This window comes from Pieris brassicae, chromosome 9 (genome assembly GCF_905147105.1).
Source record: "Pieris brassicae chromosome 9, ilPieBrab1.1, whole genome shotgun sequence".
Taxonomy (NCBI): Eukaryota; Metazoa; Arthropoda; class Insecta; order Lepidoptera; family Pieridae; genus Pieris; species Pieris brassicae.
Genome location: NC_059673.1, coordinates 10,120,013 through 10,230,751, shown reverse-complemented (window position 1 = coordinate 10,230,751; position 110,739 = coordinate 10,120,013). Strand labels below are relative to the sequence as shown.

Genomic DNA, 110,739 nt, shown 5'->3' with positions numbered 1-110,739 from the left:
AGCTATTACGGGTCAGGTAGGCAGGAACATGGAATTGACATTTTTCTTGAAGCTGCATTTATTTTATCTGAGATGATCTTAGTAGCATTATATCGTATTGTTTTCCTCGATTCTAAAGTGTATATTTAAAAATGTACACACACGTCTTCATACGTATAATTATAGGCCTTAAAGCTAAATAACTTTTATGAAAATGTATTGTACACATATAAAATCTCCATCTAGGAATAACCTGCACTATAAACTATAAAATAGAAGTCAGTAAAACACTCCAATATCATTTGTAATTCCGATTAATTGGCGTACCAATGCATTTTGCCGATTAACAGATTTCACGAAAGCCTCTACAATCAGACGCAAATTGAATTGGCTCAGGCGAACGATAAACAATTAATGAATTAATCTCTGTTCTCAAAGGATTCTTTTTGTTTTATTAAACCTTTTCGACTCCATTATACGGGTTAAGTAGACATTTTAGAACTGCCTCCATTTTAGTTATTATTCCTTAATAGGCTCAATGGTTACATTTAAAGCCCGAGTTATAGTTTTTTTTATAGACCAGGGAGCAAACAGGCAGGCGGCCTGATGATGACCTGATGTTAAGTGATACCACCCATGGACAAAGCAATGCCACCTTTTAATAATTCTTACACTCATTTCGCTCAGTTGTTGAGCGTCAAGAGGATCGGGTGGAATTTCGTATTCTGCCTCGATGTCCGATGAAACTAAGCTGCAGGTATTAGTTAATATAAAGGAGGAGGTTCACCTGATACCAAGTGTTACTACCGCCCATGGACAGTGACATGGGCCCATAACATGGACCCCATTTCAGTTCCTAGTAAGTTTATAAAATATGGTGTGATAAAACCGCTTTTTCACCTACTTATTACTGAAAATCGTAAGCTTCGTTCGGATAAACTAGACATAGACACAAAATAACAATAAAAAAAATTAATAGCGCTACAACCTTTTTAGGTCTGGGCCTCAGATTTCTGTATCTGTTTTATGATCATTTGTTAATCGAATAGGCAAGTATGTGATCACCCTTCTGTGCATGACGCATGCCGTCGACTTTTTGGGTCTAAGACAAGCCGGTTTTCCTCACGATGTTTTCCTTCACCGTTCGAGCTAATGTTATGCGCACATAGAAATAAAATCCATTGGTGCACAGCCCGGGATCGAACCTTCGACCTCAGGGATGAGAGTCGAATGCTGAAGCCACTAGGCCAACAGTGCTCACTCACACAGTCACAAATTAACAATAATCAAACAAAAAAAAGAATGAGAGATAACATTTTTTTTTTTCATTTAAAGAACATGGAACGTTTTCAGTTTGTAATGCGTGTGTGCTGTGGTTGTAATTGGACCTGGCTCAGAATTATTCTGATAAGCGCTGGCCATTCTGCCAGAAACCACAGCAGCTAGTTTGCGCCTCAGTCGCAAAAAATAATGTAATAATACATAGTAGAAAAACAATAATATTAGTCAAACTTAACAGTGTAAGTAATGAAGTCTAGGGTAAAGGTATATAGCAAATTAAATAAAATAAAAATTGAAAATAAGAATGATTGTTAAGAAATAGATAAACAAATATTTTTGGGCGGATTAAAAACTAGATTTCATTTATTTTTATTTGATTATTAGACGTTCTTTATAACTGAGACGAAAATTTGATTTTAATTGAATATTTTCCAACGGAGGAGGATTCTTCAAACATTTCGTCGCTTATAATAACAATATTAAAGAAGAAGGTACTGTAACGAATGAATTCACATAGTACGTTTTTTGTACCCCAAACCAAATACAAAACCGTTACTGTTTCCCGATTTTACGATTAACATAAAACATGAATACACAATATTTTATGTATATGAATCGCAAAATGTATTGTTAACCTCAAAACTCGAACGGCTGGATCAATTCGAGTTTGTTTTTTATTTATATGAATAGGAATGATATTGTATGATTTCGCTGTAAGGGTGCGGTGCGGTGACTTAAAACTAATTCACAAAAGTATCAACTGTAGGTCGCAACTTCCAACTCCGGCTGTGCTAATACACTTTTCTTTTATCTATCACAGAAAGTGCGACGAAGTGTCAGACACAGAAAGCTAATAAAGAATACGACGAAGATAAAGACCAAAGGTTTTAGTGATTTTTTTAAGATACTGAAACATACACGCGTTGAATTTTTCAGTTTAATTCTGGAACAAGTTAACTAAATTTTTCGACTTAACGTTTTCCGTCTGGCTTTATAGGATTTTTCGTTAAGACCTTAAACGTAGCCGACACAATTTTGTTAAAACTCCTAATGTGTCCACTGTAGACCATTTATTTAATTAATAAGTATAGGATTAAAGCTTCATTTACTTAGTGCCGCCACTGCCTGCCCATCACAGACGTACATAGCCATCCGTGGCAAATGTAGACGAATTTATTACTATATTGTATTAAAAACAGTTTATTCCTGTAATTAATGTAATGTAATCATAAAAATGTGGTAATAACCAGCAAGTGGATAGGATAGGAGGTGATCTATTTGTGAACCGTATGCTACCTTTGATTTAAAAAAGTACCTAGAAAATATTAAAGTATAGGAAAACTTTTTTTGTAATTGTGCAAAAACAGTTTTAATTGTCTAATAAATAATATTCTTGAATAAAACCTTGGCCTTTGCTTAATAAATAAAAATGTTAAAGTACCTTGTATTCGAGTACTTCATAATGAGGATTACATTAAGTCCATGTCTATGTTTAACAGTACACGACCTCCAACGGAGGTCCTTGAACATTTTCCAATCCTTGCCCCCTATCCCTTTTATTTCTTCCCAGATTTATTTTCGACGTCCTTTCTTTTCTTCCCATTCCAAGTAAAGGTCTTCGTAAATAAATAAATCAGATCTAACATATAGACATTATTATTACGTTATAAATGCTTCAATAGTTAACCACACTTCTTAAAACTAATCATTTTATTTAAACTCTTTAATAACCCATATACGATAAGACAAAAGACGTAAAAATTACATAAGTAGTTACGAACTTGGTAGCACTCGTGCATATACGTATATATTTAACAAAGTAAACTAATTAGTTGGAAACGCTTTAACTTGTGGATAGTAAGACCATTCTACAAACTATTGTTTGTTACTGTTAATGTTAGCAATACTGAGTTGCTTTCTACGGAATCGGAGTGGGTTTACATACCAAATACATTGCGGTTTCATTTCTATTGAACTGGAGACAAACGGGTAGGAGCCTAATTAGATGGATACTTACACTTCTTTATAGGGGGGTCAAGAACTCTACGGTACGCCCAAAAAGGCAGTCATCGCGGCCCATGGAAACCTATTTTTAGTGGGCCGGCCTTCTTACTTTGTACAATTGGGTGTCGATACCACAGTTCGCTAGCTTGTAAGTACGTCGCCGGAATTTTAAGAAACGGCACGCTCATTTCTTCAAGGACCTAAGTTGATTCGATAAATCTCATTATCTATTTGATGGAGCTGTGGAAAAAGTGTTACGCTTAGTTGTGAAAAGACGAATATTGAGATGATATAATTATGATATGATATATTGATATGATGTAATTCCCATTTCCAAAAATGCTGTCAGGTTTCTACATATTAAATTACATTCTTCTAAAGCGTGTAAAGTGACCGCCTCTAGTGCGTTCAAAAAACACGGTCGAACCACCTAGGTGAGGGTTATGTAGGTTAATTGTTATTATACTATTAGGTCAAACACGTACTATATCGTATACCAAATAGGGTAGATTTTGAGCTAATATTCAAAACAAGATCGCAGGTTAATCCTTTTAATAAGGATTAAAAGTTTTATATCGTGACCAGTGTTTACAAATGACTAGTGAGTACAAATACTACAATTAAAAGCAAAAAAAAATATCAATCAAATAATGCAATATCATAATGCCACTGCAAATTGTTGGGTGCGTCAAGTTTTATGATGTAAATAATTGCGGCCAAGAGAGACTCCTGTAGAATATACTATATTTAGTGTTATGACCTAAAGAATTGTGGTCAAGAGAGAATATAATACATATATTTCAAATCAAAGTTCTTTTCAAAATACATTAAATTACTTAGCCCCTAAATGTACGTCGATCCGTTATCAGAAAAACCCAACTATCACCGTCATATATAGGTCAAGTTTCAATAGCGTGTGACAAGATTAATGACAAAATAATGGTTATTATATAAAGATCTGTATATATAGTAGTGTATATAGTGGTATATATGCGATATAGATAAGTGTGATAATGTAAATCCTGAGGTCGTAAACCAAAATAAGACTAATACGGGATCTAGAGTTCCCTATCTTCCTGTCTGGGGTATAAGCGTGGAATATCTTGGCTCGAGAAAGATAAAGGATCGATGCCTTTGAGATGTGGTGCTAGCGGCGAATGCTCAGAATACCGTGGATAGCAAAGCGTACCAATACATCGATCCTGACCCAACTCCGCATACGGACTCGCCTGTCTAGCATATGCCTACAGCGAATCGTACCTTATTTCAGCCATACAATGCGCAGAGGCGATGAGAACTTGAAAGAACTGATCGTGGTTGGTAACACTGAAAGCAAGGGATCACGGGGCCGCTCAGCAATCAGATACACCAATCAAGTGAATCGTCTTTAAAATGTATACTACATTTTAAAGAGTCATCAGAGAGGCGCTGGACAGAAACCGGCGGAAACAGATGCTTCGTTGCTGACCATGACGCCTAGATCATGTCTATTAAGGAAAGAGACCCTTTTCTGTCGTTGTAATTCACAATTTGTGCTTGTCGCTCGGTGTGAATGGGCATGTCTTATAGTAAGATTCATAGTCGGAACTTAACAGATTTCCCTTTCTAAACAATATATAAGATATTTCGCGATAGTTCTATACTCTAATACGCTTTTGATATAAGAATAAAAGCTCGCAAATTTTCGTCTACACTTAAACCTAAAAATCAAACAGGTGTCTCAGGAAAGAAATGTAATGAAATGCAATATGGTAAGATTCATTGATATTGCCATTGATTTATTATTGTTTTAACATTGAATAAAAAAGAGAAATTATAATAATTTAAATACTTAAGCATGTCTTGTGCACTAAATAGAATCTAGATTTAAAAAAATACTTGTGTACTGTATATAAGGTGCTATGGGAATAAATTCCCATTTGCGTCAAAGCACGATGTACCTATATTTAAGTTCTCTATGAGTTTAAAGGAAATAACAATTATGAGGTATAAATAAAATCACTAAAAGCCTCTTTTTATTTTATTAAATGAACAGAAACCAAGCAAAGCCATTACCTGGAATGACCGCCCTGGGACAATAATTTCTCCCGGGATCGACCTTGTTTAAATTGTTCCTGTTTATTCATCATTATCTTTTATAATTATCAGACCACTAAAGTGCAAAATGGCATAAAAGTCTTGAGATTTATTAGGCAAGGCAAAATATAATACATTATCAGGATAATTAGGGGAAATCTGACCATATTTCCGGTAAAACAGTTCCGGTTATTAGGTACACTATGATGATATTATTTTGTTGAATATTATCAATGTGTATTATATAAATAGATTATAAATAATGGAACATTATAGGACATTGGTCTCAGGTAAAATGTATATAGCCCATGTCCCAAATGAAATTATAATTCTAAGTTTTCAGTGACACATTCTATTAAAAATGAACTCTGCTTATAATACAAATAATCATTATTTTTACTACCCAACTACGAAAGATACGAACAATCGGATAATAAAACATTGGTGTATTTGTGTTTTAAAAATTGCTTTAATATTGAATTTCGAATCGGAAAATGCCACTCATACTTCTGGAAAGTCCATCAAGTTGTGGAAACCTGTCAAGTCGTCTGCATGTTTAGGCTTCAGGCATTTTTCGATGGAAAAATTGAACATGAATGTACTTGACGCCTCTCTGTATGTCAATAATTTTACATTTCATTTGTATAAAACCTTAAAAAAATACCTACGGTTTTTGTTGATACTTTATACGGTAATGTTACACCCCTGGGTTCTTTTCATGCTTCGATTAGGTTCATGGTTCACCTAGATAAGTCGAATTTAATTCTCCGCCAAAAAAATTCGAACTCAAACTCAAAATAACTTTATTCATTTTGGTAACCAAGTACACTTACGAAAGTCAACAGATAAGATGTCTAATTAAAGACGCAACGCCAACAAATAAGTGGCTTGATTTTTTGGCGTTGCGTAGAGATGTAGGTTCTCTCTGCATCTGCCTAAAGGCATGGTAAACCATGGGAAGTGTTCAGAAGAGTTATTCGGATTAATAACACCTGTGTTTCATCATTGGATGTCAAGGTAGAATATAAAATACTATCGGTGTAATCTACAACGGAGCTTTTTAAGGCATTTTTCTCCGTGCACCACCACTATGTGGAACCAGCTGTCCACTGATCCAATTTGACTTACCTTACTTACCTTGCCTTCTCTTTCAAGATAAGAGCTTCCTGATCTTTTCCCCAGGTTACAAAAAATGAAACAGCAGTCAATAGTTAAGTGCATATTAATAAAGTTAACTAGATCTATTTATTAATTATAATCTCAAATAAAACAGCTAAGTGGGTAAGTATTCATGATGTTACCTTTTAAGGTTTTAGATATACGCCGGCATTCAATGATACCAAAGACCTCCATTCGCTGTCATCCTGAAATATTACAGCATCTACAGTTTATGACACACGCCCGCCGTTGATGGGTGCTATTGACCAGTATGCTAGAACGTTCTTAATCATATCAAAACAGATCATCTACCAGCTCCACAGTTACATATAAATAAGCCTCGTATAAAGGAGTAATTAATATATCCACAGATATTTTAGAGATCAGAGATCGTAGGTTCGATACCCGGCTCTGCTCCAATGGGCTTTCTTTCTACGTGCGCATTTAAAATTGGTTCGAACGGTGGAGGAAAACATCATGAGGAAGCGATTTGCCTTAGACCCAAAAAGTCGATTCACACGATCCTGATCTCCTGCCTATTACATTGACAAATGATTATGCAACAGACACAGAAATCTGAGGCCGAAACTAAAAAAAGGTTGTAGCGTCACTCATTTATTTATTTTATTATTATTATAGTGAAAGAACTGAACCTTTTATTACAATAAATTCAGTGTACATTGTGCGGGTCAACCGTACACTCACTTGGAATTGGGTATTATGTACCTTCATCAAATTTATCCACAAACACTTTTGACACGAATTATTATTTTCCCTCCTCAGATTTTTACTAAACTCGATCACATATATTAAAACTGGCTAATGCTAAGGGTTGATATTAAGAAAATGTTCTGTACATTTTAATACAACAATAATAATTAATTGATCCTAATTTATTCTTTGAAACTTCCTTAAAATAGAAACACACATTTAAAATTGTATACAGAATTATATTATTTTCGAAAGACAATTGAATTCATTTATATTAATAAAATTTCAGGTATTTTGTGTATACAAATTCAGATATTATTCGTTATACTTGTGGCCTTCAAATTTCGCCCTTATCATCATCATCAATGGTTATACAGCCCCTTGTGGGTCGAAGCCTCCTCAAGTACATTTAGACATCGCAATCTATCTAGTGCTTCCCGCTTCCAATTGCAAAGCCCTATTGTTTCGAGGTCCTTCACAATTCCATTCCACCAGCGCAGCCTCGGTCTACCGGGTGTTCTCTTGCCTTGCCTCTTGGGTTGTGAGTTAGTAAGGATCTTGGGGTTCTGTTGTTGGCCATTCGGTGCACATGTCCCAGACATTTCAGCCTGTTTCACTTTTTGAATTGGATGATGATGGCGTCGTCTAAGGATGTTATAGAGATCTTCATTGTAGCGAATACGCCAAACACCGTCGTCGCTAACAGGACCAAAGAATCTTAATTTTTTTGTTTTTGGGCAGAATTCGATTTTCCAATTAAATACAAGAGGCTCACATCGTTAAAGGCCAGCAACGCACTTGTCTCTTGATATTAGTATATGTAAAAAATGCAGCCTTGAATTCGGCGGCTTTAAATTATATTAAATAACTTTGAAAATTATTCCTTTTAGTAATATACATTCAAGTTCGTTATCACTTACAGATATATCTCAAAGATAACGAGACCAATTTCCCCAAAGAAAACATCAAGTTTATATTCCGTCCGTGTTTCGAGCGACTTAATCCTAAAAAACAATATTTATGTAGCCAAGGCGTCCCGGCGATACGTTTAACTTAATCTTGTTATAAACTTGAACGTCTTAGAACTAAGACTTATGAGACACCTTTAATAATATTTGTTTTTCTTATCAATGACTTTTAAACGTAATCACATTACTTTTTCTATTTAAAGGATATCACTGCCAATATGCATATATTATATCATATATAACGTAAAAGTACAAGGAGAACGTTAATTATTACGAAACCCATTTTTTCATACAAACAAATCGAGGTAAAATTAGTCAATAAATGTAACACTCTTGCAAATTCACTCATACTAGACATCGGCAAAACGGCATCGACAACGCTAGTTTGATAAGTCAAAAGAATACCTACGATTGGGACGTTAATATTAGAGCTATGTTCACTTATGTCGAAATCATAACAATTAAGAGTGATTGGATACGATTGTTTACTTTTTAGATGTGCAGAAGTGTCGTATGAATATTTCAATAAATCTCAACTATACTTGATGAATAAATGATAAATGTACCTTTGTAATAAATTCAATAGGTTCACTATTGTTAAACTTAATGAAAAAACCATACGTAGCATCACATGATTTGTGACGACGCGGCGCGCGACAAGCTAACTATAGTTGTGGACGACATCAATGAATTGTGTGCACTGATATAATAGTATAACCTATTATAACTAATGAATCGATCTTCTTTATACGTATGACGATTATTTTGTGTATGGAAATTATTATTTTATGACGTACGAGCCCTTGTTGAATGAAAGGTAATCGTCTTTTTATTTTTATTCTATTTCTTGTTAGCAAATATTAATTTACATTTATTTGTTAATTGGTGTTCTCCTATAGTTAATTGGTGTTTCTATTCCTAGTTTCTTAAGCTTCTACCACTATTATCACATCACTTATTCAAACGGTTCAACAGATTTAATTTAACTTTAGAAAATCGTTTAATATCGTTGAGCTCTTGTGCGTTATCATTTTAATGTGATTACTTATAAAAACACATTCTATAGAGCAGCCAGTAGTTTAATTGTGAAAAATGACAGACTTAGTAGCCTCCAATTGGAATTTAATAGACGCTTTTCAAGGTATCTAAAGGCATTTAATCAAAAAAAGAATACTACATTTGTTCATTATATACAACATGATTAATAAATGATTACTTGACATGACTACTATTACTACGAAGCTACAAAGTTCTGCGTCCTCTACTACTTAAAGATCTGCTTCATTACAATTACTAGTAGAATATTTTTTTTTTATTTATAGTTTTGTTAACCTCTGGGCTTTAAACATATAATTCCTTTTGTATTTTTTATACTACAATTATCATCTGCTATCAGTCAGTTACTTTTTGTATTAAACCAAACTACAATTAATACTAATATTAGATTGATTCAATCGGGTTACATTTTTTATAAAACTCATTTACACACAATAATAATTTGAAATTAAAACATGTTTTTTGTTGTTTTACGGCCCATTTAGGTGCTGAGATTATGAGATTATGTTTATGAATTCATTAAAGATTTTAATACGCAGCTTTTTGGATTAGGTGGGGTCGTAGATTGCTCTTTCCTTAAATCGTTTAATATATAAATAATATTCTTATAATTCTTACTAAACAGAATGTAAACTTAATAAAATCGAAGAGCTTCCATCCGGTAAAAAAGTGTTTTCTTTCAATGTGTAAAAGCTACGTTAACAAAAGACTAGACTAACAAAACTATGTGAAGATAAGGTTTTATATCTGTAGATGCCTTATATATAACTTTTTTAACTTTCACTTTAACCACGGTATTTAATTTTGGGGTATTGGGATAGATAAATAGATGCTTTAGGCTAAATAAATTAAATGGTGTTTATTTTTATTCAGCAGTGTTGGCCTTGTGGTTTCAACGTGGGACTCCCTAGTTGCAGGTCCGATCTCCGCCTGTGCAACAATGGACTTTCCATTTAGGTGGGCATTCAACACTCGCTCATACGAAAGTCGACGGTGTCAGGCACATAAGGTTGATCACCTACTTGCCTATTAGAAATAATCACGGAACAAAAATCTGAGGTTCAAATCTAGCGGCCCAGTTATAACGCCTTTGGTATTTTATTTTTTGCCAAACATTTTTTCACATAAAGAAGATAGCGTCTCTTGTATAATAAATGTATAAAAATAGTGCTAAACTAAAGTGTTTCTAACATTATATACTGCTGACCTGACTCTACAATATAAAAATAAGTCGATTTAATGTCCCGTGATTGCTTTGTATGGGGAAAGGAACTATTTATAGATCCAATCGATTTCACACACCACTTTTTATTACAACTTTATTAGGTTTATTCAACAAAATCTAGTTCAGTGTTCAATTTCATTACAACGTTAAAACACTTAAAATGGATTATTTTTCCTTACAAAAGTTGCAAACTTTTGTTTACAGTTCTAGGGGCTAAGATTAAAAAATGTTTATAACATCAATATTACAACAGAATTTAAATGGAGAAATAAAATTTGACATCGATCTGTAGTTTTTGAGTTTGGCAAGGTTGCGCGTTGCCATCCTTATCGCCCCCAACACTCATAAAATAGAATAGTAATAAAAAATCTGATATACTTGTATTGTACAAACGTTGGTCAGGTGTTGATCAGCCTGCTGAAGAAACTCCCTCACTATAGTCAAGGAAGTAAGGAAAATCTTTTAACGATATATTATATTTATTCCAGTTAGCTTGAAAATATACCTATTATTTAGTAACTAGCAAACATGTAGAAATGATACAATAAGTTCGGTTACAAGTAGACTCATACAATATTATAAAAAAATCGTATAAAGCTATATATAATCTTTGGTTACATATAAATAATGTATATATTGAGTGCTTTGATAAATCATAAGCCTCAAAGCAAAAACAAAGCATTAAAGCGTTTAAGTCAATAAAATGAATAAAATTCAACGAAGTTTTAATAGAGAAATAAATCCATTAAATTTCTTACAATTTACTGTTTTGCTAAAGAAAATAGCTATCCCGACTTAATTGTGAGATATCTCAATTCTGTAGCGCTGGAATCGCAATCTTGGATTGACGTAGTACATAAGTTCAACATAGAAGTAGAGATCGGAATCTATTAGGAAATACCGAATTCCTTTGCTGGCTTCAGATTTTTGTAACTTTATACTGGAAAGATTCCTTAATAAAACCTTTTAAAATATACAGAGAATCAAACACAAACTTGACATTTGCTGCGTTAATTGTCAACTTCATAGACAAATTAACATTTGTAACATAGACATTATTTATTTTTACAAATTTACTTAAAACAAATATTCTCAAGTTATTGTTGCATTATTTTTGTAATAAAAAAGGTTGTTAATATTTAAATTAAAATAATTTAATGGACTACATTTATGTTTGGGTTTCATTCTCATTCCCGCCATCTTCGTATCCCTTGACCAAGTTCTCTAAGATGAACCTTATAGTCAACTTGTAGATGTTTTCAATGTTCGGCGTGTATCTGTCTCCAAGTGTCGTCTTCGCTGCTTCGAGAAAAGGCTGCTCGATTTTCTGAAAATGTAAATAATTGCCGTTTAATTTATCACAGACATCAGTTTCCGGTGAAATTGTTGGAATTAGGTAAGCTTTTAGTCTGAATTGTGAAACCCTGTTGAAATTTCTTGTCTATACGGCTTTTACTTTAGTAATAAGATAGACAAAAATATTTAATAAGTATATTCCCATTAAGGCAACAGTCTAGGTGTCATAACACAATAAATATGGATATGTATTTGTAGTTAAACAAAAAGCAATGCTTTATTAACACATGAAATTCCATTTTATAACTTTTTTAAATAAACAAAAGTTACTATATCTCAAAAACCAATAATATGACAGTTGTACGCGTCTCTTTTAAAGATTAGGTTATTATTTATTTATGGACAAAATCGATTGAATATATTAATAAAAAATCTTACTTATAAAGCTGCAGTGCAGTAAAAAGTTATCAATGCCACCTATTTTCCTGCATCTTTTCAAGTCAAACGGAAAGCGACCATCGTAACAGTTAATTAAAATAGTTCTACGCGGTCCTTTATACCAAATACTTACAAAAATAATTATATTAACAGTGTATGATGAATTTTGTAATACATTGTGTTTAATTAGGATGTAAGTAAAAATCTTGACAACTGTACCACATAGAACGGTTCAGATGCCGTTGTTATACAATTTTATATTAAAATAAGCCCTGCGTATATACCTTATTTCGATTTATTAGTAATACTAAGAAAGGCACATAATTGTCAGGCGAAGGAACAGGAGAAATTTCGTATGGAACCAATAAGAGGTTAGACTGATTGTAACAAATACTTTGCCTTGAAATAGTTTAAAATACACTAAGAAATTATACAATTGAGGGCGTATCTAATAAATATAATCAAATTCAAAATACATCTAGCAGTACCCAAGCGAAATAAAAAACAAGTGATCAAGTGTGACGATCGGTTGAATCAAAATTTATGAAATATAAAATATAGAGTTATGATTTAATGTTTTTTAATAACAGCTTAGATATTAACGGATAAGATGAGTGTAAAGTTAGAAAAAAAATATTCCAACTTGAAGATAAATATAATAAAAACCAAGTCTAGCTACTTAGTTCTTCTGCCGTATAAAGTTGTGTGATCCATATAATGCCAAGTCGGTTAATTTATTCAGTCCCTACTTAAGGCAACTTCTGTTTTAAGTTATTACGTTATTATCCTTACAACCACGTTTGTGACCATATCAATATCAAAAATGTTGTATGTTTTAAATAAATGGATTGACTTGGCCATCGCATGAAAACACATGTATTTTGCAACTAATATTACATATTATATTAAAATAGATTGATTATTTTTCACACACACACTATTTTTATTTTAAATTTGAAGATCTCTTCTATTAAATCTTCTAAAAGTCCCTTGGAGTTTTGATGATGGTAAATGAGAGTGAGTGACAAAATTAATAAACTGGTTCGAAATTAATTAAATTTGAAATATTTACCGTGTATAGTCAAAGTCAAAAACTTACCAAAAAGTTCTCAGCCTTGAACCCTGGAACCTGACGATGTGTACCACCCACGTGGCGCACGTAGGCGAAGAACGAGTCCATATCTGCCAGACCTTTGATCCCTTCATCCAGAGTATGCATCACCTGGGTAGCATGTTCAGCTAGCTCCGCTGAACTCACGATGGCTTCCTTAGTTCGAAGCTCACGGAATTTCTCAAATAGATGAAGCAGCTCTTCGTTTTCTTCAAATAACCTGAATGGAAATATATGAAAATATGATTAAACTAAGATCGTCGAATGAAAAGTTGGAGATTTTTTTTTTAAATTATTAATTACCGTAGGTCGGGAGTCAAACTTAATTTTGATTGTAGAGGCGAGAAGAAGAATGAATATTAACTGGCAACTTGATGTAACAGTCTCTCTCCGACTGTGGCAACAAAAAAAATTTCTATAAAAACTGTTATTGATATTTTGATATGTTATTTTTTTACTAGACTTTAAGAGGCTAGTAGACCCTTCCATTGTTTTTTAATATTATGGCAATAGTTTTAGCTTTATATCACAGTTTCAAGTAAAAAACGAAAATCTTTAGATGTGCAATGATGCGGTGAGCGCTGGTAATAAAAAGAAAATTTAAAATGTGCCGTTATATATTTCATACTAGCTGCCTCCGCGAGCTTCATTTCTCCTTAATGTGATTTTACTTACCCTACCTTTTTAGTACATGCCAACATGGAACGTTTTGCTATGCTACCCCAGAGACTGTTCGGTTTTCGATTTTTTCTCTATATAAACCTTAGAATTCAAGTGATAAGATTTTAATTAAGAAACAAAAAATTGGAGTTAATCATAAAGGGGTGAAAATTAAGGGTTGTATGTATTTTCGTATGCTGTATCTTAAAAAAATAAAGACAAAATATTTTGTCTAAAATATAAAATATACGGGGACCACTTAACTTTTAGGGAGATGAAAAATACATGTAGTCCGATTCGTAGACCCAGATTTGAACATAATATTTCACTATAATCGATCGATTCATTTCGGAGAAGTTAATTACAAACACCGTGACACGAGAATTTTATATATGTATTAGGTTAGATACATATCGAAAATCATAGCTTATTGAAAAGAATTATCACAAGTTACACAAAGCATAGAACCAAATATGCCGTAAACAAAACCATTTTTAAAAAACCACCCTAGTTGGGCATTAGCTAAGCTATTTATATCTGTTATTTTACCAGACATTTTCAGATGCAAGTACCACACGCGTCACCAATTATAGTAACACTTTTGAATGAAGTTTATCACGATGTTGTAATAAACCACAAAGCACGGTTCGGCAGTCGATACACAATTTTATACTAATATAATAAGTCCTGAATACATACCTCGATTCGATATATCCTTAACAAGAAGAAAGGCACACAATTGTCAGTCGTGAGGATATGAGGAAATTATATTACATTGGGATCGTGGGAGGTAAGACTGATAACCTATTGATACCTTGTCTGACATTAGTCACAAAACGCACACAACACTCACTACAAATTTATACAATTGAGGGTCTAACTAACAATTAAAATTGATTAAAAGGTATTAGAAAATGCGTCCAAGACAATCCCACAACAAAGCAGTAGGTCAATAAAAAAATGACGTTCGGCCGAGTTTAAATATTTTAGATCACCCTCATCAAAATTTATGAAACTAAAATTATGTATATCGAACACGGGGTTAAAACCCACAACCAGATTTACTCTCTTAAGCTAACACATCTTTATTTTAATAATTCTATGTCGGATTTATAGCATTACTGTCAGCATACATTATTTAACTACGTAACAGAATATGTATGTATAAAGTTAAATCAGGCCAAAACCGTTAAGACGGCTAACCAAGTAAAGAGCTAAAAAACAGTGGCACTAGAACCAATAGGAAAGTAGGTGATCGGCCTTCTGTGCCTGACACACGTCGTCGACTTTTATCGACAATTCCATTGGTACACAGCCGAGGATTGAACCTACGATCTCGAGGATGAGAGTCACACGCTGAAGCCAACACTGCTCAAAATAAACTAGATGTTTATTTTGGGTAAACAACAATATGTTCTTGAAGTCTTGTTGTATCAGGAAAGAAATGTAAACGATTTTAAAACAAATGGTGACCGGTATAATATTCTAGAAATTAGAGAATTATTACTAAATAAAATCAAAGCCCTCGTTAAACGTAAATTAATCAATAAAGTTTTTTATAAATTTGACGAATACTTAAATTATCCTAATCCTCGGTATTGATTTGCTCCAGTTCAAACAATTTGTATGACTCAAAACTTAGCGATTAAAAAGAGTGGCGGAAAGTTTCTTGCCAGTTCTTCTTGCCCGCTCTACGCCCTTGACTTGACGAACTAGTAGTTAATGTAAATTTACAATTAATTTACTTCTTTTCTGACGTTTATAAGTGCACTTTTTTAACTATATGAATGAAGTTATTTTGAGTATGAATTATGTTAACCATTATTTTTATTAAAAGCAATTAGTACTAGAATATTTCAAATATTCATTTAATACAGTATCATATTACTAAAGAGGATGTAAGGAAACATTTTAAAAAGCGGAAACACTTTGACTTTAATTAGTTTAAATATTAAATTATCGTTTGCTTAATGTTTAATATAATTTATATATATTTTTTATCTATTAATGTTTTCTGTTTCGTATATTTTGTTTATCAATGTTATCTTTGGCTTTATGTTTCGTCTGTAAGATTACGTATAATTTAATTAAAAAAAACTTTTTCATAAATTTGGACGACGTAGTCATCAAACATAAAAATGTAAAAGGACTCACAAATGTTGACCACAATTCTAAAAGCTCGGTTTCTATTCAAAATAGAATAACAATCATAATTCCAATACAAAACCTCGCTCATTCTAGTACCAATTGTGCAATCAACAATTCAGTATAAATATAATTGAACAATAACCGAAAACTAATAACAGTCGGATAGCATTTCTAAAACAGCATAATTTTAATAACGCTTGTACGTAGACAATTCTGTTACGCGATTATCATATCTATGATTTACTTGCCAAAGTTGAAATTATCTATGATTTTTATAAGGAAAAGGGCTAATATGACAAGACGAAGGTGATGGTCATTTGTCTATCTATTTGTAGCTGGAAAGACGTTAGAACAAGTGCAGCAGTGAAATCGTGATCTGGAAGTTAGGTTTCGAGATGAAGAAAGTTTTGTGCTGGTGTCGTCAATCGAGTTACAATGTCGATAAACTTTATCCAGAAAATTAAACAACGGAAAGTTGCGTACCTGGGCCACGTGTTGCGTCATGACCGCTACCACCTTCAATAAATTATAATATCGTAAATTCTGGCTCGCTACGAGTACTGACGATGTTTTGAGTCGTGGATTTTGATATTTTCTACATTTTGATTAACCAATATCTAAATTTGTCATGTTTATGTTTTATTTTTGTATTGAGCAGTGATATTGATCCGCAGCACTGTGCAAACCTACAACTAGTTTGAACACAAAGCGGCATTGTTTGTAACATGACAGTTAAAGCGGGACTTGTGAACTGCTAATCTATCTTGGCCAGGGGAAATAATCTCTTAATAGTATGTGTCGTTGTAGCATTATGAGCCCGAATAATATGTAAACATATAAATGCCTTTTTACTATTTCCACAGGGAACATTTTAATAAACTATGTCTTCCTCTAAATTTTTTCAGGCACCAAGGTTAAACAACTTAGTTTTTTTGGTGTTTATGTACTCTTAGTTCGTTGCTGTCCTGCCCACCATATGCCGACAACGATCTTATATTTCCGCCATACAATGTTCAAAGGCGATGAGAAGCTGATTGTGGTTGGTAACACAGAAGGCTCAAGTGAAAGACTCATTGTCCTCAAAATTCTACATAAGAGAGACGCTGGATGGAAACCGATTGTCCGCTCCAGAGGTTTCCTTGCTGACCACGACGCTCATGGGCGACCGACAGAAGAGTGATAGTTTATTTATAATATTTAAAAAATATTAAGGTATTTTTTTTTCATAATATATGTAGTGTCGCTTCTGTGCCATACGTGTTACGTCATAAAAGTTTTCCCCATTTGTAATTTATATTCAATAAAAAGTACTACATTATACGATAAACTAACTAAAAGCAGTCATGTTAATCTATGCATAGCACAACGATGAATTGTAAAAGTCTGCTTCTCCATGTCTATAATAACAAGTCTCAATCGAGCTATTTTGCCTGACAAGACCTACACTGGGATGCACTGAACGTGCGATTTGCTGCAGTTACATTCGCGAACAAAATTGTTTTTTTTTTAGTTTTTACTATTTCTTTATTTTGTTTACTTCACTGCTATATGTGTACCATTAAAAAGTATAAAGAGAGTCTTTGTATAAGAGTTATGTGTTATTCTAAAATATTAGACGCACGACCATACTCATCACAAACAAGTAAATTTGGTACAGGAGAGAAGAATTGCGAAAGCAAGAGGGGCTTGGAGAGAGGAGGCACAAAGAAATAGTTTATACTTTGGGCTAGAATACTTTCTTTGATCACTCTTAATAGGCAAGTAGATAAAGTAGAACATATGTCGTAAATTTTTGGACGAATTATTAAAAATACCTACATGGGTAAAGCCTGATTGCACTGAAGCACATGACCACGGTTGCAATTTAACCTAGTGATTAGATTGACCAATTAGATTATTAACATAATTATTCATACGTATTTTGAAGTTTTTTTTAATTATTTAATAGGTATGTATGTATGTATGTGGGGACTCTGTTTCCGCACTTAGACGCTCAATAGGTCCATTGTGCGTAAAGTCCTGGCTAACTAAGCCAGCCTAACTCCTTCCAAAAGCACAGAAACCTCCTGGGCACTTCTGGGCACATTTAATAGCTAATCTACAATAATGTTACATATACAATTTGTTATCCTTAGCCATTTGTGATTTTAATAAAATTCTTCCACATACCCTTAAACCACAACCACACCTTAACCACACCTAAAACAACTAGTCCTGCTTTAGTTTATTTTGTTTTGGTTATTTTTTTAACATTCGCTCGAACTGTGAAGGATAACATTGTAAGGAAACCGGCTTGCCTTAGACCCCATAAGTCGACGGCGTGTGTCAAGCACTGGAGGCTAATCACCTACTTGCCTATTAGATTAACAAATGATCATGAAACAGACACAGAAATCTGAGGCCCAAACCTATAAAGGTTTATTTTATTATTTAGTCATGATTTTGTACATTTTCTGTCTGCGATGGAAAGCTCATGACCATTGGTTTTCTATAGTCCTAATATAGGCACCAGCCTCTGACCAAACCCACCTAATGTTCTGAAGAGGCAAAGAATTTTTTTTATTATTATTCCAATAAAAAAATATAAAAGAATCGTTAACGTACTTCAATATAATTCTGCAAGATCAGTTCATAATTCATACATTATCTGCATCATTTTACATACTTCGGAAGCCCTTTAAAACCTTTAAGATCAAAGGATTTTCTTTGCGACTGTACATTCACAAGCGTAATTGTGTTCCCCCTGTAACCAGTGGGAGGGGGACGCGAACACTTAAAAACCTACCTCAGCTCTTTGTTCGTTCTTTGTTTACGTTTAAATTTGTTTAAATTAAATGAATTTATAATGTATGAACACAAAGAGAGAACATCATTAGACGTCGACTAATATAAATGATAGCAAATGCAAAGCGTGAACAACACATGAGCTGGTTTTCATATTTTAGTTAAATTTTTTAGTCCATAACAGTGGCGCTACAGCCTCTAGGTCTTTATCTGACTGTTTACTTAATAGGCATGTAGGTGTGGATAGGTTGGTGATTTCACGATGTTTTCCTTAACCGTACTAGCGTGTGTTTAATGCGCCATAAAAATAAAAGTCCATTGGGACCACGGCGGTTTCAAAGCAAAAAAAAACGCCAATTACATTACATATGAAATTGGCGTTTTGTATGGGAGGAACAAAAAGTAGATTAAAAAAAATAAAATACAAATATTTCATTCATCATCACTGTCTCCCATATTATACGTAGTCCATTGATCGCTTCACTAAAAAAAATATTTTGCAAGATCGTTCGAAGTTATCCAAAAATGTTGGAAATCGTACTCGTTAATAACGATATTTTATTTATGTTTTCCATGGGAAACTAAAAACACGGGATATTGAAATAAATCATGGTTTTCGAAATACAAATGCACTAGTAAATAGCTGTAAATGACCTCAAATATCTCCTCTAAAGTGGCCAGTACGATAAAACCTCAATTTCATATGTAATAGTATTTTTACTTAAGTGTAACGACTACGTTAAAAAATAATGATATAATAATAGTAATCTTAATTAAAATATATGTTTTGGTTTTACGTATTATTCAATTGGTTAATCGATAAAAAAACAGTCTTAATCAGTCTAAGTACATGCAATTCCTAGTTATATAATAGGAAATACGTAAGTGCTTGTGAATTACCGTGCGTAAGTAATTGGCTGATAGATTATCAAATGTTTGGAGGTAGTAAATGATTGTTGTTGACAAATGGATGGGTTCTTCAGAGTAATACTGACCGCTTAATTATAATAGACAACCTTAATCTAGTATTTTAAATACTTCTTTTTATTAAATGCCGCCTGATAAATGATACGTTTCTCTTTTTGATTGAATTGAAAATATATATTCTAGTGAGTGAGAAATTTAAACAATGATATACTTTTTGAATCGTATACTTAAAGTTGGTTTTCAGTAGTGGTTCGATCCCAGACGAAAAATACTAATGTTGTCTTAATAATAGCTGTAAATGTAAATATAGTTTGTACTAAGAATAATTCAGAATAAATTCAATTGTCTGAGGAAGAATCTTTTTTTAATTAACCCTGACGTAGATTACAATGCAATCTAAGTATGTTATCTAAGCAGGTTATTATTTATTACTGTAATAACAAGTCAACGTTTGTAGTATAACCTTAAAATATTTTGATACTGCATCTGTAAATTCTCTTATGTCCATTATATTTGGGATATTACGTTTTCAAAGAGACCTAAACGTACAGATGGCCAGTAGCGGTTTTATATTATACTAGGGGACACGACAGACGTTGTGCTGTTCACACATATAAAATGCCAAATTTAAAACCAAACAAAAACATTTAATTGTAAATAATCTGAAACGTTCTCATTTCTCATAACGTCATTGTTAATAATAATATCGGAATGATAAGCTAATATAGAAACTCGAAACATCAACTGATCTACTCCAAATCTCTAATTGTCAAATTTTCAATCATACTTAACAATAGATAACATTACGTTTAGCTATCAATTGCGGTTTGTTACACAATTCATAAGAAATGAGCAGCTAAATTGATGTTTTGACTAATAAATTTTATGTTTTTCTGTTTGTTGCGTTTCGTCATACCACGTTTTATATCACGTACCACGGAAACAGGATAAAAAGTCCGTCACCTGATTCTTATTCCTCCCCACAAATTTTCAGCCAATGCTAAGCCGTTCTTGAGTTATAAATAGAATAACGAATGCGACATTCCTTAATATTTATATATAGATTGAGAATATGTAACTACTTTTTTGTACTAGGAAAATGGTGACTTCATTTTTAGGGGATAAAGGATCCATTTCCAGGGGTGAGGAGAGTCTTATGAGGTCATTGACAGGTACATTCACTTATATGCAAATGAATGTTATAAAACAATTGGCATGAGCCATACAAATTTGTTCAATGAATGACGAAGTAACGCAATATTCTTTTTAGGAACAATCCGTACCAGTACAATCTAAATTTTAACCTAAATTATTTGTATAAGTTACGTGATATTTTTTTGCTTAAATATAAGTAGGTGATCATTCCACACACGCAGTTAATTCTAGGGTGTAGGGCATTTTTTAATAGAAAAGAAGGCAAACGGGCATGGCGCTCATCTGATATTAATTCATGCAGCCGCCCATGGACACTAACAATGCCAGAACAATCACAAATCCGTTGCCAGGCTTTATACCGGTTCCCTCACGATGTTTTCCTTCATGATACGTACGAGTGTTAAATGTGCACATAGAAAGAAACGAAGAGAAGTACATCGGTTCGAACCTAGGCATTAGACTTGCCCAAACCACTAAGTCAAATAATCGTACGAAAAAACCTAAATTTTATGTTTATATTAGTATAAACTTTTTAAATTTGTTTTGAATTTCTTTCCAATAATTTTTATTATAACTATTAGGTTATATATATTAGGTTAAGAAATTTGTAAATACTTGATTGTAAAATATATTTGTGTATATTTGATTGTAATTTGGTTATCTTTATAATGTTATCCATATAATTAATAAAATATTTATAGACATGTGTCTACATATCAATGACAATTACCTATTTAAATTTAAACCAGCCACAAAAATCAGTTTTCAAATGAAAAAGATTTAACGAAAATGATCACCTTGGCCAAACATATAAGTTTAGTATAGACAAAGTGAAGTCTTAATGTGTATGTTGTTACAACATAAATTGAAATATTTTTAACCGACTCCAAAAAAGGAGGTAATCAGTTTGATTTTAATGTATGTGAAATATTTGAATTTATGTGTGTTGATCTGCGGCTTCTAAGCACACGCACAAAATTTCGTAACTCATTTCTTCAGATCATTTTAATATTTAATAATATATACAAGTTCCGAATATCTTATTCTACTGCACCAATTTCGACTAGATATTGGTGTTTCATATCGATTTAATTCTCCTAAGTAAGTACTTATAAAGTCCTATTTTCCTAAAGTTTATTATATTAAGCAAAAAATACATTTTATGAAATTACGATAGTAATTCATTTTACCCTAAAAACACTAGAAAAGATGTATTAAGGTGCCAAATGTACTAGTGTACATCAATCATACTTACAGCTGTGATCCCGTATGATCGATTGTGGCATTGTATCACTATTTAATTGAAACTTACATATTATTTCACTTTTTACTACACCTAACATGCAATGCATACAAATTTCGTAACTTTTATAAAAATTGTAAACTGATAGATGTGTTTATAAATAAATCGTTCCGTTCAAATGTTCCTGATGTCATACATACTTAATGTACAAGCATGTCCAAGAATCTCCTGTCGGAGAAGGGCAAGCCACCTTTTAGTTGTTACTTATGCTTTAATTTTTTTTATTACAATTCATATTTTTTGTAAGAACCATTCCTAAGCAGAGCTACAAAATTATATAACCTTTATTAACTTGGACATTAGTCTCACTCATAGGTAAATGCAAAATTTGTGGTTGTACTAGTGTTCACACGTAAGAAGTGAAACTTCTTTGTGACCTTATTTTCTGAAAAATGATCTTCTATATGCAACTTTACAGAAATTGGTTAATTAAAGTAAAATTAGATAAAGTTTAACAAAAGGCTTTTATTATCATAGAGTTCATTTTACCTTATAACTACTAAGATTATTACAGAATTTCATTAATTGTAATAGAATTATTACTGTCATTGTTATCGTTATTATACATTTTGTTATTAATGACTTCGAATTAACCGTGGTGGGACAAGAAAAAGATGGCTCGTAACGGAAAAATGTGTCGCGTAACCGAAAATGTGTCGGTAATTTTTTTCCAATGCCGATAAAGAAGTTTCACCTTAAAAAAAAAGACAAATACGAAGACGAAACAAATTATTTAGTTAATTTATTTCGTCTAAGACACAACACCATCCACCACCAGTTAATTGGGCAATTTTTACAGGAAATTATATCTAAATTTATCTTTAACTGTGACCTCAATTGAGGCAATCAACTTTTCGTTTCCCGCTAATAACTTATGTATTACCAATTACTTCCCATGCGAATCCGAATTGCTTTTCCACCCGTAGATTCTCATTAAAACTAACTTTAGATGTATGTAAATAATGGACGAGTTCTGAACTATCGCTAGTGTAAACAGTGATTTGGAAGTTTCCGTCAAATATAACATTCTGTAGAACAAGTTTCAAAGCGTTACCAACGTATATTTTACGAACGAATTGGTGCGAACTTCTTATTTGCACCTAACATTATATGTAGTAGATATATGGGACTCTTTTCGTCAAAAATGATTGGATACTATATAGATACTTGGTTGCGTCTAATTTTTATAGAACATGTGTGAACAATATGTGCGCCCTGTATAAGTAGGGCGCAAACCAGCACACAACCCGAAGGGTGCTTTGAACGGGTCTTAACACCCCCCTCGCGAAGGAGGGTGTAACAAGATCATCGAAATACGTTATATTTGTGAATGACTATTAAAGGCACGTAGGTGCATTAAACTTGTCGCTTTTAAGTATCTACAGAATTCATTTCAATAAAATAATAATAATTAAATGAAAAATTAAAACAAATTATAAAAATCTAGTCCCTGTGGCTGTGTACCTTTAACGCTAGTAGCATTTCCTCGCTGTATTACGATACTTATTCGTTGAACGAGGAAAAGCACCAGCTTTTGGAGTACCCAAATATTTTATATATGTTATACCTGGTAGATAGTAATCTAATACCACGGCCCAAGAGACACTACTCCAAAGGGAATTAAATAGTTATAACCTTCATATACGTGCTTAGTCTATAATAGTCTATTGTGGTGTTTATGTTTAATAATTTAACCTTCAAACTTTCATTTGAAGATCTTGTGTTCGAACTCCGGCCAATGCATTTCTATGTACATAATAAAGAGTTGTTGTACTTGCCTAATAAAAAAAAATAACAGATACATTGTTGTCCTTCCCCATTCACACGTTGTATATTACTTACTTGATGAATAAAATAATTCCAGTCTTCTCAATCTGTCTAAAAATCCCTTTCCATGATGCGAGCATACAATACTGTTGTTTTGTGGTGAGTGGTGATCTCGGGTCTGATGGTGGTGGTGGACGGTGGAAAGGATCTGAATGGAACTCTGACGAGGCTAATTGAGAAAGTTTACAACCCATTTTAAAACGCCGCTGATTTTAAACAAATTAATTCGTGTCGTTTTCGTTATCGAACAAGGTTAAACACTTGATACAATTATTTTCACTTTATTGACAAATGATAAACTTAACTTTAAGGAATGAAAACATCGTCACTCTTAAAGTATTATGCGCGGTATTTTCTTCACAAAATATCTGTTTTAAAATATAACTTTGAACCAGTAGCACTATAGAGTTTAATAACGAAAACTGTTTCCAATAAACTTGTGAAGAATTATTTTAACACAATTTACCGTTTGTATAGTTTGGTTTAATTGCGACAAGAACCGTTATTAATTTGATTTACGTGACCAGTGACGCGACCTATGTAGTTTTGATAACTGATTTTTAGTTTTAGAGGTAAGATACTCACTAGTGATGGTACAATACTAACGATACTATCTCAATAACATATAAATTAATAAAGTAATTACTAATATTTAATATTGTTTCTTTAGTCTCGTACCTACTATAGTCTACCGAAATACCTATTATAGTCTATCTTTTTCGCTTTCGTTGAACAGACTTTACGTAAAACAGACTTTTACTTTATGAAGTCTAGTCTAAATATAACTGAATCTTTATACAAAATGAATATTTTATATATGAAATGAACTAAGTAACAAAAATATTACAGGTCATAATATCGATGTAATCGCGTCACTATAATAGTTCTTGGGCCACAATTTTTATGACGCATCGCAATTGTATGATAATGTCGCTGTCCTTTTTTGAAATTATGGCTGTCATACGTCATAGTGGGCATTCTCTCTCCTAATTAGTCATGAGCCTTATGCCTTGGAGATACGGGTGAACTTACAAACCTAATTCAAAGATTAATTCATATGATATCGGCACTTCAATTGTTTTTTAAAGCCTACGTGAAAGTCTGAAGAAACAGAATTTAAGATAATTTAGATCTTAATTTTACTTTTTTTAAATGTGGATAGAAGAAACAGAAGCGAATGAAGAAAGAAAGTCATGGACAGGGTCAGTTGGAAAAAGCTGGAGGAGACTTTTACCACTACAGGGGTTCTGATCGACGGTACTGAAGGTAGCTAAAATATATGATAACATGGTATATAAAATACTGTATAAAATGTAAGGAATCTAAACTGTATATTATCTTTTTTTGTCATAATTGAAAATTATTATTATTTTACCGTTTGGATATGCACTTTTGAATTATCGAAGTTACACGTTATCTCATAAAAATCAAATACATGTTATACAGTATACATAAAGCTTCCAAAGAACTGTATAATTGTTAATATTATTGAAAATTTACGGATTTATAAAATATAATTAATTACAATTATAAAAGAAAGACTAGTTTGTAGTTAATTATTTAAAATCATATAAATCATTGGTATTTTACAATTTTTTATATAACTTTAATAAAAGCAGTGTTATCCTGGTGACTAAGAGACTAATTAATGTTATTCTCGACCCTGAGGTCGTGTATACGAACCCGGGTGAGATAATTAATTTTTCTTTCTATGTGCGCTACTAACATTTGTCCGCAAGGTGTAAAAAACAAATCGAAAACGACATGTCGTGGTCAATCAATAGAACAAAATAAACAATATTGACCTCACATAAAAGGTTGTTTATTTATTTATTAAAGTTTATACTAAATCTTCACCTTCATTCTTCATTGTACTAAATCTTCTGCATATTTTACAAAATCTTTCATCTAAATCGTAAACATAAGTGTTTCACAAAAGTAATTAAAAATTCAACCAAAACATATACAAGATAAAATAAGCACACAATAAAATTAGCAGAAATTTTTGCTACAGTAGAAAAAAATGAAATAAAAAACAATAAAAGAAATCATCGGCAAAACAGCGAATTATGTTCGAGATAGGCACCCAACAATGTTTTCTCTAAAACCGATCAGCCCACTACCGAATATATACCAGCTCCGGATAAGCACTGTTCAATCCGTTAAAAAGCGAATAGTGGTTTGACTCCTAGGTTGGTTTTTGTAGGAGGAATTTGGAAAATATTTCTGATTTTAGATCTAGTGAATGAGTATTGGACGACAATTTTAATATATTGTAAGAGGTCACTGCTCTGTATATAATTATTTAGCAGTTTATATAAGAAGGAAGGTAAAAGCAGAATTATTCTTTAAATGTAAAGAATAATCTCTCATTCTCCTCCAATAAATCCTTTGGCAATATCAAAACGGCAAAACTTTGAAACTTGTCCAAATGGTTATTGAAGTTTCGAATCCCTCGCAATCCTGCATATCTTTTACCTGTCTGTTTAATATATTAATAAAGAGTTGGTACAAAGATACATTAACATATAGTAAAAAAGATGTAGCATTTTAAAATAATTTATTTCAAATTAAATAACATTTGATACATCCATTTTAATAATACAAACATTCATCTCTTAAAAACTATTAACTACTAGACAAGTGACCCGTACTAGTGAAATGCTTGGCTAATGCATCGAAATTTAAAACAATATTGATTTCAGAGTATAAGTCTATGAAATATATTTTTGGTACCGATACAAATTTGTATTATACAAATAAAAAATACACCAGAAATTTTATAAACATATCAAAACTTTTAAGAAACACATTGGCATGACAAGGAAAATTAGCCGTCTTGATCGAAATGACTAGGTCCTATTTTAACCTGGAAATCGAATGTCACCAACAAATCATTATTAAACGAGGGTCTTGAAAAAATACTGAATTGTTATAGCTATAATTATAGTGATTATATGATGAATTTGGTTACACCTGCCTGCCCGGAATTATTAATTCTTTTAACATTCAGTTTCCACATTTCACGGGACAGATTCACAAACATGATGGGAAATGTATGTCAGCGCGTAAGGCGCGTAAGGTGAAGAGTGGGGCAGGCCACTTGGCAAACGGATGAAGAGTTGATGCTTGATGTAATATATCATCATTAGAATAAGAGCTATCATTGTTAATACTCTATTGTCTGAATAAAAGTATTTATTATTATTAAAAGCGTTTCACCCCTACGTGCCACTTGGTTTTTTGACGATCACTTTGGGCATTCCAAATGTACTTAAAAATATTGCTGGCCTAATATGCATACACTTAATACTTCCAATCTACAAGTTTTTGGAGATTGGAAATTAAAAACAATTCCATTTTTTCAATTGCTTTTAAAAATACTAAATAGGTTCGTTCTTCAAATTGACTATCTTAGTAGATTCTATAGGTCAGAAGTCCTAAATAAAAATACTTTGTAACAATCGTGACCGCCCAACGTATGTATGTATGGCCAAGTGACTAGGCCTGATGTCATTGTATTATTTTATACGGCAAAAGATCTCACTGGCTGCGATAATTATTTCTTTCGTCAAAGCCCTTCTACCTGATGCTTTAATGGAAGTAAAAATTCAATTTTCCTGTTTAAACTGTAATAAATACATTTTCTTTGTGATCCTGTAGCTCCCTCGGGAATGCAGATAAGTAATTCAATATTCGTTCAACGCCTCGCAATCTGACATTTTTATTCAATGCAAAGGAACTGAAATATCTCGTATTTTCATATTAAATTATAACATTATACATTCCTTACGAGATTTTAGGAAAATTTGTTAATAACGAAAAAAAATAATTTAAACATATATGGTAACAATTCAGAAAAACACAGTAGGAATAATAGTATATCTCTATTTACATAAGTACACATTAAGCGTAGAATTTTCTTACATTGACTTCACATACATTTAGAAAATAAAGCCACGAATATTCTGAAAAAGCACAACATTATGCACTGGTAATAAATATATGTAAATACACTGGTTGACACTCATATTTTTATGTATTGATAATCTTATCTTTCTATCATACTCAGAGGCGTCAATTATATTATCTCTAATGGTATATTAATAATATACGAAACAATGTCAGAATAACGGATAATTTAGAAAGTAAAGGCAGTGAAAATTATTTTTAGTTTTAGATTGGGATATGATAAATCTATATAAAACAGCTTAAGTAAAATTTCCGACGTTTTTAACGACGATAAAGTGTAGGAAAACACAATTTTGACTCTATTCAAAGCGACATTAAACTATAATTAATTAACATTTATTAACATCTATAGTTTACAGTGAAAGCTTGATAAAACTTATTATTTGGCAACGATTTAATTAATAATTGCACCACTTATAAATAATTAAAGAAAAAGCAGCAGGAAGAGTCACCGAAATGGTACATAACGGATTACACGCCGTTAAACGAGTTCGTTAATCGTAATTGAAACTTCAAGTCACACGCCACGCCCGTGACGTCACGGCACGTTACCTCTACAATCAATATTCACATCCTAAGCTAACAGCTCTCGTTGACACTAGCCTTTCTGGTTATTTCACCTTTTCTTTTCAGGATAAATAAAGAATAGGTTCCTTTGTATTTTTTGGCGTTATAAAATATTGTGAAAGGTATAGTCATATATAATATACGTTGATATTTCATGCTTTACTGGTCTTTGGCTAAATGATTGTTAGATATATATATGAATAAAGAAGTTTCATTTGTAGTACTCGCGTAAAAGAGATAGTCATTATTTTACGACAATTATTCTAAAATACACTTTACAACTAAGCAATATATTACAATTATAAAATTAAGATGAAGTTTACACGTGAAGAATTCTCGATATTAGAATTCGTGAGAAGACAATTGTATACATTTATATACATAGTAGGTTTCTAAATTGACTTTTGTACACACATCTCCAAAAATATGAGATCCGAAATATCCAAAAAATCAACATCCAATATGACCTGAGCTCAAATCAATTCACTCCTACTATAAGAATAACAAACGTTGTAAATTAACAAGAAACTTTATTCTTATTGCAAAAGTTCACAAATAATATTATATATAAATATTATTATGGCAGTAAAAAAGTTATATTCAGTTTTTAGACCAAAAAGTAATTTATCTTCTGCCCGTAAGAACAATCTGAGCTCAGGAAATGTCAAATCCCAGAGGGTTCACGTTGAGTTGGAGGCTTTCGCGGCTTTCTCGTAGCCATCTACAAGCGTCTGTAGGATAAACTTTATTGTTATTTTATATATGTTCTCTACGTTTGGCGTATAGCGATCACCCAGAGTCGACTCTACTGCGGCTAGAAATGGCGCTTCTATTTTCTGCAAAGAAATAATAAATATTATTTAGTAAATGATCAATTATAGTATGTGATAAAAAGTGAGTTTATTTTATAAATAAGCGGGTTAAAGAATTGTATGTAAGTTATATATTACTAAGTTTCAATCTACTATATACTACGTATATTTGCAATAATATTATAACTTCAAAATTGACAAAAGCAATTCAAAAGAAAACAACCATTCTGAAACAATTTGGTCAAGGGAATGATTACTTCACCAATCTCTCTTAAGGATACAAATAAATGATGCTTGTACGTGAGAGTTTTACTAAACTATCTCAATTTATACTTAACAAGAGCGGACATGACGCTATTTTTATATATTTGGCTTGTTCCGTTTATTTATTATATCTTTAAAAACTTGATAAAGAGGGAATAAGTTTCATCATTTCTACGGCTTTTTTGAAGTGGAATAAAAAAGCAGACGTCATTTGATTATGATTTGGCAAACAGTTAAGCCTTTTCGTTTTTCAACTGTACTGCTGTTATGTGCCTACATTGTCGCCAATGTCGTGTAACAGTTTAAATCATAAATTGAGGTTTTTAAACCAACTAACTCGTTTGACAAAGAAATTGCTATCAAGCGGTTAAGTGGACCAGTTGCACTAAAATTAAATAAATAATCAAACATTCCATAATCTTAAAAAATAGTCCTCACAAGCTCATACAATTGTCGTCTAGCTATGACTTGTGACAATCAGTTTATTATTGACTCAGGGAATGGAGAGGTATTTTCTCGATTTTATTAAGGGCTTCAGTTCGGATCAACAAGCAATACGTTACGGTATTCTTTTGTTAATACTGTTGGTCTACGTGAGAGTCACGTTTCATAATATCACAAGGTTAATATTTTCAGAAGGAATATGTGTTTTTTTCTCCAAGTAAACAATACTTTATTTGAATTTATCTACAGAACTATGAATAAATATGGTATAAGCGAGGAATTACATACGAATTTTCACTTTTAAAAATCTAAACTATGCTGTGTTTCAAACGATTTTATGTATGTTTTAATAAGAAAAAATGATAAAAATGTATTTAATTAGCAGTATACGAATATAAGATTAATAATTCGATTAGCGCGACTATTGTCTATAGAGTAGATAGTAGTCTCAATCTACTTGTTATGATTTTTTTATTGAACAGATGGTAGAGGGAACACGGCCCGGAGGCTCATCTGATGTTAAGTGATACCGCTGCCCTTGGACACTCTCAATGCCAGAGGGCTCGTGAGTGCGTTGCTGGCCTTTTAATAATTGGTACACTCTTTTCTTGAAGAACCTTAAGTCGAATTGGTTCGGAAATACTTCCGTGGGCAACTGGTCCCACATAGCGGTGGTGCGCGGCAAAAACTGCCTTAAAAACGCTAATGAAATATTCAACTTATTTTTTGGGTAATGTAAATTATTAAATAGCTTACCGTTGTCTACACGACATAGACACAATTTGCATATAACGTCTTTCAAATAAGATATAGAATATTTTTTTGCTGACCGCAACACATTTTTTTCTGTTTATTAAATCCTATCTTCAATACTATCTTGATGGCTGCTGGCTACAAAGCCATGTTGTAATATAGAATGATGAAATAACAGCACTACAGAAATGAGGTATCCGGAGGACATGTTTTTGCGTATTTTTCATTGATACATTTTAATCACGAAACAATTATTGTTTTACCGAGTCCATTACCCAATATTTCGCTATGTAATTTGGATAAAGCTACAGTGGCGATACCACTTACCCAAAAATATTCTACTTTGAAGCCAGGTATTCGTCTATGACTGGCGCCAACCTGGTGGATATATTGAAAGAAATTGTCCAAATCGTCCAATCCCTTTATGCCCTCATCCAACGTGTTCATAACATTATTAGCATGCTCCGCTAACTCCATTGAGTTAATTTGCTCGTCTTTTGTCTTGCACTGTCGAAATTTCTCGAACATGTTAAGAAGATCTTGGTTCTCCTCGAACAGTCTGGAAAATTTAAATACAGTTTAGATAGCGTTATGATATAATAGTACAGAAAATATTGTAATTGTTAATTTATTATACAAAACTTATGATAAAACAATTTTACTTTTGACAGTTGTACACATGTCAACTAACTCTAATTTTATATGTATCAATCGTAATTGGAACAAGTTAAATATTCGTATTACATTGTATTTTCGTCTCTATAACAAGTATTCCATGCTTTCTAATATTATATCTAATTACTTTGCTACAAGTCGTAATTCGTAGTCATTTATTTAAAAAAATACTATAACATATACAGTAAATATTTAATTGTTTCTATATGTCGTTTGAAAGGATGTCAATCAATCTGGTGAGTGTCAACTGTCAAAAGTAAAAGAAAAGAGTATACAAATGTTTTAATTGATATAATATTTCAAAATTTTACTAAGTTATACTACGTTTCAGATTAATGTTGTTATTTATTTTGCCATCCTCCATAGTTAGAGAAAGATGACTTAGTTAACGACTGAAGTGGCGATAATTTAAGTAAATTTAGTTTATGTTTGGAGACTTTAGGTATGTTTGAGATGCGATAAAGGTTTTCAAGTTGTTACGAAGTTTGCCTTTGACAGTTTGCAGTAAATTATTTTAGTTAGACGAGTTGTTATTATGTGCTTCAAAACGTAAAAGCATATTTTATTTAATCTAAATAATTTAATGATTATTTTAATTCTTATTTGGTTTAATGCAAACATTAGTCCAGACGATCCTGAGTTCGAGTTCCGGGTACATGTTTTTAAACAAGCCACAAAATTGTATTCTAGGAAACTTGACCACGGAAACAGCATCCCATGGTTCCCAATGCGTTAAAACACCGAGCCGTCAAGCTACAGACAAAAAGCAATTATTTTTGCACTTGAGGTTTATCAAATTTAATTAAATATGATCTTTAATGATAACTTTAATAATAACAATTAATTAATAAAATTAAGATTAAAAGTTAATAAAAAAACATACTTTTTCATTGTATAACGATACAAGGAAAAATACATTTATGATTTGATTATGGTGTGTTTATTAATTAGTTTTTTATATAAGGTTTAAATAATATACATTTAAAACAAATACTAAACTTTATAAGTTTTAGTTACAAATTATTGATACGAAAATGTTTTGTTATGAATTGCTTGTGTTAAAGGATTATTTTTTATTTTAGAATAGACTACTAAGCGAATATTTAACTCCAGTAAATAACTACAAAATAACCAAATTAGCTAACAATATTAGATTAAAATTTGATCGTCTTATTATTAACTTCGAGAGTTAATTAAATTTTAATTAATTACTTTCTCATATTTTAACGTTGTTAATTACATTAAAACTTATTAGAATAACTTATTATTTATTTAATCTTAAGAATCTTTACATGTGAATAATTTAGTATCTCTGAACATCAGCAAATTTATGAAAGATTCTACTGTGGCTATAGAAATTTACGAAAAGTATTCGATTTAGATAAGAACTATAAATTTGTTTAAAATAAACATTAATATTTCATTTTAATTACACACACGTCCTATTGGCAAACACTATTGCTTACTCAAAATTATACTGGTCACTTTATGTAAAATTTGCATTTAATTCTGGACGTTTAATCAAGACTATAGGAGATTGATTTATGCAGTGTCGAGTTTATTTGCATCGTGGTTTTCAAAACAGCGTTCAATAATTTAACAATAGCTAATTTTAATTAGTGCTTTGTACGTGTGGGTAATGTGAAGTTATTTATTCTCATTCATAAATTCAGATTGGAATTTAGACTTAATTGATCAACTTTGACTGAAGCTAGTGATAAGGCTTTGCTGAATATATGTTTAATTTATAAACTTATTTATTTATTAGTAGTGGTGCCAACAAGAATGTGTGACCTCGATAATAGGAACATAATGTTTACTTTAAAAAGTTTAAAGAGATAAATATTACTGAAGGATATCAAGACAAAATACCTTAAATTATAAATTATAGCGAAACAACCAAAGGAAGTAGTAACAGAATGCCCTTTCTGTAATCGGATGGGCAGTCCCAGAAAATATCAAGATTGTACGGACTTTACAGCTGATTACGCAGTGTAGCCATTCTGTCTTTAGTAGTAAATAAACTTAATTTTAATATTTTTATTTAAGAATGTATAATACAATTGTATAAAATACCTTTATGTACATAGAATGACACGATGTTAATTAATAGATTTAGTGTATCTGTTTGATCTAAATTGATCAACGAAATTAAGATAATATTTTTATTGTGATTTATGTATTTGTTCGTTTTACATTTTTTTTATGCACTCAGAGTCGTCCATTACATTTAAGGGTTACTTAAGTCAGCTTAATATCATCAAGCTCATCGTAGTTTTAAGTTAATTTACCATTACAAATAGTATTTTGGATGATTCTGAGTAGAAGGATAGTTTAACATATTATCACTTATTTATTTTTTAGGTTGAGAGATCCCTGTTCATAAGGGTTTTCATAAGAAGATTTGTGGAAAGTTTTTAGTAAAGAAGAAATTTTTGGTTATTAATAGCCAATTGGAATAAAAACTTACTGTATTTTTGTGATATCTGGAAAGATATTTCTTTCTTCTTCAGAAACTGTAGATTGGTCTTGGAAAACGCACTTAATTAAAAATAACTTGCCACTCTATCCGATAAATCGTTGAGTTTACATCAATTTTGTAACTATTACTCGTAAGTTTTAAAAAACTTAAACTCATATAAGTAACCAAGTACACTTATGAACGCCAGCAGAAAATATGTTAAATTGATTCTAAATTGACATTTTTCAGTCACGTATGAACTTTTCTTTTCTTATATGCTTAAAAAAAATAATGAGTAAGTATGTAGTAATAAATGAAAGCTGAATTAAAAGAATAATATTTTCAGTGTATAGTGTAGCAGCTTGTCTCGCAGACAATTTTTTTTCCAAATATTTTAAAAAGTAAATTCCCTGACTCAGAGTTGATGTATATTTTAATGGTGAAACAATTGAATTCGAATTTGAATTTAAAAATTGCAAACAGAAAAATACAAGTATTTTCTATACTAATATTGATCTTTATTGTATGTCTATATCGGTGACAATGATGTCAGATACGCGGAGTCAACTAATTAGTTTTGTGCTCAGCAAACAAACTGCTTGCTGTCACCTCGGATACGGAGACAATAGATCTTATTTATTTTATAATCGCTATTAACGGTTAGAGTCTATCACAACCGGTTCATTTCAAAACTTAAAAGTAATAACAGATAAATAAGATACTTTCCATGAATAGAAAAAAAGTTTTAGATAATAGAAAGACTCGGAGGAAGGTGAAATGCGAGGCTCAATGTGGATGCCCTCTAGGGATCATAGGATTTTTTTTAGCACAGGCGGCACCTTTGGACACTCAATGTTAAAGGACTGGTGAGTGCGTTTGCGGCCTTCTAAGATAATTTTTATTGGAGGAAAATTCGTCGTTAATTTTTAATTTTCGTTCGGTTCGGTAATTTTTCAGGGCAGCTTCTTAGTCTTCTGAGAAACTTCCCTAAAAAACGCTCTGTTGTGGAAGGTATCGAAGGGATACAGAAGAAATTTCCTATTCTGCCTCGACGTCCGATGATGGAACTCAGCTTCAGGTATCCAAACAAAACACTTGAGATTAAGTCTAGTAGGTACACACATTTTGAGTTTATATTATATTATCGCGATTTATCTAATACTTTTTAAATTCTTATATAACGTCGTATATGTGTTGAAATAATTTATTCATAAAAGACATACATTATCTCTTATAAACATACACACTCGTAACATGAAAAGTTGAAAAACTCGGGTGAGTTCATAAATAAATAAATTCAATTTAAATACCCAACCTTCGGAACGACCCAAATTCGATAAATTCACTTCTTTCAGTCTTCTAATTTTATATAACACAGTACATATAAAAACATCGTTAAAATTAAGCTCTCGAGCGAGGCAATAATTATAAGCTAAATACATTACGATCTACTTTCAGATTCTGGGTCAAATCTCCGTTTCGGATGTGTTTAGATAACGTGGCAGGTGAGCGATTAGAGATGACAGATTTATGGCTATAGTTTAAGAAATATTTCAAACTGAAATAGTTTTTTTTGTCATTAAACATAACAGTATCATAAATCAAAATTTTGTATTTTTAATATTATCATCTCGATTAAAAACAGAAACCCAGATAGAACATACTTTATGCGTTATTACTTCTGGTCATAGGTTCATAACACACTTTTCTTTTATCTGCAGTTAACACTGGCGCGTAGGTAATCGTCAGCCAAATGGTCGACGGGGTGTATTAGACACAGAAGTATATTTACAAATCACCTTGTTACCTATTAGGAAAAAAATAACAAATTAGATATTGAAAACTACGACCAATATGACATGTTATAAAAATAAAAATGTCAATGTTCGTGAATGTACGGTAAAAAAATTGTTAATGGATAAGTTTGAAATATAAAAATAATCAAATTACAGAATTGTAATTATTTTATACAACTTACATAATATCAGAAAGTTTTTATCTTGTCCTTAAGACGCGTGAAGAGACTGGACTTATCTTAATGAATCATACTCTGGACTCAAAACGGGATGTAGCTCAAATCTCTTTTCAGAGTATAATGACAGACATTTAACTTTGAAAACGAGGAATTAACTTTTCCGTCTTACGCCTATCTTTTATCTCCAGAAGTAAATGTTACGAATAAGTTTTTCTATTACGCATCTGCGTCACTGTCATACAGGCAACTTCCTTTTGTGCCCCTGAACCTCTTCCAGTTAAAAAGCGCCAAACTATTTTTTTTATCAACAATTAGACTACTTACAAAATTCTTATTTTTTTATAGAATAGGGGGCAAACGGGATGTTAAGTGATATCACCCATGGACACTCTCAATACCAGAGGCCTCGCGAGTACGTACCCGGCCTTTTAAAATTGGTACGCTCTTTTCTTGAAGGACTAAGTCGAATTGGTTCGGATAAACTTTAATGGGCAGCTTCTACATAGTAGTGGAGCACGGCAAAAACTGCCTTAAAAAACCCTCAGTTGTGGAACGACGGACGTCGAGGTGATACGTTTTCGTATTCTGCCTCGGCGTCTGATGATGAAACTGAGCTGCAGGTATTATTTATATTATTAATCCGAACAACTCCTCTGAATACTCTCAATTATAATAAACTCCATGGTATAGTAATAATATATAACATTTTGTCGCACGTGTCATTTATACGCTGATTATATATGGCGATAATTTAAGAAAAACTAAGCAAACAGTTATTTTTACTAATTTTGATTGAACGTGTATTTTGTATACAAATATTCCGATAGCAATTTTCCTCCAATCTCAACGAAGTGAATTATCTTTGTAAATTATCTAAAATATTCAGTGTGTAAGGGAAGGGACCATTAAGGGCTTCAGAAGACGAGTAATTCCTTTCAAGGTATTTGTGTAAGTTTTTATATTAATATTAGTGAAACATGACAAGAATATTTTCATAACTTGCAAAAAGGTTTTACTTTTTACAAGTAATATAATACATATAGAGAGATAATTTTGCAGACTAATGGACAAAGAACTTTTAAAGTCGGTCCATTAGTTTGAGTTTACGTATTAATATTTACAGCCAACACACCGAATTAGGAAAAATAAATAGCCTAAATAATTACGTAATATTATAAGTCCTGTAACAAATACGGTATGGGGCAGACAACATACAATGTACCATATTTTATAATCGAGAGTATCTAAGACATATTGAAGTTGTTTTTAAGTACCACACCAAAAATTTCACAAAAAACAAGGACTCAAAATATAATGTTTAACTTTCCTACATTACTGTATCCTGTAATATTAAAATCCGGCTAATATGAAGAGTAGTGTGAGCTAGTAGTTAACGTACATACGTAACGTAACGTAACCTACAAATATTGTCTATATTCCTTGGCTAAGTTTTGGATCGAGCGTTACTGATAAAAAATATTTTGGTGAGCCTATAGTGCATATAATAAGATATAAACAGACGAGATGATTTAAAGCTAAATTAGTAGCTTTTACAGTAAAGTGCAGTGTTGGCGTAGTGGCTTCAGCGACTCTTAACCCTGAGGTCTTAAGTTCGATCCCCAACTATGCACCAATGGACTTTCTTTCTATGTGCGCATTTAACATTCGCTTGAACGGTGAAGGAAATCATCGTGAAGAAACCGGCCTTAGACTCAAAAGTCGACAGCGTGTAAGAAACAGGAGGCTGGTCTGAAATCTGAGGTTTAGAACTTAAAAGGCACCACTGATTTATTTATTTATTTTTAATAGCTTTGTAACTTTTACTTAACTAATGTGAGCCTTAATAAAATTAGCGTAATAAATTATATTTCACCTCAATTCAGGGCACAAGTTTTGACCCAGTTTATGGCAATGTCGGAAACAAGATTTATGTAAAAGGGACATGCGTTATAAACGGCTATTAAGGTTAATAATCTAATGAAACGATAATGCTAATAAAATAATCTTAAATTTAATATGATCGTATGTGGTTGTGAATTTTTATTTTATATACCTTAAGTGATACCGCCGCCCATAAACACTTACATTGCCAGAGGGCTGGCAAATGCGTTACCTTTAAAGAATTGGTACGCTCTTTTAATGAAGGACCATACGTCGAATTGTCTCGGAAATATATCCGTGGGCAGCTGGTTTCACATAGTAGTAAACATAGTATAGAAGTTAAAAACGCTCAGAGGTGGAACAACGGAAATAATGTGATACGGGTAAAATTTCGTACTCTGCCTCGACAAATATCAAGTGAGTTATCCGGCCAAACTTATAAGTTAGGGAATTTCTTTCCATACTCCAAAGACTATCAATCATTCAACTGTCCAAGAGGAAATAGTATTTTAGTTGTGACGTGGAAAGGTAACAGCTGTTTTACTATTTGTTGGTAAGACATGAACATTTATTTATTCCTAAAATACATATACAATTTACACTCCAATACGATAGTGATAAACAATATAAATTAATTAAAAGAAAGAGAAAGGATATAAATTATAATATATGCTATGCAGCGGCTATATAAGGCAGCTCAGGTCAGTAAAGAAGTACCTAAAGCGAACAATCTGTTTCTTCTGGTTTCTGGGTTTCTGTTCTTGGATGTTTTACCCTCTGTGTAACCAACCATGATCAGTTTCTCTTCTCAATGTTCTCATGTATGGTCCAAATAAGATACAGTTCGCTTACGGCTATGGTCGACACAGGAGTCCGTATACGGAGTTGGGTCAGAATCGATGTATATCTACGTTTCCAATATACTATACGAGTAATAATATAAATAAAACAAGATATATAAGGTCTCTAATATAAAATAAATTAAAAGAGACTAGCAATTATAAGGATATAACAAACTGTAGATCGAATGTATGTCATACTAAAATAGAATTCAATAACGTTTATTTTTCATGCGATCTCAATACTCGAAACATTTCACGATATCAAAAACTCTTCCAAATCTATTTTAAGAACAACGAGTTATATAGTTATATATAGAATAGTGTAAGCTGGAACATTGCAATTATTTGTTTGTATACGGTCGAATTTCCTCGATTAACAGTAACCTAACCAGGCTTATACTATTTTGATTAAAACTTAAATTTTTCTCTTGAGTATTATTGTGCATAAATGGATTTTTGTGCATCGTGATAAACCAAAAATATGAAAACATATATCAGACAGAAGGCTGTTGTAAAAAATGTCTTATGAATAACGTTTGTTTGTGTATAAAATGCCAAAAAAACTAAGTTGGGATATAATTCTTCCGAACATTCTTAAATTTTATCTTTAAATAAAAGTACTTAATCTTTTTTCATTCACCTTGAGATGTTTGCATTTTTTGCATGTTGTCTGACGTATCGATTAGGTCTTAGGTTTTCTTGTAATCTTTTTTCCATTAACCACGAACAACCGCTTATATATTATCGTTTTTTTTAATAACATATATTTGAAATTTATTACTGAACAATTATTATTGGACTGTAATTTATATTTTCTCTATACATAATCGGGCTTGTTCAATGGAAGAGTTTCAATGGAGTGCCTGGGGAAGGGTCAGTAATTGTATTTTCAAAACGTCAGCCTTTTGTTTTATTATGTTAACAACGCTTTATATCGTTATATATAATGACGGACTTAAATTAAGGTGGTTATCAGGTTAATCTGTATATATGTTGGTTTTGAATCATATTTGAGTGTTTATATTTAGGCTTATGTGTGTTTTAGTATGAATCAGGTAATAGGGAGCAATGCAAGTTTCATCAAAGTCAGTTTAGCAATTATAATTTTTCCTAATTAGTTTTTTTTATTCACTAGAGATAAATTCGAGCTTTCGGCAGTATAATTGTGTTTTAATTTGAGAAATAAACATAGCCTATTCTACACAAATAATAATTAAATATTTCTATAATTAATTTTATTTACAGCTACGTACTATTAATAGTTGACCAAATAATTTCTCCTTACGATTTGCCATTGGAAAACTGCATTTCTCATTTAGTGGTGTATAAATATGGATACTTTTAAAGTAATTTCATTTTCTTCTCACCCCATCCATTAAATTTCCTTCTATTAAATAGAAATGGAACTTGAAGTATCACTTCAAAAAATATTGCCGCGACGCTTAAAAGCAATTTCTCAGAAATCTAACCTCAATTTGATTAGGTAAATACGATAAGGCTTTAGAGCTTTTTACAACAGAGAATAAGGCTATTTTTAGGACTATGAAAGCTTGCTAGAAAACGCTTTTTATCTCTCGTTACCGTGTCGTAATAATATTTGATCTAGCCTCCTTGAGACGTCAAGTTGAATTTTTTATGAGGAACTAAATCTGGCGTTTATTAAAAATTTAATATTCAAAATGGCTTTGGCGTTTACATACATCGTATATTGTATGAACTGACCACAGTGGATCAGTAGATAAAGTACAAGGTATTTAACCTGAGATTTTGAGTTTGGTTTTTAACTAAATAGTAACTTGTGTTGTCACATGTAAAAATATCTATAAATGAGGCAAAATGAGGCTGAGGACTCAAACGTAATTCATTAATAACTTAAATAAGTACGTTAGCAAAACGTGATTATAAATATTTAAACAAGTTATATAGTCGAATAGGTATGCTCAAAGTTGTTCAAAAGTAGTAAAATTTAAGTGTAACAGTGCTTGTTACAATCGTGCTACGCCGTAGACCGAGCTTATTCTCTCGGAGCATTACTGCACAGGATGTAGCACACCAGCTACAAAACGTAGGCTTTTATAAGTTCCTTACTCCCTAGATGAAATTGTATGATTTATTTATTTTTGTTGTATCCGAATATATTTTTTAACAAAGAACCTATTGACAAAAATATCAATCGTATTGTGTTAACTTTTTGCCGTAACGTATTGCCTTTCCTAATATTTGAATATAGCAGATTACAAAAGCTTCAAGATCGAGAATTTCCGGATACCAATTTTGAAATAACTTTGTGAGGAAATAAAATGTGAGGAAATAGACATATGTTTGACTTATAAATGTATTATTTAATTCCAATTAATTATTGCTATAACTACGAAACCCTTGATATAGTTTACATCAGAAGATATTTTACAATTCCTGAAGTAAAAGAGGGATTTCCCAAAGTTCAAAGGTAACATGGCGAAGCCCTTTTAACCACAGTTCTGCGGTGAACCGATTTTGATATTCTGTCTGAACACACTTGCAATTGGCTTTGTAACACAGAGGTTTAAAATCTTTCTCTTCAATATTTAAAAAACATTCCTCAACATAATTTTTTAATTTTTGAAACTATAAGCTTATGAAGAAATCTTTTAACATGCCTGACCTGCACAAAATAATATAATACACAATTAAGCTAGGTATCGGCTGACGCGATTAGTTTACCTCCACCGATTTGAAGCCCCTATAGAGCCTCAGAACGGGTTTTATAAACAGCGGAATAACTTAATTAACAGAATTTCTAGATCCTCTCATCAAAATAAAAATTCAAAAAAAAGGAGGCATAAACAATTTATACAATTATAAAAAATCTAATATCTAGTTGACAGTAACGTAAACGAAGAATTTTGTCTGTGTCTATCGATTTATTGCCTTCAGCCCACTCAGTACCATGAAAGTATATAGAGTAGCTGTATCTCTTCGGCACGTGGCGAACAAATTTCTGCAAAAATTTCAATCGAATAATTGAATTGATTTTTGATGTATCCTTTTGCAGGAGTTAAGCCTACCAGGTCTACCTACCAGGTGAAATTGGCTCGCAAGTTTCTCACAGTGTTTTGGCTTCCATTTGTAAAAAATAATATACGTTTAATTTAAGAACTTGTACAGCTTGAATTAAAAAAAAGGTAACATATATCTAACTACAGGGTTACTACTGTGAAGTAATGGATAATCCTAAAAACTGAGTCAGTCAATAAAATATATTATTCGTTTCAAAATGACACTAAAAATGTAAACGCCGATGTCTATTCACATTTCTGTTAAAATGTTGAGCGAAAATCCAATTGTAAAAAATACATTTTTGGGATGTCACATTCACTTTATAATCCCCATGCAACTTTTCACTTTTTATGTACCAACTCGCATGACAAATGTTGTTATCAATTCAATTTGATTTGTCAAGTTACAAAATGTAAAAAAGTTTTCTGATATATCTTTTTTTTGTTAAAATATGTATAGCAAAATCTAGCGATGCGACTTCTGTTTTTATTTTTCAACACTAGTCTGAGCTGTTATCGCTTGTTAGGGATAAGGCCATTCGTTTCCTAATATCTTATGTAATCTATTTTTATATGTATGTTTAACTGTAAATAATTAAAACCTTTATTATTTCAAGTGTTTTTTAATAGTCAATTAGGTGATCAGCCCGACACGCGCCGTCGACTTTTTGTTGGCCGGTTTTCTTACGATGTTTTCCTTCGTCATATGTCTTGACTTGACTTAATGTTGAGGCAGAAAGAGTCCACAGTGAGTCTTCACGCATTCAATCGTGAGCCTCATATTTCACCTCGCACCAAGTCTGTCTGGTTCCCTTTGCCTCATCTGCAACTGTACACGAGCACGGGCGAACATCTCTTACGAGCGAATGTTCAATGCGCTTATAGAAATATCTCTATCTATCCATTGGTATATAGGTGGGAATACAAAGTTGTTTCCCTCCGACATAACACTTATATATAACTTTACTTACTTACTTAATTAATAAAAAATCGCGGAGGACATTAACCTATAATTAACAAAGTATTGTTAAAGTTATACACTTGGTAAAGTATTTCTTGGTAAGGTATTTCTATAAATTATACCTTTAAGCCCACGTGAAATATATTAGTAACAGCTGAATTTATAAAAAGATGTATGTAAATCTTGCAGTGATCATAATGAAAACTAAACTATATGAATTACTTTACGTTACTGAACATGCCAAACTGGTATTTATAATATTACAAAAAAAACAATAACTCTCCTTAAAATATAATAACTAAAATATATCATTAAAAGGAATCCCTTTAGGCAAGGTTCCGAATATACCATATAATAAAATTAAAACTCAATATCCTTATCCGAACGTGTTTAAAGATTTTTATTTAAGTCCAATTCATAATAAATGCACCTAAACTATGGAGATTCGATTAGGTAGAACGCTAGAAAATACAGGATTAAATTGTTATTTCGTCAGCGTATGTAACAGTAAGCCTTTAATTAGTTTCCAGCGATCACTCCTGATTGGTACAGAATCCTTGTGTACCTTCGCTCGATTGAGGTTCTATAAAATGTTTTAAATTAGGTGCCATGCAATTTTAATAAGATAACATTGGTAAAATTGACAATTTAAACTATTTTCATAACTTCACAGAATTCACATATATTAAACTATATAGGTTTTTAACTTAAAATATACTATTTACATTAACCATTTTCGAACATTTGTTCCATGTTCCTTTTCTTTGAATTATTTAAAAAAAATATTCAACACAACCCAATTACTGTTATTAATATAGTTATGAGACTTGAGAATTGAAATCGGTTTTATTCGTTTTTTAGGACATACTTAATTTTAACATAAATCTCTTTTGTTTTAATCTTTTAATTATGTTTATCTAATGCTCTTGTGTGGTTTATCTTTTATCTGTTTTTTTTTCAATTTCTTTTCTCTTATTCATAAGTTCTAATCTTCTACAATAAGCTATGTTTCTAAATAGTTGAATTACAGCTTTGATCTGTTAAGACACGGATGTCAGTACTAAGAAGATCTTTTAAAACTATAAGGAAATCTTAAGAGTTTTACACTCTTTATCGAAACAGGAAATTTAATGAGTCCATTTAAGGAAGCCATAAACGCTCCATTAATGCTTTACTTAGCTTTCCTCATAAAATGCTCATAAATTGCATTTTTACATAAACCTTTAACACGCTTTAATGGCATATGACGTCACAAGTGAAGCCTTTCAGAAAAAAATTGATGTTGGCGCCGCTATCATTATTTTACGACAAAATGCGAAATGCCTTCAAGACAATAATTCTTTTTTTTATGTATGGCTTCTTGATACTGAAATTGTCTGTAACAAATGTATAAGTACTATTAGTATAACACTGTTGTCTAAGTATTTAAATATTTAGACAGCAGTGTTGGCCTAGTAGCTTCAGCATGCGACTCTCATACCTGAGGTCGAAGGTTTGATTCCCGGCTGAGTACCAATGGACTTTCTTTTTATGTGCACATTCAACATTCGCTCGAACGGTGAAGAAAAACGTCGTGCGGAATCCGGCTTGCCTTAGACTGTGTGTGTCACAGAAGGCAGATCACATACCAGGCAGACAAATTACGATGCCCTAAAATTGTTGTAATGCTACTAATTTATTTTTTATAAATATATTTAGAAACATATTTTTCAAAATAAATTTACATTCCCCATACTTTCTTTCCCTGTATACGGTATTTTCGTGACGTTAACAATGTTTCATGAAGTGAAGAGTTGTCGATATATAATAAATCGAACTGATAATATATTAATCATAAAATATACAGTGTATTCTATATCTAACTGATATTATACATATTTCTCACCCTATCATACGAGAAAGTGGTAATTGTACACATATAAACCCATTGGTGCACAACGCGTTTAAAAAATAGGCCAACACTCCTCCTGTGAACAGGCTATATTTATTATATTATGGACAGAACTGGGTGTAATGTTTTAGCTGATAAACATGAACAGTCGAGAGAATCTTCGTTCATTAGCCACTCGCCGTGGCGCCGTAACTAGGTCACCAGATACTGGGACGGCCTTATTACATTATAACTCTAACTATGCCTACTGTTATTTAATATTTAATATGATTGAATGAAGAAAAACTGTTTTTTATATTTTCAAAAGCGATGTTTAATTTAACACCTAATTGGTGTTCCTTTGAAATGTTAATACAATTATCTTATTTTTGCTAACCGTAAATTATCTAGTTATCTAGTGAGTGAGAACAGAAAATAATGTATTATCAATCTTAATTTTTTTTTTTATATAGAACTGGACAGGACGTTTGGCTACAATGCCACTTGATGTTAAATGAGATGCGACCTATTGGGGGGAAGGCCTGTTCACGAGGTTTCTATTCAACCAATTCTTGAATAAACCCATATCATACTGTTTAGGGAAGATGGAAGGACACCACCACAACCACACCAGATCTACAAGAAACGCCGATCCAAATCGTTCAGTGTGGCAGCTGGGGATGTCAACGAGGGGGTGAAACTCCAGCGTGATTCTCGACGAGCGTTGTTTGAAAGGGGATGATGGAATCAGGTTGTGGAGTCTGAATGTGGTTTTCAATCCAAAGAATCCAAGGCACGCAGATAACATTTGGCAGCACCGGTTCAGAGATGACTGGAACACTCGACACAGCTCGATAAAGAAGCTGTTCCGGTGGGAAGAACTGTCGGACTTTTGGCAAAATTACCCTTTCCTGCCTCCTTAGAGTGAATGAAACCTTCAAAGCTGAGATCGGCTGACAGCAACTCTAAACGGTCACCTATTTCCAAAGGAATACCCTGGAAGGTTGGGCTGAATACAAAACGCCTTTTTTGCAACAACACCACCATAATAACACCCATTATTCGGGTTAAATTGGACTAGACGATGTGAACCACAATCCGAAACCTCCTTTAACACACACATAAGAATTTATTTTATTTAACACCTTGCGTTTACGGACATAAATTCTTATATAATAATGGTATGAAAAGTTATTAATGAATGCTATGTATTTATTTATGATCTGTTTTTTTTATACAAATAATAAATCACATTATTACGATAAACAATTCTACGGAGGAATTCACAAAGCGGTTGAATAAATTTCATATAACATAAACAATTCTATTGAGTATGTTGGTCTATTTAGGTCCCGTATTTTATGTATGTTTTATTCAAAAAATCTTCTAACACTTTTTTTTATATTACTTTTAGTATTAGAAATAGATGAAAGACTATATTTTAAAGTTGTTGGTAACGCAACTGCCATACTGTACGGTTGAAACTGCCATACTGCACATGGACGTGTGAAGTGTCTGTCGCGTACGTCAATTTAATATTACTGGTGAATTAGCCTAACATAAATTATAGAAGTAATTAGTAATAATAATTAAACTTGGGTGAGACGGAAGATCAACGTCCTTTACACAGCTAATGAAATGGCATGTGTCTGTCTCTTTCTAAGCATTTTTTTGAAAGATGGTTGTAAGTTATCATTACACCTTGCCCCACATGACATCTAGATGGAATTAATCATAATAATTGTTTTTACTCGTAGATATTAAAGCGTCTCTACAACCCATACACGAGAAACGTTTGACGGAATTTGGGTTTGATTTGCAAATTTGTCTTACGGTTATTCTTTGTATAATGATTTAGAATAGTGGAATTTTGACGTCAAAGCGAGTCGCTAGTATATGATAAATGGAAAACTATCAAATAATATGTACAAAGTAGAAATTTTCCATTGAAATTCCTGGGACGGATAAAACATCCAATCAGCTCTGCTCATTCTCCGGGAAACTCACGTTTTGCCATATTCCATTAGTTGAATTTTTAGTTGTAAAAATGAAAAGCTTTTTCTGTTTAAAGATTTCTCTTTTAGATAAAAGAAAAAACTTGGAAAATAGGTTTATATCTTGTAAGTTTCGTTTTTAAAGGATCACTGAAGGTTGACTTTATAAATTTGTATTTCGAATAATGTTATAATTTAAATACAAAAGTATTTTACAATGAAATACTTCATAATTTTGTAATTTTAACCCGTAATTGCTCTTGTGCTATAATGTGATTTTTTGACGATGTAAAATAAATTTTCTATCCAACAGTTGAAATTTGATTTTAATATTTAGACTACATTAATTGTACGCACAACGGACCGACTACGCGTCTAAGTGCGGAAATTGAGTCCACCCTACCTTGTATTAAATTTTTTGGATTTAATCGATTGTAATGACTATTACAAAGTATGGAAGATAAAAAATCCTTGTACTAAGAAAGTAAGAACTAGTTTTGGGAAGCTAATATAAATGTCAATATACAATATATATGTACCATAAAAACGGTGTCCGTTGATAAACACATTATAAACAATAATTAGAAAGCTATAAACGCAAACAACGTTCGCCGTATATGTAAAAAGGTTCTAAAATGTCGGGTCCCGATTCGCCGTATATGTACATCTATATTTATCACCATGTAAAAAGGTTCTCAAATGTCGGGTTAGCAGGTAAAGAAAAATTAATATTAAACACACAAAGCTTTTTTGTAATATTTTTTTTCAGCAAAAACAACTAATTCAAAGCACTTATTTTCAAAACAATAATTTAGTAATAGAGGTAATAATAACATTTTCAATTATCTAAACGATACACTGCGGTTACTTTAAAAGAACATATTTCAAATATATACGCCGCTTAAAAGATAACATTATTACAATAGAAAACTTTAAGAAAACAGAAAACCTTTCCACAGTCCCAAGGTAGTTGATCCCAACTTCAAAGTTTTTAACTTTGTAAAAGTGATTAAAGTAACGCAAGCTTTTTCTACTCTGGTAAACGAGTTTGAACTTAGAGATGTAATAAAGTCAGATATTCTAGTGGCAAACATATAAAAACTTATAGAAAAAACTATTTCTGTATTTCGTAAAAATTTAGTTTTAATGCATAATGGCAATATTAAGAAAAAAAGTTAGACAGATAATAACGTGTGTAACATAACAATTTCCTTACATAATAGATCAGATCAGATTTAAATAAATGAATGATTTGGAAAAAAATAGCTTTATATAATTCAATTGTTATTATATAGCAGGTAATAAACTTGTACATGAAAAGGTAAAGTCGTGTTGGTCTAGTGGCTACGGCTCTTATTCCTGAGGTCGTAGGTTCGATCCCCGGCTGTGCACCAATGGACTTTCTTTCTATGTGCGCATGTAACATTCGCTCGAACGGTGAATGAAAACATCGTGAAAAACCGGCTTGGCTTAGACCCAAAAACGGGGTGTGTCAGGCACAGGAGGCTGATCACCTACTTGCCCATTCGGATTAACAAATGATCATGAAACATATTCAGAAATCTGACACCCAGACCTAAAATGGTTGTAGCGCAACTGATTTATTTTATTTTTAATAAAAAATGTTTATAATATAAATAAGATAAATATATTTCTTTAACAAAATTGATATTGTAACTCTTCCATGAATTTCAATATCAAATTTTAATTGAGAAATAAAAATGCTAGTTTGTTTTTCGTTTGGAGAAGTTATTTGATTTGCTCGTGTCCTTTATTGTAATGTATGAAATATAAATTTTTCAATTGTTTTTATATGCTGTAAAGCTACGTTTTTTTACATTATTTTGATAAGGCCGAATTACGATCCACGTAGATTATCAATGAGTAATTATGTGAAATTTTTAATTATAAATATTATAGCTCGCTTCCAGAGTTCTACTTGATTAATAAAGCTCTAATAATATAAGGCTATTTATTAAGCCAGTACCCGCGTATGTACATACATACAGTCTACAGTAAGGAAAGGAAGTAATTCTTAATAGTCACATGACTATTAAGAATTACTTCCTTTCAAGAAGCTTAAATCATATTTGTATGGAAGTAGACGCACGTAGTTTGTTCCACAATTCATGGTTCATGACCATGAAGGTTAAAAGTACCTCAAGTATTTTTACGCTACACTAATCAACAATTTTGAAATAATGTTACGTAATAAATGCTTTTCTATTTTAAAAATAGTTAAATAGTCAGTGAGTTTATTTTATTTTAGTCTTTAGTCGCACAATTTGATAGTGAACAGCTTTTTATGTTTTGTCTGGATTGTTTAGAATGTGTAGCTGAACTCTGAAGCAGTTTTTGAAGCTATTTTTGAAACTAAATTCATGTGGAGTTAAGAACATTGTGAACGACTCTTGGTAAACTCAAATTACTTTCTTAACTAGTTATTTTCTTTTCACCTGCACAATATTTTTCTTAGCAACTATGCAAGCAGTTACACTCTACAAGAAGTAATGATGGAGTGCAAATTCTGTTTATCTTAAAATATATAAAAATCGGCTCTTGTAAAGCTACACATATAAAATTTTATTATGTTTATTATAGATAAATAGTAGCACTACAACCTTTTTAAGTTTAGGCCTCATATTTCTGTATTTGTTTTATGATTATTTGTCTATCTACTAAACAATTAGGTGATCAGTCTGACATACGCCGTCGACTTTTTGGGGCTACGGCAAGCCGGTTTCCTCTCGATGATTTCCTTCGCCGTTCGAGTGAATGTAAAATGCGAACCTATGTGTTTCGCATTTAACACATAAATGCGTTAAATGTCTTTTTTGTCTGTACGAAAATAGACTATAAATAAAGTCTATTTTCGTACAGCTGAGGATCGAACCTACGATCTCAGAGATGAGAGTATCACGGTGAAGTTACTAGATCTACAATGCTCATGTTTATTTGTTATTTTTAAATTGTTTTACCAATATTAATGTTTAAACTAAAGTGAAACTTTGCACTTACGTTATGAATTTACCCACGTGTGACTGAGTGTGGAAAATGCTATAAATAAATAAAAAATTGTCTGAGACAAAGCCTGATCCTTAAGCTAGAGGCTCTTCTGGGAGCCAGCTCTTAGGTTTCTGGTGCAGCGTAACGGCGTATTATTTTCCGTACATTAACGAGTACGCAAGGTGAAAGTCATGATAGTACATGAAGCCAGAATGTTATGTCAGGACCGTAGTTTGTAAAAAAAATGTTTCAAAGTTTAATGACATTATTAAAGGAAAATGTATTTGTCCCTCTCGTGTTCCTCATAAGCAGTATACAAGGCAGATAAATTCTTAAACAAGAATTAAATTCATAATTTTTTGTTAGCAAAGAAATTTTGTATAATACCTTTTGAACTTTTTCTGTCTAGAGTTACCCAGTTTTGAGAGCTTTCAGTTGTATTGTTTGTAGAATAATTCTGCCAAATTTGTGCTACATTTCAAAGAAAAAGTTAGTCTTACAAATAACACATTGTAATGAAAATTTACATATAAATAATACGCATCTTTAAAAATACGAATAGCATATAAAAACTTTACGGCTGTCAATCTTGTCCACTTTTTAGTTAAGCAAGTTGAACGAAGAAATAAAAATGAAACAGTTGCAACATCGGTGGTTCGAGACTGTATATATGTACGAGTAAATAACATACTAGTTTCTTTATTTTGTTCAACACCCATACGTAGGTAAAACAGTGACCATATACCTACCATCCAATCCTGTACTAGATGACGCTAGCAGCCAACATGGTTTTTGAAATTTACAGAAATGACAGAAGTCAACATCACCACGATTGAATACATTCGATACTGTTTAATAATTATTTGATTGTAAAAAGCCTTAAAAGAAATTGATAACTTTAATAATAGACTTGAAATGTCGTTTCTTTGTTTTCAAATCAACGCAATTCTTTATTTGAACTTACAATTCCAAATAAGATAAAATAAAATTTTATATATTCCCAGCAAATTAAAGTATAATAAAGTCCCTTCCGTATTAGAAAAGATGCATAAGTGAAATACTAATAACGACATAAATTTTAGATATAAAATAAAACTTTAAAAACCAATGCTTTTTTATCCACACACAGAGAGACCCTGAGGAACAGACATCTGGAATTGGTATAAATATTACAAGTTGTTTGCTTACCTAAAGCCCACACCCTATTTAATTACCTTGGAATATTGCAGCCTATTTATCCTTAATCTAACTAGATACCGTCATGATTATAATAAGCCTTAAATCTCTATTGTATGAGCATTTGACGTCAGCTTAAACTAATGGCGCAGTTTATCTTGAAATGATGGGAAGCTCAGTACTATTATGAAATTTTGGCAAATTCTAATCGCTCAATTTTAATCACTGCTGCACTCGAGCTTGACGCGAGACTGTGGGGCTACACTCAAAGCCCTTTGCTATTCAGAGGGGTAGCGAGACCCTAGCCCTGAACTACCGTCCAGTCTACGGTCACCCCAGACCTCACCCTCAAGCGTCTCGCTGGTCAAATTAATTTAATATGTGCGCTCGTTAATGGCTAACATCGTGGGGAAACTGGCAGTCGTAGACCCCAAAACCCTGCATCAAAAGCGAAATCTATTGGCTTTGGTTAGTTTACCTTGTCTTCCGTACAATGATATACTCACAATAATAATAACAATAACAAAGAAAAATAACGTATTTTTTAAGTTGCTAAATTAAATAAATAAACACTGCGCAGCAGTGTACGAACGTTCTTTTATACGTTGCGTTACCTCTCGGGCTATTTGTATTTGTGACATTTTTGACAACTGTGCAGCACAATTTTTCCAGCTGCGATCTGTGCTCAAGCAACATATCGGATAGCCCATGCCGGGATACCCTCATGCTAGTCTCGAGCTCCAGATCACACCTGGCCCCTGCAACAGTCGCACAGTCATCAAGTAAATGAACCACCGTTTGGTCGGTTCTGTTATCACAGTCGCACGCGGGGCTTGTCTTCAGTTTGAGTCTGTATAAATAGTGTCCAAAAACCCCGTGGCCTGGATCGGTGCCATTTTTTTTCATTGACTATTAATAGTTACACCACACAAAAAAAGAATGCAGAGAGAATAATGACAAATAACACACAAATCTATAATCTATTGTCAGTTCATAAAGCACGCGAAACGTCTCTTAAAGGTATATTATCAAAAAAACAAATGCAATCTGATAAAGTTTAGATATAGGTCATACTTTACGCTATCTTAACCTAAAACCTATTATTTATGATTAACAATAGTTTAAAAAATACTTTATAGCAGTGACGTAAATCTGTGATACGTTATATATGGTGAAGCAATATTCTCACTAGTCGATACTTCATAACCCTTCGGATGTAATAGCTTTCCTGTCAGACGGGTTGCGTTTGAGGCATGTTTAGTTTATCGTTTTAATTATTTAGAAGTGACAATTACGAGATTGTTTTACAAATTACTCTAATTGCTTTTGCTGTTTACATAATTGTTCTGTGGAACAATATGGGGCAAGCGTGTCTTGGTATGGGGATGGTAATATAAAGTGTGTCCACCAAAATGGTCGTTAAATATTGATGTTAATATTACATAGACAAGCATTTGAAATTGGATTCTCTTTTTACTAATAAACTAAAGGTTTCTAAACGATGCTATTTTGCGTGAACAATTTGCTAGATTTTGAAAACTGAGCGTTTCTTGAATATTTTTTTATATATAATAAATAATGCATTGGTTTTGTATCAATTAAATTCGCTTATATAAAGTGAATATATCTTCAACATATGCCGAATTGTGGCATTTTCGCGTTCATTATCAAAGACAACATGGAATGGAGTGTTAAAGAAGTAGGATTGCAGTGATAGCCTTGCACAAAGTGTGTATGGAGCAGTCGGACATATTGGCATCAGTCGTATGTTCGTATATCGTACTATCAACAGATACTCGTATAACACTTTGTCTGTCGAATACCAGAAAACATCGCGGCGGCCGTGTGCTGTTATAACTACAAAGGTAAATGTTGTTAAAGCCAGAATTCGTCGAAACCCCATTAGGAAGCAAAAACTGTAATCGCAAGCGATGAACTTTCCCACTATAAGTCTTTTGCGTAATATAAAACAAGACCTGAAGCTCAGTGCTTGTTGTTGATATACAGGATATGCCCTATATATAACGACACGGCGACATTGGGTCTCTTATAAAATATTCTTACATGTTATTATTTTTAATGTTTTTATTGAATTTATTAAATAAAAACCTACCGTAACTTGGTAAATATATCATTATAATATTGTTTTTTTTACTAGTGTAGTTAATGATTAAGCTCATAATCTTGGAAATTAACAAAAAAATCGCAGCGGTAAAATACCGCAATATCATTTGTAGATATACCGGATACAATCAATATTCATGGTATATAGGTATTATTTATCATATCAATAGTGTTATAAAGATTAGGTTTTGAAGTTTGGAAAAATTACTAATGTTTGCACTTTTTCCGTTTCTGTTTTACGGTGAACTAATTTTTTTATTAAAAGAACTATTTAAATTTCTTCAATACGTATTCAGTATACATAAAGTATTGAATCGACATCTACTCCCAAAACACTGCTAATCACGGCCTATGATAGATTTGTTGTTGAGTAAGCCGAAAACAAAACGAAATGTTTTAGATTCGCCGCCAATTCACAAAAACAAATGAATGCAATATACTACATTAGGTTAACAAAGAATTCTAAAATTGAAATTAAAAAAAGTTTTCACTAACAATGTTTCTAACTGGCCAGTTCTAAACATTTTCAGTGTTACCCACGTATTACGAACGAGTTCTTCACACTTTTATTGAAATTTGTGAATATATCGTGGTCCGTTGATTCAATCACTCTTTGATAAAACAGACCATTTATTCATGGTTGCATTAAAATCAGCATATAAGTATAAGGAGACTGAAAGCAATGTGCTCATGTAAATATGTTTGATTATACTGACTGAATGCAAATCGGTTGAATGTATGCAAATTACTCGTTGGATGTTGTTACGTAAAATAGGTATTTTAGGAAATTTTGCTAGATGTTCACGTTTGTGAGAGGAATTTAATAAATTTATATATAATTATATACGATATAATTATATACGTAAATAAATTACTGTATAAGTCTGTACATTTAGCTATTCTTAGTTTAATAAGCGCGGCGATTTCCTAATTCGTCGGAGATCTGACCCAGGTAGAGACAGGATCTCTCTTCAGTATTTACATTAGATAGCATTAGTTTCATTAGCATGTAATTATATTTGCAAAAACGTGAGTGATATAGAGTAAAAATAATAGTTCGTTGACCCAGGAACCATTTAATTACAAATTTGATAGAAGATAGTTTTTTTTTCATTTGAATTAAGGCTAAGCTAATGCGAGTGCCAAAGTAAAATTAGAAGTGATTCCGGGTGTCGATTATCAACGAACGCTGGGCGAAATATATATGTAATATTGACTTACTTAATAAACATGCATATGCCAGTTTTCTCCATGGCTCGCGAAATTCCCTTCCATGATGCTACCATGGAGTACTTCTGCTTCGCAGTTAGAGGCAGGCGCGGATCCGTTTTCGGCGGCGGCCCCTCACTCAAGACCGCGTCACCAGACCTCCTCTCCGACGAAGCCAGCTTTCCCAACTGACAACCCATGGTTTTCAATATAGCATCACATACAAATCACTATTTCACTGCACTTAGTTTCATAATTTTATATAAAACTCATCTCTCACAACTACACAAACACGTATAGTTTCTTTAACTGCCGATCGTGCGCATCTTTATCTTATCTTATCTTGCTACCTGCAAAAGAAAATCTTGGTTAAAATAGATAATTTGTTGCTTAGACAAGGATTGGCAGTAAAATGTTATGTACACACTGTTAGAGACATTTTCATACACATACTGTTGTCCCTCTCCACCTCTCCAATGCAAGATTATGATGCACGGATGCAAACTTCAAAGAAGACAGTCGTGAGAATCGAATAAATTCATTAAATGAAAGCATAAATATAGTTATAGTATTAATTATGAAAAACAATAATTTCGATTTTAAATAAAATTAAGCTTCATTGAATGTAATGTGGAAACTTTTAACTACGAGAAGAAATGAAAGGCTTATTAGTTCATTAATTTAACATTATTAAATAAAATAAAATTATCATTATAATATATAGTACAAGAATGTATAATAAGCACTTTCCAGATTACCATGCCATTGTACAAACCACAGAACTTCAACATAAATTTATAGTTCTCGTATCCAAGTCAAACTAATAATACAACTTCGGGAGTCTCTCTATCAGTTTGTTTATCATTTGGTTACTATATATTTGGTTTCTCTATTTGTTGTGTATATTATATAAAGTCTTTAATAGAAGCTATTAAAAATAAAATTGGCGCGTTCTATAGTCTATGGTTCGATTATACTCTATACTTAGTTACGTTCTTTTGATTACCTATCATAATCTCTGTTATGTTAAAACAGTAAAACTTTTTGTCAAGTAAATGATTGTTCAATTACACTCTGTTGAAGCAGAAAGAGCAGTGTTGCCATTGTTAAACGTGCGATCCTCATCCCTGAGGTTCGAATCGCGGCTTTGCACCAATAAATTCTATGCTATGCTATTGCTATGAAGCCAAACATTGTGAGGAAACCAGCATGTCTCAAACTCCAAAATTGATAACATGTGTCAGATTTGTATAAAAAAAGAAACGGATGCTATCTGAGGCCAAAACTCATATCGATTTGTAGCACCATAGGATTATTATTATTATATAATAGAATAATTTGAAAGCATTAGTTATGAGTTGCTGAACTATTATGCAGATCTGGAAGACTAAACTAATGTTTAAAAGAGCACAATAAATATTTAACCCGGCCAAGTTAATTGAAAGAAGTTGGCAGCTTGCCAACTTACGTAAGTCGATATTAAAAGTTTAACTTAAATCACTTAAAGCCATCGGCTACACGTGAAGATATTTCTTGATTAAAGTGCCTTATAAAATTGGTTTAAAACGAAAATTGTTTCAGTAAATTGGAGGGTGAGAATGTAGCGGCATTGCTCGTATTTCGTTTCAGGCGCTTTACAATTATCCCTGTAAGGGCGACGTACACCTTTCCTTCCAATTGCACTTCGGCAACAAAAAGGCAAATTATAACTTTTGCAAGAAGTTTTAGATTTGTATTTATATCAACTCAATTATTTCACCAAGAATGAACGTGGCTCATAAGAAGAAATCCAGTAATATTCATCAATAATTATGAATTTATTGTACACATAAAACGAGTGATTCAACAAACAGCGAAGTGCTTCTTTTATTACTTATATTCCGAACCGTGTTCTAAATCTAATTGAGCTAACAAAATATTTTATTTGTATATCCCTTTATAAGATGTAGTAATTGGTGATTAAATTTTAAAAGCATTATTAAAGAATATCCTTTCTTTTCGTTGTTACATTTTGTTTAATATTTAATAGGATACCATTTTTTATTTGTATAAATTATAATTTTTTATACGTTATCGCTGTGCGAAAGATTACAATAATTAGTTATAAAAGGTAGGTAGTAAAAAGGTAGTGCAAGTACATTGAAGAGCATTCATGAGATGTTAGAATTAAACAATATTAAGTTCACAGAATAAAAGTTACAACTAGCTAAGTTTGAAGTTTTGTGAGAGTTGTTGATTTTCAAGGTGAAAACGAAGTTTTAGGTCCTGAGAACGACTACTACTTCATGAAGCCTTTCCCGAGTGCTACAGTACTCACTCATGGCAGTCACCGCAGTTGCGACAAGTAGTCAATATTTGTCTCCATGTGTCCTCTAAAAATATGACACATTGTATCTAACAAAAACAATTAAAAACGGTATTAGCCAAAAGCAAAAACATATACTACATTTCAACTAACTATACCAAAGCAACGTAATTATCTCAAAAAAAATCACCAAATACCACTTTACCACAAACTTTAAAATGTATGATTTACATGCGAGGTACAAAATACCCCCAGAAACTCGGCCTGGCAATGTTATGTGAACGTGTATGTGTGTTTTTAAGATCCAGAAACTAGCCTTGGCAACGTTTTGTGTCAGAAGGAAACCTCCAGAGCGTAGTCCTGGTAAGGTGTTTTATACGACACGTGTAACCAGCGTACCGGCGGACAAAGTTGCTATTGTAAAAATAGGTTATAATTCATGGTAACATCCCATAGGGCCAATATTGATAAATAAATTTATAATATATCTAGTAATATAGTTTATAAAAATATCCAAAAAATTAAAGAAAGGTTCTGTAGAAAATTTTAATGAATGCCAGAAATAATTAAAGCCGACACGAAACGAAATTACGCCAAAAATCCCGAGCCGCTGACAAAGGGACATAAATGAGAGCGTAATCTAGTAATGTCCTGTTTGGTTGACAAATGCAATTAACGCTGATGGAACATACGAGTAATACACATGAGTCCTACGTAAAGAGTATAGTAGAAAGGTTACGGTTTATAAATAATAGCATTTCTTTATTTCAGATATCATTAAAATCGTGTTAAGTTTTTAAACCGAATTTGTTCTAAATGCTGTAAAAATTGGCAATTGCCTTCTGTGCCTGACACACGCTATCGACATTTTGGGTCTAAGTCATGCCGGTTTCCTCACTCTAGAGTCAAATCTAATGCCGGACCTGTTTTCAAATATTCACTTAACCTACAGAAATAATATTATTTGTTTGATAACGATAGTTATGAGAACAAAATATTCAATGCTTGAAAATAGTCAATTTCGACTTTGTCTCTATCACATGTCCTACACTTTACACAAAATCTAGCTAGTGTTGGACACTAGTAAAATTCCTTTTGCATATTTTTTGTACTCTTTTTACTCCATAACGTTATGGAGTAAAAATCTATTTTAAACCAGCATAGTAAGTTAACACAGTGTATTTTAGTTTTTATGAATACAATTAAAATATTGTGCATAAAAATGCCTTTTGTTATACGGTAACAATTTAGTTTGTTGTCTGTGTCTCATGGGATTCGCGCGGAAAGTTTTTTAATCTGTGGAGCAAACTTCCACATATTGCCAGCTCTGCCTTTTGTTTAGGTTCAACTCCTTGTTTGTTTATTATTTTTTGATTTATATTTGAAATGATTATACAAAACAATGTATTTTCGTTAATTATTTCACAAAACAAAGTTATGATTTATGTCGAGTTTGATTTTAAAATGCCCGGTTCAAAAACCGAATTAAGTTGTCAAAGTTAACTGACATCCAATAAAATAAAAAAAAACCCATTGACGTCGATAGCTGTCATAAATTTTCGCGCCTGAATGCTCTCAAAATTTCCCTGAAAATGACAAACTAAATTATTCTAACTCAATTGATTACGTGAAATTGAACAGAATCGTATTTGTAATAAAGACTAGTTTCCAAAAATCGAAAAATATGATAATTGTGTAAAAATAAACCGTGAATAAGTTTGTCGTGACAAAATTAATGTTGTTTGCAGTAGAATATCTTATTCAAAAAGATTAGATGAAAACATATACATTAACTATAAATATATTTATACTTATACTGTAAAGAGGAAAGATAACAATTAAATATTTCCTCTTTACAGTTTGCTCTTGGCTCTAAAGCTATTGATTTGAAAAAAAAATTTATAATTAGAATCCTACGTTACCCTGATGAACACAGAATATATAAATTACGATAGATCCAAAATGAAATAAGACTAATACAGCTTTCTAAATCGCGTCTGCTGCGGAAACTATTGACGATAGAGCAAAGTGATGTACTACAGTATTATAGATTCCATCAATATATACAAAAAAAAGTAAGCGCTACCATATTTCTAACAAAAAAAAAAATACATTTAAAATCTTATTTACCGGTGTCTTAAAATAAATATTATCTGTGTTTTTTTACGTCATACTTTATATGTCAAAGCGAATCATGATAAATTAATTTGCACTTGAGTCTTCCTGCACATGTATCGAATAGACCTCGATATCTCATTACTTTATTGAATAAAATGATAGCGATTTTACTTGAATAAAAAATTAGGGATATACTTAGCAATATAAGTAAGTATAATTTTATTGTACACTATATCGTATAAAAATGCTCAAGATAGAGAGAGATGGAGACAGTTGGAGAAGGCCTGGCCTATCCTCTATAACCTCTTATACCCCTTAACCTTGAAAAATATTATTTCTGTTTAAAATGTGTGTGCAATGTTTGTTAATGTTTATAGGCATGAATGGGATTTAATTATAAATAATAATAATTATATTGTATCCTGAATTTTTCATTCATTAAAAATCGTACTCGTAATAAAACCTAATCGTAATCGTAATAAAACCTAATTTTATTTTTACCAATAAAAAATAATATCAAGAATTACTTCTATGTCTCTTTAAGAACATGTACTTTTGATGGAGATCCCGAATTTATAACTAATGCTTTAGAACGGCCCTTTACAGTAGAAAAAGATAATAATTATGAAACCTGTATAATTTTCAACAAATTTGCGAATAAAAAACTTCCCTTCGGCAATTTCAAAACGAAACATTGCCATTAACCTGGCCTTTGAATCGTCACAAATAATTAAAATTCAGTAATTTTTTTAGGTCTTTTCTCGTCACAAATATATTAAACATCTATATCTAATGTTAAATATATTTTACTCTTTTGTAAATTTTAGGATTATTAATAAAGGGAAATGTGTAGAATTTGAAATGTATATATGAAACTGGCATATAAACGTAATTACAGTAACTAACAGACGTACACAGAGTTCTTTATTGGTGTTAACATTAAGTAAGCCTAAAACTTTATTAACAATTTACTATTTGCGTCTTCCAATTCGTTCCTGAAAAATCACGTCAGTCCATTTTTAATATATAACTGCATCCTACGGTTGCAACTACTTAATCACAGTCTTCTGTCTCATTCAATTGTTTTCTTGTTTCACAATAATTACTATTCAGATTTGGATTTTCTTTTTAAAACAAACCACCTGTCAATGAGCACACAAAGAAAATATATTTTTTAATTGGTAACTAATATACCATTACATGTAAAATTATTTAAATCAACGGCTATCGTGTAAGCTTGGTCTTTGAATGGCAAAATAACTGGTAATTTAAGTCCCAATTAACGCTTAATTGTGCCCCAAATCCGTTGAAATTAGAGGCTTAAGTGGAATAGGGGGATTGAAACACCAATATTTTAGGTTTATAAGTATGATTTATTAGTTAGACCTTAATAGCCAAAGGGGCTAAGAACTAAATTACGACGAAAGTAATAATTTAGTAAGACTACACTAAGATTTTTCTTACTTATAAATCACATTACTTATTAACCTTTTAGGCTATCTATTAATTTACAATCTTATGTAAATCAAAATATATTAATAAAAATCCAAAAAGTCTGGTCCCTGTGGTAATATACCTTTTATACTGATAGCAACTCCCTGCTATATTGCAAATCTTTCGTAAAATAATATAAGATTAAACCAAAACTTGCCGTTTATGTTATCATCGAGGTAATTATCGTTAAAGCCGATGCCAGTAACCATATAGAATGATCTTAATATAACGTTATTGTTCTATGAATTGATAGTATATATTATTCTAATAACTTCAATATGTACTGTTGCAACTCCTCAAAAAATTTGTAACAGAAAATAATTGTATATTACAGTGGAGAGGTTTATTGCCAGTTTTTCTCAACAGGTCTACGCTCTTGATTTGAGAAAATGTTAAATGTAAATTATATTTTTATTTTTCACTAATAACGATGTGATCATTATACATAAACTATATTTAAATTTAATGTAGGACTAAGTACGATAAATGCTTCTACTAATTCGATCAAATTCACATAACATCTTTGGTCGTTGCAGCACAGTGGTTTCGAAGCTATTTCCCTTTAAGAAGCTAGTGCAACCACAATCTTATTGAAGGTTCCTTTGAGAAGATTACTTCCTGACCCAAATTTATCTAGTCAGTCGCCAGCAATGTACAGAATGAATGAAAAGCTGAAGAGTACAAATGCATGCCAAAACATTTCAAAATAAAATTTGTAATCAATAAGACAATTATTAGTAGACATTTCAGTTTTATAGTAATAGTAGAACTTCATGTGACCAAACTAATATTACATTACTATAATCAAAGTGTTTCTTCAGTGTCGCTTCTAAATATGTGTGTAATATACATCTTGTCATCACAGATAAGGTATAATAGGAATAATCCCGTTTCGAGGTTAACGGTTTTGTAGGACTTTACACAAAAGACGGCTTTATCTTTTATGTTACTAGATATTATAGAATATATTAATATAACATAATGTTTTAACTGACTCTAAACTCGAAGGATGTATTTTTTTGGTTATTTTCTAAGAAATATACATTAAATTTGTCTAATTTTACATTTACTTCCAGTTTACAAATCAAGGGCCTCGAACGGAAGAGAAGAACTGGCAATAAACTCTCTGCCACCCTTTTAAATTGCCAAGTTATTTTTTATATTACACATCGTTTGTAAGGAGCTGCAACCATGTTCCATATGACATCTTAAGTAATAAATAATAATAAAATAAATTAAAAACAAAGATTTGTCTCAGATTTTCAAAGATCCTCTATCAGCATTAGGTATGGTGAAATAGGAGCACGCACTTACATTCTCGTGAGAACAACACACAAATACATAGTCGAAATAACTAACATCACCGCATACACGAATTCAAGTACGACCACCACCGTACGAGTCACCACAAGTAGCACCCGTTCACCAGTATCACGCATGGCCAGCCATCGGCACCCTCGCCATATTTTAGGGCATATATATTTTATATATTAAAATACCAAGAATTTTCTTTTATTTACGTGGTGAAATCTTAAACATTTCCTTCTCGCCAAAAACTGTATATCTAATAGACACATTTATAGATCATTGAGTCTTCAATTTGACATTCTCAATATCATCGAATCCTTATATTACTTATGCATATCGCAAACAAAGCCGATAATGCCATTGTATTGTATTATGAACACGAAGAGGCCGAAATTCCGTAAATTTTGACTTAAAGGCTGAGAAACTTTTGTGTCACATGAATTTCAATTTACAACATTCGACAATTTCCTTAAAATGTTTTTTCGTTCTCCGAGAATGGGTGAAATTAATTTTAAATGATATATTTGTCATGTTTAATATTTATAAAAATCCAAGTTTATAAGTTAAACATAAAACTTATAAATCAATATGAAAAATATAATTAAATTTTGGTTTCGGGCGTAGAACCTATGCTTGCCTTGATAGACAAGCCTAATCGCAAATATTTCTCTATTACTAACTATTTATTTGTATTGCTCCGTAAAGAAAAGAGTATTTTACTTAGAACGGAGCAGTTGTATAGCTGTTTAGATTTTATAAAAATAATACATATTTAATATCAAAGGAAGTATATATATATAGTTCAAATATTGAAATCTAACGTAAATCTAATATAGACCACTAAAATAAACTGATAATATAAAATAAACAAAGCGGTATACGGCGAGTGTTTGTGTTACGTTATTTTTAACAGATTGCTCAAGAAATATCGATTGCTACAAAATAAAGTACCCACAATAGTTCAGTTCTAAAACTACGTATACCCATAATGTTTTCAGCAATATTAAAAAAAAACTTTCCTTCCGAAGTACGTGTTCCAAGCAAAATCTTTAGCAAATCCGTTTATAAAATATCTATCGGTGCGCCTTTTCGCGTTACCCCATTGGGAACTCTCGTCCAGTTTGGCCCCAAGGTCAAGCTAGTCTCATCTGGCCATCATATTTTAGGGTGCCTCTGTCTTCTGTTCCCATTTCTTGACTACCACGTTTGCCCAATTTATCAAGTGACCTGCCCATCTTCATTTTGATTGGTCGACACGAGCAAGTATAACTATAACTTTTGTATTTCTACTTATATCCGAGTTTCTAATTTTATGACCAAACCTTATCCAACCATACATACTCCTTTTCATTACCGTTTGACACTTCGCAAGTCTTTCTCTGTGACTGTCAGATATCAAGTTTCGCATACGTTATGCAGTGAAGTGAAAAAAGCTTTTACGAATATATTGATTCAAATTTGATACGTGAATAAAATATAAATATCATTTTCCGTTGTCGCTTAACTTGTAACGTATTATATTATTGTACGTAAATTTATAGTAAATTATCTATTTTATATATTAGTGAATAAACCGTTGGTGATCTATATGAACCACTACTAAGTGTATATTCTGTATCAGGCGTTGATAGTTACAAAAAGCATTCCTCTGAAATATTTCCACGTTGCCACGTTCACAACACCTGCGCTCTGCTCATGCGTCATCAGAATCTTGAGGTTGATACGCCCCACTGAATTGTGCGAACACAATACAGCTTTTAGCATAAATCTCACATTTGAGTGTATATATGGAAATAAGATTCTAAGAGCTTTCGATGTGTTGGACTAAGAAAAATCTGGATTTGAATTTTATTGAGATTGTATAGAATGACGTAATGGAATTATTTTGTTTACTCTCGCAAAAACATGTTGTGATAAGTTTAACGTATATATTTGGTTTTTTTATCGTAGCTCGATCGAATGGACTAATATGTATTTTCTTAGAAAGCTGACGTGAAATTTATTTTTGATACAATTTATGAAGGTCCGGCGTTTCAAGCCCGGTTATTTTATTTAAAAACCCAAAACTAATCAAGAATTTCTTTTGACTCGATTTATGTGTGTCAGGTATAGGTTAAGTTGTAGAGCAGTGTTGGGCTAGTGGCATCAGCATGCGACTCTCATCCCTGAGGTCGGAGGTTCGATCCCCGACTGTGCACCAATGGATTTCTTTTTATGTCGCATTTAACATTCGGTGAAAATATCGTGATGAAACCAGCTTGTCTTAAATCGACCTCCTACTTGCCTATTAGATTGACAAATGATCATGAAATATATACAGAAATCTAAGGGATATATATTAAATCGTATAAATGTATTTTTAATACAGTCTGTAGTAATATTATTCTTAACCTACATGTCAATCAGCCAATGAAAACACATTTAAAAATGTGATCCCTGTGGCAGTGTACTTATTAGATGATACTTAGATAGATTAGATGAGCGTGGAAAGCACCAACTCTGGGGTCAGTGGCAATAAATACAACATAATAATAGGGTATCCCGGGATGGACTTTCCGACATGTTGCTTAAGCACATATCGCAGCTGGTGCTGGATCGCACTGACATTAATAGCACGAGAGGAAACGCGCGTGGCGCCGGTCAGCGGGCTCCGACTCGCCCATAAATATCATGACGATATTTCCGGAGTAGTTGTCTCCCAGACCCGGCGTGAGACGCCAACCCTCTAAGTTAATAATGTCCCTTTTTAAGAAAGGGGAGACTTCCACACTCCCCTGCTACCTAGCTACTCGGTCACATATCTGACTGAGTGCGTGCCCGATATGTTAGTATGTAGGGGTCCTTCATAAAAAAAACAATAATAACATCATAAAAGCTAGTAAATTAAAAAAATCCTTCTTAATTAATCACTATTTAAATAATGATTAAGAGCAGGCTATTTGTGTGTTTGAATTAAATAATTGTGTAAATTAAATCAAGTATTAAACTCTACGATTGTATATGTGAACGGTTACATAAGTTCCAATAGGAGTCTCTCCTAACTTTTGAACAGAAAATACAACAAAACGTTCTTATTGCCGCTGGGAAGTTTTTTACTCTTGGCAATTACAAACGCTTTAATACTGTTCGAATTAAAACATTTTCATTGCAAAACGTACAACGAATACGTTACATAATCATATTAATTGACAATATTTTTTTTTCCACTGCGAGCGGAACGTACCCATTACGGACTCTGCTATAATCGTAATGATGACTTTCATGCATGTGCTTCCACCAAAGCGGAGACGGCATATATGGCATTAGAATCTAGCTAGGTAATTCAATAAATTCCATTAAAGCATTTTTATTCAAATTCAGGGCAGCTAGCCCACGCGCACTTTGTTTCGCCTTAATATTAATTTACTTAGACTATCTTTTTAATTTAGTAGCTACATACCAACATAGTGATAGTTCGCTTTTCCTTTCATAAAAACCTTCCTCATAGTTCAAGGAATAAATAAAATATACTCGAATTGTAATGTCGTCTTCGAGATTTGCGCTTACAACATATTTTGCTTCATTCTTCTTTATAGTTAGAATTCACGCAAACCAAACACAACATAAAATCCTCTTTGCTAGAGCGTATTTGTAGGAAAAATAATTATTCATTAAATGCAATGATAATTGTGTATGCAAAATATTACATATCCTTTTAATACTCCAGTGAATAGACTATCACGCTCTTAGATTTACTATCATTAATGAAAATATTGATATAATTTATAACAATCTTCCTACTTACAGTAATTTTGTGTATTACGCTCTTAATTAATTGTAAGTTTGTGTTTCGTTTTTATTGCTAGTTTAATATTCATGTTCTAGTATGATTTATGTGTGTATAAATTTTGTGAAGTCATCCACTTACATATTTTAATGCTTAAAATGTTGTTATTTTAGGACTTATAAATGAATAGTGTTATCGACTATGCTACAATTTTTTTCTGCTGCTACGTGTTTTTATGATTTATGAGTCTGTCATAATAATTATATCTAAGTTGCATTTTACCTAAGCTAGATAATCTCTGGAATGTCGAAGTATAAATTAATATATATCGTATCAAGTACTTAGGAATGATAATGGTATCTATAGATACGATGTATCATTATTGCGTTCAATACAGATAATCATCATATAATGAAAATACTTGCATAATGATAATACAATATTATTGTTGTAATTTCGTAAATTATGTTCAAAATCGAGTCTAAATGATAATTGGCGATCAAAAAAAGAGTGGCGGAGAGTTTATTGCCAGTTCTTCTCTTCCGTTCTTCGTCCTTGATTTGAGAACTGGCAGTAAATGTAAAATTAGGAGTATTTTATATACAATTCTGTTTTTGACGTTCATAAGTGTACATTGTGTTACATGGGTACATTCATATGGATGAATAAATGAATTTGTATTTTGAATATAAACCTCACCAATTATTTGAAAACATTTTTTTTTAATTTTAAAAACCGCTGCTTTCCGCTGTGATGAAAAAAAATATACGTACTTAAGTAAAAACGGTGCAAAATGTATAATAATACGGGGGTTGTGCTTCTGACAATTGACCTAATCACATATACATTGGCCAGTCATGACATCGAATCAATTATGACAACAATTAAATAAAAGCATGATTGTTGTTGGTACGCATTCAATGACGAAACAATTATACCAATAGCTGCAAAACTTGAGTTACACAGAAGTGGAAGATATAATGGCTGTTATTATATAACGTTCCTCACTAATACAAACACAAAGTCTGCCATTCGCCCGTAAGTTACGGAAGGTCTAGGTAACCTGGCACAAGTGATTTGTATTTACTTAAAAAGAGAAAATGTTTAAATAACTATATAAAATTTACTATGTTTCGTGAAAAATTATTTCAGGCACAGAAATCTGATCACCTACTTGCCTATTAGAAAAGAAAGTGATCACATAACAGATAACGATATCTGTGGCAAATGACATGTGTTTCACTTAATTTATACTTTAAAAATATTTGTTTAAGTAGGATCATTAATAAAATATAGTAATCTTGAAAATATTCATGCTGTGTTAAAAAACTTTCGGTTTACAAAGAAAATCCTCTGTGAATTGTAACAAATAAAATAGTAAATTTGTATTTTATGGGTTATGAAAATCTATTAAGGCAAGCGCACACGTCTACAAAATTCAAGGTCATAACTGGGTCAAGTACATCGCCTCTGTTTACTGCTAGCCTTGCCGAGATGACGATTTGCATACAACTCAAACATGAAGCATTTTAGAAAGAATATTATTTAAGAATTTTCATTTTGCTGGGTCATAGACAAGTTTTACTTATGTGTATATATATATGTCTAAAATCTCTATCTTTCGTATATATTTCACAATGCATGAAGGAACAAAATTCATTGCAATAGCATTTTAAGTGTCCATGTTTTTGCAGATCTTGTCTTCATTTAATAAATTTAAAGCACCTTAAAGTAGGCTCTATGACCTATTACCTGAAATTAACCTTCCGTTGAAATGAACCCTGACTAAATGTTTGATAACTAATTTAGGTTTATAGTATATTTATTTATACTTAAGAGTAATGGCAACATTGAAACGCAATATGCGATCATGGGTTGAATTCCAAACAAATAGACTTTCTTTATTGCGCAAACTCCGTGAAGAACCATTTCGTGATATATTCGACACTTGGCGCTAAGTATGACCTTAAAAGCCCTTACCCATAAATCTTAAACATTTAATATGAATCGGACATAGAGGGCTGTCTTACCAAAGCAATGAAACTAATACAGATATCTCATAACACCACCGGGTTAGCAGTGTTGAATTATTATGGGTATAATATAATTAACAAAGGTTATTGAAAGAGTGTGAGTATATTTTAAAAATTATTTCATAAATCAAAATCAATTAATATGAAGCTTTGAATAAATGTAATTAATACATTTACTACACAGCTTTAGATGTCCTTTGTTCATTGCACAAAACGAAGACTCTTTCAGTGACGGAAAATTAATTTCACGAAGCAAGTAATTAAAAGATTAAAAAGGCCAAATGAAAATGAAAAGATTGGAATTTGTCATCATAGTTTAATATTGTTTGAGCCGAGGAAAGTATACATACAGGTTTCCATCAAATGTTCCGTTTTTATATTCGGCAAACATACAACATACAACTGTGGGTTTGAATTTTGTATACATATATTAGTTAAATTAAATGAGTGCAAAGTGCACTCAACTTCACATAGTTTTACTAAGAGCACTTGACATTTACTTATTTATATTCTGTATATTATTTCGCCTTTGTATTTAACAAGAATAATTTAACAAAGCTCTTTAAAGTACACTGAGAAAATAAAGAGCACAATTTTCTGTTCGTATTTAACGGTAAAAGCATGTCAGACATTGTATTTTCTCTTATTTTCAGACAATTTACCGAGTCATATAGTATTAGAATAATAATAATATACCACTACATTGTTGTTACCGTCTTATAATGTATTGACCGTTGGAGTAGTGGCTTCGAAAGTCGAGATCGTAGCTTCGAACCCCATCAACTGTACATTTAAGTCTATATGCCCATTTACCACTCGCTCGTACGATAAATAAAACCGGTTGGCCTATGTTAAAAAGTCGAATATTTTTCAGGCTCAGAAGGCTGATGATAATGAAGATGTATTGCTATTGAAAAACATGGTTATTACGTATTTATGTTTTTGATAAGGTACTTATAAAACCATTGGGTAGTATGCCAAAGGGCTGTTGTAGCGATCTTACTTTAAAAAAAAGGAAACGAGTGAAAACGCCTGAATAAAGCGTAATACGAAGCCTTACAATAATAATATACGTAGTAGCGAAGATGAGAGACAAGTGGAAGAAATTGGAGGAGGCATTCACTCCATCACGTACTGGTATTAAATATAACTCGAATAAATCCCATTTTTATTTCATTCATAGGTAACGACTTAGTAAGTGCAGGAAGATTTCAAATATAACGGTGGTAGATAAAAAATAGCAATAAAAAATGAAGACGGTGAATAAAAAGAAAATTTGGATACACTACGAATGTCTATAGTATTTACGAAATGTTCCTTTGTCTAAATACGAAATAAATTGTTATTGGATTCGGTTTTTCTCTACGCAAAATACTTTTATTCTTTGACAAATTTATAGTGTCCGAATATTGTTTTGCTCTCGACATTATTGAATTCATGTTTTTTGATAATCGATTAACATTTTGTATAAAGATATTTGGTTCTTTGATAATGATACTCCTGACAACGGAATAATCTAAAAACTATATATTATGTTTATCAATGTATAGAAGGTGCTGGTTTCTCACTCGAAAGGACACTGTGATGTGAAGTATAATAATAGTAATATAACCATGATAAAACCTATTATAACTTAATTTCTTCTAGGTTTCAGTTGGCGCCTGGTCGAAAGTACCGTTGTCCCCAGAACTGTTGCTTTACTCGCTCAATGAATAAATATCGCAATACAGCGAGGAAATGCTGCCAGCGTTAAAGCACACTGCCTCAGCAAATAAAGTTTTTAAAATTTGTTTTATTAATTATTATTACTATGTCGGTTAAGCAAAATTGTAAATATTAGGCAAACGTATACCATTTAATTGACATTTCAAAGGGAACCTAGTAACTTGGGTAATATACAAAATGTATTTTGTTAGCAACATTAACACACGTTCAACAAACATGTCGCAGAGCAATGAAGTTTTTTATTACGTTTGGGATCTAGACACACGCTGGCCTTTATTAAATATGAAACCATAACCTTCATTTTCAATAGTTTTAGATGGTCATGTTTATTCTACTTGCATTTATCATGTACCAACTTAAACATAGCCTTCGTGATGATAATTCGCAGCTTTAATTTTATTTATAAGTACATTATAGAATAGGGGCAAACGGGCAGGAGGTCCACCTGGTATTAAGTGATACCGCTGCCCACGGACAAAAAACGTTCGGTTGTGGAAGGACGGAAGTCTGCCTCGATATCAAATGATGAAACTCAGCTGCATCCGAACAACTTCTTTGAACACTTTTCTTTGAGGTCAATTTTTGTTGGTTCTGGAAGAAGCCATCTTATTTTCGTTGTTTAAATAATAATAAATACGATAGAAATATGTTTTGTGTAAGGAGATAATCTTATAAATTATTTTGATATCAAACGATGCCTAACCGAAGTATGAATCATAGATTACGAATACCATAGAGTATAAATTGTAAGTGTTTATAAAACTGGAAGCCCATAAATTTTTATGTTAAAGTGTAACGAGCGTTCGAACAACGAGGTTGTTTTGAATGTTTAAGACAGACACTATAATAATGGCGTAGTTACAATTCTTTCATCTTTACATTTTTACGAATTATTATCATAATTCTCAAAAAGATTTACATGGCTGTACAGTTAAAACACGAATATTCTAATAAAAACAGGATAAAAATGTAGGAATAAAAGACCGGCAACGCCATCGCGAGCCCTCTGGCATTTAAAGAGTCCATGCACGGCAGTTCCGCTTAACTTAAGCTGAACCTCCTACCCTGGCCGCTTTTGTATAAAAAATAAATTTGGATTTTGAGTTTTCGTAACAAAACACGTAACCTGCACGTAACACTTATGTGTGTGTTCGTAATTTGGCACGCTATACAGATTTAAATAAAAGCATTAACATATCAATTATCTCAACTGCTCTCAGGTTGATTTAAAAACGTCTGCGTTTAGAAACCAGCTAAAAAAACTTTGTGAAAATTCAGCAAACAGCTTTGTAGTGCTAATATGCCTTTTAATTAAACTCAGACAAAACACCGTTTAGTCATATTTGTTAAAAGCACAATTCAGATTGATATGAGCTCGCTCCTTAAAAAGACTTAAAAAAACAATGGTGCTACGTTTTTAGGTCTGGGTCTCAGATTTTTGTATCTGTTTTATGATCATTTGTCAATCTAATAGGCAAGTAGGTGATCAGCCTCCTGTGTCTGACACACGCCGTCATCTTTTTGTGTCTAAGGGTTTCGAGTGAATGTTAAATGCGCACATAGAAAAAAGTATATTGGTCCACATCCGGGTTCGAACCTAAGACCTCAATGATAAGAGTTGCACGTTGAAGCCATTTGAACACTCGAACCAACTCCAAAATGCACTGAAATGTATTAAAAACTTATACGTACTAATAATCAAATGTCTTCAACGGTAATATATATGGGGTGTAAAAGATCTATTTGTATAACCCTAGATTAAAAGTATTTTTAAATAGTAAAGAGGTTTTCGTAATTTAAGAAAAAAAAAGCAATTACATTAGGTATATTGTTAATGTTGGCGACTCGGAGTCTTATAATATCCTTGTAAAACAATGCTTCATTAAGTTAACGACAAAACAGCGATTAAATGTGAAGGTCGGAGCGAAAATTAGAAACTAATTACGCATATAAAAAACAAATCTAACAAATTTTGAGCTAAATTTGTAACTATATAACTATTTTTTGTTTCATCTAACTAAATCGTTACATACACAAATATACAGTTCTTAGAATATTCTTAAGTAATAATTATAATAATTAAAATTATTATTAGATTTTGTTTCATTAAGTCTAAATAATAAGTTATTGTTCCGTTTTATGGTTATATGCACTTATGTTATTTTCTATAATGATACTCAAAATATTGCAAATATAATATATATAATAATAATAAATATTTCAAAAAATGAACCTGGTGAAGCAGATTCTCATGTAAACCAAACGAATTAATATACTGAGATACTTATCTACTAAGTTTTATAATGGATATGTAGCTGTAAGATTATTGTAAATAAATATAATGCACATCCGAATATGAACATAATATAAGGTATGAAAGTCACACAGTTAAGCAATAATCCAACTACAATATTATACAAAGCCATATTAATCAGCTCCTAGAAATAACAAATGTGGTTTATTTTCTCGCTGTGTCACAGAAACTAATTGTTTCGCCCCAGATGTCATTCTGCTAAGGGGAAAAACTTATTTGCTCATATAAACATTATATTAGATGGTGATATTTTCTTGCAATAATTCATTCACCACTAAAAAGGTAAATTCTTAACTTTCGAGAGCATTCCTCAGTTTTGTTTTGATGGACGCGCTTTCTCGAGGTCGATCTATGGGTTTGGATTTCAAAATGTATTTATGTACCAGCTTTAGAATACTAAATCTATTGTTAGATTTGGGATAAGCAAATGCAAATGAGCGTATCGTAAAAAAAAAATTATACGAGTATATTCTTCGATGCTGTCACACGTAAAAACTAGACAAAACTGTAAAGCCAAGTATTTCGCAGACACTCGTGTGCAGCTATATGTATATAAAAGTATTAAATTATAATATATCCATGTTCTAGTAGTTCAAACCCTCACAAATCAGATAGGGCTTAAAAGTTCTGTTTCATTAATCGATGGCATATAATCTTACTTATAAATGTAATTATACATTACGCTGGACAGAATGCAGAAGAAGCTCTTATGACGGTTATGAAAAGGACACTTGACTTTCGGACATGTTTTACGTAACACCAAAAAATACGAGCTCCTTCAAGTAATCATACACGGTAATGGTGACAATGGAGACCTGGTCGCAGTCGCACGTCTTGGTTGAAAAACTTATGACATGTTAAAGCACCAAGTTATTGTTTAGAAGCGGCATCCAAAATTAAACTATCCATGATAATCGTCAATCTTCGCAAGGAGTTGCACTATAAGAAGAAGAAGATAATGTTTATAGGTTTCCTTCAGAGGAGTTACCAGCCCATAAAAGGACAAATGACGTTCAGCTAGGCCTTGACGCACAAATTCGAATTTAAGATTTGTTCGTACAAGAAATAGATAATTAAAAAAAGTTTCTTCGTTACGGTTTAAGTTTTACATTTTAAAACTAACATCAAAATACCTTCATAAAATTATCTATAGCCTGGGTAAGTCGTTGGTATAATAATATTATTATTATCCATTGTCCGCGAAAGAAATGATTATTTTCCAGTGAACGTTGCTAACAATTACTTTATTGTGATGTTTCAAAGAGCGCATATATATAAAAGAATTTACTTCCGTCGCTATTTTATCTCTCCATACCATTCATAATAATTGGAAAATAAATAATTATTTATTTCTTAATCCTACAGCTGTATATTATAACAATCACACTTATAAAATAGCCAGAGATCATGATATTTACCTACAAAAAGGTTCAAAAAAGGGAACATACTAAAAAGTATTCAATAACTAAGTGATAACTAATTTGGCTGTGTTGTGTGATAGTGTAAAAGTGAAGTGTGTACGTGGGGTATGCCTAACGTGACCATTTATTATTTGACTGAAAACGGGACATTGGTTTAATTTAGGTCCAATAATATGCAGTCAATGAAAAAAACACTCTTTTAAAGTTATTTATTCCGAAAAAGTTAGTTGGCGGCTGACATTCTGCTGCTCAAATTTTGCGTCCCACAGTTCATATCGAGGACACCGGGACTCGTAATTGAAAAAAGGCACAGTACCGTTCAAAACGGGACGTTGGTCACGTTAGGTTTGCCGTATATGAGGTGATTTTGCGCTATGGATATTCTTAATACTCCTTTTAAGCATATTCCGAGTTAGCTTAAACATTGGTGGTTGTGGGTACGGGCGCGATACAAAACTGAGTTTTTTACATAGTTAGTGACGAAAATGAAACAAAGCACGATTACGATTAGTATGCTTTTCACCTTAGAAACCGTTTTAGACTAAAACTTCAACATATTCTAGAGCTAGAAGACTGGCAGTAGATGAGTAGATAATACCAATGGGAAGCCACTCCAAATGACAGTAACATAGATTCGCTCACAGCCTTAGCATTGATTGCAAATGGAAAAGAAAAAAAAAACATTTTTCTTTTACATGAATGAATAGAAAAGTTAACCTGAAATATATGTAGGGCTTTATACTCGCCTTCGAGTGAACAGTGAATATTTTATTTTTACATACGAAATCCAGAGCACAAAAATTTGATGAGTAAATGCTACCAAAGGGAAGTCACTCCACTCGACAGCACCACAAAACAGGTTCGCTCATAGCTTTAGGGCTGATTGCAAATGCAAAAGAAAAAAAATAAACATTTTGCTTGTAACAAACATAAATGAATAGAAAAGATTTTTTTACATACACGCCTTCTATGAACAGCGAATATTTCATTTTACATACTAAATACAGCGCACAAAAACTAGGAACTGATTTACTTTTGGCTAGAAAAAGGTCGCTAAACTGTTTAACAAGAACTAAGTTAAATGTGAAATCTCCTACACGAAAGATTTTAAATTGAATATTAGAACACCTACATATTGAAGTCAATACTTGTTATATTAATGATCTGCTACTAGAGAGCGATGGTCTGCCAAGTTATACATAAAACAAATGAAAAATACGCATACGTTGGGTTGATTGTTTAAAAAACTTATTTCAATGACGATATTCGAATTTAATCGATAAAGTATCAAAACTATATATACAATTCAATAAAAAAATGATATAAAGCATTTGTTTTTTTAAATACAGTTTTAATTTATAATAATGTATGGAAACTGTAAAGGTTTATTGTCACGGTGATTAATTATTAACAATATTATACAAAACACAGCTAAAAAATATAATACGCTAAATAGATTAAGTTCCTTTTTGGGTATTATTCTATAGTAATAGGTCATACGAAATTAAGGTTCTCAACTTACCCCTACTACGACAATCCATACATTCGCACAACACTACACAGTCTCAGTTTGGTGTTCGGATTTCAGTACACAAGGGTGAGCGGAGAGAGATCGGCCCTGACTGGCCTGAAACCAAAGCGGGAGCATAGATTATACAAATGAAGCTGAAATATAGATGTGACACAATCTCCAACTAGTAAAACGTGTCAGTATTACAATAACTTTAAAGATAACATTGTCAACTTTTCACAAATACTTTATAATATTATTTAAGTTTCTGCACTTAGCCAAGGATATGTGTTAGACACGTCAAATACTAAAATTTTAATATCAATGTCGCCCGTTTTTGCATTGAAATAGTAAATTTACATATTTTAAAAATACGTTATTGTTACAAAATTAGATACATAACTGAAAATTATTTGTATATGAGGTTATTATTTATGTTTAGTAAAGCGTATTTTACAATGAACACAAAACTAGATTAGTCTGATCAAATCTAAATATATCTATAACTAAAATATTCAATAGGTTTTGATAAATATGACAATGTTGCAATAAAAAAAAACTTGTATCTGGAATTTGCGGCCGAGTTATTGAAAGTAACATTTAACTTTTTTTTACATAATATTAGTTTTTAAGTTACAAATAAATTAATTCTACACTTTGAAGGTTATGCGCTAAAGGTATTTGTTTATTGCCATAATAGATTCAAGGTGACGTTTTTATTTGTTTTACCAATAAATTGTATTCACGATATTTGGTACAATACTTTGAACGTAATAGAAGTACTGGGATATATGTAGCTAAATACAAAAATAAATGGAAAAATATGGACGGGGCTTTAAAATAATTTTACCATAATGTTCTAGTATTTGAAACACTAACAAAACTAACCTGAATTTATAGAATTATACTAATATTAAGAAATGTTAAACAAACAATACTAAAAGTTGTCTATTTATCATGAAGTCAGATTGAAATCGATTTATTATATATGCAATATTATGTATAAATTTATTCTATTGCGCGGCCGCAGAGCAATCGGAAACAAAAAACCGCTCAAATATAAGAGTATTTCCTATAATTTAGATTTTTTCCCTTGGAGTAGACAATCATGGGGTTTAAGTGCACAGGTTCTAATTAAAGATTTAAGTTGGCGCCTGATAGATAGTACAGGTCACCCCAGAGCTGGTGCGTTTCTCGCTCAACGTATAACTATAGCGTATATAAGTATATAGTATAGTTAGGAAATGCTGCCAATTGCTGTTAATTATTATTTTTATTATAGCTATGTAAGTTATGAAAATATACTACAATTTCATACAAATGTAAGATAAATGAGGTATGATACCTTAATATCTACTGAAATCTACTAGCCGTTTAAATTCCTCCACTGGTATTCTTAAACTAAATCATAGTTTTTTCATAAAATAGGGCATTCGTGTGATAAACGTAGCGTCGTATATGACAACAGCATACAGCACAGCTTATGTGTGCCAAAATTAGAATTGGAGATTATACCATAAGCTTCATTAAAATCGTATCTCCATATCCGACTAGCACAATATCTAATCTTTGCCGGGATATCCATCCCGTTCCCTCCGGACATTTTCCGCATCTATCCTTTTCTTGCCACTTTAATGACGAGCTTAAAATGAAAGTTCTTGAATCATTTTTATTTATTCGTTAACATTTGATGAGCATAATTGATATATAAAATTCATAAAAGATTAAAAAATAATGTGTAAATAATTTAACTGTTTTATAAAAAGTTCAAGTTTCAAATGCGCATTTAATTTCCAATAGTGGCTTAGTGGATAAGACATAACATGTTCAACTCTGGGTTCTCTTTCCCGGCGAAACAATAATCGTTTTCGGTTAGGCTATTTATTGTTTTGAGTACAGGCACAACAAAATTGACTTTATGTGTCTGCTTATACGACGTGATTATTAAACAAGGCATAATTATAAAACAAAACAAACGAAAAAAATACTGCGACGAAATCAAAACTTTCAAGTCGACAAAAAATACAAAGAGTGATAACATTACTCGATTTCTCAATTAACGAAGGAATATCATTTATTGATATCGATTGCTCTGAGCTCCAAATGAAATTCCTAAATCATCCTTCACTGAGATTCGAGCTGACCTTAATATCGTTTAAATTGAGGTCTCTGGAGTGTGCTCAGGAGTTAAGGCGGTCACGAACGAAGTCCTTGGAAAATAACTGTTTTCTTGCTCAAAATGTCGCGTTATGTAAATAATGTAATTAAGTTTTATCTCTTAAGGAAGTTTTATTAAAAAAAAATTGCAAACACGTTTATATGACTTTTTTTGGAACGGAATCTCGCTGTTGGCCTTAAGGCATTTGGTAACTCCGCGAGCGTAGCTCGGCCGAGGCGTCTTCCCGCGACTTACGCAAGAGCGTCTCCTGCGAGAGTCAGACCTCATCTTGGACCCTCGCGGGGAGTTTAATCGCCCGAAGGGCAGAACGAAGGCTCAGTGGTGTGACCGAAGTAAAGGACGATGCCTTCCCTGGTGAAGGCGGTTTTTACCCTAATCTGATTTTGAAGTCTATAATAAAAACTAAAACTCCTGACTTAGGAAATAAGCTAAGATACATCATTCATTAAATTAGTAGTAACATTCATCTTTATTGAGTTTATGTAGTTTTGTCTATTTTTGTTTTGTTCTAAGGTTCACCGAAGTACAAGTACAATTGATGATAAATATGAGGTTAAAGGTGTAATTTTTCTATTTTATGTTTGGTAACAAGGATATGATTACACTTAAAACTATTGTGAGTAATGCTTTTCATGCATATATTTTGTATATAAACACTATATTATAGTGATAAGATTATTACCATGCTATCATCGCGCTGCGTGAAATCTACGCCACGTATACGCAGTGATAGCAGACTGGAGTTCATTGGGGTGAAATTATAGATAATGTTAACGCCTCCTCTGGGTTGGTTAGCAAAAATAGACGGAATTACTTTCTATTTACCTTTACAAAGTAAGTGAAATAGCATGTCAATTTAACATCATACTCCCTTAGCCTAAATAGCTCCTATTAATAAGCCGCTAGAAAGCTGTGAACATGCGAGTTTTATTAATTTATCGCTTTAAAGTTCGATAAAAGTTGCTTTTATATTTAGTAAAATAGAATGACTTTAGAAATATAAATATATTCCAACCTATATATTAACATTTAGCTATATTCTTGGTCGGGTTAATATAATAAGTTATAGCAACTATCTTATAGGAAGAAATTAGCAATCATATAGGCTATGTATGAGTCTGACTTTGACTAGATTCTTTCAAAATCCAATACATTTTTGGCTTACATTAGTCAGGTTTAGCGAATGGTCTGGTAATCGAATCCCGTTGCGTGCAAATGATAACATTTTAGGCAAATAGATTATAAGCCACGTACACTTACATGACACGCGTAATTTTTGATAATTTTAACGTACTAAACGCTATGTAATGTCATTTAGAGGTATAATAATACGAAATAATATTATGTTAGTTTTGCTTACAAATTACATCGCCTGGTGTCATTTTGACGCGATAGAGTATTGCGTACTGTCTACTTCATCTGCTCTTTTCCATTCAGGTGCTTGGAAAACGTGTGATTATCTTCTTTTGATTTGTTTTCTAAATACTCTTTTGATTGTTTTATATTGTAAATGCAACATTAACAATTAATATTCACTTTATGTATGTATTCAATTGAAATAGAAAAATTAAAACGTCATATAAACAGAGGCAATCTGTTTTGACTGTGATGACTGACAAACAGGCGTAGAGTAAATATCTATGCTAACATACACGTACCAGTGTTTTTATTTTTAACCCCGCGTAAATACCATTGAACTGTAATAATAATATTTATTAAAATGACCACAACCCTGGTTCTTGGCCTCACATACTAGAGTTATTATTCTTCAAACGCCTTTGGTGACTAACACACATCGTCATTTGTGGTTCTAGAGGATTCCATATCGAGGCAGCGGTAAGCACGTCTGTCGTTTGTCAAAAACTTATTAAATTTGATATCTGGGAACCATGAATTACTGAATTAAAGAGTGAATATTGACTTGAATTTTGGTTTGTAATTGGAGGCTCACCTGATGTTAAGATCTAACCTACGACTTAGAGTCGCAACCTAAAGGCACTGAGCCAACACTTCTCTTGCATATCTTAAGGTAATGAAATATTAAATTGGAACTAGATGTATTACAACGAAATCCTAAGAGATTTTGTTATAGTAATTCAATTTACATTTAATATTTATTTAAAAAAGACTTTCCTTTAAACGAGTTGTATTTTTTTGTTTAATTTTTGTCTTCATAAAATGTAATATAAAAATATGGAGATCAATGGAGCGATATTAAAGCTATAAGCATAATTATTAACAAAGGAGACATGACCTCGGGTTATAGCCTGCGGTTACTCGGCTTTCGGATCTCTTGGAAATGCCTTAATTAATAATTAAAATGAAAATACACTTTTCATCAGAAATGAAGTGTAACATTAAATATAAGGTACTAGGACATATTTTTTTAACTATGTGGTAGTCCATTGAATGGGGCAATACTTTTTCATTATAAATGAGTTTCCTCTTTCCTGCCATTTTGCTTCTGCGTTCCTTCACAAGGTGGGGTTGTAGGTTTTTTTTTTTTAGTATATAAACGAGCCTATGGAAAAAAAAAACGCCCAAAAAGCAGTCATCGCAGCCCATGGACACACATTTTAGTGGTTACGTTGCCGGTGTTTGAGGAAGGAGTTTGATCAACTTGACAATTGGAGGTCGTATCTGCCAGGAGTCTATTCCACAGTTTGCTAGTTCGCAAAAGAAAATGTTTATTGTGAAGCGGCCCGTGGAAGACTTCCAGCCATGATGGTCATACTGATGAAATTTTGAGTTCGGCTCGTAAGGTGTTAGAACGAAGCAGCATCAACCCAAACAACTGTTCAGAACACTCTCCATGGAACAATCTACATAGAGAAAGAGAGACACAAGCCGATTAATAATACATTGGAGATTGACAAAATGACAAACCCTTCGCTGAATTTGATGGAAAAAGCTGGTATATAGGCACCGACCCAGAGATGTGAGACGTACCTATTCCATATGAGGTTGTACTTGTGCCTTTATGTAGTACGACTGGTCTTGAGACAAATTTGTTTCAAGCAAAGTTCGGAACACACCATCAGGTACGCTGTGCCCTTTACCTACAACGTTGATACTGAGAGAGTAGCTTTTATTTTTCATTTTAGACGTTAGTTTGTGTAACTGTATAAGTCTACATTGTTACTTGTAATTTTATTTTTGTTAATTTAGCTGTCCACTTTTCTTGCAGTATTTCTTTTCGTTTTCCTTACTTTCGTTGAACGAGATCGCTTGTTAGCGATAAAGCCACAAGTTGCCTCTTTAATAATTTATGTTTCTTAATACACGTACACTTGTATATGCACTGGTAATACCCCACGTAACAATGAACATTTTTAGAATTGGACAGTTAGAAACATTGCTAATGAAAACTTTTTTGAACTTCAATTTTAGAACTCTTTGGTAATCTAATGTATATTGCTTTCATTTGTCATTTGTTTTCATAAATTGGCGGCAAATAAAACTTTTGTTACACGTGAAAATTAACCTAACGCGAGAAAATTTTTGGTCAATGATTTATTATGAGTTTCGTTGTGGGCTTCAACAACAAAGCAATAGCATTTCTTAATGAAGCCCTATGTCGTGCCACTATTTACAATTGGTTGAACGAGTTTAAGCATGTACGTAGCTATCTCAATAATGATCCGCATGAGAGACGTCCTTTAACGTCGACTACTAAAGAAGGTATAAATAACTCAAATCGTACGACTAATGGTAAGCGAAAATGTACTATGCAAGTTTTAAGCGCTTTTCCAAACAATTTCATTTGTCTCTTCAAGGGTCTGAAACGAGTAACATAAGAATAAAATAACGATTAATTCCTTACTTAAACCATTTAATACCAGGGGCGTCATTCCTTTCACTTAATTTATAAGGCCCGCAACCCGCTTGATTTATTTCAAACATAAAGATAACATTTAAAAGTGTGACCTTTTTCGTAAGACGCTTAACGAATGAAATTGCGTGTTGTCTAAGAATTAATAGGATTATTTAGTGGAAAGAATTATATTTCAAAATGTGGTGAAAATTGTTATGAATAAAATATTATTCATCATAATTTTCTATATTTTAATTTCTATTGTATTATAGCTCTCAGCCACACTCTCAAATACAGTATATACTTGTACATTCGTATACTCACTCATAGTTAAGTTCTTGTACGGTTTTTTCTCGAAACAGTTAAGGCCATTTTCTTCCCCCTTCGTTAGGGATAAAAGTCTGAGTTTTGCCAAGTAATATATATGTATAAGGTTAGTATAAGATCTTGTTAGGTTAGATAATTATGATATAACTTAAGACGGAATGGACTAAATTAAGCGACTTGACTTGTTGGGTGTATGTAAATGGGATCTGATAACCTTATACGGCAGAAGAATTGAGTTTTTTTACATGTTTTAATATTCTTATTAGATTTCCGGTAGATCTTATCCGTTGCGTTAAAATATCCATTATTACTGAAACATTAATTGATTTATGCCTTAATAATTTAATTTACTTTAATAAAATTAATGTGGTTTTAGATTTTGTTTCTTTTTCTTAGATAATTTTTACTCGCGAAATATTATAATTATATATCTATGTTTGTATGTTTCTAATTATAGTTTCTTAAAGTTTCCTTTACATTACAGCTACAAAAATCTATTTGTGCACAACCAGGTTTCGCTTAGCACTAGGTTACTACCTACTACTACTTTTATTAATAGAAGATTATTTATCTTATATTATTAAATGTTCTTAAATGTAATGAAACTCTGTATCAACTATATTAATCCAAACGAAAATAAATAGATAACAAGCAGATGCTCTGAGAACTGCGTTTCTATAAATATGAACTTCGTAATGTATACAATTTGCTAGGCAAACCTTGAAATATATTGTATATTAAAATAAATAAATAAGATTTGATTTTTGGGTTTTAATGGAAACTAAAAAATAATTTCAACAATAACAGTGGCGCTACAACCTTTTTTAGATCTGGATCTAAGATTTTTATGAATTTATTTCATGGTCCTGTTTTTTCGTATAGGCAAGAAGGTGATCAGACTTCTTTCTGCTGGATTCTTCACGATGTTATCCTTCGCCGTTCGAGCGAGTACTAAGTGCGCATATTGACAGATAGTCATTGATGCACAGCCAGGGATCAAACCACGACCTCAAAAATGAAGGTCAACACAGCTCTCTTACTTACGTAAAAGTCCTATCAATATTATAACACTTCACTGAAACATAGGCAAGGCATAGCTTAGGTACGTATATACGTACATTACGCTACAGTACAGTACAAGTAGTAAATGTAAATTTACAATTAATTTAACTTTTTTGACGTTCATAAGTGTACATATTTACCTATATGAATAAAGATATTTTGAGTTTGAGTACATTCGAAAAGTGATTAGCAAAAACATGGATTTCCTTTTCAATACTTACCTCAGTATGGGTGAACGCTAAGTCGATTTCAGTAACTAGAGGTGTAAATTGAAAATATACTTTTAGGATTCATAGTACATAGGGAAGGCTTATGCTTTTATAAACATCGCTTCATTATAGCGGGTAACACCGAAAGGCAAAGCTTCATTTATTTTTTTAGCAGGTCATCTGATGTTAAGCGATAACGATATAGACACTATCAAAGCCAAAGGGCTCGCGAGTCCTTCAAGAAAAAAGCTTACCAAATCTGAAAAGGCCGGCTCGGCTCGTGCTTTGAAGGACTTAAGTCGAATAGGTTCGGAAATACTTCAGTAGGCAGCTGATTATACATAATATATTTTACATATTTACCTATGGCGTCCAATTTGTTCACATGTTAAAGTCACTGCATGAGTTTATGTAATATATGAAAATAAAAGTAAAGATTTTTGCAACACTCGTAAAAACGATATGAAAATATGTATGTTTCATTCATTAATACGTAATCTTAGGTGAATTCTTAGTGAAGGAGTTATCGTAACGAAAAAATTATACTTCGTGAGAACTTTATTTTCAATAACAACTAACGATGATTATAAAAGTTCAAGATTAGTTTCAGTTTTGAATATCAATTGAAAATGATACCCACTATGCAAAAATCGCCGAGTTTAATAAATGCTTACTTCTTTTGCAGTCAACACAGCACCACATTTTTAGTTGGTGAATTGCCGGCCTTTTAGGGAGGAGCACACTCTAATAGTTGGAAGCCGTATCTCTCAGGGAAGACCTTCACCTGGAGTCGATTCCACAGTTCGTTAGTTCGCAATAGAAAGTGACTTAAAATTTATAGTCAAGAATTCAGTTATATAAAGATGTTTTTCGATCTGTCCCTTTAAGCAAATGCCACGGATGCTTATCCGATCCTATATGTTTCAACCTTTCCTTTTCTCAGTATTACAATTTTCTATTCACCAGCAATCCTTAAAATTCTGAAGACAATATAATGATAGTAAATATTAACTTTTAATAATTTTGGAGTTTTATTATGGTATTCCTTATCGATTTAAATTTGAGATTTTAATCGATACCATAGGTATCTGTTACATGTGTATGACACGCTAATGCATTACAGTCATCTTAAAAAACCATTTGGCTGTCTGTTTATATGATAATAATTACCTAATTTTGTTAAAAAGTATAAGACTAAAACTACTTCAACGAATTTAAATATATTACAAATTAACTGGACATTGAAACATGCTTTATTTTATTAGCCGTTGTGTAATGTATGAAAGAGGTATTATTTCAATGTAGGTATTGGAGACCCAAACCAAAGAATAATAAATAGAAATGCCAAAGACTCTCAAGTAAGATTTCTCTATATTTACACGACCCCATAATTACTGACTCTATTAAGGTATATCATAAAAGGCATAAAAGCTATTGCAACACCCTGCTTCGTTACGGAAGTGAAAATTTTGTCTAACTTTAGTTATAAAAGTAACTTCGTAATAGCGGGGATTTAAGCTCCGGCTCATGAATAGCAATTAACGTAGTAAAAACTTTACGAGGTCCAAAATAGAAACCTTTGTAATACTAAGTACTTTTATTAGAGCTGGGTCATGCTCTAGAAAGCTTCCGAGGGCTGGAGTGATCGAAATTGTGTTTCTTGGTCCCGTTGTCCATAAAGTAGTCTTAGTTATAATTGCTCAGTACTAAACACATTCAAAGAACAAACATTAGTAGTAATCAATACTTCGTTGTGATTGTCAGTCTATCAAGTAACAATCGATCAGTCCCTTTCACTGTTTACATATTTTAATTGCTTTGCTTTGTCCCGTTAGTTTAGTCTAAGTAGACATATAGTTAATATGTCTTATGTAGGCATTCTTGCGCTTATTAATATTTTTCTCACATAAAATGGAGGCCGCCAGATGCCCTCCATTATATTATAATTGTGCTATATTTTTGCATACTTGGAACGAAGTGTTAATAGATAAATAAAGCTTCAAGAGGAATTGATTGGTATGGTATTAAATATTTTTTATTATTATTCTTTAATGGCTAAGAGTAGTGTTCGCCTAGTGGCTTTAGCATGAGACTCTCATCCCTGAAATCGTAGGTTCGATCCTCGGCTGAGCACCAATCGACGTACCTTCTATGTGCACATTTAAAATTCGCGCGAATGGTGATGGTACGCATCGCGAGGAAACCTGCTCGCTGCTAGTGTCAGGATAGGAGGATAATCACCTACTTGCGTATTAGATTGAAACAGGTACAGAAATCTGAGGCCTAGGCCTAAAAAGGTTGTAGCGCTACTGATTTATTTTATCCATTTATTCTTTGCTGACGAAGTTGTATGTTTATTTCTATCGTTGACGCTAATTCACTTTTAAGTATTATAAAATAGAGAAACACATCCTAGCACTTGTTAAAATAAAAAGGAAATTCATAACTACAAAGGATATCTTTTATATTAATGACAAATAGAAAGAGTCACAATGTAGGTGTCATAATTAGAAATTATTGGGAATATCGAAAGTGTAGCAATCATTGAGTCATTAAAATCGCTATTTGTGAGTAACTAGAAAGTGTTTTTAGACCTTCAATAAAACGACAAGCCATATCTATATTTACGGTATTCAAAAAATCGTAACAGCATACTCTATTGTCCAAGTGAAATTAAGCTTTATATCAGCGATAAAACTTTGCCACACGGCCGTTGAAAAGATAATTTTTCTGAGCGCTTTGAATACATTATCGCCATTTTATGGACTATCGTTACGTTTTTATTACTATCCATTGTTATATTTCGTTACTGAATTTAAATTATGTAACTTGAGTATAATATTTTAGATAAGATGGCGTGGTATTTTCTATTTTTCTTAATTACAAATGTAATGTGGTTATACATTGTAATGCATTGTTATATTAAGTTAGTGGACTTAGCGCTATTTCGCAGGTCGTGTGTTTGAGTCCCGTCTGTACTCACATGCATTTCTGTTTCGGGCATGAAGACATAGACATATCTAAAAGCATACCCTAACGTCAGAAACATGTTGGATTTTACATAAGTACTAACAAATATGTCCAAAATCAATCTTAAAAACTGGCTGACTATTTCAGGTAAAATAGAATTATTAAAAAGTGTGATAAACACACAAATTTACATGTCATGTGTCACGTGTCATGGGGCACTTCATATATCGCGTCGTATACAAAGTATTTTACGTAAGTGGGTATAATATCCCCATAACACGCTCATAAATAACGCATAATATTACCAGCTATAAAATACAGAAATAGATTATTTAGCTGTAAACGAAACAATATTTTTCGGTCGTTTAGTTTTGAGCATTCACTATGGGAGTCCAAGAGTTATTTTGTAACGTCTTACAACAATCCGTAACGTAACGTGGTGTAACTAGCACATAGTTAGGTGAAATCTATTTTGACTATATTAACCTATTATAACAAATGAGTCGTTATAATTTATGTTGCATGTACGACGATTATTTTGTGTATGGCACTTTTAAATAACTTTAACGGTTAACTTTTAATGAGGTGTTAGAAAATTCTATTTGTTATTAATCAATATTAATTCACATTTATTTGTTAACTGGTGTTGTACTATAGTTAATTGGTGTTTCTATTCCTAGGTTCTTAAGCTATTACCACTATTATCACACCGCTTCTTAATTCATATTGAGTTTATACAAAACATAACTAATTCTTTACTCGTAAGACTTAAGATTAATACGCGCGCATAAGGGATAGCGTGTAGCACCTGCGCGTGGACAAATTTCATAAACAATTTCGGTCACAGCGACAAATCAAGGTCATGTGATATCAAATAAGTAGGACAGGGCAGGGGATGGCGCGCGGGGCCTTTTGCCTACTTTCCTTCTTTTCTGCGTTAGCGTAGCTTTTGTGCATTATCAACGGAATTACCTACGAAACCGTATATACACACACAATATATCTATAATATATGGTTATAGAATCATTATTTCTGTTCTTCTTCTTCTTCTGGTGCCACTTTATTGCTAAAGGTTGCTGGTTAACAACTTGACTATCTGGGTATATTCCGCTAATCTAAGAAGCTCAACCACGACTTCTTTCTTCGACTAGCACGTCTGTTGCTGTGAATTTTAGCCATTATCAACGATTCGTATCGATGGTGACTCATAACGTGTCCGACATAGATTTGCGATTTTCCATAGTCAGCCAGCATAAACTTTCGTGTTGTCCCGATTCGTAATTTCTGTTACAGTTTAAAAAAATACTCAAAAACATTGCATGATATGCATAATTAATCTCCTTCTACCAACTATTGACAGTTACACAACACAAAAAAAAAGTTAAGGAATGTAAAAAAACAACAACAACAACGTAATTTAACACATAACACACTAATCTGTAATTTATATTTAACGCACTGTAGCGAGACACATATTTACTATATAAAATGAAAATTATTTCAGACCTACCCTACCTACCTACCTACCTAGAATTTAGTGTAATAAAAGGGGCGTTTGGACACTATTTAAACAGACTCAAACTGAAGACAAACCGCGTGCGACTGTGACGACAGAACCGACAAAACGTTGGTTCATTTACTTGTTGCTTGCCCGACTTTTACAAGAGCTAGGGGGATCTGGAGCTCGAGACTGGCATGAGGGTATCCTGGAATGTGTTGTATGGCATGGCCTGGCATGTGGCGACGTGTTGTTTGAGATCAGATCGCAGCTGGAAAAGCTCTGTTGCAATATTGTCAAATATGTCACTAACGTAAATAGCACGAGTGGTAACGTGGGTGGCGCTGCGCAGCGGGCCCCGTCTCGCCCATAAATATTATGAGAATATTTCTGGAGTAGTTGTCGGCCCGAGCCCGGCGGCAGACGCTCCTTTAAGTTAATAAAGTCCCTTTTTAGGAAAGGGCAGATTTCGACACTCCTCTGCTGCTTAGCCTCTCAGTCACATACCTGATTGCGCGCCTGATAGGCTATGATGTAGGTCCCTGTTTATAAAAAAAATATAACAAAACCAGTAAAAACAAAATCATTAAGTTTCTTGTATTTTTTCTGGTGTTTTGTATTCCAAAAGTATAACACTTTTAACTAGAAACAAGTCTCTTTTCATCAAAGCGTAAACATAACTTGTCAGAAAGAGACAAATGTACGAGTGTACTTATTAAAAACTATTTATATATATTTACAGATATAAACCTAAAAAAGATAAAAAGAGATACAGATGTGTAAAGAATCTTTTTCGGCGTAAGTAAATGTTACATTTTGTCAAACTGAATTTTTAAACAAAGTGGAGAGGCCGTATGAACATCACTGAGTCTTTCTTTGAATATTTCCGGGTTGATTTCTAAATCTCTATTAAAATGTATTTAATGTTCTAATGTATAAACTAATACTATGCAATTGATCTTTTTAAAAAAAATCCATTAATAAAGTGTTGTTGTGAAGTTACATTTGGATCAACTTAATCGTTAGGCAAAGGCTGATTCTGATTTATGTCTTATAAGGTTGTTTGTTTAATGTTTATTAATAAAGTTAAAATTATTTAACCCAAAATCATACATAAATATAGTACTTTCAGTTTTCTTAACCTAATAAAAAAATTATTTTTTTTAAAAAGTTTGGTCCCTGTGGCAGTTTTCCTTTAACGTTGGCACCATTTCCTCGCTGCATGACGATACTTATTCGTTGAGCGAGGAAACACCAGCTGTGGGGTCACCGTCAATATTATGTTTAATAATCTAAGTTTTGTCTAAAGCGTGTTGGGCTAGCTTGACATCTCATGTGTTCGACTTACGGCTTCTTCACTTGTACGTTGAAAGAAAATCGTGAGGAAACCAGCATGACTTAAACCTAAACATCGACGGTGTGTCAGACACTGAAGGCTAGTTACCTGAGTAAAAAGTTATCATGAAACAATTACAGAAATCTGAGGCTAAGACTTATATGTTGTAGCTCCACTATATCTGTTGTATTTTTATTGATTGAACATGTCATTGTTAAAATTAAGATTTTAAACCAAAACCTTTTATCCAACTAGAGGCCAGAAGCCATTCTAAATGAAGCTCAGTTGCTTCAATTATCTTTCTTACCACTACTGAAAATTGTTTACCGAGACACTCGAAAAACTATTTAATCAAAGCATTTCATTAGAGGTAAAGGACCGAACTTTGTCAATCTAATCACTTAGACATGTTTTGTGACTCTGGCCCTTATAATTAAGATTAATTGCGTGACGCCTACGAGATCACTGGAGTTACTATGGCAACACTATTAGAGATTCTTCTTGATACATTGGGTGGACTTAATCAGTGTTTCAATCTACAATTAATAGATTAGGTTAATTAATAGATTTAAAACAAAAACGAATTAAGTTTAAAATTAGTATTTACGTATATACGATCGGCATTGGTACGAATATGTTTTAATCAAATTAACATAATAATGAAAAATACTTAAACAGAAAACTAAAAGCAATTTAAAATGTTTAATCCCTGTGGCAGTGTAACTTTAATGCTGGCAGCAGTTTCTCGCTGTATTGCGATACTTATGCGAGGAAAGCACCAGCTCTGCTGCTGCACCACTACTGTCTACCAGACGCCAACTTAAATCTTTAATTAGCGCATGTGCACTTTAACCCCACGGGCAAAGATTCTTCACTCCAAAGGGAATAAAATCAGAGGAAATATTTATATTTCAGATGAGGATCATTATGGTAAAATGGCAAGAGAGATTTATGTAGGGGTGGTTGAAATATTAAGTGTATTTAACTTTTTTCGCTGATTTTGGCTTGGGCTTTTTGATAACAAAGGTGAAAATGGCTTTGACACATTCACTACAAAAATACGAAGTTATGTGAGACTTAACTGATACCTAAACACATTGCTACTCAGATATCAGCATTACTCAGCTGTAGTAAGTTAATAATAACAATTATAGCATTTTATTTAGACGTTTTTAAACTTAAACGTATTTATATTCATATCTCATTTTTTTAAAATTTCTGTGTCCTTATTTGGCAAAGGCCTGCTTCAAAACCCGCCATTCTAGTAGCCCTCTCTGTCAAGTACCATCAGCTGTTTCCTTAATATGGTCTATCCACCTAATTCTTTTTCTTTTTGCGATTATTGTATTAACAAATAAACAATAATGGCCAATTGTTAATAAGTGCGACCAGTGATCACGTCATGTAGGTACGTAATACATTTTAACGGCAGACGTAAGTTAGTGATTCGAACATCCCCATTCCTACGCTCAAAAAAATTCAAAGTCATTCATTCATATAGGTAATACAATACACTTATGAACGTCAAAAAAAGAAATGTATATGAAATGCTTTTATTTTACATTTACTGCTACATCTCAAATCATGGACGTAGAACGGAAGAAAAAGAAAGAGAAACTGGCAATAAACTCTCTGCCACTCTTTTTAATCGCCAAGTTTTTTGTTTTACACAACGGTTGTAAGGAACTGCAACCATTACACAATGTTACACATGACATCTCAAGTAATTAATAATAATAAAATAAAATAAATTAAAAACAAAGATTTGTCCTCTACCAGCAGGAGGCATGGTAAAATAGGAGCACGCACTTACATTCCTATGGGATCAACACGCAAATACGTAGTCGAAATAACTAACATCACCGCCTACACGAATTCAAATACGTCACACACAGTCACCACAAGTAGCACCCGTTCACGAGTATGACGCATGACCAGCCATCGGCCCCCTCGCCATCACCAGGTGAAGCTATCGTCCTAATCGGTCTCAATATTGAATCCGTTTGGAGAACGTATTGTATGTTACACCCCATAATGTACAGTGATCATAGCTTATGAGAAACTTTTGTCTCTAAGAGAATTAAGGTTTGATAGGTACAATTTTAGAGATGTTATAACTTAATTAAAAATATAGTATAGAGCAGTGTTTAGGGGGGCAATTCGAATATAGAAATAAAGTGTGGAATTGGAATTTCTGTTTTAGTTTTTTAAGTGAACAATTAACTTTTTGTATGGAAATTATGTATGTTATATAGGTTGTTATAACATGGGCTTAGCAAAAAAAAGTTTAGGAAAAACACATAGCAACGTTGACATGACATGCATGGCCACGGGGTGACCGTCGCATGCATTCTTGCTGTCCATGTATAAAGGCATGAGCGAATAGGTGTAATAGTTTTATCATTCTAAATTCAAAAATAAATAAATAAATGTACTTGTATCTTTTTGTGAAATTTCAGAGTATAAGTGCAAAAAAACTTACTTTTTTGTTATTTCACTACAAACAAGGTAAGCACAAGAATGAAGGCACCACAACACGTGCGGCAGTCGCTTCCACACTTCACTAACTGAAAGTGTACCTTTCAGACGGACTAAGGATTGTGGCACACAAGATTAAATTGTACCTTAACTGTACATAAAGTTGATCGCTTAGTGAACGTTCGATCCATTTGGGTTTGTTACTTCACTTGTGATAAGTAATTGTGTAATATTAAATCAATCAATCAAATTACGATAATATTTATTTATTTTAATTATTGTATACATAATCTTAAATGTAAAAGAAGTTGGTGTGATGGAAACACAAACTGGACCAGGACAGTTAAACCATTCCAAAAATTGTAGGTAGAAGGTAAAAGGTCTATCAAGAATAATTATTTACTATTCAAATTAAAAATCACCAGTTTATTACTCATTTTTCACCTAGTCATACTTAAATTCATAGTATGTAGTCATATTTTTGTATATTTTCTGACCGCGATTGAAAGCTGGTGACCTATTACCTCAGTTTAAAACCGGCATCATAACAAAAAAGTACACATTCGTCACACGCTGATCACCTACTTGCCTATTATTAAAATTAACACGAAACAGATACAAAAATCTGAGGACCAGACCTAAAAGGTTCCTACTGACCGACCGTCCGACCTAAAACGTATATTTTTTATTATACTATGTCTGTTTTAAATGTTTTGGTATTTATTTATATGGCAAATGAGTCTACGGGGTGGCCAAAAAGGGCAGACTTCGCAGCCCATTTTACTTATTTTTTTATGTAATAGCAGGCAAACGGGCAAGAGGCTCACCTGATGTGAAGCGATACCGCTGCCCATGGACACTGGGAGGTCTTATCACAAGTCATATCACGTATGAATATTGCTTTAGTATAACATTCTCTCGATGTAACCACAACTTAAGTCGTTATAATCACATGCGGTGGTGTGAGGTGAAACCGAAAGCTCATTGAATAATAACTTATTACGCCACAACGAGCTAAATAATGTACAAATGAGGTTTTGTTGGAAAATATTTCTTATAAAATATTTTCATTATAACATGTGTAAATTGTTTTTCATTTCTTACTCCGTGTGATTTTTCAAAAGGAATGGAAATGAGGTACTCGTAACTTTGATGTTTTTAATATGACCTATTTTTGTTAGCTACTCATCTTCCACTAGTACTACATAATAGTAATAAAAGTCCGTTTAATTTCCAATCATTATAAAAAGTACCTAATACTAGCTTTGATTTAATATAAACATATTTTTTTCTTGTTATGGTATGCTCCTGCCTCCTAGCTACCTTCATGGCTACCGGTTGGCGTAGTCTGCTCTTTCGCATCGATTTTCAGTACCGTCGATCTGAACCCCTTCACCACCACCTTCAGCTTTTTCCATCAGTCTTTCCATCGATGGCTTCCTTTCTCCATTCCTGCGGTCGGATCGTCCTCTTATGCTTCTTCCCCTTACTACTTCTACTACATATCAGATCTTAATATTTTTTTGATTGTGTAGTTGACTGCGATCATCGCAATTAAAAGTTTATTTTTAATATAGTATATCACTGCTTTTATTTAATTTCTAAGATATCCAAGGCTTAACATAGACAAATTACTTATTAGAGAAACTCGGTCAAGCCTCAACTTACGTAAAAATGTCTAAATGTTTTAAAAAAGCGATAAATACACGACATTGCAATTTAGAAAGTTAATTTATTTAGGTAAAAAACATTTATTAACAAAAAACTATCTTTTATAAATTTGACAATTTGTCAAATTTCACACGAACATGTAATGTAAAACTCTGGGTTTGAATCAGTAATACCCATAAAGAACTCAGCTGTTGTATTAATTAAAAATTTGCGAATTTCCTTTCAGTTCTAAATCCGTGATGAAATAAGGACTGTTTATGTATTATTATTATATTTAGTAACGATCCTACACGGACAGTATTTACTTATTTTTTTGTATTATTTAGTGTTATTTTGTTCATTTAAATATATAAGCAATCTCTTCCGTCTTTAGTTTCATTTCTAAGTAATTAAGTTAATATTTAAGATCAACACAAAGATCGTATAATGTTATCTTAGGACCAGCGTTAATTACTCTGTCTAATCAAAGGCTTCGTTAAGCCTGGGAGAGTTCGTGTGAATGAAAGATCATCATTTTCGAATTGTTATATGGATAGTGTTTTAGAAATTTGTTTGTTAGCATTTAATGCATAATTCCTTACAGTATATAGAAGTAGCGAGCAGTGTTGGCCTAGTTGCTAGTCGTGCGACTCTCATCCCTGAGGTCGTAGATTCGATCCCGGTGGTGCACCAATGGACTTTCTTTTTATTGGTGCATTTAACATTCGCTCGAACGGCGAAGGAAAACATCGTGAGGAGCGGCTTGTCTTAGACCAAAAAAGTCGACGTTGTGTGACAGGCACAGGACGCCAATCATCTCCTTGTCTATTAAATTGACAAATGTACATGAAATACATACAGAAACCAGAGGCCCAGACCTAAAAAGGATGAAGTGCTGACTTTATGTACATATAATAAAGTGGCCTGGCCGCGTCTTTCCAAACGGATTTTATTGTCACCAATGATTGGAGTGTTTAGGTGAATATTAATGTGTTTATTATTATTATTTATGTGTTTTATCTAAATTGACTGAAACTTGATTTTTATTTATTTATTTTAAAAAGGCTTGTCATGGGACAATACAATAAAAGCTACATTATGGTAGACACATGCTTTATACTTAATAACTTATTAATATAATATTTTTTACTATCTTAAATAAATAAATATTTAAATATATGACATACATACTAAAAAGCGAGATATATGCGACTGCTTAAACTGTGTGTATGGAAGGGATCAATTCCAGGAAAAAAATATTAGGTAACTAACACATCCTAAAACTGGCAGGGTTTGAACGAAGGGTTCTGCGGAAGGGAAGGCCAAAGGATTTAATAAGAAATCGAGATATCCTTAAGTTTATAATTAGAGAGAGCTAACGATGACTATCGATGTGGCTTTTGATAATTTTCTGTATGACGGACAATAACAATCTTATCCCTAAGGACAACATTAAGTAGAAGAGGTCGTACAAGACTTTCTAAAAGAAAGGTTACTGGTAACGGCTCTATGTATAATAACTCTATAAATGTGTACACCAGGCAACAGCGGCTAATCCTCACTGATACTTATTACGTACCCGGTACCTATAATAGTAGAGAAATGTGTGTTATACGCCGTATCGATAATTACTTCTTTATAGACAATATTCAACCATTTTAGAATCTAAATATTTTTTCTCTCTTTTATGTAAAGATATTTCATTCTAAGGTAGAAGTATAGACGGGTTCGAATGTAATACCTCTAAGTAAATTATTACTTAAGTTGATTGATTTGTCATTGACCTTCTATAAAGAGAAAATCAATGCAATTTTGTTGCACACACTTGACCTTTCATACTTTAAATTATGTTTACGAAGGGTATGATCAGATGGTGGATTTGACATGAAACATTTTATTAAAGATATAATACATATTATCTGTATCTGATTATATCTGATTAATTATCTCTACACAAAGACACAATTTAACATAACGATCTAGCCTAACTTAAGATTAATAAGCAATTTAAGTCTTACCTAATTTACTTTAAAGAATATTTAAGATAAGAAAGTGTCCAATAACACTAGTTACAGTCTTAAGGGGAAGAGACTCTGTTCTTGTGTACTATTTTCCTGTTTAGCACCTACACTAATCACTAGTTCGAATGATTTTGTCCAGTGATTGTAAAAATAGCAAACATCATAGAGATGATTAAGCATATATTGTATAATTGTGTAATGAATGTTATCAGATGTCCCATCTCATTATGAAAATTCTTTTACGACGAACAAATTTTGTTACCGATAGAAAACACTTCTAATTTAACCAGAAATTATTATGTCACTGAGTGATTATTGATATCGCATTGCACTCTAGTAATGTTATATTTATTTTATTTTTGAAGCAATAAAGTATAACAAATCTTCCCTTAACTTTAACTTCCAATTTTTATAAACTTTATGACCTTAACATTTTAACGAACCTTCATGTGAAACTCGTTTAATACAATCTATTCAGTACAATTTGTTCTTAGCGATCGCATGACGGATTTCAATCCTATTAGCTAATGGACCATCGCGTTTATCGAACGTTTTAATATAAATGCGACATTCAATTTTAATTTACTCGATAGACGAGAAAGTATTGGTTTGGCAAGATATGTATTACATATATATGTATTTACTAGCACAATAAGACATGACCATCTATTTAAGCTATTGCATCTTCTATTGCATTTACCACGGAGAGTGTTCAGAGATGTTTTTCGGATCCAACCTGCGACTAAGTTTCATCATCGGACTACGAGGCAAGATTCGAAATTCCAGCCGTATCTTCTCAACGTCCGTTCACAACCGAGTGTTTTTAAGGCAGTTCTGCCGTCCGAACCAGTTGCCAATTGAAGTATTTCCAAACCATTTCAACAAAGGGTTCTTCAAGAAAAGACCGTACCAGTTATTAAAAGACTGGCAATGAACTTGCAAGGCTTCTGGCAATATGTCCATGGCCGGTGGTATCACTTATCATCAAATGATCCTCCTGCAATTTGTCCCCTGTTACTTAAAAAAAACATTTTTGTTCCTGCCATGGATTGCTGTCCAAAAGGGTTAGGAACTCGGGTCTGTTATTAAGACTATTTTACAGATAATATAGTCCAATTTCACGTACATACATGTTCACAGGTAAAAACTTTATTAATATTTCCGAAGAAGTGTTACGCATTTTAACATAAACTCAAAACTTCACTTTAGTTATACATAATTAGTTTAAAGTGTTGTCACGCGATCAGCCCGTTAAGCTGTAAGTTAGATAATTAGCCACTACAAATTCCGTAGTAAGTCTATTTTTGTTATTTAAAAGTACCATGAACATAGGCAAAACACTTGTGCTTTGAATATTTTTAAGTCAAGTAAGGGATGATCCTTTAGCCAATAAGCTGATTCCAGGGGCTCTGGAATTTATTAAGAGTGTTTTAAGCACTAAAGCTAGAAAATTACTGTTCTTTATTATATTAATTTTTGTCGATAGCTTAGTCTCTAGGCTTATGTAAGGCCAAGTCATCGGGTTGAAGTCATAATAGGTTGTTCATTTTTGAGGTTATTGTAAAAAAAATAAAAAGGCATTGCTAATTTAAATAATAGATTTTTAATGTCGTTTATTTTCAGGTAAGTTAGTGTGATTTAAGTTTAATAATATAATTAGTATAGTGGGTACTAAAATGAAAAGCTTATTCTCAGAGCAACGCTATTGTTTTAAGGAACTTTCAATTCCAAATAAAATGCTTATATTAAATTAAAACACATTTTTAATTTAATTAGTCTTTAAAAATGTCAAGAAAGCGAACAAGAAATTAATTTTTAAAAGATTTATAAATATAAATCAGTCGATTTGTATTTATCTGTCTCTTTCTGTTAGAGCGTTAACACTATTTAACAGAAACATATTTTTCTAAATCAATTATACTTTTAAAAATAATCTTATGTAGCTAGGTTACTTTGTCTTACTATTTATTATTTTATTTAAGTCTAAGAACCCAATTTATATTCAAACTTAGGAAATGAGTCATTAAGGCGATGTTTTGGAATTAAATTAGCTACAAAATGATGTAGGTGTAATCGTATTATAATGGATGAGGGAGGCAACTGAGGAATAAAACCACTTCTCAGTTAATTTTTAATTTAACGCAAGTACGGTAAGTGACAAAGGAGGATAAATGTATACGTAGTGTATGTTACAGAAATATTCCCTATACAATTTATATCGAAAAACTAATGTCACTACAGATTTCTCCACCTGTTTTATAGAATATTTTTTTTAGATGTTCAGCTATCTGTTCCTGAAACACGCTTTCGACTTCATGGTTCGAAAGCATGCCTCACGATATTTCCGTCACCGTATACACATAGAAAAGTATTCCTTTGGTATACAGCTGGGGTTCGAACCTGAGACTCAAACGCCTTTTAATTTATTAAGGCAATTTGTTGTTGTTGACATTGCCGCGAAATTTCGGGTTGACTGAACTATATGTCCTATAAAACTTTGCATAAACTTTTTATCTACATATGTGTTTGGCTAAATAAATATATTTGTATTAAATATGGTTTCAAGTGAATATGTAAAATAGTATAAGATGTGCTTAAGTACCTATCCTGTTCCAAATTCTAATAATGTATCTATGTGTGACTGTACCAACTTATTATTTTGTATTTAAACTTATTTAAATATAATGGTATTTAAATAAGCTCAATGTACGTCACTTACGCAAAAGTACTTTACATATTATGTTAATAGCTGGGGTCACCTCAGTCTGTGTTTACATAAATATCTTTAAATAAAAATTTATGATATAATCTCGAGGATATAAGATATTAATTTATTGGTTTTTACTTCTTAATACGACACAATGTTTTAAAATCAAAAAGTACTTTTGCCAAGTTTGTTATATTATTTTCCTTATTATACTAGTAAAAAATATTTGTTTAAAACCGAAGAAACCTCAGTTTATATTATAATATACAAATTAATTAACTGGCATTAATAAAGTTCATACAACATTTATCCCAGGATTCTAACGTAGTTACAACTAAATTTTATATGTAGACCAAAAAATAAAATATAATTTATAGAAATAAAATATAATGTAAAAAAACAACAATAAGCCCATTAGTTAAAATATTCATGTTGTATTTCGTAACATTATATTGTAGGGGTTTATGTAAACCACATACTTTGTATAGCGTACAATTGGTAGCGCCGGTCGTTCGTCCCGCTTGCAATAAATTATGTTTAATTTCCTAGATACTCCTTAACTAGGTGACCGCACACATGTACTCCTAAAATATAAATGTATTTTTACTTATTCATAATAATTGTATTTTTACTTATTCCATATAATCCGTCGTAATTTTTTTTATTTTTATTAAATGCATAATAATTGCAATAACAGATATTCCACAAGGTTATAAAAAAGGAATCAGGTATGTGATATACCCGACAAGTAGTTTTAAGTATACACTACCTAAGGTGACCTCAAAGCGATCAAACAAATCAGCTACCATAAAATTAGGCGTTATCTTCGCGGGAAGTACTCCACCGCAGACTTCCGGTTGAACCGGTTTACTTCCGCTTATGTATGGATTCTATGGTCCTTGCAGACCATAAAGTACGTATAATAACAATAAGTACGGATAAAGCCTGGCTTGAAAAATATTACTAAATCAAATACGAACTGAACCATTATTATAAATAGTATCTAAGCCATTGTATGAATTCTACGGAATTGTTATTGATTTTTATTCAATGGTGCAGAACTGAGCCGAGGAGACAATCAAGCCCATTTTAACACACAGGCTTCGGTTACACACTCTCACTCTCTCACACAAACACATACGCACACACACATTACACTCATTTTGTCTCTCATATTATTATGAAGTCTGTAATTGGCGTTTCAATAAAAAAAATATTGCCTGTTATATTTAACTAAGCTGTAAGGGTTTACCTGTATATTTGACTTGCGGTGTATATCAAAAACATGTTTTATATACGGCTTCCACAGTCAGTCTAGGTCTCAACTCTAAAACTGAGAGTTACTTCCTTCCCCAATACTTTAAAATGTATCTAAGTTAAGAAGGTTATACGGTAGTTTAGTTTAGAGAAAGTTTTGGATCAGGATCACTAATATACCTATAAAACATACCCCTTCTACATAAACATTTATTAACCATAACCAAATCTTCAAATTTGAATGCGTACTTTACCCATTATATTTATTTGTTTTTTTTTTATTTCTAGGGTTGTGTTATAAGTTTGTGTATATTTATGTTGTGTGTTTTTCTATAAATATAACGTATGTAACGAAGTGAATATTCATAAATGAATAAGATAAAACATAGCACTGGATATCCGTGGTTGCCCCCTCAAACTTTGAAATCAATTTTCTTGACACTTTATACGTTTATTATAATAACAACTCTTTAATAATCACTAGTCTACAATTCAGACAAAATATGGAAACCAATTTAAGCTGTAAAAGCCAAAGTGATAAATTCAATGCGATAAAAACTTCTGTACATTCTTGCCCTGACATTTAGACATATCAAATGACAACTTAAACATTAGGGCTCAACGTTATAATCTACCCTATTTCGGGAAAGTCATTCCCTGACGCTGACAGTTGCTATTTCATGAAATAAGCGCCCATCGACCCACTCTACATTCAGAGGTTTATTGCGACCGTAATCTCTGCATCTTTTATGGCGGGATAATGCGACATTTAGTCAAATCGCTTTGGTTTTATCATAATATCAGATGTTTGAATGTTCCTACTATATATACAGTTTCATTACGTAATTTAATACGGGATATTAGTTATTATTAAAGTTCATCACATCATATATTATGCTATATTTTCAGTATATGTTGCAAACTATCTTTTCTAAAATATATTACATTTATGGTAAACAAGAACATCACAAAAAAAGAAACTACACTTTCAATATTTTTATTTTATTAGATATATAAAACAATTAAACTATAATAAACCTACAAAGTAATAGAATTAAAATAATTAAAAATTAAATCAAAACGAATCCGAAAAGTTTGATCCCTGTGGCAGTGTACCTTTAGCGCTGCATTTACCCGCTATATTGCGATACTTATTCGTCGAGCGAGGTAAGCACCAGCTCTGGGGTCACCAGTACTATCTACCAGGCACCAATTTCAATCTTTAATAAGCGCCTGTGCATTTGAACCCCACGGCCCAAGATTCTCTACTCCAATGGGAACAAAATCGAATATTTGTGCCACTTATTATTTTCTGCGGCTGTCCCTGCTTTCTTGCTTGTCCGAAGGAGGTGAGATGCGGCAAACGCGTCCACACAAGAAGAATCTAAACCATATTAAAGCCCGTCCCATTTTTCAAGGGATCAAACACATCCCTTCGGCCGCTTGCCATCATTTCTTTCTCTCTATTTTTTATGTTAGTTAGCTTAAAAATATACATAAAATGACTATCAAATATCGGATCAGATAGGCACTTGCTTTTTTTAAATTTATCAGCTGACTACCGAATATATTAAGCTCTTGTTAAGAATTGTTTATTCTGATATATCTCATTATTTTGTGTGCCCCGTTTAGCAAAGGCCTCTTCCATATCCCGCCACTCCTGTCTGCACTGTTCCACTACCATGTACCTGCTGTTTAGTTAATTATCGTTAATTACTTCTAAAACTGTATTTCTTTTTGGCGATTGTTGTATCTTTGTATGAACATAAGAACAATTATACCTCGTTCGTAAAGTATACGTGTAATAATCCATGGATTACCTTGGCGAGCCGAGGAAAATTATCGTTAAGTACGGATAATCAATGTTTAATCATGAACTATATGTGAATTCTGTGAAATCGTTTTATAAAAAGATGATTTTCAAAGTCTTATTAACTCTCAATAGTTCGTCCAATGAGCTGTTGTACAAATTCACTTTTATATGGTTTCCGTCCTACAAAATGCACTTCACACACACACACTTTCAGCATTCTATAAGTATAAAATAAAATTATTTGCAGCTTACTTCTAGAAAAATTTCACTTCCACGTTTCTTCCTGCCAACTATGCAAACATCAACACCAACTATGAAAAAACTCAGTTTTGTACATACACCTATCACACAACACATAGAATTTTTTATTTTGTAATAGTTTGAACCTTTTTGTATATGTTATGTTTTTCAACTTTGTCTATATCTTTATTAAAATTGGTTTTGGTATACATAATTTGTGTTAGATCTAGGATTACCAAACAAATAACAGTAATTTCTAGATTTCAAAAAACATTTTTTTTAAAGAAATTTCATCAGTCTTTCAATGATTTTTTAATGTACGACATACGAATATACGACAAATCACAATAGCCACACAGTATATTAATATTTCACAATTAATCCATTCTCAGAACCACCCTGCCTAATTACACCTGATCCGGCGCTCAAGTATCTCATTACAACGTAATATATAACAGTTAAATACTTATTGATCCATGGTGAAAGCTCCAAGATGTACCTAATATAATTTTTGTTTGTAGAAAATTTCTAACTTTGAAGACCCGTAATTTAATCGTCTAAGGAGCAGACTTACTTTGCGTTTGTTTTCTTGATATTTTGAAGACGAATTATTTTTCTCATTATTTACAAAATAAGTTCTTTACATCTTATAATTTACGTTCTTAGCGAGAGGGTCAACATTCTGAACATAGACCGAGATATTTTTTTTCAAAACAGGAAAAATAATCTAAAGTCATATTTGTATGGAAATCTGTAAGTATAATATCATAGTAGTTTGTGTCACAGAAACACTAAAATTTCCTATGGCAGCTGGCGCTATAACAAGCTGATGCGTGGTAAAATATAGTTTCCAACAGTCAATGATGTGTTCTATGATAGAACGGCATTTTGACAAGAATTTCCTTCCATAGGCATAGATAGACCATTGGAAACAATTCGATTCACATAATAGTAATCCGTAGTTTAAGACAAGTTCGACAAAAAATACAATAAGATACACCAAATAATACAAATAAGTTTTAATTACATCCGTCTATTCGAATCACGGTACACTTTTACGTATATTTATGTGTTTTGGGCGTGGGTAAAGCCGATTCAATCCCCAAAAATTCCATCTGATTTGAATAAAAAGTATATATTTTATGAAAGAGATTTGTTTTACAAAAGGTGTTGCGATCTAAATATTCTTTAGACGTACCTTTTGTATTTTTTGAATCAAACACATATTTACATGTGACAACCAATGCGCGACATGCGTTAGTGGCCTGTCTATAACTAAATAGAATATATGTAGTTCACATCTTTGTTATATATTTATTTTATAGCATCAGCAAAACATTGTACATGATAATAAACGAATATAACGGTAAAAATATGATTGAATATGATAACTATAAACTACCTATAACTAAAAAAAAAATCGACGAAAAAGAAATGTAAAAAGCAGGTTTCGTAACTGAATTAACAAACATTTTGTCAGTTACAGATACGGTAACCTCTCCCTTCAAATTAAAGAAAGTATTTGTGTTCACTCCAAAGACTGAATAATGACTGTAAAGAATTTAAAACTCATGTTAGGATATTCTGAAAAAGTTTTAGGCAAGAGTGTAGAACCGCTAAGGCGAAACACTTAAGTCTTAAAATAAACAACAACTCTGATAAGATAAAGGCTACTTGGAAAATTATAAACGAGAAGACTGGAAGAACCTCCAGAACTCGTAATAAAGACAAAATTAGCGCACCAACCACAAGGCTGCATAAAACGAGTAATTCTTTCCAAGTCAATTGTATACGTTTTTTCAACAAAATCCCTAGTGTGCAACAAGTGTTGTCAATAAATAAATTTAAATCATATATTCAAGTAAAACTGCTTGCTAAAAATAAATATTTAAATGATCCTAGTACTTGGATATGAATTGCTCCAGTATAAAGAGGTAACGCGACTGAATCTCTCGGCTGCATTTCCCGATTCTGAGGCGATCATCAACATTCACGACTGTTTCAATGTAAAGTGGAAACAAACCGTGATCCATGTGGTATCAAACTATTTCAGTATAATTAGTATTATTATTATTTTCTTATGTAGCCAAGTTCACATTTCATGGTTCGTCATACTCGCTTAAATGTCATTTCTTGTGGCGGCCGTCCATGTTTCGGGTTGTCTCTCTCCTTAAAATATGGCAAGAAGGTCGATCGCTGGCCATACGTGATACTCGTGAAAGGGTGCTACTTGTGGTGACTAGTCGAACTTGAATTAGTGTATGTTAGTAATGTTGACTATGTATTTGCGTGCTGCTCCCACGAAAATGTAAGTGAGTGCTCCTATTTCACCATGCCTCCATGCTGATAGAGGATCTGGGACAAAACTTTGTTTAAAATTTATTTTATTATTATTTATTACTTAAGATGTCATGTGGAACATGGTGTAATAGTTGCAGCTTTGTAAGGAGGGCGTTGTGTAATCCAAAAAAAACTTGGCGATAAAAAGCGTGAGTGGCGGAGAATTTATTCCATTACCTACACATTACTTACATTACTACCAGTTCTTCACTTCCGTTCTACGCCTTTAATTTAAGAACTGGCAGTAAATGTAAAATTAGAAGCATTTAATGTATATTTCTTTTCTTTGACGTTTATAAGTATACATTGTTACCTATATGAATAAATGATTTATGACTTTGATTTAAATAAAGGTTTTGAGTCGACAAGGTATATCCATAATATTCGGAAAATGGCGTATTTTGAATTTTTAAAGTGTATAATAATTTCAGTAAATGGATTGACATATATATTGGCTGTCAAATATTTATGCGTGCCTTCAGAAATGTATTTATTTATTAACACTTCATTGCATGTACGTATGAAATATAATACAAATTATATAAATTAATAAAAAGGAGGGCAACTGGTGGCCCACAATTTATTTTGTGTAAACTAATGAAAATACATCAAGCTACTTAAATATACAACAATTTTTATTACTTTTTATGTTATTATAAAGTAGTGAACTTAATGTTTGCTTTGTATTCAATGTAGTACAATCATAAATTAAGTTCAACTAACACGACATTCATTGACTGTTATGTGGTACGAAGTTCGCCCGTTTAGCAACTTTATGCAACTTAAAGTGTTCAGTGTATGTTTACGAAAGCTTCATGGGGTTTTAGAAAACACATCTAAGGTTTCGTCATAACATACACCTATCTGTATTGCTATCTTTTAAATTTTCATGTTGTGTTAGTATTGTATGGTCAAGGACAATGTATTTTCAAATAGAGTAATATAACAAATGATTGCGCGTTTATCAATAGTAGTTTAATTACAAAATTGTATGTCATTTAGAATTTATTGGATGAAGTATCTAAAATCATTAATATATCAAATGGTGACCCCATGGATGTTCACGACAAAGGGTATCCTAGTGTGGGGGCTTGTGTACTGTCTTTTCTAACTATAAAATAATTTTAAATTACAGAAATGCAATTATGTCCATTAGCATATCCCAAGGGAAAATTATATAAGGAAATTACCTTTTAGGTGTTAATATTGTTTTTATAAATATGGGTGGAGCTGCTCACGCATGAAGGTGGAAACTATGTGTAACAGTTATAATTTAACAATACGGTCACACGATCGCATGACTCTCTATAGTTATGGGAAATATATTTATCAATACAATCTGACTTTCTCCGTTAAAAATCTTGAGGCCTAAGCTTCGTTCAAAGCCTATGTATCCTATTTGGCTGAGAAACTGCGTCATCCTTAAACTTCTTTTATTTTTTCATTAGAAAGAGAGACAATAACGTTACAAAATCGTCTTGAGCACCGTCAAATATTATGGTATTCAAATAATAGTTGTACAGCTTTTTAATGAAGTTTCTAGAATATGAACCTATTACCATGTTCATTTAAAACAATTATAGCTTGGTTTTTATTCAGTCTACACTTTCAATGTCTTAAAAGTCTAGCTACTAAGCATTCATTAAATAATTTAAACCTACATATAGTCCTCACGCAAACTACAACACGAATAAAATTAAGCTACCAAAAATAAAAGATCTACACTTTTTATTGTATATTCATTAACTAACTAATACTAAAACTACTCCTTCTCTATCTTCCTTTAAATTTCTTCTGTACAAACATTACCTGTCCACATCGTATCCCTAACTTTCCTACTAACAACTAACTGACGTGAGACTTATCTAAAATTATCGTGATTTATGTGTCTTTTTACTTTCTATTTTTAATGTATCATCTTTTTAGTTTAGTTTGTTTGTTTTTGTTCCTGTTTAGTTTTGTATTAATTACTGTGTATAACATGTATTTTTGCACTACTTGCCTGTAATGTAATACATTTTTTTTTCTTTACTGACAGTGGTTGCCCGGAAGAGATCGCTCGAAAGCGATAAGGCCGCCAGTTGCCCTCCTTTTGATTTAATTATGTTAATTGTTTATATTGTAGAGTAACGAAGTGTTAATAAATAAATAAAATAAACATTTCACTCAGGAGATTAAAATTTATTTATTTTTGACAGTCCTTTACATCTTACTGTCAGTGTTCAGTTCATCTTTAAGCTTTACAAAAATAGCACATTAATAATACTTAAAACAAAGAAATTTTTTAACTCCTTGCGCGGATGCTCTCAGCCGTAAATCCCTTCCTTAAGGGTACATTATATGTTTAAGGAAGAATAAACCTTACCAATTGGCAGTAAGGTTGAAAATAATCAACATGGAGTCTTTAATTACTTTTGTTTCAAGGCAGATGTGTTTGATTTTTGCTATTGTGAATTAGATTTTTTTAATAAGAGTTTTAGAACAACTTTGCATTTGGCTAATTTTGAGTCGTCAATGATAAGTCGAGTAACGCTGGCACGTATAGCAAGTTAATTTTAGCTTTTTTAACTGTGATTTTTTTCTTACTACTTTATATCTGTGAGTTCGGAATTGTGTAACTAAGTCAAAAACAAGAACAAAAACACTTAATTTATTTACACGGTTTTACGATAATTGCAGTTTGATGATCGTCAAACTTTTACAATAATAGTAATAGTTAATTTTCTGATTAGATAGTTTTAGTCCTTTCCAATAGTTCACTTACTACTTCAATCTAATAATCTAATAAAATAGGATAATTTGATATAATCGTGATCAAGATCTGTAGACAGGGGTGTGTCTAAATCGTCCTTTTCCTAAAAAGGGACTTTATTTACTTAGAAGGCTTCACATCTCATGATATTTATGGCGAGTTCAGACTCCCCGCTGGCTGGCTGAACCCGTGTTACGTCTTCATAACATTTGATTTTAAGAGATTTGAAGCAAATATTCGATTAAAACCATATGGTTAACGCAATACTTAAAGGTGTACCTACCACAAGTCACAATAATTGTAATATGATTTGAATGTTTGACTACTTTTGTATAAGTTTACAAGGGTTTGATTCCTAAAACCACTAGTCTAGACAGGACGTCAGATCAGAACCTTGAAAAGAAAAAGAATTTGTTATTTGTGACATTACGAGACTACCATTGAAACCTTGTTACCTACTACTACTGTTGGATTTACTCCCAGGCCTGAGGTTATCAAACCCCGTCTGTGCACCACATTGTTCTTACTATGTACGCAATTGACAATTCTTTATATTACCAAGGAAGCCTTCACGAGAAAAGAGGTGAGTACTCGGGTAATACAGACTTGGCGCTTACGACAAAAATGTTCTGGATTGTGACTACGAAAAAAGAATCCTTCATCTCTCTCTTTATAAATATTTCTGTTAAATCTATATTTACATTCATATGTTTCAATACTTAATGGTTATCCTCAACTCCGAACTTGATGGAATCCTAAATTGCGCACCTGCGATTCGGCACTTTCAATATTAATGGAATCTTTGAAGCGGAATTTTTACATTCATAACCTTTTTCTGCTAGTCATATTTATGTAGTACACTGTTGTGTAGTCATAAACTAAAACTATAACTCAATTCATTTTATTTATGTTATAGTATTGTCTCTGAATTTTGTAAATATGTAGTAGGTCAGTCTCTTGTACCTTGTGGATGAAGGATGGTGTACCTCTACCTAAAAGGAGGATCCTGGCATCCAGGAGTTGGGTTAAATCGGTGGAACAATTCTTAGGATTGGCCTTGCAGTGATTTCAAAGATTGACTACCGACCTTAACTGATTGGAGAAACACCAGAAGAAAGTCAGTTAATATGCGTTTATTAATTATGATCTCATATGGTACTGAAAATACAATAAGAATACAATTAAAGACTATTAAGCCTTATAACTCAATCACACGAGACAAAAAACTGAAAATCTGCGAACAATGCCGCAGACCGTTCGATACCTCCGAATTGGGCTCTTGTAAAAACACGACTTCACATACAGGGAAAAGTAATTAAAATACAATATATTATACGAAAACCGACGATTTCTTAGAAGTATTCGGTTATAGTAATAGTCTGAGAGCTATCGGAGACATGGAGCGTCTTAATTGTAGATAGTTATATTTTTTTTTGATCAGACTTCGTTTCTATGTGCGCATTACACATTCTCTCAATCGGTGAAGGACAACATTGTGAAAGACCCAAAAAGTCAACGGCGTGTGTCAGGCACAGGGGGCTGATATGCTTGCCTTTTAGATTGTTAAATGAAGTATACAAAAATCTGAGACTAAAGGCTAAAAGTTATAGGGCCACTGATTTTATTAAAAAAAATAATGCACGAAATGTTTATTTATTTAAAACTAAAACTTGCTTTTAAGAAACAAATATAAGAATATTAGTTATAAATTTATTGTAACTATACTTTTCAATCACCACTATTAGTGTGTTATTTGAAGAGTGTATTGTCAGGTCATTCAATAGTAAGAACGTGGCAAAAAAAAAATTTGATGAGTCAGAGCAGCAAGTAATTTTTTAGCGCATCAGTTCAGATAGATTTTAATAATTAAAAAAATGTTTATTATTAAAATACAAATTTAAACTCGTCTGAAAAAGAGTTGGCTGGAATAAATTTTTTACTTAATAGTATTACATAGTTTTAATTCAAAGCTTTTGAACGTGATCTTTCTACTTACTTTGTCTTAAATTAAATCACGATTATTAGCATGATTATGTTATCTCTTACAGTTTAAGCTCAATGAACATATCACAGTGAGTGAGACGCATTCGCCGGTCGCGCACGCCTTCTCCGAACTGCGCCCGCGCAAGCGTGATATGAACATTAAAGTGTCTGTGTGTGTGACAACTAGGATACTGTGATTTGGAATTTAACTATTTTTAGGTATGTATTCATTTATAATTTATAAAATATTTATGGACATTTATTCAAAAATGTTATAGTTTTATTTAATTTTTTAGTATAATGTTAGTTTATCTGTGTATTTTTCTAAAATTACTGAGGATAATCAGCCCAAATCATGCATCACCGTGCCTTGTGTGTATGCGATCCGCCCCATTATTATCCTCGGAATTGCTACTTTTATTATTATTATTTGTACATTTGTATAATGTACAAAACATGACGGATTAAACGACGGCATTAATTTGTTTATTCTATTATGCCCCCGACCTTGATAGCGTTAAATCTAAGTTATTCTGCTTCGAATCCCAAACTTAGTAGTACAATTACCTAATTAGTGAATATTAAATTAATAATTAAAGATAGGCAACTGTCGGCCTTATCTACTTCGAGCAATCTCTTCGATATAACATATGTGAGAAAAAAAATTGAATTTGATAAGGTAAGCGCAAGAAGAAGACGAAACTAATGGAACAAAACAAATGAATTAAAACGTATGTTAACAGTGTAAGGAACACATAATATGCGTATAATAACATATTTAGATTACAACCTCCTTTTAGATTCTATCAAATAGTTTATTAGTAGGCGAAAATGGTATATTCTAATGTGGAATTTGCATTCCCGCGGGGTATAAGGCGCGTGGGGCCGGAAGCTCTACCCCGTGAGACAAGAATAGGTAAAGGGCCCTTCACTCATACAAACCGAGTGATAAGACAGTAACGAAATGTCTTAATTATGAAATGCCTAGCGGTACCATCCTGTTTCAATTTTCAAGATACGATATGGGGTTTATGGGACCATAAGACCACATAATATCTTCTCTTAATTAAAATGTATGTATTAACATTACCTCGGTATAAAAGTAATTTAGAACAATAAAGATTTTTCTATTAGTCTCAATGAAAGCGGTGTTAAGTGTTAGTAGTTTTATCTTCAGTTGCATATGAATATTAAAAGAATTAACAATTTTTCATCATCGCTCGGTAATTTTGCCGCGCCCCACCACTACGTGGAACCAGCTGCCCACTGAAGTATTTCGAACCAATTCAACTTCAACAAGACTTCGTGGTTCAAGAAAAACGTACCAATTCTTAAAGGGCAAGCAGCGCGCTTGCGAGCCTTCTGACAGTGTGAGTGTACATGGGTGGCGGTATCACCTAACATCAGGTGAGACTTCTGTCCGTTTGCCTCTTGTAACACCAAAAATGTTTATTTTTATTATCACTTCGTTGCAAGTATTCGGAAATAGTTAAAATTATTAAATGAAAAAGAGGGCAACTGGCGGCCTTATATCGAGCCAAATCATTCTGGCAACCAATGTAAAATTAAATTAGATACGTTAAGCGCGAGAAGTACAAAACTACATAAGACATGAAGCTATTTAGTTGAAAAATAATAGTACAAAGCAAAACAATTATAACATATAAGTGAAATGGACAACAATAAGAAATGTCACATGAAAATATAAAAATTTCATAGTTTGAAAGATACTTTCTTTCGGTCTCTGAATTTTCTTTTTAATTGTAACATTTTAAACCTTAAATTCCCTGTGTTATTAAAACCTCTTTTCCACGTAGAGTAATGTTCTAGTATAGATATATATTGCCGAGATTATTTTATTTACCATAGTTCCATTTTAATACTCGATACTATCTATGTACCTTATTAATAAAATCAGTCCAAGCACACCGTTTAAACAGAACTACTCATCCTCTTTTTTCAACAAAGCCTAAACACAATAAGACAGAAAGAAATGAAAGTGTTCTTAAAATATTTGAATAAGATTTATTTTTGTTGAAAATAAAATACACTTTCTTGGAGTGCTTCAAAAACGTAAAAGCCCGCTCCACTCTGACCAAGACTGCTGTAAGCTTCTAGTTATAAATGTAGAAAAATCGCGTTTTTGTTAAAGAACTTTTTGAAATGTGATTCTTAAGTAAAGACAAGATATATCATATTAAAAAATAAATATAAATCAGTGGAACGACCTTTTTAAGTCTGGGCCTCAGATTTCTGTTTCTGTTCATGATCATTTGTCAATCTAATAGGCAAATAGGTAGCCTCTTATACGTGACACACGTCGTAGATTTTTTGGGTCTAAGGCAAGCCCTTTTCCTCACGATGTCTTCTTTCGTCGTTTGAGCGAATGTTGGTGCATAGCCGGGGATCGAACCTACGACCTCAAGGATGAGAGTCACTCGATGAAGCCGCTAGGCCAATACTCTATATATCATATTATATATCTTGAAAACATTTTCGACGTAGCACAAATAACTCTGTAAGAATCTCTTTGATTACTCATAAGCTTAACATTTCATAGCAGCGGGAAGTAGGCTTTTAAAGCATTGGTCTTGTTTGTCCGTTAAATATAACATCGGAGCAAGTAGAACAGACTAGTGAAGGTACGCGTCACTCTTCCGCGGAGGCTCATACATCTGCGCGTGCGCCGACTGCTAATACTGAAGTTTAAATTCGTACTTGATCGCACTAGCACGTGTAAATGAGGCCCAACTACTAGGGCACTGGTGAAGTGGGGCCCCATGCGATATACTATGTTATATAAATATGTAAAGAATTAACTTATTACTGCTGTTCCAGCATTAATCATTCTTTAGGTGTCCATGGGCGAAGATATCACTTAACTTCAGGTTAGCCTCCTGCCTGTTTGCCTGCTATTACAAAAATATTTATGTATTAACTACTTATAATTGATACTTTTATATTTATTTGAAAAAGTATTTATTTTTGTTTTATGTTTACGGTAACGAGAGTTATTATTTCTGTGTATTCATTCCGTAGACTGTATTTTTATAAACACAATTAAAAGCAAACAGTGACTACAGAATGCACACTACCATAATTGGCTTTTAAATGAATTCATATCGTACAAGATAAAACAATATTAATTAATGGATAACGATAAAGTACTGTGTGACATTTTTTCAAAGGCCCCATGGATGGCTAGATATCTCATCCGACCCTGGATATACGAATGAAAAATCCCAACGCATAGTTAACAATGTAAAGAGTTTATGGCGTGCTTATCTGGTATTTTGGCTGCATACACTATTAACACGGGTTCAAGGATGTTTAGACTAGAACAATACATAGAATACATTCTTTTGGCGCGAATCGACTTATACAAAATATTAACCTCTTACGTTTAATGGTTATTCTTGACTGAATATTTAAATTACAACCAATGTGTAGGGGTGACGAAAACCTAGACAAGCTATCGTGATTGGCAACACCGAAGGAAAAAGATCGCGTGGACGTTCGCAAACGAGATGGACTGATCAAGTCAAAGACTCATCTATTTTTTTAATGGAATCTCGCTGTTTGCCTTGAGGGCTTTTTCAACTCAGCTCAGGCTGTTGGTGAACGTAGCTCAGCCGGTTTTTAAAAACGCCTCTGAAGAAAATTCAGTAAATTAAATGAATTATTGTTCGGTACAATCAATATTATGACGTTAATGAAATTACATAAATTTGACAGAACTTTTGAGACTTAAACTACACTTGAAAACATTATTTTTTTAAAGTTCAATACTCCTAACTCAGTAGCGATTTCGCAAGACGGACAGACCGTACGGTGTTATATTATTAGTCCGTCAGATTGAACATTTAACTGTTCGACTACCTTATAATGATCTTAATTCAAGATCAAAGTTCTTGACGGGCAAATGGTTTATGTAAATGAGACTGTTCAAACTTTAAAATAACTATTAAAGGAATTCT

The 110,739-nt window shown here is 32.3% G+C and overlaps 3 protein-coding genes and 1 long non-coding RNA gene across 4 annotated transcripts in view; 2 read left to right on the top strand and 2 right to left on the bottom strand.

The window, feature by feature from the left end:
* Positions 1 to 11,166: 11,166 nt before the first annotated feature.
* Positions 11,167 to 24,627, bottom strand: LOC123714235 (neuroglobin-like). The gene is made up of 3 exons (XM_045668433.1): positions 24,123 to 24,627; positions 13,292 to 13,523; positions 11,167 to 11,785 (listed from the first exon to the last, which is right to left on the bottom strand). The coding sequence occupies exons 1-3, from the start codon at positions 24,299 to 24,301 to the stop codon at positions 11,627 to 11,629; spliced, it is 570 nt and encodes a 189-aa protein (XP_045524389.1). The 5' UTR covers positions 24,302 to 24,627; the 3' UTR covers positions 11,167 to 11,626.
* Positions 24,628 to 26,705: 2,078 nt separating this feature from the next.
* On the bottom strand, positions 26,706 to 90,068 carry LOC123714234 (neuroglobin-like). Its single transcript, XM_045668432.1, has 5 exons — positions 90,004 to 90,068; positions 74,138 to 74,242; positions 54,144 to 54,481; positions 31,247 to 31,478; positions 26,706 to 29,482 (listed from the first exon to the last, which is right to left on the bottom strand). The coding sequence occupies exons 3-5, from the start codon at positions 54,329 to 54,331 to the stop codon at positions 29,327 to 29,329; spliced, it is 576 nt and encodes a 191-aa protein (XP_045524388.1). The 5' UTR covers positions 54,332 to 54,481; positions 74,138 to 74,242; positions 90,004 to 90,068; the 3' UTR covers positions 26,706 to 29,326.
* LOC123714236 lies at positions 67,478 to 68,505 on the top strand. The gene is made up of 3 exons (XR_006754286.1): positions 67,478 to 67,559; positions 68,030 to 68,105; positions 68,339 to 68,505. It is a non-coding gene; the product is annotated as an uncharacterized LOC123714236 (long non-coding RNA).
* A 16,791-nt stretch (positions 90,069 to 106,859) lies between the features above and the next one.
* The window catches only part of LOC123714492, a 64,249-nt gene continuing 60,369 nt past the window's right edge, over positions 106,860 to 110,739 (top strand). Inside the window, exon 1 of the mRNA XM_045668753.1 lies at positions 106,860 to 106,981. The gene's annotated coding sequence lies outside the window, so the exon portion shown is untranslated. The remainder of the gene's footprint in view (positions 106,982 to 110,739) is intronic.

Coding starts and splice junctions, on each gene's coding strand:
- LOC123714235 (XM_045668433.1), bottom strand. CDS start 24,301: ATGGGTTGTAAACTTTCTCAATTAGCCTCGTCAGAGTTCCATTCAGAT. Junction 13,524..24,122: donor GGAATTATTTTATTCATCAA/GTAAGTAATATA, acceptor ATTTCCATTCAG/GTTATTTGAAGAAAACGAAG. Junction 11,786..13,291: donor TCAAGGCTGAGAACTTTTTG/GTAAGTTTTTGA, acceptor TTACATTTTCAG/AAAATCGAGCAGCCTTTTCT.
- LOC123714234 (XM_045668432.1), bottom strand. CDS start 54,331: ATGGGTTGTCAGTTGGGAAAGCTGGCTTCGTCGGAGAGGAGGTCTGGT. Junction 31,479..54,143: donor GGCATATGCATGTTTATTAA/GTAAGTCAATAT, acceptor TAAATTTTCCAG/ACTGTTCGAGGAGAACCAAG. Junction 29,483..31,246: donor TCAAAGTAGAATATTTTTGG/GTAAGTGGTATC, acceptor ATTTCTTTGCAG/AAAATAGAAGCGCCATTTCT.